General features: G+C 44.1%; 4 protein-coding genes and 2 long non-coding RNA genes across 9 annotated transcripts in view; 3 read left to right on the top strand and 3 right to left on the bottom strand.

The window, feature by feature from the left end:
• The window catches only part of PKIG (cAMP-dependent protein kinase inhibitor gamma), a 20,994-nt gene extending 836 nt beyond the window's left edge, over positions 1-20,158 (top strand). Inside the window, exons 2-6 of one of the 3 annotated variants that reach the window (XM_088673495.1) lie at positions 3,518-3,583; positions 8,323-8,395; positions 11,646-11,825; positions 18,709-18,887; positions 19,196-20,158. In XM_088673495.1, the coding sequence (XP_088529621.1) occupies positions 8,346-8,395; positions 11,646-11,825; positions 18,709-18,887; positions 19,196-19,275 (489 nt within the window). In that variant the 5' untranslated portion in view covers positions 3,518-3,583; positions 8,323-8,345 and the 3' untranslated portion in view covers positions 19,276-20,158. Of the gene's footprint in view, positions 1-3,517; positions 3,589-8,322; positions 8,396-11,645; positions 11,826-18,708; positions 18,888-19,195 lie in introns of all 3 variants that reach the window. The other 2 variants (XM_035123287.3, XM_035123289.3) reach the window with 2 other exon arrangements.
• A 5,179-nt stretch (positions 20,159-25,337) lies between these two features.
• ADA (adenosine deaminase) lies at positions 25,338-62,174 on the bottom strand. The gene is made up of 11 exons (XM_035122735.3): positions 61,687-62,174; positions 54,534-54,595; positions 53,075-53,197; positions 50,727-50,870; positions 48,112-48,227; positions 37,077-37,201; positions 35,435-35,506; positions 34,198-34,299; positions 33,901-33,968; positions 32,524-32,653; positions 25,338-28,838 (listed from the first exon to the last, which is right to left on the bottom strand). The coding sequence occupies exons 1-11, from the start codon at positions 61,720-61,722 to the stop codon at positions 28,734-28,736; spliced, it is 1,083 nt and encodes a 360-aa protein (XP_034978626.1). The 5' UTR covers positions 61,723-62,174; the 3' UTR covers positions 25,338-28,733.
• A 19,461-nt stretch (positions 62,175-81,635) lies between these two features.
• On the bottom strand, positions 81,636-109,819 carry LOC132592454 (uncharacterized). Its single transcript, XR_009557935.2, has 3 exons — positions 109,556-109,819; positions 103,724-103,840; positions 81,636-82,647 (listed from the first exon to the last, which is right to left on the bottom strand). It is a non-coding gene; the product is annotated as an uncharacterized LOC132592454 (long non-coding RNA).
• CCN5 (cellular communication network factor 5) lies at positions 103,960-118,849 on the top strand. Of its 2 annotated transcripts, none has more exons than XM_035123993.3 (5): positions 103,960-104,097; positions 108,724-108,940; positions 111,485-111,736; positions 114,117-114,319; positions 118,321-118,849. In XM_035123993.3, the coding sequence occupies exons 1-5, from the start codon at positions 104,050-104,052 to the stop codon at positions 118,327-118,329; spliced, it is 729 nt and encodes a 242-aa protein (XP_034979884.3). In that variant the 5' UTR covers positions 103,960-104,049; the 3' UTR covers positions 118,330-118,849. The 2 variants fall into 2 exon arrangements, with proteins under 2 accessions (XP_034979884.3, XP_034979883.3); XM_035123992.3 differs by having other exon boundaries at positions 118,282-118,849.
• LOC148685143 (uncharacterized) lies at positions 117,395-132,482 on the bottom strand. The gene is made up of 2 exons (XR_015950869.1): positions 132,345-132,482; positions 117,395-118,446 (listed from the first exon to the last, which is right to left on the bottom strand). It is a non-coding gene; the product is annotated as an uncharacterized LOC148685143 (long non-coding RNA).
• On the top strand, positions 132,430-135,157 carry LOC118089075 (P2Y purinoceptor 1-like). The gene is made up of 2 exons (XM_035123470.3): positions 132,430-132,560; positions 133,000-135,157. Exon 2 carries the CDS (start codon positions 133,013-133,015, stop codon positions 134,099-134,101), a length of 1,089 nt encoding a protein of 362 aa, XP_034979361.1. The 5' UTR covers positions 132,430-132,560; positions 133,000-133,012; the 3' UTR covers positions 134,102-135,157.
• The last annotated feature ends 9,022 nt before the right edge of the window (positions 135,158-144,179 follow it).

Here is a 144,179-nt window from a genome sequence, read left to right as displayed (position 1 = left end):
AACTGTCACCACCAATTAACAAGTGATTGAGAACAGAAAGAACATTGTGATGTTCACAATGGATTGGAGGCACAAAGTTGGGCCTAAAAGGCAAGAATGGTTGGTGAGGAGGTCCAAACTGGAAAAAACCTCTATTCTTCCTGGTAGCTAGCAAGCTAGCAAAGATGTATTATATATCATAATTTATTATTTATAGCATTCAATTCCTGCCCCTTTGCCAAAAAGACTCTCAGAGTAGCGGCTTACAAAAGTCCGTACTGAGGCAGTCCCTGCCTTCAAAGTTCACAATCTAAAAAGACATGGCACGCAAGGAAATAGGAATGGGAGGGAGGTGGAAAAAGCAAGCTCAAGCCATTAATTCAACAAGTTACAGGTCTTATAAGTTCTTATATACAGTTCTTATGTATGAATATAAATTGCATTTTACTTAGATATTTGATTTGTCAAGCTCACTAGTGCCAACTCTGACTTGCAGTAGCTCTCCAAAATTTCAGGCAGAAGTCCTCCTTCCTCAACTCTGCTATCTGAGATGCTCTTAATTGACTTTCCAGATACAGTACTGAACTTGGAACCCTCCTCATACAGACCACCAGATCATGATGGGCTCAGTCACTGAACCATGGCTCTTCCCTACAGAGATGTGTTGGCTGTGCGAATTAGACCCAAGTTTGACCAGTCCAGTGTTTCACCTATTTGAGTCTCTTCAACACTTATATCTCTTCTCTATATCCATCTTAATGTCTGTAGGAAAAAGTAATGGGTCCTTTGGCCTTGAAGTTTAGGCCGCCTCAATAATTCTTGTGATTAGAAAAGCACCTTAGTACCCTTTATGCTGGATCCCTGTTGATGGTATTGCAAGCACATGACAGTCAAAAAGTAAAGGTAGCTTTGTTGGCCTATGAGAAAAATTCCAAAACCCATACTGGGACAACCAGAATGTCACAAAATATTGTGCAAGCTCGAGTTCTCCAGTACTCTTAAATCAGGCTCAAAATTCTCAAAATGTCTATCCTCGGGACCCACTCACGAGGGGTTAGATTTACTGTGTTGGACTGGGACTTGGGAGACCAGGGTTCGAATCCCCACTTATCCATGGAGCTCACCACGCGACACATACTGGATGACTTCAATCTTGGGTGAGGATTTTCATAAAGAAGTCTATTGGCTGCTGCTACTGCTGCTGAACAGAAGGTTGGAATAAACTTCACCATGAAACCCAGTGTTAGACTAGGGGCTAACCCACGCTTCTGTTTGCCCCATGATATTTTCTGTTCGCCCCAGGGTTTCCAGGCATGGGTCTGAAAGGTTTTTATTTTGTCCTGTCTTTTCCCTGGGGGAACCCACTATTTACTGCTGAATCAATCTGCAGAAAACCCTATTGATGTTTGTTCCTATTCAGTAGTAAACAGTGGGGAGATCATGTGACAGACGGAAATAGGGAGGAGCCTTAGAAGTGGGGAGATCTAGATTCAAATATCCACTCAGCCATGGAGCTCATGAGATAACTTTGGGCCAGTCTCCATTTTTCAGCCTCACAGGGCTGTTGTGAGGATAGGGTGAGGTTGAGAATGATATATGCCATCTTGAGCTGGAGGACAAGTGGGACAAATATTCTTTCATGAGCCTCTGGAGGATTTTTATACCCTCTTTAGGAATACCCACACTTATATTGCTTCTGTCCCACTTTTTTTTTTGACAGAGTAATAATAATAAATAAATAAGAATAAAAATGTGCACCCCACCCCTGAAACCATTCCATTGTAATTACCGTATCCAACCTCCTAAAATTTAAACACCTCTTGCAATGGTTTGATTCCTTTCCGTTTTAACACTGCAAATTCTACAAACACCTTCCATATCTCCTCCCACTTTTAACTGTTGTGGTTTTCCTCAAAGAATGCTGGGAATTGTAGTTCCATGAAGCACCTGAGGATTCTTTGTTAGAGCTCCCAATTCCCCATCGTAGGACTGCAGCTTCCAGTGCTTTCCTAGGGAACAGGCCTGGCTATTAAAGTATGTGGTATAGATATACCTTTTCTCTGAAGCGTCAAGTATTGATACCCACTGGAAAAAGAAATAGCAAAAGAGATTAATGACCTGGCCAGCACCTCCTCCAATGTTTATTCCATGAAACAAGAGATGTCACGATGACCTTCAGATCTTGACATTACCATGACTTATATCTTTAAAGGATTTCCTCTTTGGAACAAAAACATGTCTACGTAGCATTTGTTGGGCATCTGTACTTCTGGAGCATCTGTACTGAGGTCATTTGTTCCATCGTAGAAATTCAGATAACAGTTACATCCTCCATCTATACCTATGGAACTGGCACTGTTTTGTAACCAAATAGAGTTGTACTTCTGATACCTGCTGACCTAAAACCAATTTATCCTTTTTAGGACAGCTTTATTAGATTTTGAAATGTGAAGGATTATATCCAGCATTTTTGTACCTGCATCATTTGCTTTCTTTTGATTCCGGAGATGAAATTTTGATCAAAAACAAAACAAAGCGGCGGCGATCACATCCTTGCTCTGGAAGGCAGACCAGCTCATGTTTTCTTGTTGGTGACATTTTTCAGCTCGGAAGACTGCAATACACTAGTACTTGTCAGAAACCAAAGAAAATATATTGACAATGTTAGCAACAAGCAGCTGCAAACAAGGAAACCCAGAGAAGTTTTAAAGTGCTGGATACAAGCCAAAATCGTTAAAACCGTGGAGGGGGGATTTTTCTATGAACTTCACTGTGTGGATTTTCTGCTAACTTACCAAAGACATTTCCGGATCTTGGTCCATCTACTCGGGAAATTCCAGAATGAAAACTCAGCTGGATACAGGCTTATTTGCATACTTTGCAAGGAACCCAGGGGGCAATAAAATAAAACAAATCAGTGAATATATAGCCCATTTTTCCAAGCCAGAAGTAAAAATAAGGAGAAACCATTAGTGGGAAAGTTTTCCTACACCATCTTGCCACATGATTAGATAACCAGAATCTCTACATTACGGACTTTAGTTGATATAACCATCATTCTTTGGAATTGGAAGATGGGCACATATTGTCATGAGTGTTCTCAGTATCTCGCCAAACTATTATTCCTGGGATTTCTTAGGGGATGCTAAGATTATATAAAATCAGTATCTAAAGGACATACCGGTATATCTAAAGCACAGTATCTAAAGCACAATTGCTGTAGTAGCAGCAATTGCACAGTATCTTATCCACCCTGACCCAACAACAATGCTACAATATCCTAACCAGAGCAGATTTTAGGGAGCTGAAGCGGGAGGAGAAGAAGGGGAGATTCTGTTGTGCAGGTGGAAGCCAACTTATGCAGTGCTGGATACAACCACGATGTATCTTTTAAATTTCCATTTCCATTCCAGTTCCCCTTCAAGTCTTGCTTTCCCTTCACACTTGTGGTCACAGAGTCCTGAAAAGGGTCCAGAATAAGTGTTTGCTAATGATTAAGGACCACGTTTATCCTCCTTTCCTTTCTACTTCCTCTCAGAACTACTTGATGCCTTCTGGTGCATGGAGCTAGATGTCTATCCTCAGCAGAAGGAAAATGAATTAAGTAAGGTATGTTCCCCACACACACACACACACACACACACACACAAGTTGGTGGCTGTATGCATGTGCAAGCGCTGCACTATTGCAGATATTCATATTTCGCAGTTTGAAGCAACTAGATGCATAAAAACTGACTCCTTTTTGGAAATGAAACATTGTCAAGGCCCATAAGAGTTGTCTTTAAAACAAAACAAAAGCATCATATGATGGTGGCCTCGGAGCGAGCAAGCAAGCAAGCAAGCGGAGCTCAGCCAACACGTCCACCAGCCCTTGCTATTGTATTTTAATGTATTTTTAATCTTTGTTGGAATGACCCAGAGGGGCTAGGGAAACCCAGCCAGGTGGTGGGGTACAATTTATTATGATTATGATTATTACATATAGACAAACAAGTGGGAGGCCAGGCAGGTAGGCAGGCAGGTACTGCCTGGCCTTTCTTGTGCATGCTGTGTGACATCCAGACACAAAAGCTTTTTAATTGTGCAAAAATGGGAAAAATATGAAGCCCGGGCACTGTTTCTGACCACTGGTGGAGGAAGGCGGTGCGGTGGGGGTGGTCCACACTGAGTGTCATCCCTGAGGAGGGTGACATTGCCCCCCCAGGGGGATGCTTGTCGCGGGCGGCAAGCTCCACCCCCCACGGGTGGCTAGCCTTGCCCCTGGGTGCACAGCATGTGCGCCACTCTGGGTGCCGGAGCAGCTAGCTCTGCCTCTGTTTCCGACAGCCAAATCCCTTTGGCCATTCTCTGTTGGGTCACAAAGGCTGGGGGCATCCTCTGTGCAGTGTGGGGAGGCACCCCTCCTTAGGGCAGGGGAGCAGCTCAGAGATCAGGGGCAACGGCAGCTGCTGCCTGGAAGACTCCCAAGGGGAGGGAAGAGGAGACTGAGGGCACACTTCACAAGGGAAGGTGTTCGGAAAAGGGTGAGAGGCTGCCAGCTCTGCAGGCAAGGGGTGACATAACTGGGCTCCTGAGCCCCACAGGGGTGCTGCAGAAAGAATGTAGCTGGTCAAGGGAGCCGTGGACTCAAAAAGGTTGAAAACCTCTCATTTAAGGACTCTACTTGGTATTAAGTTGGTTTGAGAAACAGCATTGAACAGTAGTATTTTGTAGCAAAGTACAAGAGACATATGCATTTTGGATAATGTCATGTGAACATGGGAGTAAAAACCCTGCACTAGCGATGGGGTGAGTGCCACAAAGCATGCATATCTTATTCATTCTCTATGCTGCACCAGACAGTTCTTGCCAAGTCAAATCATCTGCCCCACTCATTTGCAGCACTGCACTAGGACTGAAGCAGGGGATCTAAATATAGTCCTGAATTCTCTGCCTTATGAATAGTTCACTGTGTGTAGTACGGCAAGACTGCTGGAATTTACCCTAACCCACCCTTGCTTCTTTGAGGAACACCACAGTCTTTTTGGGACATGCAGTATTTATTGTACATCCCTGAGAAAATCAGGAATTTCCAGCTCCTTCAAAGGAGCTCAGACAAAATGAAAGCATTGTTTTAAAACAAAAACAAAAAAACCAAGAAGATGAAGGAAAACAAACAACAGCATCTTGGGAGAGGAGAACGCTCCCTGCTGCAACTCAGCATAACTTCATTCCATAGCAACACCCTCTTGGGCCCTACTTTATTTCTGCTTCCTGAGAGCTGCAGAGAGAATGAAGTTTTCTGCTTTCTACAGATGATTCAGATTTCTTTTGTGGGGAAAAAAACCCCAGAAGCTTTTCTTTTAGGAATAATTGGTGAAGTACGTACCGAAGGGGGGGGGAGTTTATGTATGTTACCACAGCTGCTTGAATGATTTATGTCCAAAGATGGAAGCAAGAAACAGTTCTGACAAAGGAAGATTGGCAATTCATGGAAGAATAAGAAATCAAGAAGAGAGACTTTAAAAAATAAAATGGATGAAATTTATTGACTATTTGAAGACACATTGGAAACAAATTAAAAACATTAGTGGGACTGATAAAAGCACATGCAGTAAGAGACCATTAAGGGGAATATAAAGGGAAAATTATAAATACCGTATATGTGAATTGGATATACAGTAATAAAAAGATATGAAATAAATATCCACAGAAGGGACGGGAGGGAAGTTGAGGGGGAAGGTAAATTATATTCGTAAAGATTTCATTTTTCTTGTTAGGTAAAGGTAAAGGGACCCCTGACCATTAGGTCCAGTCGTGACCAACTCTGGGGTTGCGCGCTATAAAAGCTGAAAATGAAAAAATCATTTTCTTATCAATGGTTTTAAACTCATTTCCTATGCAAAATAAATGTGCTGTTGGAAAGTTGCAAATTCCGCAGAATTCTGGAACACCACACAGGGAGAAGGATGCTATCGCAAGCTTCCCCACAATCCCCACAAACCAACAGGCCACAAACCAACAGCAACACAAGAATATTCATGTGGCATAATTTTTTTAATATATTTTTTTTTTATTTTTAAATTAAAAAGATGGCCGGGCTGCCTGATGCATTATGTTGAAGGGGCAACACTGATGACCCGGCCAGCATTAAATTCTCCAGGATACTTGTCCACCTTTGGTGCGCACCCTGCACTAGGGTCTTACCTAAAGCTCCTAGAAGCTGTCCGCATGCAACAGTAGCCACACCCTGGGTCAACTGGCTGGCTAAACCAGCTGAGGATAGCTAATAGATCTCAAACACTCAGTGAGGTAGGGATTTCCCCTGCACCGGAATGAGTGGACAAGATCAACAGTGGGTCCAGTGGTCAAAAAGGAAGTTTCTGCATGTGCATGTGCTGTAGAAGAAAGTGAGAAGTAGCCCATCTAGGAGAAGGAAAACTCTGATCCTTAATCTCTGTGACCGTGCGGGATATCTTCAGGAGAAGAAAACGCTAAGGATCTGGAGTGGAGTCTCTAAGACGGTTGGATGGTGCCTTGGGCATCTCCTTCCAGCAACTCCTGAAGCCAAGCTGTTGCCAGGCGTATTGCTCTGCTTTCCTTTGGACCACATCACTGGGACTGAGGGGGGTGGGTGTCTTGTCATCTGGGCATCCCAGGAGCTCCCTACACATTGCTCAGGCTTGCGCTCCGGGGAGGTCGCTTGGGTGCTGCTAACACTGGGGTTTGACATCACCCCTGAAGACGCACGCCATTGTCTCTTGAGACAGATGGATGCAGGGCCGTCTTACCCATAGGTGCTAGGTGTGCAGGGCACTTGGGTGCTGGGCTCTCAGGGGCGCCAGGCCGAGAGTCTGGGGCCCGAGAGTTGAGTCCGGAGAAGAGCCCGCCTGTCGGTTGGAGCACCGCGATGGGCTCTTCTGCCATGGGCGGCTCTGTGCCGTGAGTTCGGGGGCAATTGAGCCAGCGAGATGCTGAGGTGGCCGGCCGGCTCCGCCCACCTGCACGCCTGGGACTGGGCAACCGGGGGCGGATGGGTGGATCTTTGCACTCCGGCACCGCATATGCTTAAGACAGCACTGGATGGAAGCCAACAGCAACAAGGGATGGGAATGTATTAGCATATTAAGGTTAAACACACCCATAATTTGTACTGCATTTGTCAGATTGTAGTGACTGAAACCTTATTTTTCCAACCCCGCTGTAATAAAATGTCCCTTTTGAAATTTTCTCTGCTTGTGGATATGAATTTTTGGGGCCTAAGCACATTTTCAGGACCACACATGTGAAAAGATTCATCTCTCCCAAGTTCACATTTTTGGCTTCATGTGTGAATCATGCGTATTATGCATTTTTCTAGAGACACATTTGACGCTGATAACTTGTTGGTATTTACATGTGCAAGCCAAGTTGCAAAGCCAGGACCGTACATACTGCAGGGGGGAAATTTGATGCCTGCATTCACCTTCCGTGTTAGCATAGCTGCCAAGTTTTCCCTTTTCTCGCGAGGAATCCTATTCAGCATAAGAGAATTTCCCTTTAAAAAAGGGATAACTTGGCAGCTATGCGTGTTAGAACTCTGCCCACATTTGTAATATGGGGATAATGATAATATGGGGATAATGCTGGCTGATGTGAAAAGCACAGGCTGTAACCTGCACCATGAGAGGGAGGGGAAATGTGTGCTCTAGCTAAGCTTACCACTTCTTCTGTGGCCCTTACTGCTGCCACCCAGTGGATATCTTTAGCTCCTGTCGGACTAACTTGTAATCTGGTGAACCGGGTTCGCTTCCCCGCTCCTCCACATGCAGCCACTTGGGCTAGTCACACCTCTCTGAAGTCTCTCAGCCTCACTCACCTCACAGAGTGTTTGTTGTGGGGGAGGAAGGGAAAGGAGATTGTTAGCCACTTTGAGACTCCTTAGAGTAGTGATGGTAAAGCAGGATATCAAATCCAAACTCTTCTTCTTCTTCTCTAAACTGGATAGTATGGTAAGGCAATTAGGGGCCTAATTGTTCCTTTGGGGAGGGGAGACACTATTCATAGTGCTGCATGCTTCCAAGATGTTCAAACCCCACCCCACCCCGGAAATATCTGCAAACAGACCAAACCAAATTTAGCTTTTACTAAAGGTTTCTATAAGGGAACAATTTAAACAGCTGTGAAGTTGTTACGTTAAAAAAAAAAGTTTGAACATTTAACCTTAGAACAAATGCAAACTATACACAGGAAAACACATCCTGATACCCTGTTTAGACTAAGTGTTAAAGCAACTCCCAGGCCAGTGTTAACTTTAATCCTGGAAAATCTGCTGCAGTCCTCTGGCTTTTTTCTTCTGGTTTCTGTACTTTTTCTTCAATAGCACTCTGACAACACCATCTAACGATGTCTACTCAGCTGCAAGTCCTATTGAATTCAATGGGGTTTCCTGACAGGTAAATAGAGCTAGCTCTCTTTTTTCCAGCTCTGCTTAAACACATCGTTCTCAGCACTCGCCAAACCTCTCAGCTAATCAGAAGCGTAGTAGGGTTTTAGTTGCATTTCTCGTCCTCATAATTTATTTGGTTTCTTCCCACTCCCCCACTCCCTTTCAAGGCTTCAGGTTTCCTTTCCCCCTTTAGTGTCAAACATCTTGGCTGAACCTTTGCCCCTTTTGATCAGAGCAACTCGAAAAGCATAAACCAACCGTTTTTATGATAAAGAACAGAATATAAAATGGTGAAACAATCCTCTTCCTTGTAGTGCATTTGAAGTGCTTCCGGCACCTTGAAAGCACCATATAAGTTAATATTTAACTTCATAGCATTGCTGAGTATTGCCATCCTATGTAATCTGAAGAATCCTTTTGCATTCAACACATACAGCCACCCACCAGAGCTAGCCCACACATGAGGCAGACTGAGGCTGCTGCCTCAGGCGGTGGGATCCTGAAGAGCAGTGCTCCCGGGGGCACCCTGCCCACCCCTTCTGCTGCCACCAGAGAAGCAAGGAGAAGTGGCAAGATCTCGCGAGAGTTTTGCAAGATCTTGCTGGAAGCTGCCTCTGTGTGCAAGGCTTCAGCAAAGGCGGGCAGCACCTTCCTATTCTGCCTCAGGTGGTGAAACACTATGGGCTGCCCTGACCCCCACTAACAATGAGTAGCCCATGGGTGCAGAGTATGTGCAGAGGTAGGCAGAAGGTAGTTCCAGAGGGATGTACCAGTAGATCTTGGAATGATTTGCAGTACAGTACTGGGTTTTTGTGTGGCAGGGCTGAGAGTTCAGTTTTGGAACTGTATGCAAATTCCTGGGCTGAGAATGTGCTCAGAGGCTAGTTTGTGCTTGTCTCCAGTTGGTAGATCTTGGGTTCTAGTAAAAAACCCAACACACACACACACACACAGACGAGATCCCTCCCAAGTCTGAGGTCTGCCTGCCTCTGGCATACGATATAAAGCATTCAGCCTATATGTGCAATAAGCTTAGTCATATTATTCAATGGTTCATGTTAACATGAATAATATTCAGTGGTTTGCATTACGGATATTCAGATCCTTACATATATGTAAACCAGGTGCTACCCACTTGATGGACTTGCAGTAATTCCTTTCATACCTGAATAATCATCTACAGTACTAATAAAATCTCCAGGGAACACTATAACCATATAGCTTTAATAGCTGGTGAAATTTGTAGTGATTCTGCTTGAAACTTGATATCTTGGGGAAAGGCCCACAACCTTGATATTTCCCCCTCTCTGTTTTGAATAATACTGTACTGTCTAGAAGGGGATTTTTTACAGTAGCCACAATGAAAAAGCCCACAGGTCTTCTTGATATCTAATACTTGCATCAAATAAGATCTCAGAAGTAAGTAATCTGTACACTTTAAATCATTCAAGAGCTCCAGGGGAAAGTTTGAACACTGGCTGCAAAGTGCAGGAGGGCAGCTATTTTTAAATGCTGTTCGCAACTTTTCAGATTGTTGTGCAAATTTATAAACTAACTGTATCTTCACTGGACATTCAGTATGCCTGTGACATATTGTTGGGAGAAGTTCACAGACGTTTGTTGTTTCACCTGAAAAAGCCCAGATGAGGATATAATAATACATGCACAGTCAAATCATGAATGGATTACACAATTCATATATTTTGTAAACCCACTTGTGAGGGTATTAGCCTGAAAGGCAGCCTAAAAATATAATAATAATAATAATAATAATAATAATAATAATAATAATAATAAATATTTTAAAAATCTGGATGCTGCCTGTCCCCTTTTTTCCTTAGCATCTTGTGGAGAGAACAGCATCTCTTGGAAGTCCACATCCCAAAAAAACCTAGGCATGGAAAAATTTAAATAAATGGCCTCCCCAGGCCACTCAAGACCAAATTGGGCATTACATGCAGATAAGTAGTATACAGGTATTTCGTCAGTTCAGCACACACACCCCTTTACCATTGTATTTTGCATATCTCTTTTTTCTTTTTCTATTTTTTACAAAGTAATAATCACAAATTAAGAATAAAAATGTGCACCCCACCACTGAGACGATTCCATCGTTAACCTCCCAAAATTTCAACACCTCTTGCGATGGTTTGGCCCCTTTCTGTTTTAACAGTACAAATTCTACAAACACCGTCCATATCTCCTCGAAATTGTTTCCTCTGCGTATTCCCCATCTTACCTTAATGGCACATGTTAATTGATCATGAATAGCTATATCCCACACCTCTTTTCCAGGACCCCATTGTTCTCTCCGGACTTGCCTCTCCTTGACCAGTCCCGACCTGTCAAATCCTGCTTCGTCTTGTCCTGCCTTGCTCTGCCCTGTTCTACCTCGCTCTGCCATGACCTGCTGCCCTGTAATGTCCCATTGATCCCTCCTGTTGATACGTGTTTCCTATCATGACATTTAGCGTGGCTTGTCAGCGCTACACTATTATGGTTTATTCCTGCTCTTTGACAGGTTGACGCAGCATGCCGACGTCACCCTGAAATCGCTGCTACCGGGGGGGGGGGCAATATAATCCCATTCTTAATCCATCCTGCCATGTCCTCTGCTCTGACAAGGCTGAGTGGGGCAAAGGATTCCATTCAGAACTTGCAGGGCGGAAAGAATTGCACATGTCTGTTTCACAGTTGAGGCTGTTGGATCTTTAACTGCCAGGGCATTTAAAAAGCGGGTATGTGGCAGGAGTAATGAGAGAAGGAAGTTGCTGGAATTAGATAACAGGTGAGGGCTATGCATGGGAACAAAGAGGAGCAGCTTCACACATTCATTCCTCATTAGGCCAGTTATAGGCTGAGTTTAAAGCCTAGTTTAAGCCGCCACCCTTCTCTGGAACTAAAAATGGCCACTGGCCAATGGCTGTTGTGCCACAAGATGTAGGCTCTCTGACTCACATCCACTGAGTCAGCCAGAACCTGAAGTGAAGGGAGAAAGCAAGCAAGGAGTAGATAGTACAGGTGGTCGGAGTCAGCGAGGAGCTGAAGAGAGCAGGAGCGCTTATCAAGAAAACAGAAGCTCCCTAAGTATATCTCCATACACTCCAGTTGCCCCTAGCAATGGGATTTCAGTGGGCATGTGCTAGACAGTAGCTCCTGATTCTAAAAAGGAGAATAGGTGGTTAAGCTGAATTACAAGGTTGCTGCAAACCTACTGTTATGTTGTTAATGCTTTTCCCAATTCCCCTTCGCTGCAGTAAGTCCAGGACTGCTGAGCCTGCCAGTTTAACATTTGGAATGGCCGAGGAAAAAAAGGTAACCTTGCTCAAACAATGTCAGAAATGCTGCATCGACATGAATGGAGACATGTTAGATGCACAGGGTATGTGTCTTCGCTGCAAAGCTGAGGAGCAGCAAAAGAATCAGAAATGCAAGAGGTAAGGCAGGGTAGAACAGTAAGGTTTGGGTTAATTTATGGAACTCACCAACTAGATGGCTTTAAAGAAAGAAAAAGTAATTAGGCATGCCATTGGAGAATGGATCTATCAATAGCTATTAGCTATGTTAACTAGACAGAGCTTCCATGCTCAGGGGCATGGGGAGGGGGAAATGGGGAGGGGGAAAGCAGGCCCTGCTTATATACTTCCTGTAACAACTTGGTTGGCCAGTATGGGGAAGAGAATGCTGGACTGGATGGATCTTTGGTCTGATTTGGTTCTGGCTGGGGTTGGGGTTAAGAGAGAAAAGAGGAAGCTAGAGCATTCATTCAAAGGCACTGTGACTTAGCTGGCTAGCATGAGCATCAGAAGAGCACTTCTGCATCAGAGCAAAGGCCCATTTCATCTAGCACCCTCTTCTCCCAATGGCCAGCCAGTTGCCAATGGGAAGTCCACAAGCAGGGTTATGAGCACAACAGCCCTCTCCCCACTTGTGCTTCACAGCAACTGGAGTATTACTCAATGCCTGAGAGTAATACTCAGCTATCATGGCTTGTAGCCATCGATACCCTCACCCCCCAAGGCGTTCTTAAAGCCATCCAAGTTAGTTGCTACATCTTGTGCTTACGAATTCCATACTTTGTGTGCTATGTGAGGAAGTACTTCATTCTGTCTGTCCAGAATCTTTGAATATTCAGATTCACTGGGTGACTTTGGGTATTATGGGAGAAGAACTCCCATCTAACTCCACACCATTCTACAAACCTCTATCATGGCCTCCCTTTCTTGTCTTTTGTCTGAACTAACGAACTTGCAAATGCCTCCCTTTCCTGAACCCTTTCTAGCTCTGCAGTATCCTTTTTGAGGTGTGGCAACCAAACCTGAACATAGTACTCCAAGTGCAGCCTCACCAGAGAGTTGTATAATGACAACATGATACTAACAGTCTCTCTTCCCCCACGTCGCCGCCCCCAGTCCTGTTCCAAACAATCCTGAACACGGAATTTGCCTTCTTCACAGCTGCCATATACTAGGCCACCGTTACCACCAAGCTATCCACTATTATTCCAAGATAGTCTTAGTCATCATCACCACTTCAAACCCCACTAGCATATCTATGAAGTTTTGAGAGGCACATCACTTTATACCTGGGTTATCTCTTTGCACACTGAATCTTAGTTGCCATTTTAATGATCATTCAACCCAACTGAATGAGAAACTGAAACCAACATATTTGCTCACCCTTACTTCTGAAGCTGTGATCCTTCATATTCTAAGCTGTAGTCTCTTGGCTCCTTTATCCAAATCCCAAGATCACTATTCTGCTGGCAACATTCACTTTTAAACAGAAAAAGCAAGCTTGGTTAGAATTCTATTTCTAACTTTCATTTTAAAAAACGCAGCAGTAGCATTGTTTTACATCATTTTCTATTTATGATCAAATGCATCACATCTCTATATAAGGTAAAAGGTAAAGAACCCCTGGATGGTTAAGTCCGGTCAAAGGCGACTGGTGTGCGGCGCTCATCTCGGTTTTCAGGCCGAGGGAGCCAGTGTTTTTCCACAAACAGTTTTCCGGGTCATGTGGCTAGCATGACTAACCACTTCTGGTGCTACGCGACACTGTGATGCGTGCCAGAGTGCATGGAAACACCGTTTACCTTCCCGCCTCAGCAGTACCTATTTATTTACTTGCACTGGTGTGCTTTCAAACTGCTCACTCTGTCACACGGATTCAAACTCCAGACCTTCCTATCAGCAAGCCCAAGAGGCTCAGTGGTTTAGACTACAGTGCCACCCGCGTCCCTACATCTCAGATACCGACACCAGTCCTCAAAATTTAAATATTCAATGCCACCTCAGTTTCAAATGACATTGGCTGTGACTTTGCACTCAGTTAAATATGCATGAAAGAACTGATCACACCTTTATATCCTGCAGATAAAGTTCTGGGCTTGTGTTACCAAGATAGTGCCAAGTAGGTGAAATGAGACTGCAGAACTGATCAGATCAGATCTAGTACACCTCCGTGGCCAATTTTCTTCTTATATGTATCTGCTTCTATTGACAATTTTCGAAATTTCAAAAGGGAAGCCAGTGAAAGACCTCCTTGTGCTTGCTTCACACCTCTTATTCTCTAGGACCAACTTAACATTATGGGTGCTTCCAGATGATCTACTTATTGTGCATTGATCCTGATTTGCTCACAGGGAGGCTAGACGATGTTGCATCAAAGCAAGTGCTATCCTACTCTTTACATTGCATTTGCTTCTAACTTTCCATATCACAAAAAAGTTAGATCTCTTGAGGAAGTAGGTTTGTTGCCCAAGAGCTCCGAATCAACTTTTATTTGCCAGCATGCGAATCCTCCCTGGAAAAAACCCCCACACCTTGATCTCCATTCTACCATCACCTCTGGCCTCAGGGAAAAACAAAGCAAAACTCAGTCATAGCTATCGCTCCAGAGCTTTTGGAGATCATCAACTGAAACATCAGATGAATTAGAGTGGGATACATTGCCACTTTCCCTCCCCACATTACAAAAAACAACTTTTCTTTCTAGTTGGTGTCCTACATTTCTTCCATCAGATTCTGATGGCCTCACTCTCAGGCTTCGCTCCAGCAAGATGGATGCATCATGTATCTTTGGACCATGCCTTTGTACTTCAGTCTTGCTGCTTGAAATAGGGCTACCAGACGTCCCTGTTTCCCAGGGACAGTCCCCGGATTTGCGAATAAGTCCCTGGACAAATTCCATCCCCGGAATGTGCCCAGATTTCATCTAATGTCCCCAGGAAATGCAGCAGCGGCAGTCTCAGCAGCCCGGAGCAGTTGGCTATGGCTGGCTTCAGGAGCTGCTCAAAAGTCCCCATAGGATGGTGGTGCAGGGGGTCTAAGATGCAGCTTCTGGACTGCCTCCACCTTCCCTGACCCCAGCAACTAAGCTGTGAAGGGAGGCTTCATGCTGCCTACCGGAGCAGCCTCCCAACTCCGTGCAAGCGGGAGGGGACAGGGATCTCTCAGTTAGGCAACGGGAAGCCTCCCTTCCCAGCTGAAGGATCCCCGCCACCTCCTGCTTGCACGCAAGTAGGAATGGGATTGGGGCTGCTCTGATGGGAAGGGAGGCATCACACTGCCCGAGCCTTGCCGTCGCCATTCTTGGCCCTCCGTCTCCACTTTCCATGCCTGACCCCCCACCCACCGCTTCCCCACCACCACAACCGAAGAACCAACAACTCAGGGGCTGCCCAGGCTCATGGAGAAAGGACATAGGAGCCTCAGAGGAAGGGGAAACGTGGTGGTTGAGGTCAAGGCAGCGGCCGCCCTTCTGCCACCGCCATCACTGCAGTATCAACAAAAACAAATAAGCACCATTTCATGTGAGAACCTGTTGGTTTAAAGCAGCTTCCCATACAGTTGAGCCAATCGCCATGCCACTTGTTGAGAGCGACCACAACCTGCTGCAGAACATGTGAGAACCTTGTCAAGATCCCATGTTTTACTGTAAATGGGAGTTAAATATAACCCAAAGACTCCATCTGCTGGCCATACAATGTACTCAGTCCAGCACACCAGATTTGTCTCTTTCTTTCTTAACTGGAGCACCAGTATTTCCAAACTAGAACTCTAATAAGATATTCCATGAGCAATGAGTCCTGTCCAAATCTATCTAGCAAAATAGGATGCAGCCCACAAAAGTGTATCTTACAAGAAATTTATCATTCTATAAGGTGCCATTGGATTCTGTTCCTCTGGAACTACTGTACTTAAAATAGTAATCTCCTGAGAGGACTTTTACATTTTCCAACAAATATATTTATAAGTTACAGTATTTATCATGCCTTTTTTAATAAAAAAATCAAAATGAAGGTTATTTAACACATATCAAATACTAAACAAAAACCAAAGATAGAAAATGGTGCATGAATTCTGGGAGGGGGTGAGATGGTCCCAGCCCCTCCTATGGATGGCATCATTAGCTACTTCTTTGCGAAAGCCACGGTGGGTAGAGAACAATCTAGTTAAAAACGGAAGGAGTTCAGAGAAGCTTATCACAGTTTATTGTGGACCCAGTGCTGCAAGTCTTTCACACTGTGCACACAATGTTGTCCTCATCAAAATGTCACACACACACACCCTGCAACCCAGACTTACCACTTCCACATATATTTTCCATGGATATGATGAATCCAGATTAAACAGGAAATTAATATGGGGCATGACTCTGATGAGGACATTGCCATGTGGAAAACACGGTGCAAAACATGCTCGCATGAGCAGCACCAAGACCACTGTGAGCTGCTGTGTATGGAGGCACCCAGAGTGTCATATGAAGAGTGTGTGTGGTTGGTGTGCAAAACCAAAAAAGTTTACTAAGTGGTTTATTGAGACCTCCAGCATTTTTCAAGTGCCCTAATAAAAGAATAGTTTGAGAACTGAGGCAATAGGGTGTCTAGATGCAAAGAAAGGACATCTTTAAATGTCAAAAGGTAAAGGGACCTCTGACCATGAGGTCCAGTCGTGACCGACTCTAGGGTTGCGATGCTCATCTCGCGTTATTGGCCGAGGGAGCCGGCGTACAGCTTCCAGGTCATGTGGCCAGCATGACAAAGCTGCTTCTGGCGAACCAGAGCAGCACACGGAAATGCCGTTTACCTTCCTGCTGTAGTGGTACCTATTTATCTACTTGCACTTTGACGTGCTTTCGAACTGCTAGGTTGGCAGGAGCTGGGACCGAGCAACGGGAGTTCACCCCATCGCAGGGATTCGAACCGCCGACCTTCTGATCGGCAAGCCCTAGGCTCTGTGGTTTAACCCACAGCGCCACCCGGGTCCCATATCTTTAAATGTCTATAGAAAAAGTGCAGCTTGTCATGTAGGGGTGGGGGAAAGCTGCTTCATGGTGCATTTCTAAGTTATTGGCACCAACCTGACATTTTCAGTATATGGTGCCAGAAATACTACCAGCAAATGACTAGTATCTACCGTATAGTAGCTGCTGTGAAAGCTTGCAATGAGATGAGAAAACACATGTTCTCTTTAGTCCTCTCCTGACTTCAGCTCATTTTTGCAACTCATCGCAGGCTTTATGGTGGGATTGTTGCAGCTTTGAGAGTTATTTGTTTTTAATTTGGGTCCTGAGGGTGTCTTTTAATGCTAGGTACATGTGCCCTGCCCTTTTCTGAAAGCTTCCATCTCACTGGTCCCGGATTGCTGTTCTTGAATACAGCTGTTAGGTCAACTCTGTGTCACCTCCTCATACCAGTGTAGCAACCTGATCAGTTGGTTTGTCACAGTTTATAGCATGCTTGTTTCAGGAAATAGCTCCAGAAGGACAACACCACAACTCAGAATGTAGGTGTGTATTCTCAGATCCTGGAAAAAGATAAATCCAGATCTGGACAAGAGGAAAGACAGTGTGAATACTATGGACTTCAGGAGTTCAGTTCAGGTCTTTCCATTTTGGACTGCAGACAGATAATATTTCTTGAGGTGGCAGAATGCCCCAGTTGGAGAAAGGGTATCTTTATAATGCTGAAGGTGAATACATTTCTCAAGGGTAATCAGTTTTTAGCTCTGTGTTCCTTTAGCTCCTCATCAATCATGGACTTTACAACTGAGCTTGGGGGGAGGGCAAGGGAGAAAGGATATTATGCCTGGCAGTATTTTTGTACCAAACCTGCTGAGCTTAGTAGGGTGGCAAGGCCCCTCTCAATAACCTGTGTATTGAACATTCATCCCAATGGTGGCCAGTTTTTTTAGTTTGTGTTGCATGTTCTCATAGGTGTGAGGTACGATGGTGATGCCACTGTGCCAGCCCAGCCCTGTGCCCTAATCTTTGCGGTTGCAGGAAGCAGGACACCAAAGAACATTGAAAGAGCCAGACGCTTTCACCATTCTCCCTCACTCTGCTTTTAAAAATTCACAGCAGCCATGGGAGACTGAAATCAGGAGTGGCAGCCCGGCTGGAGTGCAGAGACGGGCTGTTTAAATTGTTCCCTTCCTTTCCCAAAAGCAGGTGATGTGCAGGACTAAGAGATAAATTTGGTTCCGTTCACCTTTAAAAGGTGAATCTACCTAATTTATGCCTTCTGAATCAATACATGAAGCAAAGCATTGCCATCTTTTGAAAGCTGCACTTCTCTGAATTTTGCAGTACAATTCTCCAGCCAAGAATATGCACGTCTGTTGGTGAAAACAGCATACAAAAATGCACTGTATTAGGGAACGTTGCTTTGCAAATATGTGTATATTAGGCAAAGTTGCATATTTTTTAAAGAAATGTGCATATTAGGAGAGATTTGTACAAAATTGAAGAAGTTTCATGAGGACTTTTAAAAATTGCCACCTGTTGTGGATATGTGGAGAACTCAGTTTAAGAATAGAAAAATGAGAAACCAACATTGACAGAGTCGCCCATTCCTACTTCCCATTTTTGTGAAAATGGAAGGCAATGGAAGTGAAAGTAGCCTCTTCCCCTGTCAGCCCTCCACCCTTGCTTTTAGCCTTCTGTGGGTACTTTTCATACAAAAAAAAAAGGTAGGAGGAAGAATCATAGCAATGTGGTGCCCAACCCCTGGCCCCAATATACAGGACTGGGTTTACTCTACTGGCATCCTAAGAGGCTTTCTGTTTTCCAAATTGTATCTGGCACTTCCTACCGAGCTAGATGGTCTGCCAATAGGAATTTCCTCTTAAAGCAGTGGGTCTGGCTTGCAACTGCTGAGCTATATGGAGAAAGTGAAAAGGCATAATTTCAAAATGGCTCCTTAATTACATTGGCTCGTTACAGTGGTTTCATATGATGCTTATGAATTGCTCAGTGAAAATGGACCTCGTGCCCCTTGACATTTTCTCAAGCGTGCACATCTCCGTTACACAGGGATCCTGCCTCATACAATGTGAATGAGACGATGGAGACCGAGGCTGCCTATTCTGACTTCATCAGCTGTGACCGGAGCGGCCGGAGAAACGCAATATCCGACCTCCAAGGAGATGCAGCTGCTCTTAAACTGGAGAAACTGGCAAGCACCATGGAGGATATCGCTATTGCAGGGGACGGTGAGTCCCTCTTTGCCCAAGTCCAACCCGAGCTGCTTCTCAGGCATCTGATCTAATCAGGAAGCTCAGATGAGCATGTTCTCTGCAAAACACACAGGGCTTATCTAAATCACTGCATCATGATGGGACATCGGCACATGCTACTAACATCCGACTTCTCACACTTCTTGACACATTGCTGAAGAGCTAGTGTTCTGCTAGTACCACTGAACCATTGGCAATAGCCACACTAGCTTTATTTGCCAAAGAAATCAATTTCCATCAGATCCAATTCACACAACTCTCTGTTTGATCATTTATTTTTACAGAAAACCAAGATTCGACCGATGCTACCGAGAAGGAATGTGGACTGACTCCTAAGAGCCAAGATAGCAGCCCGACCTTGTGAGAGCTCTGGTTTAGGCTGCAGAACGGTGGACGACAACAACTACGGCTCTTCCATCTGTTAAGAAACACAATTGCAATAAGGAGTCTCCACTTAAAGGTTTCTGCCATGGCCATCTGGCTCTTGCAGTCACTTTCTGTGGCAGATGGTACCTTCAGAGAACTGTCTCTCTCTCACACTCTGCAACACTACACACCAAGAGATGTTTAGTGACTTGAGCTACTCAGAGAGCCTTTTGGCAACTATTTTCCTGTATAGGAAACCACAATTTCAGTAATAATATATAGACTGCAGATTTTATCGTACAAGGTACATTTTGCTCACACGATAAACTATTATTTATTCCTATCTCCCTGTAGATTGTTAGGTGACTTGCGGTATGTATCTCACTTGTGCACATGCTGTATCTCAGAAGTGCTGGTATTTTTCGGGCTGTGAACATTGGTGAGGAGAAGTATAGGAAATAATCCGCCAGCCACTTCTCCAAAATGATCGCCATTGAAGCCAATGACCTTTTTGTTGCATAAGGGCAGATGCAGCCTTGCACAACACTAATGCAGTTCAATGGCAATTCCACAGGAAGTGGTCTCCATGAAAGAGGCACCAGTGACATACCACTTCTGCTTACGTCGCTTCTTCTTTCTGGTATGCAGAAAAGGATTTCAGAGGCACAAACCAGTGGATTAAAAAATGGGCTTAATTGTGCGTGCTAAAAAGGGAAGGCAGCACTACTTCAAGCTAACTCATTACCAAGTTCTAGAGTTCCAATGCCTCTGGTAAATTGTTGCATCCTCTGTTAAGAGTTGTATCTTGTGGTGAAACTTGCATGCAGATCCATAAACCTGTTGTCCCTCCCCCCAGCAATTAAAACTAAATGAGTTCTTCATTCATGTGTTTTGCTCTTTTCTAGTACTTTATGCCCCAGACTTGCAGGGTTTTCATTTGGTCTTATAACCAGTGCTTTTTTTTGTTCTTTGAAAAAATGTTTAGGGGTACTCTCATTTTCCTACTCATATTGATATACTGCCCCTCAATGAGGCCAAACTTAGATTCACAAAATGTTTAGGGGTATGCGTACCCCTGTGTACCCCCAGAAAAAAACACTGCTCATAACCCAATCTAAACTAGGAGTGTGCCAGAAAACGTCTGCGTTAATTTCCCAATTCCTGTGCCAATATAAGTTACTGTTACAGGACTGCAGGAACAGATATTCACAATCTTGAGTACAGACAGCCATGTCTATCCATGGAATATGGCAGGATTCTCAAACTGGCCTCTGGGGGGCATTAAAGCACTGGTCTATGTGTGCACACCTCAAGCAGGGTGGGGTGGAAATGGTAGTTGGCTGCGCTAGTGTGGCAATTTAAGAACAAAAGAACTTTGTTGGATCAAACCCAAGGCTATAGCCCAGCACTGTTTTTGCTCAGCAGACAATGAGCGTGACATGATAGCCATAGCTCTCTCCTGCTGCTGGTATTCAGAGGCATACTGCCTTGATTATATACTAGTACTAGCCATTGAATATCTTGTTGTCCATCAATTTGTCTAATCTCATTTTAAAGTCATCTTAAATTGTTGACCATCTCCACCACAGTCTCCCAGATTAACTCTGTGTTGTAGGAAGTTCTTCCTTTTGTGTGTCCTGAATCTATCCCCATTCAGCTTCACTGGATAACCCTGGATTCTAGTTATGATCAGGGAGAGCACATAAATTATTTCTATGTTTTCTCCACACCATGCATTAATTTTATACAACTGTCTGTCGTGTCTGTCCATACACTTCTATACTAAGCAGCTCTGGACATTGTAATATTTCCTCATAAGAGAGTTGCTGATCATTTTGACTGCTCTGTTCCAGTTCTACATTCTTTCTTTCTAAAAAAATATATATTAAGTTTTCAAATTTACAGTTCTCAAAGAGAGCACCATTGCCATATGTAACACAGGAACAGGGTTGGGGTGGGAATAAAGGGAGGAAAGGGAGTAGAAGAGAAAAAATGGAAAAGGGGGGGGTCAACGGGACAACAGTCATATATAAGAAAACACAGAAAATATGACAAATATGACTGTTAAGGGATGGGATGGGATAAAAGGAGATGTTTACATTTATGAATTTAAGTACTGTATATTCCTGCGTATAAGACTACAGTGGTGCCTCGCTTAACGAATGCCCTGTAAGACGAATTTCTCGCTAGACGAATGGATTTTGTGATCGGAGGTTGCCTCGTAAGACGACGAGGTTTTCTATGGCTGCCGCTTCGTCTTGCGAAGCGTGGCCATAGAAAAATGAACCTCCGACTGCAAAGTCTGCCGTGTAGCGAGAAATTGCCAATGCTTTTTGCCGCCTGCCTTTCCCTTGGCTTGGGGAAGGCAGGTGGCAAAACGCCCCCACACCGCCACACTTTGGCTCCGGGGACGGAGCCGAAGTGCGACAGTGCGGGGGCTGCGAAGGCAAGCAGCTGTGTGCCAGGCAGCGGGGGGAAGCAGCCCACGCACCGCCGCACTTCGGCTCCATCCCCCGGAGCCGAAGCGCGGCAGTGCAGGGGCTTTTCGCTTTCACACTGTGCCGCTTCGGCTCCTGGGGACGGAGCCAAAGCGCGGCAGTGCGAAAGCCCCCGCGCAGCTGCGGGTTTTTTGCCGCCTGCCTTCCCCTCGGCTTGGGGAAGGCAGGCGGTGAAAAGCCCCCGCACCGCCGTAGTTCGGCTCTGTCGGGCGGGGGGAGGTAGAAGCGAAGGACCGATCCGATCCTCCGCTTCTCCCTCCGCCCGCCCGACAGAGCCAAATGCTCAGTTCGTGTGACAGGCGGGGTGGGGGAAAGGCGGAGGAACGATCCTCCGCTTTCCCCCCACCCCCACCTGTCACACAACACAGATCTGAAGATCGGTGAGAGCTGTTTGCCGGGGTTGACAAGCCCCAGCAAGCAGCGCCCGCCGATCTTCGTGTGACAGGCAGTGGGGAAGGCAGGCAGGCAAGAGAGCAAGCGCCTGCCTGCCTGCCTTCCCCGCCGCCAGTCCCCTGGAGCCCATAGGAACGCATTAAGTTTCAATGCATTCCTATGGGAAACCGGGACTCGCTAGACGAAAAATTCGTTACACGAATTGACCCATGGAACGAATTTCATCTAGCGAGGCACCACTGTACTTTTTAACCCAGGAAAATCTTCTCAAAAGTCGGGGGTCGTCTTATACGCCGGGTCATATTTCTTATACGGCGAGTATATCCCAAACTCTATATTTTAACTGGAAAAGTTGGGGGTCGTCTTATAAGCCCAGTCATCTTATACGCCGGAGTATAAAGGTAATTATTTCTACATTCTTTTGAGATAAGACCCAAACTGTACAGAGTGTCAAATACAATATGTCTACTGGCTCACTCCTATCCATATGAAGGACCCACTCAAATAATTCTAAAGGTTTACTGAGACTGGACTTACCATTGCTGATTCTTCTTCAGTAAGGCACGTTCTTCTAAATGCTTGATAATTTTTGTCTTTCATATCTTCCAGTAATTTACCCAGAATATACATTAAGCTACTGGGTATGTAATGCTTTTCACACACACACACACACACACACACACACACACACACACTCCACTTCCCTCCAGATCCACTGTAAAATTGGTGTTACACTGGCAGCTTTCCAGTCCTCTAGTACATTAGGCCAAATGACACATTTCTGTTAGAAGATCAGCAATCCACATATGCTTTAAAAACACTTGGGTGGATACCAGCGATGTGTTAATTTTTAATTGACTTCATCTATTGCAAACACTATTTGTGTCAGCTCTTCAGACTTACTTCCTGAAGAAGTCAGATCAGGCTATCTACCTCAGACACAGGCAAACTCGACCATCCAGACTACAATTCCCATCATCCCTGACCACTGGTCCTGTTAGCTAGGGATCATGGGAGGTGTAGTCCCATAACATCTGGAGGGCCGAGTTTGCCTATGCCTGATCTACCTCAATTTTTCCATGGTTAAATCAGACTCAAGTCTATTAGATCATCTAATACAACTGCCTACTCATTCCAAACTCTCTCAGTAACATGCCAGCCACTCCTTCCCCTTCCAGAAAGCCAAGAGGCTTTGTGTTACCTCTTTCAATAAGAAACCAATCTCTGCCCTTTCTCCTTACCCTTTAATTGGGGTGAAGAGTTACCGTAGAGGGTGGTGTGAATAAGGAAGAGCTTTCTGAGACATAACCAACAGCAATTACCCTGTTCAGCAAAATGAGTTTTCCTGTTTCAGTCTCCTATGCAAACCCACAATGGGGGGAAAGAGGGACAGTAGGTTATTCACTAGTAACTGTGATATCACAGGAGACATGCTAAACATAGTGCTTCTAGCCTGTTAAGTATGCCTGGGTTAAGTATTATATTTAGCCAAATCCCCTGTGAGCTGGTTCCAAGCTACTTCAGCATGAAGTTTCAGTGGGGAGTTAACATATGAAGAGCATTTGCCAGTGGTACTGAAATATCATGCTCTTTTAAATCATGTAACATTCTGTTTTCCAAAGGCATTTCCCACTGAATGGTCATGAAGCCATTTATTATATCCGGGTTATGTAGTATTTCCCAGTTCCTTACTATATACCGTAGGTTGGTAACCAAAAGCTGATGGATCTTGCATATGTAGCTGTATAGAAAGATGTGAATATTCAGTTTCAGACTTCATAGAATCATAGAACTGTAGAGCGGGAAGGGACCTCGAGGGTTATCTTGTTCCAATTCCCTGCAATGCAGGAATCTCAACTAAAGTATACATGAAGGATGACCATCCAGCCTCTGCTTAAAAGCTTCCAATGGAGAATCCAGCACTTTCCAAGGCAGTCCTGTAACTTGTCTGTTGGCCTGCATTACATTGGCCTTCCAAAGCACTGTGTTACCCGCTGGAATATTTGGTGATGCAGTGATCATTCAAACTCTTGGTAAGTTTTATCTGCTTCTATCTACTGGCAATCACTTGGTCCCCCTTGCAAGATGTTTCCCCTTGACTGATGTCCTTTTTGGACAAAGGATTCAAAGCAAATTCCAAAACTGATTGGATTATTTCAGGCCAATCTGGATAGGAACAAAGGAAGTTGCCTTATACGAAGGCTGGCCCAAATCTCCCACTCGTCTTTCATAGGACCCTTTGTTCCCTGGTGAAAGTTAGATGGTATCAGTGATTGGGGACTGGGGCAGGCAAAAAATTAAAAATAGAAATAAAAAATAGAAAAATTAAGACAGGACTGAGCTTACTTTAAAGATGAGGTGGCCCATTACTATTTTTTTAAAGAAACAAAAAGCAAAGCTTCACTGTTGCTTCAAGCAGTGGCTTGGCAGCCCCCAACAGCCTGGCATTTCCATTGGGAGTTTATGCCCCATGGAAATGATACCACATCATGAAATAGCATCTTCCCAGGATAATTCTTTTGGGGTGGGGGGAAAGAAATGGCTGCACTCATTAGAAACACAGGCTATGAAGGATATTACATGCTACCCCTTTTCACTGGAAATCTCAAGGCTATCCACCTACATCTTGTTTCTAAGTAAAAAGACTCCCCAAGAGCCTGTAGTTCTGGAAGAGTGACATGGAGAATGTGTGTGCAGTGCTGCTTAACCCTTTCCTTTCTTCCCTCCCCCAGTTGCTTTCCTATACTCAAACTCACAGCCACTTGAGGCAGCTTTTAATTTCATTTTTTAAAAAGAAGCAGCTGCAATAGCCAGCTGCTGGGGTAATGCATGTAATTGGGTGTCACATCTAATTTGGCCTTGAGAAGCATGAAGAACAATAGCACAAGTTCTCGTTTCTTCTGTCTTATTTAGCCACACATTGGCACTCTAAGTGGATGTCTAGCCCACAGCTCCTTCATTAGTTATTTTTGCTCATCCAACTCATAGGTTCCATAGCTACTGCAGTCCAGGTGAAGTCCAGCTAGACATCCCTCCATCCCCTTGCTCCACCAAAGGACAATACCTGCCTTGGAGATATAATCACAACATTTCTATGTTTTTTAATTGAATCACATCTTGCAGATTTGGGCTCGAAAACTTTTCTGATGCAACAACAGTGACATATGCATATAGTTAAAATGGAATTTATTTCATTAAACCAAAATAAAAATTCTCCTTTGTTCTTCAGGATGTGAACAACATAAGAAAAATTTATAAGGATAACTTTTCATTGACATTATAAAAATAACAAAATAATTCCTATATATATATTCCAGGTTATACATAAGACATTATAGTTTACATTCAGAACTTATTTTCGGAGACAAGTGCTATGCAACGCTGTCTCTTTTTCACATGCGACCAAGTGATGTCAAAGCCATTCATCAGAGGCATATTTTTGGTGTCTGAAGCTTTGCAATACCAGCCTATATAACCACTGAAATATGGCATTGGATGATTTCCTTCGCTGTGTTTATGAACTTTAAAAAACATTTTAAACCTAAGCCAATATCACTATTATATAGAAGAATTAGTCGTACAGCATCAGAAATACAGTGATAGACAGGCTCTGGGTCATGCAGACTCAGGCTTGCATGTACTGTACCACTTGTTATCTCTGGTGCTAGATACACCTGATAGGAATAAGCCCTGCTTGCATTGTGATGAAAGCAAAGATGTGTGTCATTCCTATGTCCTACAAAACTAATACTTCATGGCCACACTTAAGACAGAAAAGGACCACTAGTCCCAGCAATGTCAAGAGCTACTTGGTGATAAGCTTGAACAGACAAAAGGCTCTGTGAAGAGCTTTCTGTTCACAAAGAAACAGTGTTTAAAGCAAGTCCAGCTCCTTGATATAGATTTTTTTTCATTTTTTAAAAAAGCATAAAGATATGTTCATTTTATAAAGGGCCTCAAGTCTCATTTTCAGCTCAGGGTAGAAGCCTACAATAGGCCTCCATTTGTTGTGAACAGTTTAATATACATTCGGATTGTGCGCCAGCCATGTTCACAAGTACTTCAGTCCAGAAATGTTAAACTAAGAAATCCTGCTCTGTCGATAGAAAAAACAACGATTGTGTGAATTCACTTTGTGTGGTTGAAGACATGTGTCTCTGGGCCAAGCCAGATTTATATCAAGCGCACAGCTGTTACTGAAAATGGTAGCTGAGGCTTTAGGCACCACCCTCCTGTCCATGACATCTAGAAGAACTCACCTGCATTCTGATGTCACGCCACTTCATGTTGTTGGCTGCCACTTGGAAGGAGACAGAAACAAGGTTGTGTCGTGATGAAATCAGTAAGTTCTATTAGACATTATGGAAGGGGAGCTAAACTTGTGGTTGCAGTAGATGTGCTTTTGCTAGAGTATCTGTTTGTGCCCTCAACAACTAGTCCTTATGAATGAAGCACAAAGATAAAATAAATAAAACCTGGGTAGTTTAACATATGTTGAGCCACTGCACAAACTATTCATGCTCTACTACTAAAAGCACCTTGAGGCATCTTTAGAGGTTCACAAATGCTGATCACTTTTCTAGAAATCTGATAAAATTACATAATTTAAAAGATCCACTTTAAATGCTGCTCTGTTCATGTAAGAGGGGAGCAAGTATTGCCAACTCCTTCCTCCATCTGCAGCCCTACAACGTATCTCACAACACATCCAAGGCTCCCCAGTCCCTAGGAACAGATATGCAAAGGGGAGAACCAGGAAATCCCTGTTCTATGAACTCTGTTCTATTCATGGAAATAATAGAAGTTCAGATCAAAGCACATGTATTTGGGAGTTTCAAGTTCCAGAATGGAAGATTTCTGTGAGTCTAGGAGACAAATTCTATAGTACATTAGTCTTATCCTTGCAAGTACAAGACTTCCAGGTTCCTTATAATGAAATACAAGGACAAAAGGATATGCTCAGATACATGGAGACTTTGTGGATATTTTTAAAAGATTCCACAACAAATGAGTATTTCTAAAAGATGCAAAATAGAATATTATAATCACTAGAAGAAATCCCACAAATGTATGTGAGATGAGGCATCCTGGCATGGTAATGATGCAGTATTACTTTGATTTGGATACCGTATTTTTAATTTCTGCAAAAGACCACTGACATGTGGTTTTTAAGGTATTTACTTACAAACTGACCATAACTTGGTTAAACCAAAGTATTTGCATAAGTCAAATCAGTCCCATGGATTGGAGGTGGGGGTGGCGTGAATCAAAATACCATGAAGTTCAATTCCAGAAGTTCAGACTAACTGGTTTGTGTACCATGCTGTTGAGAACCTACCAGATAACTTAGCACCATTAGCTAAATTTACCATACTGTTGGTAACAGACAAGGAAAAAACATAAAACACAGCTTAGTCAAAACTGCCAGTTAAAAAGAGCAGCAGTTCCAATATTGCAGGTAGCAGATGAAGCAGCTGTCTCAGCAAGTGTACTGGAATAAAGGAGTTTGCTTCTTTTGCAAATCAATCTTTTAAAAAGTGCTGTGTTGTTCTTTGAACATACACAGCTTAAGACATCTTGGACAAGTCTGATTTGGGGAAAGGCAAGATGCTGAATCTGGACTACAGTCATTTGCCCCAATTCGGAAGTGATCCCTTGCTATATTGGGACCTATATGCACAGATCAGATGCATATGACTCAGAAGAGTCATTCAAGGTGATCACCATTAACACTGTCTTCTGGATAGTGATGCATGCTCCTAGCATTCTTGAAATATAGGTAGGAACTGTTATCTTCCAGGTGCACTCAACAATCCTTGGATCAGAACCACTATTCTTTAAGTATTAGCTCCAAAGAATTTGATGACATTTAAATAAGTATTAAGTTGGTATTAAGGCCAAGCAGAATCAAGGAAGGAATAAACCCAGCCAATGACTGTGTCAAACTATCAGAAAACCAGGGATAAAGTGAGATTCCCCACTAAAAGATGTTAAACATCTGAAAAAAAACTCAGTTGTGATTCTCTCTGTTTCAAGTGTATGGGCATACAGAACACAAATTACAGAGAAATTTCAGTAAGGCCAGAGATAAGTTATAGCTTTCAAGAGAGAGGAAAATGGTTTGAGAGATGCTTTGCTTCCCATTGTATATACACATTCTTTTGTCTCTCTGTTGCTTCTGGTCAACTAGGTCCTGGAATTAATACAGTCTCTAAAACCTGCTTCCACTTTGGTAAACAGAGGTAAATTCAGCCATTACAAGAAGCAACCCCTCCTCCAAACTTTCAAGTCTATGAAAAGATTATTATCTCCAGCCTATAAAAACTCATGTAAACTCATAGCACCCATCTTATTTATGGGATCTGGGTGCTCTAGGCAGATATAACACAAACATTGTAGGAATACTGTTCTTTATATATACTGTATGCCCCACTGTGGATGGTAATAGTAAAGATAGTAACACAGTACTAAGTTTGTGCGTTGTCTTCAAAGAAACAAAATGGAGGTCTCCGACTACCATGAAGTTGTCAGGAAAAGAGGTCACGAGTAGATGGCATCATATGGATCAGAACTCTGTGCTTTGTACCATCCCATAGGCTTCATACAGCTTGTAGAGAAGCTCCTTTTTTTCTTTCTCTGGCAAGAAGCTAGACTTGGCAGCATTTATGTTCTGCGAAAATTGGAACAAACATAGAAGTGAAGCTCAGCAAGTATAATATTCTGCTAGTGTCTTAGTATGCATTACTAGCCAAGTCTAAGTGAAAGTAATGGATGCAGTTTCCAACCCTACATTTTCAGCTTTTTGTTAAGTTGGGAAATGACAGCCTTTTAAAAACAGTCTTTAGGCTTTGATCACTTAGCTGGGATTAAGTCTTGCTACTCCTGATTAGACATGCAAAGTGGAACACTTTAAGATGCACACACAGTCATATTCCAGAGATCTGGTGATCAGTTGATGCAACACCACCTTATGCTAAGTGAGAGCAATGATCTATCTGTCCATCAGGACTAGTGGAGGCTCTATGGAATCAAAGGCAGCATTTTCCCAGTGCTGCTCCTGCCACAGAACTTTTAAGTAGAGACCTCATGCAAATTATTATTACTAGATTTTTCTACTGCTACTACAAAGCTTCCTTAATCATGATCACACTCAAGGCATGGAGTATTAGAAATTAGAGAGGTTCTTGGTGGGAAAATCAAAGCACTTGGCCCATTTCTCATTCCAGTGGCCCACCATCACCGCCACCAAAAGGGGGATCCAGCTCCCAGGGAAACCTAAGTGTGCAGAAATCCACATGGTTCTCTCCCTTCAGTTGTCCATGCCTAATATACGGATGTTGGGGCTGTGGCAGGGGAAAGCTGTCCGACAAAGCAGTACAGCCCTGCTCCCTGATGGGATGGGGGAAATGCATTGGCCTATAAATTAAGAACCTATTAAAATTCAAACAAATGTTTTCATTGCCTGCCCAATTTTATGCCTTTGCTGCTCATTCCTATGCTATGTGCTATGTCTCAGTTGCCAGTGTTAGGGTTCTGAGTTTTTTACCTTCCTCATTACAGCTACAAAGGTTTATACTTCTCTTTTGTTCTCATATTACTGTCTGTGTCAAAACAACTTCTGGTCTGGGGCATTATGCAGGGATCACAGACAAAGTGGACTCCCAACCTGTCCTCATGGGAGGACCCTTAGCGGTAAAGGATCACTTTTCAACCTCTTTAAAGGGCCAGGTGGTACCTGCCACATCTCCTGGTTAGTCTCCGGAGGACCCTTAGCGGTAAAGGATCACTTTTCAACCTCTTTAAAGGGCCAGGTGGTACCTGCCACATCTCCTGGTTAGTCTCCGTAGGCGAGAGAAGCAGACTACACAATGAGCTGCCCTATGTTAGTGGCCTTCTTCCCCCAAAACTCCTTACCATGTCAGGCTGGTGTGAACCACTGCCAGAAAACCACGGTGATGCACGAAAGTTGGAGCCTTGTGGGCTTATTGTTCAAAACTAAAATACTGCTCTGAGAGCGCAGCAGTGCAAGCAATAGATGGTTCTTTGTTTGGACTTCCAGAAGCAGTTTAACTGCTGATCTCTGGAAGCAAGATCATATCACCTCATGTTTTGTAAAGTGCCATATATGTTGATACCATATGTTGGTAGTGCTGCTATATAAATAACATGTCATATGCTGGCTTGTTGGCTAAACAATGTGGTGACTCGGCACTCTCTTTCCTCCTGACATGTAATGTGCCTGCCAGGATGAGTCAACATTTCTCCAGAGAGATTGTAAATAGAGATTGTTTTTCCTGGCTTGTAGTGAAATTGAGAATTTTTCGCCATTTGTATGCCTTGTGCCTTTGTTTTCATTTAAGCCAAACCCTGATATATTTTCTGCATATCCACATGCTTTTTTCCTATTTATGGGCACAGTGTTTAAAATAAACAATTATATCCATGCTCCTACATACCAAGTCAACAAGGCTCTTGGGGTGAATGGGCAGATATGTACCCATTTCAACTAAGCAAAGAACTGACAGTTCTGGAGAAGAAGGAAGAAAGGGCTGAATGGGTGGGTAAGTAGAAATTCAGCTAAAAATGGTTTCAAGATTGCCAGCTATGAAGTGGGGAGGACAATGGCTGCAATAAAGGACACTGTGTCCTGTAATAAGCACTCGAATGAGTTTATATATAATTACTCCTCTCAACAACTCCTTAATGTTTACTTTATTATCTGAAGTAAGGCGCTAAATCTATCAGTCAGGGCATGGGTTGAAGTGCATCAGTGTCTTACAGTGCCTTACTGTCATGCAGTGGTTCCGCTCATTCTTCCTGGGCCGTGTTCAGAAAGTGGTGGTGGGGAATGAGTGTTCGGACCCCTGGGCTCTCGCTTGTGGGGTGCCTCAGGGTTCTGTCCTCTCCCCCATGCTTTTTAACATCTACATGCAGCCGCTGGGAGAGATCATCAGGGGGTTTGGGCTGGGTGTTCATCAGTATGCGGATGACACCCAGCTCTAATCTCTCTTTCAAATCAGATCCAGTGAAGGCGGTGAAGGTCCTGTGTCAGTGCCTGGAGGCGGTTGGAGGATGGATGGCAGCTAACAGATTGAGGTTGAATCCTGACAAGACAGAAGTACCGTTTGTGGGGGACAGGAGGTGGGCAGGTGTGGAGGACTCCCTGGTCCTGAATGGGGTTACTGTGTCCCTGAAGGACCAGGTGCGCAGCCTGGGAGTCATTTTGGACTCACCGCTGTCCATGGAGGCGCAGGTCAATTCTGTGTCCAGGGCAGCTGTCTATCAGCTCCATCTGGTACACAGGCTGAGACCCTACCTGCCTGCAGACTGTCTCGCCAGAGTGGTGCATGCTCTAGTTATCTCCCGCTTGGACTACTGCAATGTGCTCTACGTGGGGCTACCTTTGAAGGTGACCCGGAAACTACAACTAATCCAGAATGCAACAGCTAGACTGGTGACTGGGAGCGGCCGCCGAGACCACATAACACCGGTCTTGATAGATCTACATTGGCCCCCAGTAAGTTTCCGAGCACAATTCAAAGTGTTGGTGCTGACCTTTAAAGCCCTAAATGGCCTCGGTCCAGTATACCTGAAGGAGCGTCTCCACCCCCATCGTTCTGCCCGGACACTGAGGTCCAGTACCGAGGGCCTTCTGGCGGTTCCCTCGTTGCGAGAAGCCAAGTTGCAGGGAACCAGGCAGAGGGCCTTCTCGGTGGTGGCGCCCGCCCTGTGGAACGCCCTCCCATCAGATGTCAAAGAGAAAAATAGCTACCAGATTTTTAGAAGACATCTGAAGGCAGCCCTGTTTAGGGAGGCTTTTAATGTTTAATAGATTCTTTTATTTCATTTTTCTGATGGAAGCCGCCCAGAGTGGCTGGGAAACCCAGCCAGATGGGCGGGGTATAAATAATAAATTATTATTATTATTATTATTATTATTAATATTATCACACAATGACAAAGTTTGTGAACATATGCAGATACAGATTGTGAATTAAGATGTCCATTTACAAAGCAGTAACCTTTCTGCAATGGTCTTATAATTATGTGGCGAGCTGACTATCTACTGCGCCTGTCTATATGGCAGTAAGAATCTCACCATACCTCTACAATCTAGAGTTGTGATGTGGTGCAGATGTGGGGTACAATTCACAGAAATGGACAGGCTGTAGATGTGGTTCTATGCCCACCATGGTGAGCTCCCATAAGGCCATCTCTGTTTTGGAGAAGTAACTTTGAGAATATTTACTTTGGCTGCAGATCGAAGCACAGCTTTCTTGGAAGTAAGCTATTCTTTCAAAGCAAAGAGGTTTAGGATCAAGCACAACCAATGCGAAAAACCGAAACCAATTTACCATCCTCTTGAATTCTTCCTCAGTGAAGCCCATGCAATTGTGAGCTATTTTGTAGTCCGTGTGAATTGTGGAGTTGAAAATGAGTGGATCATCTGTGTTCAAGGAATAATTTGCTTCATCTTTCATAAACCTGAAAAAAAACAGAATTGAAAGAACATCAGGGTTTTTTTAGAGTATAATTTGCATTTTCCTCATGGGAAAAAATATAGTGAAGCCTGTTTTCTATCCCACTTGTATTGAACCTCATAGGCAATTTCCATTAAACTACAGTCAAACACCAAATATACTTTTTATTTATTTTTCACTGTACAATAATGTGACATGATACAACACATTTCAAGTGATTGGCATACAATATCACAGGGGTGAAATCAGTAATAAATGTTTTATCATATATCAAATCATATTAAGTTTTCTCAGATTTTAATAATAATCTAAGATCCAATATATATTGTTGAGTATTTTCCTGTCGTATTACTTTTCTTTGTTATAGAAAAGACAAATTAGATAAAGTGCTAACTGAATGCTCTAGAAGGCAGACGGCTTTCTAAGAAGTGGCGCCCTCCCTGTGGAACACTCTTCAGATGTCAAGGAGATAAAGAACTACACAACTTTTAGAAGACTTCTGAAAGTAGCCCTGTATCAGAAAGTTTTAAATCCTAGATGTTTTATTATGTTGCTATATATGCCACCCAGAGCAGCTGGAGAAACCCAGCCAGATGGGCGGTGTATAAATAATAAAATTATTATTATTATTATTAGATGGTGTAAGAGGGAGTACAGGGAACCCCCTCCTCTAATCAGGAGCAGCTCATCGACTAGTAGTCATGAGAGCGCAGACTCGGCAGAGGCAAGGCAGGAAATAGGAAGAGGGGACCGGGGCTCTGACAGCCTGGGAGAGCATGAGCCCCATAGCCAGGAACGGAGGGAGGAGAGAAGGGGGGAAAGGGAAAACATGGAGCGCAGACCTTTGCCCCCAGTTCCGGAATTAAGGAAAATACGGAAAGGGGGGAGACTGTCCGTCCCGCGCCTTTTATGTTGGAAAAGGGGGCGCAGGGGGGCAGTCCCGGATTCCGCATCGGACTGAGAAGACATGTTTGCTGACACCACGTTACACTGTACATAGAGTGCACCAATAAAGATTGTTTAAATACAAGCAGGTGCAGAGTCGTTACTCGAGAGTAGCCGCAACAACCTCTGACAGATGGCAAACTGGGAGGCTTAAACCTCATGGCTCACCTCAATATTAGGATTTGAGCTGGTAACTGGGTAGTGATTTTGATCCAATAAGTGAGAAGTAATGTCAAAATAATTGAATTAAATGTAGCATGATTACTCTGAAGTTAAAAAAAACACATACCCAACCCAAATCCTTACCTTACTAATGGATGATTACTGAAGCCGGTTTGGCATGCACTAGTGAGGTGACTAGACCAAGGGCAGATCTGTATATTTATAGAAAAAAACAAAACAGAATTAGTACACATACCCTTTAAAATGCTTATGTTCATAATTTAGAAATGCTGGGCAGTGGCTATCAGTGAAGGGAGACAATACTGAGCTAGATGGACTAATGGTGTGCCTTGATACAAGGCAGCTTCCTCTGTTAATATCAACTGCAGCTATTATCTGGTTCATGTAACAGAGATGGAGACTTGAAAGACATTCCATTACCTCAAAATGTATATTTTCTTTCAACAGCTGTTTATATAGGCTTTCATCTTCCAAGACATGGTAGCCATGACCAATTCGCTCTGCCTTTAGGATGTTGACTGCCTATAATGAAAGACGGGGTTGGAGGGTGGGGGTGGGAACATAGAATCAACTTTTTGCTAAATAGGTTACTCTCTATTACGCAGTTCACGATAACTACAGCCCACAGCATTAAAGTGAGAGCAGCTCTATAAATTGTTTCGAGCTATTACTCCTATTATATAAGGTATACTTACCACAATCTGCTAAAAGCTTATTTAGAAACACAGTCATGCTACGTATGGCACAGACCTTCTGGAGACCCCCAAACCCTTGAATTGTAATACCAAAAAAAAAACAAACACTAAAAAAGTGGGAGAGTATGATTTAGTTTGTTATTACATGAACAAGCATTGGGCTCACACGTTCCTTCCTCTCTTTATGATCTCCAATGCGCTGTCTTTTGCAAATAGCAATAGTTTTCTTACCTGAAAAAGTAAGCTATGTAGTTTGCACTCAAATCACAATCAAATTAGAGAGATGGGTGGAAGACAGAAATAAAACACCTGGTATAACTTTTTTTTTCTTTTTAAAGAAGTGGGTGCATCTCTGTTTGCCTCTCCTGAGTGGATTACTCCTGTGAAATTACACCACACTATGGTGGTTGGTTTTTTAAAAGGAACAGTTTATAACTGTTTTGATTTTTTGTAAGAATTATATTCAATGTACATGCATATTTGCTCCTTGTGCAGAGACAAATCCCACCAAATTTCAGAAGGATAGCTGCAGCAGTCTTCTTGCAAGGGCAGCCCTTACAGTTTGTGTGTGTGTGTGTGTGTGTGTAAAAAAAGAGAGAGGAATTAGCATCCTGTGGTCTGAAAATTGCAGATGTGAGAGGTAGCCCTAGGTAAAAGTATCAAAATTGCACACAAATTGGTCTAGCAATTTTTGAACTAGGCACCTTTAAAGTTGAATGGAAGGGAGAAAGAACTAAATAGGATTCACTTTCCACCTTCAAGACGCTGGAAATGGAGAGTCTAGGTAAAATTGTTCCCTCTGATAACAAACTTGACCTATCAGTCACAACAGAGCTCTCCTTCCTCTCTCTGCCCCATGGTTCAGATCGTACATTCTACGGTTTACTGTATATTCAGTGTCAATTGTCAGCTTTTCCAATGACACAACATCCTTTTTTTTGTTCTGCAGTACAACTTCTTACCTCCTTGACAACCTTGGGTGAACCAACCTCACCAGCATGAACAGTTCGATGAATGCCACATCTTTCAGCTTCCTAAATAAAAGGAAACACAAGGAAGAGAATAAAAACTGACTGGCAAATGCTAGAGATCCATAGAATTTCTTAAGGTAGCATTTGCTACCTTATCTTTCTTTGGCTATAGTCTAAGCAGAGCTGCTAAAAACTGGAATATGCACAATAGAAAAATCTGCTTAAAATTGGTATTTCTCCCGAAGAGGGAGATTTATTATTTTATTAAAATACATGCAAAGCTAAAGATTGTCACTTTTTGCTTCACAACAATCATGATAAAATGTGTAGTAAAATACCACTTAATGCCAAAATAGGCTTTGACTAGAGGTCAAAGAGAACAACAATTACCAGACCTTTAGAAGGCATCTCAAGGCAGCCCTGTTTAGGGAAGCTTTTAATGTGTGATGGATTTCTGTATTTTAGAATTTCTGTTTTGTTGGAAGCCGCCCAGAGTGGCTGGGGGAACCCGGCCAGATGGGCGGGGTATAAATAATAAATTATTATTATTATTATTATTATTATTCAAAGAGGTTTACAAAATATAAAAAAACCAATAAAAAACACAATTACACGGCATTGTTAAAATACACAATAAAACAATTCCATTAAAACATAAACATGTGGAATTAAACTATGCAATAAAGCTCCTTGGAGATTAAAACAGGAGACTGGTTGAAAGTTCTTGGGCATGTCTTCAAATGCTGGTGGAATTACTTTATTGTAACTGAAAGTAACAATAATCCTAGCAGAAGTAAATTTCCTTCCCTACCTCCTTCCCACTTTTATGTGTTCTAGCACCTTTCCTCCACTCTTTCCAGGCATGGTCTGTGCTTTAAAATTTCATGTCTGAGCGCACACACACACACACACACACACACACACACACACACACAGTTTCCCCTGCAAAAACCCGCACTTTAAATCTTAATCGGAGGAAACGGCAAAACCTGAATTGACATGCTAAAGAACAAGTTTCACAGGGGAAGCTGTGCAGGTTGGGGGGCAGTGAGAAATGCTCGGAGAAAGGTTTTAAGCCTGGATCTGTGCCTAGAAAGGGCAAAAGGTAAGCGTGGACAAGCTTTTCGCCTGGAGGAAAATGTATTTCACTCACCCCCATTAAGTCTTTCATAGAAGAGCTTAGCATCAGTCGGTGGCACCCAAGAGTCATTGGCTAAAACTGGTGGAGCACCTGCAAAACTCTACCCCATGTATAACTGTTCACATGGTTGATAAAAAAAATCCAGCGAAAGCATATTGATTTATACCTGGGTGAATCTACAGAGAGGAGTAACTACATCAATCTTCTATTTGGAAAGCTTTAGCCAGACATTTCTTATCTCTAGTCTCAGTCTGTGACTGAATGAAGGTTTGCTAGCAGTTGGGATTAGGTTCTCATACCTGTAGACCAGTCCCATTTTAATAAAAAGATGCAGCAAGTTTTACATGAGTGCATGATAATAAAACACTGGAATGGGAGTCTTATATGCTGTTCTTCTCAGATTACATGTAAGGCAGGCACTGAGGGTTTTGAACTACCCAACTCCCCCCAATCCTGTTCTTTCGGCTCCTTACTCATATCATCTGAACAAACCTCATAAGCCTTCCGATGATCTGGGTAAGTCTCAGCATTTATCAACTCATCGCCAGCTAAGTCTATAGCAACCACTGTATCATTCTGATACTTCTTACACAGTTCCACCACTTCCAGTGACCAGCCTGGAAAGAAAAACACAAAAATATTGTAAGGATGCAGCTGAGTTTCTGCAGCTGCCAATGACATACATACATACATACACACACACACACACACACACACACACACACACACCATGTATAGAAAAATATTTGTCACATAAAAACATCACTTTGTTTTCTAGAGTTTCCCTCCTTTGACAAGGCCTTCTGAGAAGATCAGGCAATTGTTGGTAAGGTAAAAAGGTAAAGGACCCCTGGATGGTTAAGTCCAGTCAAAGGCAACTATGGGGTTGCAGCGCTCATCTCGCTTTCAGGCAGAGGGAGCTCGCATTTGTCCACAGACAGCCTTCCGGATTATGTGACCAGCATGACTAAACCACAACGGAACCCTGTGACAGAAACCAGAGTGCACGGAAACACTGTTTATTTTCCTGCTGCAGTGTACCTATTTATCTACTTGCAGTGGCGTGCTTTCGAACTGCTAGGTTGGCAGGAGCAGGGACAGAGCAACGTGAGTTCACCCTGTCACCAACAGTCCAATAGCCATGAAGAATTCTAGCTTTTTAAATAAATGAGTCTGCTTTTGGGAATGGGACACTTCAGCCTGTGGATACCAAAATGTCCAGAAGTGACATGTAGTTCTATTTAAAATGAAGAATCTAAGGTCCCTAAACAAACCACACACTGCGATGTATTGTATTATTAGCTGTGTGGGGCAAAAGGATTGCCAAAAACCAAAGCTGAAGTTTCTGAAAATCACCTACTCTCTATAAACTTTGATCAAACTTACGGTATTTTAAATAATAACACGTTTGTGGCATAAGCTTTGGTGGACTACTAGAGCCCATTTCACCAGATATACGAAGTATTGTCCTAGCAGTTACCGGTAGGTATTCATGGATATAGGGAGAAAACAGTGAACACTAGGGACAAATTGTGAAAATCATTTGTATAAAGCTTAAAGTTTCATGGCAACCATTCACAGAAGCAGTGATTTCTTGCCCCTGGAAGTGTCGAGTTTAGATACATGGTCAAGCAACTGCTTCCTTATACACCCAGTCTCAATATTTCAGTGTGTGCAGGTAACTTGTTCACATCACTTCTCAGCATAAGAGAAGATATAGTTTTAATCATTGCCCTGTCAAAATTAATGAAAAACTGGACACTTTAGTTAGTTGTGTTTTTTTTTAAAAAAAGATTACCTTCACCCCTTTTAACTCTAATAATATGAGGACTACTATCTGATGCAGTGTGTTGGCAAACAACAGATAACAATAATAAAAAACTTTCCATTATTATTACATTTATTTATACCCCACCTTTTTTCCCTGGCAGGGACTCTAGACAGTATGCAGATAAAACAGAAACAGGTAAAAACATGGAGGGGGGAGGGAACCAATAATTATAAAAACAATTAACCATTAACAGAAGAGAGAGCAAAAGCATTCTATTAAAAAAATACAGATGATTACAATAAAAGCATCACAGACTACCCCTTTCCTTAAAAACAGTCAATTCCCAAAAGCCTGTTGGAATAAGAAAGTCTTCACTTGCTAGTGGAAGGACACCAAGGATGGAGCCGGTCTAACTTTTCTAAGTAGCCATCAAGAAGACCCTCTCCCATGTCCCCACCAAACGTGCCTGTTAGGGTGGTAGGACTGAGAAAAGGGCTGTGCCACCTTGCTTTCATAGGGAACATTAAAAAAAAAAAATCACAAAACGGTTCTATATAAAAGCATATTATGCAGGCCACTAAGCTATCCAGAATCAGAGAAAAATACAAATCCTAAAATGGTCTCCTGCGAAAAAAGTAAACTTCAACAATAGCTATACATGGAATTGAAGACAGGAGTGCCTGGCGTGCTCTGGCCCATGGGGTCACGAAGAGTCGGACACGACTAAACAACAACAACAATACATGGAATTAAGAAGGCTCAGATTTTTACAAAAGCTGTGAAGTCCAGAGGTCAGGAGTTCAGAGAGTGCCAAGCATCTTGTTAGGTGTGATTTAATTGGGTCAGCTGCCAGACAAAATAGAAAGCAGATAGGAAGAGATAAATATAAGCCTCTTCTAAAATACTGAGGACATCTTAATAGTTTTTGTGTGTGTGAGAGGGTGGGGAGAAAGATTTGCGGTATAATTGCAAACATTGCTGGAAAACAGGTTCTGCCAGAACCTTCTCCATTTCTTGGTTTTCAGCAACTCTAATTGTGATTTCATAGAAAACTGTATGTTTGGCATGCAAACAAACTCAGCAAACACTCTGGATGCACCATGAGATAGATAGATAGATAGATAGATAGATAGATAGATAGATAGATAGATAGATAGATAGAGACATTTAAAAAAGACTTAAAACACAATCTAGAATCCCATCAATTATTGCATTACTCCACTCACTGCTTCATGCATGGGCTGCTATAATTTATGGATGATTACAAGTTAGAGAAAAATGACGCACTGTTTCATTGATCCAAGCCAAGGGTTCCCAAACTGTGGTCTGTGGACCACCAGTAGTTCAAACTTCATTCAGATGGTCCATGACGTGTCTGGATTTGTGGTTGGAAACTGTTGAAGATGGGAGATGGCACACCCATCACATTAAATTTTCACATCGATTTTTAACTCTATATTTATTGTGTCTTTTATTTGTTATATATTGTATTTTCTTGTTTTATTCTATGGAATTCAAACTGAAATACAATAAAATCCAGGGTGCACCCAGGGTGTTAGCTGAGTTTGTTTGCATGCAAAGCATACAATTTTTAAGAAATAAAAATATAAGTGGTTTCCCTAAAAGCCAATGAATGGGAAGTGTTCTGACAGAAGCTGTTTTCAATGAGTGTTTACAGATATACTGCATTCTCTCTCTCACACACCCAATTCTATGGGATTCAAATTGTAATACAACATATGGGAAACAATAAAAGATATAAAAATAGAATTAAAAAACATACAGTATCTAGCACAGAAAAATACAATCACTACAACAGGCAGAGAAATCCTTAAGTGGTTCATGAAGTACCTGCACAATTTTCAAGTGGTCTGTGAGGGACAAAGTTTAGGAATCACTAATCTAAACTAGTCACTTGAAATGAGTGCTAAGGTAAAGGTAAAGGGGCCCCTGACCATCAGATCCAGTCGTGTCCGACTCTGGGGTTGCGGCACTCATCTCGCTCTATAGGCTGAGGGAGCCGACGTTTGTCCGCAGACAGCTTCCGGGTCATGTGGCCAGCATGACAAAGCTGCTTCTGGCAAACCAGAGCAGCGCACGGAAACGCCGTTTACCTTCCCGCCGGAGCGGTCCCTATTTATCTACTTGCACTTTGATGTGCTTTCAAACTGCTAGGTGGGTAGGAGCTAAGACCGAGCAACAGGAGCTCACCCCGTCACAGGGATTCGAACTGCCGACCTTCTGATCAGCAAGCCCTAGACTCTGTGGTTTAACCCACAGTGCCACCTGGGTCCCTGAAATGAGTGCTACTAACCTGCATTTGTAACAAACACAGCATTTTCATTAAAAGTTGGCACTAGGGTGACAGAGGCGCTCTTCTGGCTTGAACCACCAACTTTTGCCTAACCTTCCTAAGCAAAAATCTTTCAACTGTGAGCCCTCTGTCCTGGACTTTATTGCACTGGGAAATGTCTGCTAGAACCAATTCAGAGAATCTTCTTGTTTTTATAAGCAATGTAAGGTTATGGGGAGTTTACTAGCTCTTAAGAGATTTGTTAAGGACCCAGGTGGCGCTGTGGTTAAACCACTGAGCCTAGGGCTTGCTGATCAGAAGGTCGGCGGTTCGAATCCCTGTGACGGGGTGAGCTCCCGCAGTTCGAAAGCAAGTCAAAATGCAAGTAGATAAATAGGAACCGCTACAGCGGGAAGGTAAACGGTGTTTCCATGTGCTGCTCTGGTTTGCCAGAAGCGGCTTTGTCATGCTGGCCACATGACCTGGAAGCTATACGCCGGCTCCCTCGGCCAATAATGCGAGATGAGCGCGCAACCCCAGAGTCGGGCACGACTGGACCTAATGGTCAGGGGTCCCTTTACCTTTACCTTTAAGAGATTTGTTAGAGGAAGGAGGTCAGAAATCAGATACTATGACAGTATACCATATTTTCTAGGTAGAATCTAATGCAAAACTTCTCAAACAATGTCAAATCTACTGAAAAGACAAAGCAAATATTGCACAAGCCTCCCAAAGTGTAAGGCAGGTGTTTCAAACGGCTTTGAACATTCTTAATGGAAGAGGTCAGCTTTAAAAGCTTCCAGCACTATATAAATCACAAAAGAACAATTATTGCAAAACTTACTAGAAGAGGACATTCTACTGATCTGTATAAATACTTATGCATTCTGTTTCTTAAGTCAATCAAGAAACTCCTTGGGAGGTGGTAGGGAGACATGCAGGCTTATAATTTCAGCAGCTATCTAAGCCTACTAAGGGAGTACTTTCTTACACATCTGTACACCCTTCAAAAGTCAAATGCAGATTCCTAATTTCTAATAATAATGAATTTGATTTAGTCCACGAACTTCGTCAGATCATCATTTTCTCCTTACTTTTTGCATCTGGCTTATTGGAATGGTAAGTGTCTGCCCTTGCTTCTTCAGTTCTATTTCCTTAATATATCGTCATTAACACACAGCCTATTCAACAGAAGCCTTCTGAGCAGGTGGCAACAGTATCTTTCATAAGACCAAGCCAACAACCTGCAGCTGTCACAGGCTTGAATAATTATGTAGATATGTCTTGACTACTTGGCCATGACTAGGAGAGTTGGACAGTGCAATTCTTTTCTCAGTGGAACTACTGCATTTCACTTTCCTACCAGTTCTGCCTAATACATCCCAGCGGAGCTAGCACAGTCCAACCATAGTGCGGTCACTGAATGCAGAGCTCTAAGAATTCAAGATACAGCCAGGGGGGAAAAAACATTTCTTCTCAAAACAGACCAAGTTAATGTTTGAAAGAAAAGGATTATGGCTTAGCTCGGAGAAATCTGGCACTTTGCTTCCAGGTCTTTGGCTCCTTGCAGGTCAAAATGCTACACATTAGGGAGTTTAATCTTAAAAGGCCTTTATTACGTTGGGGGCAAACCAACAAGCTTCCCCTTTGTCATGAAGAAATGAATAAAAACTTCAAAAAGCAATGCCAACAAACTTTCTTTCTTTTCTACAACTGAAGGGGTCCAAGTAATTGCTATATTAGTGAACCAAATGTAGTTTTATTTAAATATTTTGCTTTTTATTCTACCACTTCCTAAGTGCTCTGGGTAGGCAAACCATTAAAACTAATCAGCTAATTAAAAAAACAGTATACAGTCACTCTAGATCTTTTTCGCCTTTGTTATTTGGTTATTGAATACCAGCTGAAACAGGTAGGTATTGCATCACTCAAGCTTTAAGGCAATGGGAGGTTTACAGCCTTTTAACCCAACAAGAACACCTCTTTGCATGCTATTTAAACTTAGGCATAGAGGACAGTTAACAAGATGGTCTTCTATCTTAAACATAAACTACAAAGGTCCATTCAGCGAAATATGTCTGCTGTTGTCTAATGTAAACAGCTTCCATGCTTTCTTACGCTGAAGGGCTATCGCTGCATTAAGGTCATATATATCAGAGTGTTTGAAAGAACAAGGGGAAGGCTATCTCATTATCTAATCTGCAATTGCAAAGGTTCTTTTTATTATTGCCCTGGGCCAACTGCAAGAAAAATAAAGGAGCAGTGAGTTCAAATATTTTCTTCAGGCAATAGTTAACTTATGATTGAGACTTGACTACAGTCATACCTCAGTTAAGTACGCTTCAGGTTGAGTACTTTCAGGTTAAGTACTCCACGGACCCAGAAGTGTTTACTTCCGGGTCCCGCTGCGCACGCGCATGCACAAAACCATTGGCCCTTCGCACGCATTATTGCTGCTCGGGTTAAGTACTTTTCGGGGTGCAAATGGCACCCCGGAACCAATTAAGTACTTAACCTGAGGTACCACTGTAAATGTTAATTTTTTCATCTTCTTTATTTTATAGTACAGTACAGGACATTGATAATTGCCTTCATTTTATGGATCAATGGTCTCGTTTGGACAGTAAAATTTGTGTTACATTGCTGTTTTAGGGGGTGTTTTTCATTGTCTGGAAGGGATTAATCCACTTTCCATTACTTTCAATTGGAAAGTTCGCTTCAGGTTACGTACGCTTCAGGTTAAGTACAGACTTCCAGAACCAATTAAGTAGTTAACCTGAGGTACCACTGTATTTGCGGGATACAGGTGGCGCTGTGGGTTAAACCACAGAGTCTAGGGCTTGCTGATCAGAAGGTCGGAGGTTTGAATCCCTGCAACGGGGTGAGCTCCCGTTGCTCGGTCCCAGCTCCTGCCCACCTAGCAGTTCGAAAGCACATCAAAGTGCAAGTAGATAAATGCTGGCCACATGACCCAGAAGCTGTACGCCGGCTCCCTCGGCCAATAACGCGAGATGAGCATCGCAACCCCAGAGTCGGACACGACTGGACCTGATGGTCAGGGGCCCCTTTACCTTTACTACTGTATTTAGGTTAGACTTTATTGGAGAAGACCTCCTTAAGAAGATATTTTCAGGAGATACTCACAACTGCTTCCTATTATTTTTTACATTTGTTAGTCAATTTCCTCTAGACATGCTTGTTACCACATAATTCCATAGCTGGCTTGAAAGCTTTATTATTGCTCATTGCTCAACTACAGTTCTGAGTAAGCACAGGGTTAGCACAGAAGTCACAATGGAGAGTTGTGCAAGTGACTATATATGTACTGCAGATTATCTTGGCCCTGAACCGGAGTCATTCCAACCACAGTGCCAATCATAATATCAGAGCTGTCAGATTTCCACACACTAACAGGAAAGTGTGACCCTTTCTTTATAAAGCATTGGATTAACTCTGACAAGTCGCAGTATAAATGCCAATACATTTTCAGAAGCTTAATATGGAAATCACTTAAACGATAACCATAGCAGCCAATTCTGTGACTTCCAGCTGTGGTGCAGCTGGGAGCTAAGAGGAAGGCACGTTAGGCAAATCCTCACTGTGATCAACTCCCATCCAGAAACCTATGTCCCTACTATGGAAGGATGTGAGGATCCAGAATTGGCCTCAACAGTCACTTATGGACACACTGTTAAAAGACCATATTCATGGAAGACAATCCAACTCGGCTGCAAGTGATCACCAAAGAAGCAGTAGCATCTGGTGAAGCAGCCAAAGCACTTCAGGGTTCAATCCTGCCCATACTTGAGGTACAGGTGTGAAAGAGCAGAGGGAAGATCACCCTCCAGCAGATCCAGTCCTACCAGTGATCCTGAGGAGGTTGCCTGGGTTTCTGGCTGGCTCTGCCATGTAAAATAATCCTGCTATCAGGAACAGTCAATTCTACAAATATCTTATCAATGGAACCTTCCATCATCATATTTGCCTTGTCTAAACTGAGCTTCAAATTTTATTCATCCACAGCCATCCATCACCCATTACAGAGGTTGCACCTGGTTCAAATAAATAGGAGAAATAGGGCAGCCCTACACATTCTGGTGCCCTCCTGATGTTGTTAGACTACAACTCCCATCAGCCCCAGCCAACAGGGCCAATGTTTCAAGGATAATGGGAGCTGTAATGTAACAACATTAGGATTAGACCAGGTTGTGGAAAACTGAAACAGAGTGGGTACTGTGGTGCACTCCACTTACTGTATTTTTCCGTGTATAAGACTATATTTCCCATTTTTCTTTTAGTTTAAACACAGAATGTTGCAACTAAATATGTAAATAAATTTCTTAATTTTGGGCTCAAAAATAGGGGTCGTCTTATACATGGGGGTGTCTTAAAACCAGAAAAATATGGCACTTTACATTTTTAATTAATTTATTAAAGTTGCAGTCACTTTATCTTGCACAAAACAACTTACAACCAAACAGACAATAACTCCACATAGATACATTGAAACCAAGAGGAAAGAGAAAGACATAAAAAACATCCCCCCACTTCTAAAAAGCCACAGGTAGTTAAAGCCCAAAGGCTTGGTTATAGAGGACCATTTTTGCCTGGTGCCTAAATAGATATAATGATGGCTCCTTATTAAGAACGGCTGTTTGTACTGCACACAGCAACAGAGCCGGCTCTAGGGGTAGTCTGGGTGGCGCGGGGCGCCAGCCTGGTAGGGAGGAGCCACGCGGAAACCGTGCCCAGCGCTGCACCCGCCCACCAGCTGTGGCAAGAAACAGAGGGGGGCGGGGGCGCCGGAGCGATCTCTGCACCGCGGGGCCCGACGTGCTTGAGACGGCCCTGCACAGCAAAGCACCTGTTTTTAGGTGTTCCAATTACAGTATTATTTTAAAAAACAGATGTTTGCTATATATGATAGTACAGACAACAGCAGCTTATACCAAGAGGCTTGACTGATCTGAACTTCTGCCTGTTTGCAGCTTCCTTTCAACTTGCAGTCAATTCTATGCAAAGTTGGGTATGCCATAGTTTACTCAAATGAATGGACTTAGGCGCACCTAAATATATAGGACTGGGCTGTAAAGAGGCTGTTCTAAGTTCCAGGCAATATTTTGAAATCAGCTCAGCAAGATCTTTAATACCTGCCAAAGTTTCAAGGCATAGGCAAAGCTTCACTGACACTAACTTTAATTGACAGCTGCTTTCACAAAACTCAAGACAGAAAATTCTCATTAGCTCGGCAATCTGTGATTAAGATGGTATGCGGACTCTTAATTCATTACATAACCATACTTCAGCAAAGAGCAGAGATAAGATAGCATGTTGTTAACAATTAACTACCTACTGTGTAGTGCTCCGACACACTAAGGCAATTCATTTCATCATTTAATAAAGATCAAACCTCACTTTAATTATTTCAGACACTTCAGCTGCATTTAGCAGATGTTAATATCCAACCTGACATTTTCTCCAAAAATTCTGGCAACAAACATCTTCTAAGATCAAAATATTTTTAGTCCACAAAGCAGAACATGAGCTGAGTCCGCCCAGGGACAGTTGTGGGCAGGATTCCTGCATTGCAGGGGGTTGGACACTGAGGTCTCTTCCAACTCTACAACTCTATGATCCAGCACTGCCTCACCTGGCCTTTCCTGGTGGCACAGAGAGGCCTTTCCTCTGCCATCTCTGGAAGGGCACAGTTGCCACTCTACATGCCACATGTTCCACTGCTGCTAGCTTGTGAACTATAAACTCTATTTGAAATTCAGTATTACAAACTCAAAGAACCACATCTGCCAAAAATAGTGCAGAAGCATTTCTGTATTATACATCCATATGCCCAAAATTTAATAGCCCCAGGAGATGAAGTTTTAGATCAGGCTTCCTCAAACTCGGCCCACCAGATGTTTTTGGCCTACAACTCCCATGATCCCTAGCTAGCAGGACCAGTGGTCAGGGATGATGGGAATTGTAGTCTCAAAACATCTGAAGGGCTGAGTTTGAGGAAGCCTGTTTTAGATGTTTATTCAGAAATGTATATATTTACATACTGCATTTACATAAATACATAAAAGTATTTACATTCTGTCTTGCAAAATATCATGGCGGTGACAACTTCTAAAAGCAATACAAAGCAATCATTAAAATGACTGTCTACTCAAATGAACACACAAGCATTAAGTATGACTGAGACTTCTTGCATGGATAAAATAAATATGTTAAAAGGGGGGGGCTTGCATCTTATTTGCCTTAAGGATATTGTTACGAATTAGTTCAGCATATTGTTCCCAGCAGCTGAGAAGATGCCAGCAGGCAGGACCTGAGGGCAATAACACTCTCCCTTCCTACGTTCCAAGCAACTAGTATTCAGAAGCAGACTACCTCTAACCATGGAGGCAGAGTATAGCCATTGTCGCTAGTACCCACTGATAGCCTTACCCTTCATGAATCTGTCTAATCCTCTTTTTAAAGCCATCCAAGTTGGAGGTCATCACTGCTTCCCATGGGAGTGCATTCCATAGCTGAATTATGCACTGTGTGGCATACATTTGTATCTTTCTTTTCTACCCAGGAACTCAAGATTGTGTAGGTTTTCCTCCCCTCTCGCCTTTTATTTTTGCAAAGCCTGTGAGGTAGGCTAGTTTAACTTAACATATGAACATAAGCAATAGGTCTGGGTCAATAGATTGCAGAGAGGGAGCTGTATAAATAGCATATATGTGAAATTAATGCCTGGGGCAAAAATAGAAGGCCAATGCAGAAAATACTAGGATGTAATCATTTGTTAATTGTGTCATTAGAACCATATGCAGAAAGTGAATGAATGAAGGATGACAAATAGAGAGAAAAGAACAACTGTGGAAGAAGTCTAAGATTACCAATACCAACCACAACAACTGCACTGTTAATTCATACTTGTCAAAAATTCCCAACTAATTACTACAAAATTAGTCCAATCTCTCATGCCTGAATGGTAAGCAACCTGTTCAAGTTTTCTTAGCTATTGTTATATGAAGGTATCTTCCTCCTGCCTCTATTTGTTTCTCGGTTTCTATCCCTGGACCTACACTTAAGTGAGAATAGTTAACAAGGTTATGTTCGAAACAAAATAAAAAAAATTCCTTCCAGTAGCACCTTAGAGACCAACTAAGTTTGTCATTGGTATGAACTTTCGTGTGCATGCACACTTCTTCAGATACACTGAAACAGAAGTCCCCAGACCCTTATATATACTGAGAGAGTGGGGAGGGGTATTACTCAGAAGGGTGGTGGGAATGGGTGATTGGCTGATGGGATGTTGTGATTCAGCATCTAAACACAATGAATTCCTTACTGATATATTGCAAAAGGATTTGACCTCAGTGTGTGGGGTAGGGGTAGGGGTGGCAGAGAGGTGAGCAAGACAGATTTGGTAAAGTAACAATCAGAGCCACAGATGACCTGTAATACATTACTTGGCATGTGACGCATGCAGCATAGAATAGACCTGGCTTTGATGTTGAAAGCCTTCTCTCCAGCTTTTAACCCCCGATTAACAAGGCTAACCACTTCATCTGGAGTTAGATCTCCCCTGTACAAAGAAAAATATGAAGAGATCAGTTAGGGCATCGTTGTTTCCTATTATCAGTGCTCAAAGAAGTGCTCATAATCGTATCACCAAGCTGCTTGCCTCTCAGGCTGAATTACAAAGGACTCAGTACAACCAACCTCTGGGTACAAATAGCAAACAAGTCTGCCAGATAAAACCTAGTTCAGTGGTAGAACAGATGACAGGAATGCAGAAGATCCAGGTTCAGTCCCCAGCACCTCCATTTGAAAGGATCTCAGGGCTCATCCACACTTGCAAAGTACGAGAGGTTTTGTTTGGGTCTGAGCAGTTTTCCGTTTGCCCTGCCACTTCCCCTGAGAAAACCCGCTCTTCAGTGCTGAATTGGAACAAACATCAATTCACAGAAAACCTGACTGACGTCAGCTCCGATTCAGTGGTAAAGAGTGGGTTTTCGCAGGGAGAAAGTAACAGGGCAAGCAGAAGGGTGGATGAGCCCTCAGATACCGGTAGCAGAGTTGGGAACAGCAGACAATATTGGTCCTCAAGGGATCAGTGGCCCAAATCAGGCTAATAATGTCTCCTATGTTCAGATTCAGCAGGTCCCAAAACATTTTCTAAGCACTATGAACATACCAGAAAAAGTCTAGATTTCTTTGGTATTCTTGGTATTAAATCAAATTAAATTTACGTCTATATTTTAAATGTAGAACACTGGTCTATCTCTTCTACAGAAACCTCCCTGCCCCAGCAATCCACACCCTCTTTTGAAGATGAAACAGCATGCCACTTTGCAAAATAGTTTGGGATGTTTAGCTGTCAGCTATCATTTGGTAATGACCATGGTAAATCATTGAGTATTTCTATAAGGAAATGGGTTTTTCCAGCTGGAATAGCATCCTCCCTGCTCTTTATTAACATGCACAGCCTCAGTCTTCCCTGGCAGGAATTGCAGGCAATAGCAGCAAACTTTCCTCCCTTCTCTATTCTCTCTCCCAAAACTCCCTTATACAAATTAGCAATCTATTGTCAAACAAAGCTCTGGTTTCTTCTAAACAAATTAAGAGCTAGAAAGATCACATGCAGGGTTTCAAACCAGTAGCTATAACAGTCAAAACTGTGAGGATTTTTTTTTAAGAGCTGGGGAAGAAAAATGCTTGTGTTTGAGCTCTGGTTCTTTTCTTCAGCTAAGAGTAACTTCTGCCAAGAACTCTTACAGCTGCTTCACATAGGCAAGATGGATGAAGTACTCGGGGCAGGAGGTCTCACTAACGTGGCAGCATTCTCAAAGAAAAGGAGGGATGGAGGAAAAAATATGACAGGCTTGATAAATCACCAGCTCTGCTTTCCAAAATGGAAAGCTAAAGGCAGATGGACTTCATGTGCTCTGTAAATACAAAAGCTGTGGATTTCATATTCTAAAACAAAGGTTATTTTCTTGTCAAAAAAGTAGAAACACAAGGCAAGCCTCAACAATTCTGTTAATTGTGGGCGCATCACAAATACTTATTTTATTCATCCTACACATGTGATGCCTTTTATTTGCAACCTGTCGTAACATAGACCTATTGTAACCTATTTGAAATTTGGGTGTGTGTGGGCACGCAAGTCATGACAACTACATAAGGGTGACTAGAGATCTTTGTCTCCTGACTAATTACAGTAACCTAATATTCAACTACGTTATGTCATATTTGAGGTGCAGGATTTTAGTATCTGTTCACTGTCTACCTCAAGCAACAGCTAATTTTCTAAATATCCCTTTTCTGTTTTATAGTTGAAAGTTTAGTTATTTTTCTATTGTGCACAGTAAAGAGTTTTATGTGATTTGAAGAATCTAAATACTCTATCCCCATCCTATGCTACTCCATTAAGAGAGTGAGTACTTGTGAGGATGGAAGTATTTTAACTAGGGAATGATATTTCGGAGTATCACTGATTTCAAAGGGAAGGTTAAACAGTTCCTAATCCCTGCCCATGACACCAATTGGACCTTAATGCTGCAAGATTATGCATGCTTACTTGGAACTAATCCACACTGAGTTCAACAGGTTTTACTCCCAGGAAAGTGAACATAGCCTAAAATGCTAACTTTAGCAACACTGCACTTTCATACTTTTCTCTCATTCTCTGGGGAAAATATAACAATAGTATATGCAATAGTATATGCAAAGAAAGTCAATTAGATACCCATTGTTGAACCAAAAGTATCAGAAATGCATGGGAAGCATCCTTTAAACAAAGAGACTGGTACGTTTTACTATTTGGACTCTAGAATGCTGGTTGGGCATACTGCACTGATCCCTGGTGTAGGATGGAGTGCAAAGAGGAATGTGAAGGAATTTCACATTACCCTTGAAGATGTACTCAAGGCAAATGTGTTGTTGATCACAGAATTGCACAAGCAGCAACATATTTTCTTTAACTGTATGCTGCCAGTTAGTAGTATGCCACCAACTATTTACCTCTCTTAGGAAGGTTACTTTATATTGTGTCATCTTACACCTTTAAGCAGGTACTCACTCTTCTTGGTTCCAAGGGATAGGATGCACTTTGCAGTTGGCTAGGAGGTGAGGGCTGTACCGGGCTTCAACATAGATTACACCTTCCTTTGCTTTCATTTCTACAAATTCATAAGCAATTCTTTCCACAGCCTCGCGGTCCCCCCTGTGAATGTAAAAAAATGTTGATTTCTATAATTGCTGTAGTCAATCAACAATCTAAACCAGGCATCCCCAAACTGCAGCCCTCCAGATGTTTTGGCCTACAACTCCCATAATCCCTAGCTAACAGGACCAGTGGTTGGGGAAGATGGGAATTGTAGTCCAAAACATCTGGAGGGCCAAAGTTTGGGGATGCCTGATCTAAACTATACTATACAAAACATGGATATGCAGTGCTGTGGGAGTTAATGCTTCTCAGCAGACCAAAATTCTATGCCTCAGCAACACATTGTTCAAACCCTTGTGAATTTGCAAGCCTGATTTAACCACAGATCAATAAAATTTTATTTGGTACATTTATATCCTGTTTCGCCAAATAAATTTAAAATGGCTCACAATAATTAAAATCATATAAAAGGAGCCAATATGGTCTCTCATCCAATTCTAAAATATTACGAAGCAGATAAGCTATGTTTTTCACATTAATGCAGGAAAAACATTTTTCCTATTTGAGCATGAGCTACATACGCTAATGGGAAAATTCTGGATACTTAAGTAGCCAATTAGCTGCAGCAAATAATCTTTTCGATCCTTTTTGCATTCCAAGTGGCAAGGCACTCAGTTTAACTCTCACACAGAGTTGCAGATAAGGAACTGAAGAAAGTGGTTGTAGTTCTAGGTGTGCAAAACAGATAAAAATCAAAGTCTACTTTGGATTCAATGGATATGGGCTATGTACTTATTCTGTTTTGGAACCAGCACTTTCTCTACTTGCCAATGTCCTCCTACCAGCCATCAAAATTTGACATTTCTGTTATTCATGAGTGCCTAAATTTTAAGGTGGTGTCCATAAGTTATGAGTCAGTTCTAACTCATGATCTGAAAAAACAACAATATGAGCCAACACTGTCATTTCCTAAGCAGCCAAATTTCAAGGATGCCAAAGAAGGCCTGTAGGTTCCAAAAGAAATATCCCAGTTCTTCCCAGTTTTTAGACACTGTGGCTTGCCTAGTCAGTTACTAGCATTCACACACTATGCTAGTTCAGATGTAATACAAACTACTGTTTGAGGTTGCATGAGATTCAAACTCATACACTATCTCTCTGACTCCTCTTGATTTCTTAATCGCTGCTATTAGCAAACCACAGTTTGCCTTTTCATCTAAAATGTGTACCTGATGGCACATATCAGTGGCAGACTTTAAAATTTCAGCAGCAGCCTGTGCAACACAAAAATTTGGTGCCTCCCCATTTCTGGCCTTCCACTGTTTGTCATTGCTCACCACCCAGTGTGGGCAAATGGGTTGCGCTTCCCTAAATCTGCCAGTGCCATACTAAGCAAGGATTAGCAAGGATTTCACAACTAAATGGATATTAATTTGGATTTCAGGAAGTAGTACGCTCTCTATTCTGAATCATGCCTAAGTGATCCAATAAAAGTTTAAAGGCTTCAAGGAATAGGAATGTCGTGTTTGCTGTCCTGTGAACTTGGTCCTATATTCCCCTCCCCCGGACCCTGCAAATTAGGATCCTAGTTGGAAGGGAAGTAAAAGCTCCCCTTTTTGATATTAGAGTACAGAGCAAATCATAATCCTCCAAAAGCCATATTTCTCAAGTTAGCAGTAGTTGTGCTTTTCCTAAGTATGGCCTGTCAGCCTGTGTTTGGTTAAGATTTAGAAGGTCAATGTGGACCAGAATTTATTCCAAGAATCAGAATGCAAAAAAACTATGTATTGGAAGAGATTTCTCCAATGTGTCAAAATCAGTAAGTTCTGCAACGGGTTCAGCAGTCTGGTGATCATTTTGCTATGCTGAAAGCATATTGTGCTGGTCCCAATGAATCCAATCTTGCTGACAGCAGTTCTAGAACTGCCCACACAGGGCTTCAAGGACGAAGACAGATTATGAACCTGTTCCACTCATTAACTACTGGTAGGGTACAGGGTCACCATGCACCAGCAAGTCACATACACCAGGCTGCTTCTTTCTCAGCGGGAATAACGGCACTGATCTCTAAGCAATCTCACAAATTAAATGTTTGTACTATTTTGGTCTAATGCTTTAATAGGCAAGAAAACATAATCAGGGCAAAACCAAAGCAAGATTTGCTTGGTGGTCATATACTATACAACATGCATCAACAGCGATTCTAAGGGATAGAAGGGAGGTTTGACAACAGTAAAGACGGAGCAAGTTACTTTACTCACGCAATTGCTGGCATGTAGAAAGAAAATTTTTCTAAGAACTCTGTGAGACTGACAGGTTCGCTGTAGCTAACATATTGTAAAAGGCCTTCTACTGTATCCGCAGGAAGCTGTTTTCCCCTTTTCCTAGATGTTAAAGAAAATACATATATCAACTGCTGTAGGCTTACTTGAGTAAGTTCTGAACTAAATCCTTTTAGTACGTCAATGAAGAAAACTGATGGTCAGAAAGCCCTAGATATTTTTCATGTACAGTAGTCACTGATTCATCTGATGGCACTTTCTGTGTCTATAATTCCTCTCTTATGCTCTGGAATACTATAAAAATATACATTGTAATATATGTAACAACATATAAAGTGACTATGTGATTAATGAAATTATGTATTTATTTTTATATTATAAAATTTCTTGTTTTTATGTTGAAGGAGGCAAAGTTGATAGCCTGAGGACAATTCTCTTAAACCAATTGAACAAAGAATGTAAATGAATCGCAAATATGTAGAATTTTGGCTTTCTGATTAAATAAATCAGAAAATGTTTGTGTAGAATCTCTATCCTCAGCTGAAAGCCAAACTAAACTGAGTGCTGGCTAATGAAATAACAAATTCCCTTTTTGGAGTACAATTGCTGGTAAGCTATATTCTTGCATTCCAGATGTTTCATGGCCCTTCTGGTTCTTCTGTCAAATTTCCTTTTTTCATAGAAACTGGTATCTCTGTAAATAAAAGCATCTGACTTCAGCCTTAAGCAGTCCCCTTTGCAAATCTGAATTCCTAATGCAGTAACCTTATATGAACTTCCCATTTTGCCGAAATAGTTAGGTTTAAAGTATATTTATAACTGGTTATTATTTATGAAAATCTTTGAACTTTTAAATAGATTTTCACATTTGGAAAAAGTTTTAAAACAAGAATACCAGTCAGTGATAGTCTTGATTCTGAATAGATTATTTTAGTTCTCTGCAGAGGACCAGGCCCCCTCACACTTCTTAGCTTGCTTGACTCTTTTCTGTCTCTGACTCCCCAGATTCCCTCACCTTCCTGACTGGGGATGGATTTCAAAATAGTTGCAGAGGGCAGAGGGATAGTGGATGAGAAACATGTCACTACTGCAGCTTGCAAACTTTGAGGCTGAAATCCTATGCACCCTTACCTGGGGATAAGGTCCATTAAACACAGTGGGACATACACATGCACAGAACTGTGCTTTTGATATATTTCCCTTACCAAAGCACACTAGTTGTTCTAGAACAATTAGGTGGAATCTTACCCTCTAAAATTGTATTAAACTAACAAAATGCAAGTAATGAAGCCTGATCAAAGGTTATGATATTTCATTTGCTTTTTTCCTGGAGACATTAACAACTGAGGGACATTTTGCAAACAATCCAGACTAAGCATGAGCTTTTGTAAAAAATAAAAAGGAAAAACACCACCCAAACCCAAAACCACTCACTCACTTGCCAAAATATAGAATGGTTTCTGGTTTAATGGCTCCATCTAGGTGGACATGAAGTTCTACCTGCAAAACAGTTGAAAGAATGAGAATAGTAATATACATTAAAGCTCGTGACCTAAGAGTGGAAAATGACATTTTCTGACAAATATGTGCATGCAGTCAGAGTTTTGAGTTTAGCACAACAACTCTCTCTCCCCATCCTCCAAAATACAAGCAACTTGAAAGTTGGTAACATTTAAAACTAGCTTCTAGAGCAGCAAAGGGAAAAGATAAGCTTTCATAATTGTAAAAGAAACTCACTAGCCAAAGCCTCTGGTTTCTTCTGCAATTACGACTTCTCAGTGTCAAAATTTCAGATGTAAAAAGAGTACCAAATATTCTTACTCTCTGATCTCTGCATAATGCCTGCTTATACAACACAATCTAAACAAATAAAATGAGGATACAGTGGAACCTCGGTTTATGAATTTTCGGTTTACGTACGCCATGGACCCATCTGGAACGGATTCACTTTCCATTACTTTCAATGGGAAAGTTCGCTTCAGTTTATGAACGCTTCAGTTTAAGTACTCCCCGGACCGTCTGGAACAGATTAATCCACTTTCCATTACTTTCAATGGGAAAGTTCGCTTCAGTTTATGAACGCTTCAGTTTATGAACAGCCTTCCGGAACAAATTGTGTTCATAAACCGAGGTACCACTGTAGTAATTTGGCTGATGATTGAGTAGCAGCTTCTTATGAAGGAAGAAGCCACAAACGTATCAGATTCCAAGATTTGCTTCATTTGCCTGCTCCCATTGAAAATGCCTATTATGGACGCTCTTTTGAACCTGTTTGTAAAAAGCAGCATAGCTCATCATGAGTGCACTAGTAATTTCCTTTTGTGGTAAAGAGATGTCTGTGAGTTTTAGGTTTTGCAAGCTAATAGCATTTTGGAGTGCTGGCATTCTCCCTCCGGAGATCTGATGTGAGAGCAGTTGATCTTGGAATGTTTAAGCCCTGCCTTCCCCTACACCCAACCTATATATTTGTAAATACATTCAAATATTACAGAACACCATATACTTCCAGTGACTCCTTTCCAAAGAAAACTAAACCTAGCATATGCTGGAACTTCTCACAACTCAGAGAAGTGGAGAGAACATAACACTACTGGTATTCACTATAACATGCCCAATCTAGGCATCCCACGGTTGTGAGTTGAAAATAGAATGTATTCAGCTACAGTCATACCTCGGTTTGCGACCGCAATCCGTTCCATGGAGCCGGTCGCTCCCCGGTGCACGCTTCTGCGCAAAGCACCGATATAGCACTTCTGCGCATGCTGAACAGATCGCTTCTGCGCATCCGAGCGCCGCGGAACCTGGATGTAAACACTTCTGGCTCCACAGTGGTCGGAAACCGAAGCGGTCGCAAACGGAGGCGGTCACAAACTGAGGTTTGACTGTAGTTTAAGAATAGTGGTACACTTCAGCAACAAGTCGCAGACTTGTTTCCAACGTATTATTTATGAAATTTCTAAAGAACCCCAGAATGGTTCCTTATTACATGACAACAACTCTGTCTGTAAGTCAATGAGTCTGCAGAAGGCTCATATTAAGATATACTGTATTCAAAATTCCAATGCCTTCCTTTGATATAGCAAACGCTGCAAGAGATGGAAGGTATCCATCAGGATGCTGATATGGTCTAGATCTGATAATTCCACAATGCAATGTTTCAACTGCTGTACACAAAAAAGAAACCTGCTCAAAACCTCATACAAACCAAGCTACACATTGTGAGAGTTCTGACTAATCATTAGGATTGTGCAGTACATGAATAAGGTTTCTATGTCACATTAAGAATTTATTTTCTTGTAGTTCCTTGTAAAATTTGTACAAATTTTAGATGAGTTTTAATTTCATGTTATTCAATTGTTTTATTACTAGTAACTTTATTACTAAAACCTAATTATATAAATATTAGAAAGTAGGTTAAAATAGATTAAACCAATTCTTGACTTCTCTAATACCATATGTTTCTGCCCAATGGGGGGCTACTCTGATTTCCTGACATCTATTGTACTGAATTGCCCCTCACTAATAAGTGTATTTTCAGATTAGTTGCAGAGAAAACCTCTATTTATGAAACATAAACATAGTCATTACCCACATTTCCCTTCCTAACAAAAGAAACTGGTGCAAGCTGAGGTACGGTGTTTATAGGGCATGGATAAAATTGTACTACGCTCCCTGGGAAAGGATCAAAGTGATCTCAAGACACTCATGCAACCAAGTGAAATCATAGCAATGCTAGTGTTCAACAAGCTGTTGCAATGCCTCAAGGGTTTTAGTAGATGAATAAGTTCACAGTAAGCCCACACCACTATCATTACTCTAGAATACTTCTTCCCACGCAACCAGTTCCATTAATTACAGCTTGACAAATACATACAGGCTGTTTTCAAACCTTTTATACTGGGAAGAGCAATGCATTGTAAACGACCTGGTAGAATCTTAAAATTGTAGAGTTGGAAGGGACCCTGAGGGTCATCTATTCCAACACCCTGCAATGCAGGAATTCTGCTCACAGCTGTCCCTGGGTAGCCTCAAACCACCACTTTTCTGGTTAACAGCCAGGCTCACTGACTCATTGTACACATACTTACATTGATACAATGACTGGGTGTCTCAATGGTATAAAGGAGCACTGGAAAGCTTGATAAAATGCCCTCCAACCAATGAAATGGAGCCTGTTCAGACATTACTTTCTGGAACCACTATCAACACATCTCAGCAGGGAGAAAATGGCGAATGAACTGCCCTGTCCCAGCTACCACATATCTCTCTGGAATACAATGGATGGTTAAAAATTGGGAGGGAAATGAAATACAGCTTAGTTTATTATTTTATCTAATTTATTAATTACATGTTTATTATTTACAAACTAATTTGGTACATTAAATTTTAATAAGTTATTCTTATCAGGTACTTGGTAACATGCATATGATTTTAGGTTTGATCCCAAAATGTTGTTTCGTAACTTTTTCAGACTTAGCATATTTTTTTCCTATGCTGCTGATGGTGGGATTATTCTAGATGACATTGCTTTGCTTTTGAAATTATTTCATTAATAAAATTTGGCTCGTTGCGCTGCAAATCTATGATACTCTGTTATAGTATTTTCTAACAATAAAAATGTAAGCATGATAGATGGCTGTCATCCAATTAAAGAAATCTTGCAGTGTAATCCTAACCATGGCAACTCAGAATAAGTCATACAGAATTCCGCTGGTCTTACTCCCAGGTAAATGGGGTTAGAAAGGCAGCTGGGTAGTTAATTAATCCACCAGTTAAATTTATTTATGGGTAAAAAATACTCCTGAAGCAAGAATAAACTTTTGCTTGTTTTTAGATGATGCATTCCCGAAATAAAATTTCACAAGCTGCGTTCCATTCAACATATCCAATTTTGAAGAGGATCAAGAGCAATATTGTTAAAATTCTCCTAGCTGTAACCAAACAATTGTCTATCTTCAGTACAAGTCTGAAAGCCTCACCATATGATTATTATGCCTCTGTTGTTTATCTTTTTATAAACAAATTCAGAGCCAAAGACCAAGAACTCACTTAGATGTTATATATAAATAAAACAAGGAGCGCTGAAGCCTGATACTGCAAATTCTTCAGTATGCATGCTGAACTTAACTAGCAAAAGTCTTCCAGCTGATGCCACTTATCAGAAGAAAGCAGATGACTCCTCCTCAGTTTGTGACGTCAATGAGACTACTTAGGGAAGGCAAAGTGCTCTTAATAAACTAGGGTCAACATTTTTATTATAATAAACTGCTTAGAGAATACTGTACTGTAGTCCCTGCTTCTGGATTTCCCAAAGGCATCTGGGTGTTCACTAACATAAACCAAGATGCTGAACTACATGGACCTTTGATCTCATACAATATGATTTAGAACTAGGGCTGACAAACCTATGGCACTGTCCTCTTCCACATATCCTATTGAAATTTGTAAATATCAATCATGAGTGTCATCATTACTATATTACTTGCAGTCTGAAGCATCAGAGAAAGGCAGTCCAGACAATTGCTCCATAGCAGTAAAGGTCAGTTTCCTGCCAATGTTTCAGCTTATTTCAGAAGTGTTACAAAAGATTACCAGATGCTCATGTGCCTCCTTCACAGGAGGTCTGGAGGGTGGCAACACAAAAATGGGCCTTTTCTGTAGTGGCTCCCCGTTTGTGGGATGTTCTCCCTAGGAAGGTTCACCTGGCACCTTCATTATATATCTTTAGGCACCAGGCAAAAACCTTTCTCCTCAACCAGGCCTTTGGCTGATTAATAGTCTAGTGTTTGAAATGTGTTTATGGGAGGGGGTTATTGTCTTGTTGTTTTTATTTTAACCCTGTATTTATTTGTGTTTTTAACCTGTGCTTTTATCTTGTGAACCGCCCTGAGATCTTGTGATGAAGGGTGGTACATAAATCTAATAAATTAAATTAAATGTTGTTTTTAGGGATGCAGTAATATTGCTGCTGCCAATGCTTTTTTATATGGAGGTTGTGTTTCACTGAATTTGTGTGAACTTTATTATTTAATGAATTGAGTTTGAGCAGTGAAGAAACCCACAAAGGGATGAAATGAGTTGGCACAACACAGAACTACCCCAACTCATTTTAACCATAATATCTGGATCTAAGTTTAACTACTCCCACTGAGTAATGACTAATGGCACCACTTATTTCGTAAATACGTAAAATCTTGTTTTATCAGATTTCTGCAAAAATGTGAAGATATTGTGTCTCAAAATGGCAATGAATCATAAAAGAAAAGCTATTTTTAAACTTACTACATGTCTTATTCTTGCAATTCAGCATTGCATTTTTACTTCCTCATCATTTGGAACTTCGCTGCTGTTTGGAACTTTACTGACTAGCAGAATGTGCTGTCACTGAATGTTAAACAAGGAGAGTGTCAGAGATACAACCCATATGATTACTGCTTAGATTGAAGTAGTTTCAAGGGTTTCTTGTTTGTTAAACACTCCTAAGGTACTTGTTTCTGCTGAGCCTTGTTGCAGATAAATAAGCTGGTTCCAGCAAAAAGTTGTCGCGTCATCAGCAATGAATGCAAGTTCATCAGTGCTGAATGGATTAGATCTATATATTATTAGTCGCTAAGACTTTTGGACTACGAGCTCAGAGGCCAGGGTTCAAATCCCTGCTCTGCCATGAGGCTCACTGGGTGATCTTGGGCCAGATGGTGCCTCTCAGTCTAACCTACCTCAGAAGGTTGTTGTGGTGATCAAATGAGGAGAGGGAGAACCATGTATACCACCTTGACCTTCTTGAAGAAAAAAGGTGGGATATAAATAAAGAATAAGGTGCTGTTTTACTAAACAATTTGTGCAAAGTTATATGCTTGAAGTTGGTGTGTGCAGTTCAGGTTGCAGGAGCTGCTAAAATACACCAAAAAAAGCATACAGCAATTTAGCAAAATTTTCACCCATTGACTTCCCATTATAAAATGTGGATGTATGCATCCACATGGAGACAGTCTTCATGAATGTCTTATACATTCAGATCGAGAAGAAGAAAAAGTTAAGTCACACTTGCCTAGCTTGCAATCAGATTCAGACTGCATTTGTTGAAATACTGACAAAAGCAGAAGGCACACCATAAAAAGACTTTGATGAAACAGATACTGTTTGTTCACTCTATGTATCAGTACTGAAATCTGAGTGCCTATCCTTACATGGCCAAAACAGCACTTATCTATGAGCAAGACAGAAGTACTGTATCAGGAAGCTCTGAATGCTGAGTAAGTCAGCCACAAGTTTCACTGGGTGTTACTGGGCCAGTCACTATCTCTCATTCTAACCTACTCCACAGGATTAAAGAATTCCTTCAGTAGCACCTTAAAGACCAACTAAGGTGCTACTGAAGGAATTTTTTAATCAGGCATCCCCAGACTTCGGCCCTCCAGATGTTTTGGACTACAATACCCATCATCCCTGACCACTGGTCCTGTTAGCTAGGGATCATGGGAGTTGTAGGCCAAAACATCTGGAGGGCCGCAGTTTGGGGATGCCTGTTTTCAATTTTGTTTCAACTCAGGCCAACACGGCTACCTACCTGTAACTACTCCACAGGGTTGTTGTTGGAATGTTAAAATGAGGAAGGAAGACAACCCCATGCATCCTTGAGCTCCTTGGCGGGAAAATAAATGCCGTAATTGATAAGCAAAATCTAGCTTTCTGTGTAATGCTCGGCGATAGAAACTGGACAGACCTACAAACAGGATGCCCAAAGCGGGGCTAAAGGTCATAGGAGTACCAACGCTAATGTTATCATTTGATGGATAAGGCAAGAGGACATTTAGGCCAGGAACAGGCAACGTGCAGCAGGAACATGTGCAACAGTAGATAAAATGCAAGTGATAGGAAGCAAGTGGGGGAGAATAGGCAGTTATTTGCTATACTGTGTATATCTATCTATCTATAAAATTTCTATCCTGCCGTTTCCGAGGGGAGCCTAGGTAGATCTGCCAGGAGCTGTAAGGCAAGTAACATTAAATGTAATGGGATGGGGGGTGGGGAGAGGCAGGAATTGAAAAGGAACTGGGGTCTTGGGAGTGGGGTGCAAATAAAGTGGGGAAAGCAGAAATAAAAAGAGGTGGTTATACAGAGGTAAGCGAAGGGGGCAGATGATGACGATAAGTTTATTATTTATACCCTGCCCATCTGGCCGGGGTTTCCCCAGATAAGACAGGGCGGGGAAGCCCACCTACCTTTATAAAACAGCAAATAGTAACGAAACAACAAAATACCACCGGGTTTTTTGGGGGGGGAGTTGGGTGACCTGTTTCTGGGAACGGGTGTCTGAGGGAGAGGCGTTAAAGAGGCAACAAAAACAGAAATAACGTTGAGGGGGAAATGAAGGTGGGGAGGGGTTGCTCGGGCTGAGCGAGAAGGGCAGGAGAGGGAAGCACACTGAGGCGCCGCGGGGCTTCCTCCCGAGCAAGCGCCCCTGGCGAAGCCGGCAGGTCCGCGAAGGTGCCTGGGGAGCGAGCCCGGCGGCGGTCGGTCGGTCGCCACCTCAGCAGCCCGGGAAAGCCGCCTGCGCTGACGGCGAGCTTTGGGACGCCCAGCTCTCTCACCTTGGGCTTGTCGAAAACCGGCGGGCTGTTCTCCATGCTGCTGCCTCCTCCTGCTCCTCCGCCAGTCCGGGCGTCAGTGGCCGCCGGCCCGGCCTGTTGCTCTCCTGCAGGGCTGGCTCCGCCCAGCGGTCTCTTCTGGGACCGGCCCGCCCGGTGTGCGAGGCAGCGAGGAGGGCGGCTGAGGCGAAGGGAGGGAAACAACAACGCGTCCCTGCCAGTAACAGACGCTGTCGGTCGCGGCCAGGGATACCAGGGCTTCGAGGGCTACGAAGCCGGCTCATCTCTGACACACATACAGAGTGTTTTTTTCCCCCGCCCCTTACCCTCACCACCAACACCTCTAGGGTTCAGTTCAGGTTATGAATGCCAGAAAGCAGGGCCGGCCCAAGGCATTTTGGCGCCACAAAATGGCGCCCCCATCCTACCAGGCAAGAAAGGGTGAGTGAAGAACAGCAACACCAGCGACCAGGATCTACATCAGGATCTCCTGCCCCTGCGGGTCCTGACGCCTGAGGTGGTCTCCTCACTTTGCCTTTGCAAGAGTGGGCAGGCCTTGCCAAAGAGGCACACAAAATCAGGTTAATGCTCCCGCCACCCTTGAGCATGTTGTCAGTTTGGGAATCAAAATTTGGGAATCAAAAATGGTTTCAGGGCTGTCCCTCCTGTGCTGCTTCACACATGTGGCCCATACACTTGTGTACGTGTCTGCTTGGTACATTGATGAACAGTTATATATATATAAGACCATATTTTTTATTTCATAATAATAATAATAATATTGTTTATCTCTTTGACATCTGATGGGAAGTACTGCTACCAAGAAGGCCCTCTGCCTGGTTCTCTGTAACTTCTCGTCCTGCAGTGAGGGAACCGGAAGAAGAATGGCCTCAGTGTCTAGGCTGAACGATGGCATGGAGACGTTCCTCCACAATGTATACAGGGTGAAGCCGTTTAGGGCTTTAAAGGTCAGTAGCAGCACTTTGAAACGTGCTCGGAAACGTACAGGGAGCCAATGTAGGTTTCATAGGACCGGTGTTATGCTGTACGAGCTGCCACTCCCAGTCATCAGTCTAGCGGCTGCTTTCTGGATTAATTGTAGTTTCTGAGTCACTTTCGAAGGTAGCCCCATGTAGAGCACATTGCAGTAGTCCAAGTGGGGGAAAACCAGAACATGTACCACCCTGGTGAGAACAGTAGGCAGGAAGGCAGGGTCGCAGCCAGTGTACTAAATGGAAGTGGTAAACAGCCATCCTGGACACAGACATGACCTGTACCTCCATGGACAGCTGTGAGTCCAAAATGACCCCCAGGTCCTTTGGGGCACAGTTACCCCATTCAAGACCTGGGAGTCCCACCCCCATTGCCCATCCTCTTTCCCCCAAAACAGCACTTCTGTCTTGTCAGGATTCAACCTCAACGCATTAACTGCCATCCACCCTCCAATCACCTCCAAACAATTACATAGGGCATTCACCGCCATCACTGGTTCCAATTTAAATGAGGCACATTTAACCCCTGTCTGAAAAACAGGTGGCATTCCTGTTTGCAATAGGTAAGGAAGCTTAAAACGGAACTCCTATAACTCTCTTAATGCTGTCTTGGATACAAAACAACTTTTACATGAGTTCATATAGAAGAAAAGACCGTAAGATACTGATGGCACAGACAACATTCTGCAAATATCACCTGCCATGATACTAGATGAACAGGTTTGAACTAATCTCTGTACACAAATGCACAATGAGGTATTTGACTTAGGTTTTATGCTGCACATTCAACAACACAAAAAGCAGTAGTTACAATTTAAGTGAGCGCTGAAAATGTCAAGCTTGTTTAATTCCAGCTCTGCTACCCACATAGTAGCTTGTTTCTGATGTTTAACATAAGGCATTTGAATAAAACTAAACTTCAGATTACGTAGTTCAAATTATTAAAAGCTTTTTCTGAGTTTTTCTCTGCTAATTGTAAATATCCAGTTTTCTATATTTGTTCTTCATTTTCAAGAATTAAGATGAGATTCTCTCCCCCCTCCTGCAAATGTCCGGAATACGAATTAAACAAACATACAAATAATACAAAGACCGTGTTCATACATCACATCCTTGGTCCAGCAAATTATGATCAGGAATGCATCACATGCGGTATACTCCCTATGATTCCTTTCCTACTTCCCTTGTAAGCTCAAATAAACTTCAGACTTTCAGGTTTGTTAAACTACAGTTTAATTACAGTTTCTGAACGATAGAACTGTGGTTTGAGCATGCTACAAACCAGAATTGCAAACAGCAGTTAGATCTAAGGATGAGTTTTGTGTAATTGGATGGGGTTGCACTCCTCGTGAAGGAGCGGGTTTGCAGTTTGCTTCAGTGGCTAGAAGTGTCTTTTACCAACTATGACTTGCGCAGCAGCTACAGCCATTCCTGCATGCACATTCAACTGCCTAACGGCATCTGTGTCACCCAGGAGATCACAGCTGCAGAGATGAGAAAAGGAAAGTTGTTCTGTTTGGAGAGGTCATTTCCTGGTTCACATGGAGAAATGGTTTTCAACAGAACCCAGTGGTAGAAGCACACGGCTGTATTGAGGCAGCACTGGGTATTGAAATTTTGCGCTCCTAACAATTTTGCACCCAGGGCAACTGCCTGTGTCGTCCGTCCGTCCGTCCCCCGCGCTACGCCACTGACTGTACCTACACCTGCCTTATTGGGAGGCCCCTTTTCAAAGTGACCCCACTGAGTGAAGGTGTATACTTCGGAAACAAAATTGTTTGGGGAAGCCATGGACAAAGGTAAAAGGGAGATAGAAGAGATGGGGAAAGGGTCAAAAGCATACCTATCCATTAGATCTCTAACATTAGGAATTTATAACAGGATTACCACTGTGAAGACCTAAGATAGGAGGCTGGCTCCAATTGAAGATGGTGGTTTGGTCCTAGGCTTTTTAAAAAATTATTACCATTTGAATTGGGCCCAAAAGCAAATAGGGAGCCAGCCAATGAAACTGATGCAACGTTAGTGTTATGTGATTGCTCTGCCAGATTCTAGCTGGCACTTCTGCTGCTGCATTTTGTACCAGCATAAATGTTCCAGTTCTTTCAAGGCAGCCTTGCACAGAGCTCAGTGTAGACTAGGGCAGGATTTTAACTTGATATTGAGTAGCAGGAAGTAATAGAGCTATAGTTTTAAGATGTTATTTTTGTTTTGCATTTATCTGCTATTGTTTTATATTATAATGCTGACTGGTGTTATTTTTAAATTGAGTTAGTGTATCTAGCCTTCCTTTGAAGGACAAAGCATTTTTTTAAAAAATTAAATGAATAATAATTAGCAGCTGCCATTTTAACAAGAAGTTCAAAAACTAAAGAAATTTGCTTACACAGTTCTCATCTAACCTAGTCAGTATTTTTAATTATTCCCTTTGTTAATGGTTTTGGATGGTGTTTTAGGCTCATAAGGATGTCAGTGTTTTAATAATAAATATTAACAAAAATAGTTATAAAAATACACAGATTTATCCAATTTTGTATTGAACACATTGGCATTTTTCTTTTTGTTGATGTCACAATTGCTGGGGGAGGGAATCTAGAAGGGAAGCCTTATTAGTCTGTTGCGGGGCGTACAAGTCCTCTATTAGGGTGGGCGTTGCCCCTGTTTTACAGATGACATGCCTCTGTTTGAGGAACTGTCAGATAACAGCCCCTTCTTTGAAGGCATTCTCTGTTTGAAGGGATGCCTAGTAGTCCATGTCCAATTTAAAGATTAAAGAAACATCAGAAGAGAGAACAGAAGGGACCTTGAAGTTATCTGTCAGCAATTTGTACCTGGACAGCGGACTAAGCAGGCAAAAAGTCTCCACACTATGGCGAGATGTGTTTCCTTTTAAATTCTAGCAACAATAGCATACATTTTTTATGCATGTTCGTGCTTGCTTTTCCCTTTTCCCTCTCCTCTCCCCACCCCCCTTTTTGAGAGTGGGAGTGCATAAGTGATAGCTCTACCCTGTTTCTCATATTTTAAGACATACCCATAAAATAAGCCATAGCAGGATTTTTAAGCATTCAAGAAATATAAGCCATACCCCGAAAATAAGACATAGTGATAGGCACAGCAGCAATGCTGGCCGTGGCAGGAGGATGAAGAAAAAAATAAGACATCCCTTGAAAATAAGCCATAGTGTGTTTTTTTGAGGAAAAAATAAATATAAGACATGTCTTATAATATGAGGAACACGGTACCTGCAGCACCATGAAGATCTACACATCCACTGTGGCATAAGCCTTTGCGGGGCCCAATTTGTCAAATGGAAGGTGCAGCCATTCTGGAGAGTGTGCTCTAGGACTAAATGTGTTCATGGCTGCTTTGTAGCTTTTGTCATCTGACTAAGTTTTTAACCTTGCTGTATGGGGTGCTTGTACCTAATTCTTGTGAATGCTTAAAACAAACTCTTGTGAAACCTGTTTACAGTTCACAGATGACTGATGATAGTGCATAGGACAGGCAGGGACAGGCAGGTTCCGGCAAAGCTGGGTGAACAGATGTGGTTTCAGTTTGCCTTTTTGGGAAAACCACAAGTGAAGGTCAAGGAAGTCCCTAGATTCTGACATGATTAACTTAAAAAGTTGCTATGGTGGTTTTTTCCCATGCTGCTTCAGCTGCACTGCTTCCGCATGCTGTGCAGAGTATTACAAACTGCCAAACCACACTATTTTGTATCTCCTTTATGATTCTACCCCCACAATAAGAAACACTACATCTGCGTTGTTCGTTTTGCCTATTTGGTTCTTGTCGTCCAATAGTGAGTAGTGATTCTACAGTAGTTGCTAGATGCTTCTCAACCTTGCTTTCTTTTTCAGTGGAGTATAAATGACTATTGGCCTGCAATTCTATACACACTTTCCAGGGAACAAAACCCCATTGAACACAATGGAACATACTTCTGAATAGGCACACGTGCTATTGTAGTAATAGGGCAGGGATCTCCAATCATTTTGGACTTGGGAGCACATTTGGAAATCTAAGAAATTGTAATGTGTACCACAAAATAGCCATCTCACTGAAGAAAAGGTGGCTCAGGACCCATCTTCACACACCACCACCAACAACAACAACAACAGGGAACACACCTATGCAGACCCTAAAACAAATAAAATACAGATAAGAAAAAACAGGCCACCATCCCCAAACAACCAAGTGAGCAATAAACCCTCATTGATGGGCACCTAGGAGGGTGTCTGGGAGTGCCATGGCATACCTGCCAAGTGCCCTGGAAAAAACAGGACGTCCTGTTTTTTCGTGCAAGATCGTGGCAGCCATCTGGGTGTTGCAATCTTGCACTGTGCTCTCATCCCGAAAAAGTGCTTTTGGGGGGAGGGGAGAGTGAGGGGCAGATCACATGACTCACCTGGGAACAAATCCTGGAAGACATGCATCCCAGTTTTGGGTCTCCAAAGGTTGGATGGTTTGCCATGGTCCAGGGCCGTCTCAAGCTGGTCGGGCGCCGTGGCGCCGTGGCGCGGAGATTGCTCCGGCGCCCCTGCCCTGGTGGGCGGGCGCAGCGCGCAGCACGGCTTCCGCACAGCTTTGTTGTGCAGTGCCCTCCTGCCCTGGCGCCCCGCGCCACCAAGACTACCCCTAGAGCTGGGCCTGCCATGGTCCCACCTTTGCCACCTTGGGGACCCCAGCACTAGTGAATTAGCTACCTGAGAGTAGAATCAGATTCACACTTTTGCAAATTAGAAGTTATGTCCTTGAAATAAAAATATTGCCTTTCCATTATGCTATGCATTTGGCTCCAATTGCTCTCTCCCTTCTTCACTGAGTGAGTAATCATTGTCCTGCTGCATTTATTTATTTATGCAGGCCTATGCCCATGATTGGAACGTAAGCAAATAGTGAACAGGTTCCTACTGACTGAGTAATTTACAACCTGCATTTTAACTGTGATTGGGAAAGAGGCAGCAAAAGGAAGGGAAGAAGGAAAGGGCAATAAAAGGCTAAATGTAATCAAATGTGCATGCATATACTTAGGTACACATACTTAGATCTGCTAAGTGCTATCACGCTTCCTATTTTACTTCCAGCCTTTGTTCTGCCCATCTCTTTTTCAAACACAAGCCCAGAAACATGCACTGAGTCTTTTACACAGTTCTAGTACTCTTACACAGTACATTTATTTGCTTTTCGCCTACCTGAACACAGAATTCTGCCACCCACTGAAAGCACACCACTTTATTCCATGGCAGCCACAAATGCTTTAAAGTACGGTAGCACCTATAGGAAAACTCTAAACCAGGCTTCCTCAACCTCGGCCCTCCAGATGTTTTTTGGCCTACAACTCCCATGATCCCTAGCTAGCAGGACCAGTGGTCAGGGATGATGGGAATTGTAGTCTCAAAACATCTGGAGGGCCGAGGTTGAGGAAGCCTGCTCTAAACCTATAGGGACCTATAAATATGCTTCCAATAGTGCCTTGTTAATTGCTCACTGTGATTATTTTGCTTGTAAGTAATCGTCACTTCAGAAATGATGTTGGGAGATAGAAGGGAGGCTCCTCTGAGGATTGTTACACTTTTACTCGGAGGAAGCAAACTGTTGGAGGCAAAAGTGTGAAGTGTGCCTCTAATTTTAATTTAAAATAGAAACATGTTTGGGAAATGCTGGTGTAATGATCCGTGATGCTAACATTACAAAATATATACAACAGTACAACACACCTTGATACAAGACACTCCAGAACAGGGCTGGTCAATGTGGTGCCCTCCAGATGTTACTGGACTATACAACTCTCACCATCCTTGACCATAGGCTATGCTAGCTGAGGCCGATGATAGTTGGAGCCCAACAAAACCTGGATGGCATCATATTCACTATCCTTGCTCTAGAAGTACGGGCTTCTCCTTGGTTGGTAGATGGCTAACTCTGCAAGGGTAATTGCATATGTCTACGACAATGCAAAAACAAAAAAACTGATGCCAGTCCCAGTAGCCTAGCAGAGAAGGAAGTTGTACAGACCAATAGGGCTAGTATGATTTAGTGATTAAGAGTTGTTGGTCTAGGACAGGCATAGGCAAAGTCGACCCTCCAGATGTTTTGGGACTACAACTCACATGCTAACAGGACCAGTGGTCAGGGATTATGGGAATTGTAGTCCCCAAATATATGGAGGGCCGAGTTTGCCTATGCCTGGCCTAGGAGCTCAGAGGCCAGGGTTCAAATCCTCAGTCAACCATGAAACTTATTGAGTGGCCATGGGTCAGTCCCTGTTTCTCAGCCTCACTTATCTCACAGGGTTGCGAGGATAAAATGGGGAGGGAGAGAACCATGTATGCAATGTTTGGGGTTCATTGGAGAAAAGGTGTACTTACAGGTAATACGAATTATTAGAACCAATAGATGACAGATCCAGAAAAAAAAGCTGCTATGATCACCAGTTAACAGTTGCTGTGAATGGTCAGGTCACTGGGTTCATCCTGTATACATTCGAGCTTTGCATAGAAACATCACATGCAGAACTCTTGTTTTTGCTGCAACAGTAACCAAGAGACAACAAAGGGGAATAATCCCTGACCAAACAAAACTATGAAACAATGTAAGAGTCAGGAACAACAGTATACAGTAATGCTAAAACTAACAAACTATGCAATCTAACATTTTAAAATAAAACTGAGCAGATTAAAATGTTAACATGTAGTTTACATTATTGTTGTACAACAGAGAGTAATAAACTACAGTGATCACCAATAACTCATGTTCTCGAAGCTACGAACATGAGTTTGACCAAACTGTGGGAGGCAGTGCAAGACAGGAGTGGGGTCACGAAGAGTCGGACACAACTAAACGACTAAATAACAACAACAACGATCACCAATATACCTGGCAATCAGAGATTCAAGTTCAAAATTTCGAATACATAGTACACCCCCCCCCAGTCATGATACATAAAATTAATAAGAATGATCCATCTGTATGATGCAAGTGTCAAAAACAAAGTTGAGACTTCTTTCACATGTGGTGGGATTCTAATTTGACCAATGCTTGAGGAAACTCAAAACCAAATAAATACTAATGACAGTATGAAATTCCTTTCCAGCTGGTATTTTTCTTGCTAAATTATGTGGAAAGATCTGTGAATCTCACATATGTTAACAGCTGCTAGAATACGATTTGCAAGGAAGCTGAAATTATTTATGATACCTTCCATCAAATAATGGCAGGGCAAAATATAGGAATTTGCCATTGTGGCTAAAATAACATTTTCTTAGATTTAGAGAACAAAAAACAAACAAACCTGTGATCTTTTTAATAAGAAGGAATAATTTTATTGAATATTGTAAAAGAAATAATCTGATGCCATATTTAATCTATGGTTTTACAATGTTCTAAGATTGCTCAGAGTCTACAGTAAATTAGGATACTGCAATCCATTTTTGAGAATGAAAAAGGGCATTCAATTTCACCTTCTCATTGGTGTTTCCTTTTTGTGCGTTTCTGAAGCTTTCAACTGCTAATTTTGCAAGATCTTCCTGTTATTGTTAATTACAAGATAATAACAATTAAAAACAATCTCTTTAAAAATAGCACATTATTTACATCATTGCCTCAAGAGAGAATAATAAACAAATTAGCAACATAACTGGTGATTAGAGATTCCTAAGGCCTGAGGTGTTGCAACATAGTAGTCTTCTCCCAGTTCTGTCACCTTCCTGGACTGTGATGGACTTCACATTCCAATCTGTCACCTAACACAGGAGTCACCAACATGGCACCCATAGGTGCCAGTGTGCCCACCAGTAGCTCCAATTGGTGCCTCTGAAAGTTCTCAGTAAATATCCCCTCAAAAATAAAAAAATAAATGTGCAGCAGTCTGCTTGCTCTTCCTGACAGCTCCTGTTTGCACTGGCTTTGCCTCTCCTGCATTCAATATACCCCTTCAGATATGCCCACATTTCATTGGATTCAAGGACTGTTTACCCATCCTCACTTCCATCTGAACAGGGGAGCAGGGCCGGCGCGTCCATTTAGGCAAACTAGGCCATTGCCTAGAGCGCCAAAATGGAGGGGGCGCTGACCAGCCTGCCCCCCCCAACCCCCGCGCCGCCCCCCCCCCGCCGCCCTCCCACGGGACATCCTGTTTTTCCCTATGAGAGGACAGCGGTCATTTGGGGTACCACCATCTCACCCTGAAAAAGTGCTTTTTCAGGGCCGCGATCTTGCCTGGGTCACATGACTCATGCAGGCTTATGGCCCGGAAGATGCCATCCCAGTTTTTCGTCACAGCGTGTTGGAGGGTATGATACCCCACAGCAACAATTTGGTGTTAATGTCATGCCACCCATGACAGCCATTTTATGACGGGTACCCACAACACTTTTTCATAATTTCAAATGTACATAGTTTCTGTAAAGAATGCAAAATCCCCATTAAGGTAATTCCTCTATTAGGTCAACCAAGATGTCACAAAAGTGTGTGCAAGCTTTAAAGTTTTCCAGAACAGTACAAGATGGTAAGCAAAGCAAGGTTCAGAGAGAGCACAAAAATCGGCTGACATTGTGACCATGAAATCGGTATTAGTCGCAGTCTTAAAATGGAATTTGGAAGGAGGTATCAGACATTCAGATGTGGGTTTGATTAGGTGCTATGCAGCTTTCTGATTGCACTGATCTGCTGGAAAGAAGAACAATTAAAATGGTAAATCTCTCATTATTATTTTTTTAAAAACCGCAATCCAGCTTCTATTTCCCTAGTCATCTCTTCTATGCATACGGAGACTTATTCATTGTGATCAGATAACAGAGTTCTGGGAACTGTTTATCAATGGTTTTCTGGTAAGGTGGACACACACTTCTGCTTTGAATCAAACCGCAAGATGAGGAAACCCTTGCTTAAGAAAATAACCTGGCCTTCAAAGCCATAGCAACATCTGATTAAGGATAAAAATAGATACCTTGGATCAAGGTCAGGCCAATTAAAATCACCCTGACCCTAACTACAAAGCTTTGCACAAGAGGATTGTGTGTGCTATAAACAATGGCATCCATTGGGAACGTAGCACATACTATGCTGGCTCAGCAGAACAAGTGTATTTCAAGTGCAGCTGCAGTGCTTCTTAAGAAAGTCACCATATATGCTAATAGCAAAATCAGTTCTCTGAGTCCTGCTCCTCATTGGGAGGACCAATGGTCTGACTTGGTAGAAGGCAGCCTCCTTTTTTCCTGTGTAGCATAAAATGGCATAATCCACACAGAAAAGTATCAGTGCTATTAATGGGAGTGCAGGAACTCCAAGTTTTATAGTTGTACTATCCCATTCCCCACCCAAAAAACAATTCCGAAAGGAAATACTTAAACACTGTTTCTTGTTGTTTTGTACTGTAATTAATATATATATTTGAACAAAGTACTAAATATATTTTTTAAAGTACATACTGTCATTCAGTGATGACTGCAGTTTCCCAAAGAGAAGTTGGGAACAGAACAAAACAAATGCAATCTGCTTCCCACCCTGCTCCTGTTTTTTCCTGTTCAGGTAAACTTGAAAATGTTTTAACAACATTGGCAGAAACAGAGTTAGACTCTGTTTCCAGACTCTGTTTGGCAGCCTACCTTTGCATTGGGGTGCCTCTATTTTAATTCATTTCAAGATAAAATACGAGTACAAAATAGCCTGGCTTAAACCCACACAATTTGTTTCCTGCAACATGCTTGTTAGATGTATGCTTTTCCTGGGGTCAGAAAGTTAAATAGTTTATCAACCTGCACCAGGCAAAAGGAGGCTGAAAACCGATAAAGTTGGTAAAGTCTCTTCTTCATGAAACAGACAGCACTCAGACAGGCTTTTTAAATCCAATATCCTGTTTCCCACAGGCCCACATGTGAAGATCACAAGCAGCACAATAAGGGCCATATTTTTCTCTAGCTTTCGATCACCCAGGAACTGGTAGTATTCAGCTGCACCTTGTCTCTGATTCTTCTGGTACCATACCTGTATGGCCATCTTGGATGTTTCTAGCCTGGTAGATCCCAGCACTGCTAATCATTGGTTTTTTGCTGTAAGCTAGAGTTGCATTTGCAGTCAGCAAATATTGTGCTTTTCCTGTGTGTGTATCATCTCACTATTTCCCACCCACATCTATGGTCATGACATGGCCCTTTCTTTTCTTCCACAGCAGGGAAAACTGATGCTATCTCCTAGAGCACTCGTGGGCAATCCTCTGCATACCAGATAAACAAGCTTATCAATCCAGCAATCAGTAAATGACCACAGCTCTCGGTTAGATAGGAAAGAGCTGAAACCCAAGCCTGGGTACAGATGATACACTAAGCCAGGCATCCCCAAACTTCAGCCCTCCAGATGTTTTGGACTACAATTCCCATCCTCCCTGACCACTGGTCCTGTTAGCTAGGGATCATTGGAGTTGTAGTCCCGAAACATCCGGAGGGCCGAGTTTGGGGATGCCTGCACTAAGCAACCGCCTCTGCACACTTGACCTCTTGAAGACAGGAGTGCCTGGCGTGCTCTGGTCCATGAGGTCACAAAGAGTCGGACACAACTAAAGGACTAAACAATAGCAATGTAACTTCCTGCATTTCTTTCTTTCTTTCTTTTTTTTACTTTCCACATTTTATTTACATTTGAAGACTAATTTTATTCTCAATCACTTATCCATACACCTATTTTCCTGCTACAGGTAGGTAGCCGTGTTGGTCTGGATCGAAGTAAAATAAAAAAATTCCTTCAGTAGCACCTTAAAGACCAACTAAGTTTTTATTTTGGTATGAGCTTTCGTGTGCATGCACACTTCTTCAGATACCTGAAGAAGTGTGCATGCACACGAAAGCTCATACCAAAATATCTGAAGAAGGTATCTGAAGAAGTGTGCATGCACACGAAAGCTCATACCAAAATAAAAACTTAGTTGGTCTTTAAGGTGCTACTGAAGGAATTTTTTTATTTTACTATTTTCCTGCATTTCTAATGAATCTGTCAGTATCTGTGCCAAGCCGCCATTAGAGGGCACTATGCGCTTGCTGAACTGGCTGCAAACCAGGCATGTTCCACGCAGGCCAGTCCCTTTTGCCATCACAGTCATATTTTATTCTCCACAGGAGGCTCTCTGGCTTTCTTGTTCAAATAAATGTTCCGACCTCTTTTAGGAATTGCATGGGTCTTTAAGACAAGCTCTGTGTAGCCAAGGTGCCGTATATGTTCTGGAATACAGCACAGGAAATTCAGCGCATTGTTGACTGCTCTAGGGGTTTGTGGTGGGGCTGCATAGAATAATGCCATTCTGTGGCTGGTTCCATAAGAAGTGTGGAGCTGGAGGGAACCTAGGAGGTCATCCAGTCCAACCCCCAGCTATCTTTCCCCACAGATTTAAGCTCAAACAGGCTTAAAAGGAATGATAGATGAGAACAGGAGTTTTATTGACATGTTGTTGTTGATTAGTCGTTTAGTCGTGTCCGACTCTTCGTGACCCCATGGACCAGAGCACGCCAGGCACTCCTGTCTTCCACTGCCTCCCGCAGTTTGGTCAGACTCATGTTGGTAACTTCGATGACACTGTCCAACCATCTCGTCCTCTGTCGTCCCCTTCTCCTAGTGCCCTCAATCTTTCCCAGCATCAGGGTCTTTTCCAGGGAGTCTTCTCTTCTCATGAGGTAGCCAAAGTATTGGAACCTCAGCTTCAGGATCTGTCCTTCCAGTGAACTTAATTGACGTACACTAAGTGTACTGCATACTGCCTTGGTATTTTTCATGAGCTTATAAACATTCTTGAAAATAAATATTCTTATAAATATAACTGTTTTATCTATGCATGGGCTTACTTCAGTTTTACCTTCTTGCATATTTTGCTACTTTATATTGGCTGCATTATAGGGTTGCCATATTTCAAAAAGTAAAAACCATAACACCCTGAAAGTTGTGTGTTTTTTAGGAAGACCTCAGAATTGTTGAGCTTTTCTTTAGGAAACCACCAAAATTGTTGAGCTTTCAGGAAAACCTGTTGTTGTTTAGTCATTTAGTCATGTCCGACTCTTCCTGACCCCATGGACCAGAGCACGGCAGGCACTCCTGTCTTCCTCTGCCTCCCGCAGCTTGGTCAAACTCATGTTCGTAGCTTCGAGAACACTGTCCAACCATCTCGTCCTCTGTTGTCCCCTTCTCCTTGGGCCCTCAATCTTTCCCAACATTAGGGTCTTTTCCAGGGAGTCTTCTCTTCACATGAGGTGGCCAAAGTACTGAAGCCTCAGATTCAGGATCTGTCCTTCCAGTGAGCACTCAGGGCTGATTTCTTTAAGAATGGCTGGGTTTGATCTTCTTGCAGTCCATGAGACTCTCAAGAGTGTCCTCCAGCACCATAATTCAAAAGCATCCATTCTTCTGCGCAGGGCCGTCTTAAGCGTATCTGGCACCCTGGCGCTGTGGTGCGAAGATCCCTCCGGCACCCCCCGCCCCATTTCGCACTGTGGCTGTCTGGCGGGCGCAGCGCGGCACCGCCCTGGCGCATTGCGCCGCCCAACCTTGCCTTAGAGCCGGCCCTGCTTCTGCGATCAGCCTTCTTTATGGTCCATCTCTCACTTCCATACATCACTACTGGGAAAACCATAGCTTTAACTATACAGACCTTTGTCTCTGCTTTTTAAGATGCTGTCTGGGTTTGTCATTGTTTTTCTCCCAAGAAGCAGGCATCTTTTAATTTCATGACTGCTGTCACCATCTGCAGTGATCATGGAAACCAAGAAAGTAAAATCTCTCACTGCCTCCATTTCTTCCCTTTTTATTTGACAGGAGGTGATGGGACCAGTGGCCCAAAAACTCCAAAAAAACACACACAACAAAACACAATTTTTGATTGACTTGCTTGAACATCAGTTCCACCTTTGAAATCCCAGTAATGTCCATGATTGTGTCACATGTGTGGGCTGTCAGATGATATGCATACAAAAATAAGCAAACATATGTGAGAATGCTTGATTGGTGAGTCTATGAAATTGTGTCCTCTTCTTGCTGTCATAGACAGAATATTTGACTTGTAAAATAATCCTCCTTGCTTTGCTAGCACAAATATATATAATGCTATGATTCTAGAAAATAAAGTTGGTGCACAGAGTGTGATTCCGGCTATCCCCCAGTGTTAGTGTGGAGGTTGTGTGCTCACCTTTCCACCAATGGAGAGGGGTATTTCGGTGTGTGTGTGTGTGTGTGAGATTTCAACACCCGTGTCGACAGCTGTAGGGGCTACTTCAGGGGAGATGGTTAACTTGTAAAAATCACAGAGGCTTGACTTCTCCTGCTGACTTGAGGATCCAGAGGAGACAGATTGTTGCCATTATGTTTTCTGCTTTAAAAAGTACAGTGCCATTGTCTTTTCATTGGACATGATGCATGGCCTCACTTTGACTGTGGGCAAGGCAATCCAAACATCCAGCAGGGCATGGCAGAGTGTCCGAGACACAGCTGCATCTTCAATCCTGCTGCTCACAGTGGCCAGGGTGGAAGGTGGGGGAGAGGCAAATTGCTGCCGCAGATCCAGTCCATCACAGGCAGGCTCCAACCCTCCCCATCACCAGAACGCCCCACTTGGGTGGTGCTCTCACCTGCCAGTGAGTTTGGTGGGCAGAATGGGGATCTCATCACCTGCAGGGTGATGCTGGTACCACTCACTGGGCTGAAGTCAGCAGGGCTAGGCACAGGGACACCTCTGGGCAGTCCAACTTCTTTGCAGCCAATTGCAAAGGGGTTTGAGATTGTAGTCTTAAACTCGTCAATACAGATAGCTGCTTGGCAGACTGCTACCAAATGCTGACCGGTATCAACAGGCACCTGTAACAAGCCAGTTCAGCAGTGGGAAACGGCATCAATCTCAGAGGACTGCATGTTCAAATCTTTTTTTCAGCTCTTACATGACATATGAAATGTCACAAAACAACCAGACAAAGCACTCATAGAACCTGTTTCAATGTGCTTTGCATAGTACAAGGACTCTGTAAGTTAAGCCAGGATTATTATCCCAACAATGGCAGAAAATAAGTCAAGTTTTTGTGTATTTTGTTTTGCTTTGAAAGGCAATGATACCCATTTCTTGCAGCTGAGATTTTGTCACTCCTTGAATTGTTGGCTGTTGCTGTGTCAAAACTCTAAAAGTGTTTGTCTTGTGTGTGGATGTTGGCAAAAGAGTCAATTGTCGAGAATCTGGAAACAGATCATTAGGGAGTCAGCTACCTCGGTTTGTGGACGACTGGCTGTCTCTCATGAAGTTGGCACTCCTCTTGATCATTCCTCAACCATGATGCAAGTCTAGGCTAAAATAAGTTTTCCCCCAGAGTCCACAAGAAAACTTGGGTTCAGAGAAAAGGTACCGTAAGCGACTGGGAACAGTGCTGCTTCAACGCCAATGTTCCTGCATTTTTGGAAATGAATGAATCCACTGGGGTCAAGTTTGCAGCACATCCTGAATGGCACATAGTTTATTGGGCAAAAACATTAAGTTAAGGAAACCTCAACTTGTGGACACAATTTTTTAAATTTGCATTGAAGACCAACCTCTCTGGGGCTGAAAGTGGGATTTGGCAGCCATTGGCAACATTTTATTAGGATTAGAGTAACTTCCCCTTCCAAACCCATGTGAAGCAGCCGGAGGAACTCAGAGTGTGCATTTGTCACAGAGTGTACATTCCTAACGATCTAAGGTTACTGTGATCCCCATGACATTTATATCTGACTGTACAGATTGCAGTTGTAGCGCAGAGTTTGCTTTGCATGCAGAAGGTCCCACATTCAACCCCCAGATTCTCCAGGTATGGCTGGGAATGTCAACTTGCCTGAAATCCTGCAGATCCACTGACAGTCAGTGTGGACAATACTGGGCTAGATGGACCAAGACTCAGTATAAGACAGCTTTCTATGTTCTTGTGCAGGATGCGTTTGCCACATTTATATATGCACACACAACACGGTGCTATGGGTAACTACTCCTGGCTGCAGCTTCCTTTTACTGTATTAGGAAGATTGCTGGCTAATTGCTCAGGATGCCTGGTTGATGTTTATGCAAAGGGAAAGGCTATGTGAAAGTAACACACTGCCTCAGGAACTGATTCGAGGTCTCTCTGTGTGAAAAATCAGCTTTTTAGACAGCAAGCATGCTCATAGCAAGCTGCAGGGCCAGCCTTACCATTGGGTAGAGTGGGACAATTGTCTCTGATGATAGGTGCTAGAGGATAGCAGCAGCAGCAGCCCCCAGGCATTCTCCCCTGTGGGAGCATAGAACTGTGTGTGCCAGGCAGTCTTTCCTGCAGCCATGGGCGTAGCGAGGCGCCGTGACACCCAGGGCGACAAATTGCCATGCACCCGGGGGGGGGGGGCGTTGCTACGTAACAACACATGCGTTGCTACGTGGCGGGGTATCACCACCACCCCGCGCCTCCAAAGTCGCGCGCCTCCAGCTACAAACTCCAGGTAAAAAGCCTGCTCGGTGCTCATGCGCATGCGTATTACGTAGCGGGGTATCGCTGCCCCCCCGGGCGACTCCAATCCATGCGCCTCCAGTTACAAACTCCAGGTAGAAAGCCCGCTCGGTGCGGTGGCGGTGGGGGGGTGCCACTTGGCGCCCCTACCCCCGTGACTCCCAAGCATAGCTGCCAAGTTCTCCCTTTTTAAAGGGAAATTCCCTTATGCTGAATAGGCTTCCTCGTGAGAAAAGGGAAAACTTGGCAGCTATGCTCCCAAGCCGAGCCTCCAGCCTCCCGGTAATAAGCCCGCTTGGCATGGTGCGCTGAGTGGACTTTTTACTGGGAGGCTGGAGGCTCGGCTTGGGAGTCACAGGGGTGGGGCGCCAAGTGGTACCCCCCCCAGAGTGGAACCCAGGGGAGGACCGCCCCCATCGCCCCCCATTGCGACGCCCCTGCCTGCACCCCTGTTATTAGATTGCTTTCCTCAGGTGTGCTGTAGGATAAGGCTACAAGTAAGATTCAACTGGCAGTCTAGTCTGCTTCTCTGCATGGAATGGGAATAGAGTGAGGTGTCATCTTGTCCTTTGCCTCAGGCTGCAAAATATCTTGGGCCGGCCATGGGTACCTGTGAGGTCTGGAAGAATCTTGGGGTGCCACATCCCTCTCTGGAGATCTGAAGTGTGGCACTGGATCTGCTCCCTTCTTGAATTCCTAGATCCTGGCTTCCACCTGTGCTCTGCTTCTTGTAAATAAGTCAAATATAGTTAAAAAGCAATATATCTCTAGTGATCTCTCCTCCAGGCAGGAGCCATGCCCTGATAGCTGTGCCCTGGAACTTCTTACTGCTTGGGGGAAGTGGGGAGCATTTAACAATGTTATAGGTATACCTGAAATATGGCTTTAAAATAGGCATGGGGAACCTGTAGCTCGTGAGATGTTTTTGGACTCTAGGTCCTATCAACTCCCAGTGTCCCTGACCATTAGGCCATGCTCTCTGGGACTGATAGGATCTAGAGTCCAAAAGCATATATGAGCTAATGGTCTGCATGCCTATTTCTCCTGTTTCACTGCAAAGGGTTAGATTAGATTACCCCCAACTCTATAATTCTGTGATTCTCTATAATCACAACCTGTAAGGTTAAGCTTTCCCAGTCTGATATTGCAGTCTGATAGCTTTACTGCTCATAGCCATCATTCACAGGGCATTTGAAGCACTGTCAACAACAATCTCTGAAGAGTGGAAAGTCAGCTGGACTCCCCGGTCTCTCTGATGAGCTGCAAACTGAGCCACCAGTCAGCACTTATTATAACCTCTTTGGTACTTGGTCATATAAACACACCAGAAAGGAATTAATAACATCGCACCACACAAGACTTTTTTTTAGGCTCTAGGGTAGGCTGTGGGCAGGCATGACTGTTGCACTGCTAGTGTGGTTATGTACTTGAGGTCAGATAAACCAGTCATAAGGGTTAAAAAGTGCTCCTTGAAGCCAAAAGAGGAACATCTCTCTCCCTTATTTCAGCATGCAACCTGGCTTGGTATGGGAAGTCCAACTATTTCACTGGATCAGGGAGAAGCGTTTGCTGTGTTGTTGTTTAGTCATTTAGTCGTGTCCGACTCTTCGTGACCCCATGGACCATAGCACGCCAGGCACTCCTGTTTGCTGTGTAACCATTAGTATCAGGCAGGGCCGGCCCAAGTAGGGTTGCCAGACTCAATAGAGGACAGGACTTCTGTGCCTTTAATTGCCCTGCTCTCTTTTGAGTCTGGAAACCTTAAAGAGAAACCAGTGGACCCTTTGCTTGGAAATTAAACAAAGGGTCTGCTGGTTTCTCTTTAAGGTTTCCAGACTCAAAAGATAGCAGGGCAATTATAGGCACAGAAGTCCTGTCCTCTATTGAGTCTGGCAACCCTAGGCCCAAGACATTTTGGCACCTGAGGCAAACCACAAAATGGGAAGAAGGGGTGAGTGAAGATCTACACTGAACAAGTGGGGAAATAAAGATCTACATTGGGAACAAAGGTGGCAGGAGACCAGCAGTGCCTCTTATACTATAGAGGTGGCCTTATGGGAGGCTGCTAAGGAGGCAGCAGACCTGGCCCCCAAGGAACATGCCTTAACTCCTGCTGCCAATCATTCCTTGGAGGCCGGATCTGCTGCTCCTGTGAATCCTGCCGCCCGAGGTACTCTCCTCATCTTACCTGGTACTATTGTACTATTGTAGTCATTATTGGAAACAGAAGTCTTTATGAACCACTATGCCTAGTGGGCTTTATAACCTATTGCTAGTCTGCATGGCACTACCCTAAATGTGCATGTTATAGAACTTGAAATTGCACCCCTCAGCTTTTTGGTTGGGAGATTAAAACAGGGCAGGGGTGAAAGGATTAAATTCACCTATTGACCCGTCTCTGGAACACCTGGTTGGCATTCTGCTGATGTCCTAAAAGGGATCCTGGCAGCTAGATCAGGGCAGGAACCATGTGCATGGTGCTTGGGCCAGAATTTGAGTTACTTTGGCTCCAAAAGTTCCTCAGGCATGCAGCATATTCAGCCCTGAGCACAGGGAGCCATTGGAGCAGCCCCACCCCTTTTCAGGTGGCTCAGAATACGATCCAGATCTGGTAGTATTTGCTTTATGTGCCAAAGTTTATTTCTTGTAGCTGCAAGGAGTGCAAAGAGGGGCAAAAAAGGTGGAAGAGAGAAGCAAACAGGAACTAGGCAGGTTCCCTTCATGGCTATTTTTAAATGCTTCAAACAGCTCCAGCTGGCCCAAATTTAGAAAAGAAAACAGAGGGCTTCCTCCCTTTCCTTTCAGCTATTTCCCAGCATGTGTTTTTATGGTCCAATGGGAAGAGGGGAGAGAGAGAGAGGACAGAGGAATGCACTTCATTGGCAAATGAACATTCAGCCGCATCCTTGCCATCCATCCATCAAAATTAGTAGAGCAGGCTATGAAAGAACCTTGTCATAAACACCTGGATATCGCATTCTAGTGTCTGTTACTAGGGTCCATCTTTGGCCTCAAACCAATAGCTGCCCCTTCTTCTTCCAGGTGTGGTGTACTTTGCTTTGCTAAATAATGTCCAATCTGGAAGCAAACTTTCAGGTTGCACAACACACTTTTTGCAGAAGTTCCCTGGCTCCATCACTGACATGGCCAATAAGGCTCAAGTGCCCCACAATGGCCAGGCCTGGGGAGGCCATGCTGATGCTTGTCCAGCTGTTGCCGTTGTCTGTGGCCCTCCTGTGATGTCACAAAAGGACATGGTGGTTGAGGGGAAAGAGGGTCTCCCCCTGTGACATCACTGGGCCACCCCTAGATCTCAGGAGCCTCCCAGAATCTCAGGTTCTGGGAGGCTCCTTATTTGTCTGGCAACCTTATTTGTCACTAGGGTTGCCAGACTCAATAGAGGACAGGACTTCTGTACCTTTCATTGCCCTGCTCTCTTTTGAGTCTGGAATCCTTAAAGAGAAACCAGCAGACCCTTTGCTTGGAAATTAAACAAAGGGCCTGCTGGTTTCTCTTTAAGGTTTCCAGACTCAAAAGAGAGCAGGGCAATTAAAGGCACAGAAGTCCTGTCCTCTATTGAGTCTGGCAACCCCATTTGTCACTCATATGCTGAAATGATCGCATTCTGAGCCACCAGAAAGTGATGCGTCTGTTCCAAAAGCTCCCTGTGCTCAGGGTTTGAAGCTGAAGTAACTCAAATTCTGGCCCAAGCACCATGCACATGAACCACATAATTATAGAGTTGGAAGGGACTCCAAGGGTCATCAAGTCCAATCCTGTCCAATGCAGCATGGTTCCTCCCCTGATCTAGCTCTCAGCATCCCTTTTAGGAAATCAGCATAATGTTAACCAGGTGTACCAGAGTGGGATCTAGAGGTGGATATAGGCTCCCCCCAATTTTCTATAGTTCATTTGATTTCTATCCCACCTTTCCTCTTGAAGGGGCCCAGGGTGGCAGTTTTTTCCTTCCAGCCCCTATGCTGGAAGCTCCAGAATGGGATACTGAATTCTCTGGGTGTTGTATGTGAAAGCATGAAAGAGACAGAGATGCATTAAAGAGACAACATCTCCGCTGCAATGTGTCATTTGGCCCCAGCAAATTCCAAGCAACCTTCACCCATGCTCCTCCCCGTCATCTCCTGCCATTGCAGCCACTTCACAACATTGGTGGGTGTGTTTAAAAAATAACAAATCAGGTATAGAAACAGGGAAGTTGTTGGGTGAGTTCAGCTCCCCCCCCCCAAGCTTCAGGCTCCCCACTTGAATTCTGTAGGTACCCTCCTCTCTGAAGGTCCAGGGAGCAGGAGACAGACTTCTGCTTTCCACATTAGCCATGTCTGCTTGAGGCTGAGTTCTTTCTCCTTCTCATATTTGGAGATGCAGGCAATGGAAACTTCGGCTGCCGCCGCATTCTACTAAGAAATTCTTCAAATTCCCCAGCCTCCCCAGGGTCCTGCCTTAGTTATTTCACATTGTATTGTTCCCATCTGGAAACTGATCTGAAAAGAGAGGACAAGAGTTGAAACAGAACTGAAAATCAGTGACAGGACAAGAAGCTTTTGGGCAGAGGCACGTTAAGCAGGAGACCTAAATGTCTTTGTGAGCTCTTCTGTCCAAAGTGGAAGAAATTGTGCCAATCAGACACATCTGCTTCAGTTGTTTTGGGTGATATGTTTTGTCCCACCTGCTTCCTGTAGGATCAAGGACAGAACTGCTGTTTGTCTGACCTCTCCTTGCACAGTGGTGCAGACCCTATGGGTTTTCTTGACTGGACAATGTCAATGGCAAGGGCAGCATCTTATACACAGACATTTTGTTGGGCTATGCTGAATATTTCTTCACCCTAGGGCTTAATTTGTGTAGGGACACTGGGAAGAAACAAAAGTGCCCCAATCAAGTGCAGTGTGGCCACATTCACCCTATACTATTAAAGCACAAAGAATCCTGGGAGATGCAGTTTACCCCCACAGAGCTACAATTCCCAGCACCCTTAATAAGCTACAGTTCCCAGGATTCTTTGGAGGAAGCCATGTGCTTTAAGTGTTTGATGTGGATGTGAGTTTCTGCCCCCCACTGAATGACAACAGGGAGTTTTCATAATCAAGGATTACAGCAAACGGCTTCCAGATCAGAGAATGCTGTGTCCAGGCAAGCTTGAGTCCCATCATCTTTTCCTACCCTTGAAACACTGCTTTATGGTTCACAAGCTGCCACCTACTAGAAGCCGGGCCCATCCAGCCTTACACAGCAAACGCAACAACATGTCTTTGCGTTTAAGCCAAACACCTTTTACAAATTACTTTGCATGCTTTGAATTCTCAGCCTCTTTACAGGCACTTCAGTAACTCAGATTGATCGTGGCTGGAGCCGGAGTAATTATATTTCCCACTGATTTTGAATTCAATCTGAGCCGCCGTCCTCCCATTCCCGTCCGCCTCCCGATACAGGATGTTCTCTTGGCCTTGCATAGTTTCCAGGCGACATCGTTGCTTTCATAACCAGACTAGACCAAAAGTTTATTTTTCTCGGCTGAATCATACAAACACATAACACAAGACACACTCTCACACACAGGTTGCAGCTGCATCTTTACTGAGTTGGCTAAGGATGCTGAGGAAGGAAGACCCTTCTTGGACTGGTTTATATAAATTGTATATGAGTGAGAGGCCACCAGATATGTTCAGGATGGAGGGCAAAGGAAGAACATCTCCAAAGGAACCACCACAGCAGGGATGGAGAACCTGTGGCTTCCCAGATGTTTAGTAATGCCTACAACTACCACCATCCCTAACCACTGGCCATGCTAGCTCTGGACTGATGGGAGTTAAGGAGTCTGGCAATCTTTTATGGCCACAGGTTCCTCACCTCTGTTGTATACAAAGGTCATAAAGAACTTTTTTTTTTGTTCTGATCTATAGTGGGAAGATTGATGCACTATTGGGCAAGGCTCCTAGGCCAACCAGAGGCCCTATCCTGGAACACCCGGTTGGCATTCTGAAGCCAGCTGCCATTTTGATTTCCCACAATGCCTATGACATAGTGCCACTCTGGAATACTTGGGGAAATTTAAATGGGAACTGGACTTGCTGTTTGGGGTGCCAGGTTGGCAACATTTCTTTTGTAAGGGGGTTGGCAGGCAGTGGTTCCCTGTGGCGTGTAACAATATTTCAATATTTATCTTGCACCTATTGTTGCCAGTTCTTATGAAATACTGCATTTTAACACTTTTCTCAAATCAGCTTTGATCCAAATTGAGAAAAAGAATGAGCTAGCTGCATTTTGAGCCGGTAATGTTTACACTGGCGTGATATGTGGCACCACCACTGCAAAATCAACCGTTTGGAAAGATTTTTGCTACTCTTTTGTGTCAGTTTTGTGCACATTTATGCACATTGGTGATTTTCCTCAACAAATCCTGGTGGAGATACTGGTAATTCTTCATCCCCTCCCCCTCAAACTGTGCTCAAAGGCCTTCTGGTTAAGATCTTGGCTCTTAACTGTTAGGTATAACATTAGGCACCATTATTTCTTTAAAAATGCCAAGCTAAAAGCTTCTGAAAGAGCAAGAGAAGGAGAGAGGTTGCAAAGTGCCACACGGACAGGGGCAGATCTAATACCCATCATTAATGACCTGCTGGCCAATAGGTGTTCATGATAATTGTGCAACCACTACCACATGGCAATCTCAATACTGTATGAATGTGTTGTGTTGCGTTGTGTTGTGTGTGTGTGTGTGTGTGTTGTTGTTGTTGTTGTTTTGAGATGCAAACTCTGCATTCAGTATTAGGAATCTGATATGCCAAAGCAAAAGCTCAAAGATGGGAGGAATCTGTTTAAAATGTCAGCCAAAAATGGGTAAGAAAGAGAGACATGTGTTGGCCACATTCCTCCCCAGTGTGCCTGTAGCCAGCCAGCCAGCCAGCCAGCCAGCCAGCCACACACACACACACACACACACACACACACACACACACACACGTACTGAGGGATTCGTTAAGGGGCTAGCAGGGTTCTCCTTGTTCCTTCTTCCTTGTGTGCATTGCTGTGGATTGGCTATTGCCCAGAATGGATCGCCAGCCGGCACACTCCCTGATTCCACATCCAGCCCTCCAATCCAGGAGTTGCCTCGAACTCATGTTGCACATTCTCCTTCTCTCTGCAGAGCCACAACCAAATTCAGCTAATTTGGGATTAGAGGAGAAGAGTTTCTACATGAAAGGCCATGCTATGTAGGTTGGTTCAAGAACTGAAGCTTTGTGCCTGGCACAGGCAGGGAAAGAAACTAAACTGAGTTTAGGTGCAGAATAGCATCCCTTCGAACTAGGAAAACTCATTTCCTCCAAACCATGCGCTACTATGATATTAGTGTTGCTGGAAAAGATGTATTTTGAAAATAAATTAAATTCTTCATCCAGGATATAATGAAACACATTTATTACCTGTTTTGCACTCACCCTTTCTCCTCCGTCTCTTGTATACATTTCAAAGCATGAGCAGAGGAAATGCAATCATGCTTTGCAAGTCAACAAAATATTCTTTTGCAATGCTTCCACTAGATGGCATACAATGCCAGAAACCAGACTAGTCCATTGCTAGCCATAGAAAGAAGGGATACCTTTGCACCTGAAATGCCTCTGATGGAATTCATTGTGTTGGCTGCGGCTGTTAAGAGCTAAAGCATTGTCTGAGTCTCAAGACCATGGAATGAGCTACTCTAATGGCTAAAGAGCTATGGGAATGAATCATAGCTCACTGGCAGAGCAAATGCTTTGCATGCATAAGATCCCCAAGTTGTCCACTTAAAAGGATCAGTTATGGTGGTAGGATAGAACTCTGCCTGAGACCAAGGAGAGGTAATGTAAAGGTAAAGTAGACAATCCTGGGCTATATAGACTAATAGTCTTACTTGCTATTAGGGATTGATTTAGCATTTAAAGGCAAATCTACCTCATTCACACTTTCTGAAACAATGGGTGGGCCCAAACACAGCCCCCCCTTGAAATCAGCACCTCACTGAATTTTGCAAAGTGGTTTTCCAGCCAGGCAATGTCTACCAAAAAATCATACACCAAGGCAAACTGTGCATAGAATGCTTGTACTGTATTAGTGAAAATTGCATACAAGAATGCATTATGCTAGAAAATCCCTTTGAGATATTCCGAAAATTTAGACCACTCCTTCTGGGTTTTCTGGTCTTTTTGTTCTCTTACCCTTCCAGTTAACTTAGCCAAGTCTATCATTTTATCTTTGTTTGATTGTTTGTTTTCTTGGAAAAACTTTAATAAAAATTAAATGAAAAAAAAGAATAAACACAACAGAGAGAAAGTCCTGCATTTAGGTACAAAATGAATAAAATAAAATAAAATAATGGCAGATATATAGGATGAGGAGAAGGGACGCGGGTTGTGCTGTGGTGTAAACCACAGAGCCTAGGGCTTGCCGATCGGAAGGTTGGCGGTTAGAATCCCCATGACGGGGTGAGCTCCCGTTGTTTGGTCCCAGCTCCTGCCAACCTAGCAGTTTGAAAGCATGTCAAAATGCAAATAGATAAATAGGTACCGCTCCAGCAGGAAGGTAAACGGCATTTTTGTGCACTGCTCTGGTTCGCCAGAAGCGGCTTAGTCATGCTGGCCACATGAACCAGAAGCTGTCTGCGGACAAACGCCGACTCCCTCGGCCTATAGAGCGTGATGAGTGTGCAACCCCAGAGTCGTCCATGACTGGACCTAATGGTCAGGGGTACCTTTACCTTTTTGTAGGATGAGGAGACCAGGCTTGGCAGAAGTACATGTTTAAAGGATCTAGTTGTCTTATGTGGTCATGTGCTGAACATGAACCAGCAGCACAATGCTCCTGCTATAAAAGCTATCTTGAACTGCATTGGCAGAAACACTGTGTCCATATCATGAGAAGTAATAGTTCTGTTCTGCACAGGTCAGACAGGTCACATCTGGAGTACCGTGTCTGGTTCTGAGTGTCCAATTTAAGGGGTTTGATAAACTGGGGCATACCCAGAGGAGGTTGAATAGGAGAGTGAAGAATCTGGTAACCAGTTTCTACAAGGAATGGTTGAAAGAGCTGGGTATGTTTAACCTGAAGAATAGACTATCAAGGGGCATAGCTGCCAAGTTATCCCTTTTTTTAAGGGATTTTCCCTTATGCTGAATAGGCTTCCTCGCGAGAAAAGGGAAAACTTGGCAGCTATGTCAAGGGGAGACATGATAGTGGTCTTTAAGTACAGTATCTGAAAGGCTATCATGCAAAAGATGGAGCAGTTGTGTTCTCTCTTACTCCATGGCGCAAAAACCAGTGGGTGGTATTTGGAGGAAAGCGAATTTCAGCTAAATATGCAGAGAAATGACAGTGGAACAGACTACCTTGGGAGGTTATGGACTCTCCTCTACTGGAGCCATTTCTGAAGAGGCTGGAAGAAATTCTGTCATGGATGCTGGAGATGCATCCTGAATTGCTGATACTGGCAGAGGGGGCTTGGTTATCTCTAAGATTAAAACGTTTAAAGTGATGTATAAGCACAAAGAGCAATTATTATAGTGACCAAAAAGAACACAATGGTAGGAAAAATCAATGCTGTTTCACACCCCACTTTGAGGTGCAGGTAAGTCAACAGGGACCAGTTCACTGGTTCTCCATAGCTTTTGGGCTGTGGGGTTCCTCAAAGGTCCATCGTGTGTCCTATGAAACCATGGGGAGCTGTCCTCTGGGGATTTGGAGCAAGGGGTCATTAGTAGTACAGGTATGCTGATGACACACAGCTCTAGTCCATCAGAATCAGGAAAGTCTGTGAAGGTGTCTGGAGGCAGTGATGGATTGGATGAGGGCCAATAAACTGAGGCTGAATCCTGAAAGACTGAAGTGTTGTGGGCAGGTGGTTCTCGTGTCTGGGAATTAGGTGTGTGCCCTGTATTGGGAGGACTTACAATCTCCCTGAAGCATCAGGGTCATAGTGTGGGAGCACGCCTAGATTCCAGCTTGACACCGGAGTCTCAAGTAGCTTCTGTGGCCAATAATGCTTCTGCCTAGCTTTAGGCTGGTTTGCCAGCTATAGTTGCTCCTGGACTGGGATACTCTAACCCAGGCATCCCCAAACTGTGGCCCTACAGATGTTTTGGCCTACAACTCCCATGATCCCTAGCTAACAGGACCAGTGGTCAGGGATGATGGGAATTGTAGTCCAAAACATCTGGAAGGCCGAAGTTTGGGGATGCCTGCTCTAACCTCACATGTCCATACTCTAGTGACCTCCGGCTTGGACTACCGCAATGTAATCAATGTGGGGCTGCCCTTGAAGATGGTCTGCAGGCTGCCGCTGGTGCAGAAGGCAACTGCGAGGTTGGTAAGCAGGACAGCCCAGTGGGGCCATGTGACACTAGTCCTGACAGCACCGCACTGGCTGCCAGTGAGCTACTGGGTCCAATTCAAGGTGTTAGTACTAGCACAGTGGTGGCCAAACTTGGCCCTCCAGCTATTTTGGGACTACAGTTCCCATCATCCCTGACCACTGGTCCTGTTAGCTAGGGATTATGGGAGTTGTAGTCCAAAAACAGCTGGAGGGCCATGTTTGGTCACCACTGCACTAGCATATAAAGCCCTAAATTGCATGGGACCCAAGTACCTAAAAGAGGTAATATAAGTCATCACAGGCCCTACGATCAGCAGGTGAGGCCTCCCTGTTTGGTGCTGCTGACCCATGGCAGGGCCTTTCTAGTGGTGGCTTCCTGGCTGTGGAGTGCCCTCCCTAGTGAGGTGTGCCTTTCTCCAACCATCATTTTTAATCTTTCAGGAGGAATTTGAAAACATTCCTGTTTATCTAGGCACTCGGCTCCTGAAGAATGCTGTTCTGGGCAACCCTGAGGGCACTGCCTGAAATAATGTTTTGAATAATGCTTTGAACTGTATCTGATTTTAGAGGTTTTTACTTGTTGTTTTTAGAATGTTTTATTTAGCTGTCATGTTTCTGCTTGCCACCCTGGCCTCCTTTGGGAGGAGAATTTATTCTTTAATTTTAGTTCCCTAGAATAGCCTTAATAGTCTTTTTCAGGGGCAGGAAGGCTTCAGGGTTGTGTTTATCTTTTTAAATAGAACCTTGAAATACACCAATCAGACCAAGGTGAAAAATTGTGGCCTGGGGAGGATGACACTCTTAGAATTAAGAAACAGGGTGCCTGTGAGCACATAACTCAGCCAAGAAATTTGGATGCAGTGCCAGAACTTGTTGCACACAAAGGTCTGCCCCTCTCAGCTTTCTTCATCTCAGCATCATAATTCCAAATGCGAGGGGAGGTCTTTTTGCGGTTGCTAAGCTGTTGCTAAACAGAATTCTTGCTAGTCTTGCTGCAAATGACTCAGAGATCTACCAGTAAATCCCAATCTACTGTTTGCCCACATATGGTCTTTCTAATGGGACATGTACACAGGACTTTCTCAAAACACTGTGCTTCATTTACAGCATTAGCCAAGGTTGTCTATAGAGAGCATTTTACACCAACCTGACCTAGCCTGTCTCACTAAAATCACCTACCCGTAGAGCTATTGCTCCAAAGGCACTTTGCTGCAGCACACTTTCATTGAGTGCTACCCATTTCCTTGGATTAACCTAGTGCAATTGATACACAAAGGAAGTACCGTATTTTTTTTTTGTAGGGGCAGGCTGTGGAGAAGGCAGATAAGCAAACAGATTAGCTCTGTGAATAGCTCAGATCGGTGCCACCTGAGCTGGGAAGTAAGGATAACTTCCAGTGCGGACATGAATTACCGATTATAGACTCACTGCTATGTTCGAAAGCTCTAGTCTATATAAACAGGGTGCCTGGGAAAAAATATCCATCACTGTGTGGGGAGGGGGTGCACAGGAGGTCTGCCGGTACTGGCTCACAACATTCACTACACAACACAGCTATAAATAATTTAGGAGAGGAGCTGAGCTCTTTCTCAAAGCAAAGTTTGCCAAGGGGAACAAAGGCAGACAGAACTGCACTCTGATCAGACCGTGTTTAACAATTCAGCTGCTTCACACAAGCCCCATGGGATCACAGCGATCAGACTTGGTTTTTACAATCATGCAAAAAGACTAAACAGTCACAGAATGAGAATAGCGTGCTTTAACATTTTGCAGGAATAATAATAATAATAATAAACCCAGCTGTGCTGCTTGATGATATCAGACAGAGCTTATCAAATGATGAGGTTTAATTGATGGCAAGGTTCAGGAATTCACTCTTGTCCAGACTTCCAGTGATGGCGTGGTGTAGCAAAGCAGGAGAGACAATTACTGCACAGGATTTGAGATAGCCTTTAGAAAGCACGTCTCACAATGAATGAGGAGGAGATGGATACGCTGATATTGAAATAATTATCCCTGTGGGCTTGGATTATGAATTCTTTCTTGTCGTTGGCTGACTTATTATTTACTGTTGGCTTTCCTGCTGGCAATATTGAATTTAACCTCCTCGCTTTAATTCCTTGCTTCTTCCTGGCTGGCTGGGAACAGAGAGTTACAGGGAATCCAGTTGTACATCCATCCTTCTTCAGTATGTATCTTGCCTGCCCTCACTGCAGACCTTATGGCAGGAGCTGTGCAATAAGCCCCATGAAAGGCAGGCTGCATTTGGATGCGTGTCGCCCAAATGTTTGCTCTTCAGTTATTCCTAAAGATCTCTGAATGCTGAGTCTGAATAAGAGCCCAAAACCAATTTCCATTTTTTTTGGGGGGGGGGGGCTTTGAGCAAAGTGGAGATCAGGATGCTCCATAGAGCCAGCTGACACTTAGCATTATCCAAATAGGTTTCTTTTCATTGGCTAGAAAAAATAAATGGGGTCCTTTGCCTCAATAACCAAATGGTCAGTCCACCTCACCCCCAAATTCAGGGGTGATAATAATACGGATTTACATATGCGTTAGAATCATAGAATCATAGAGTTGGAAGAGACCACAAGGGCCATCCAGTCCAACCCCCTGCCAAGCAGGAAACACCATCAAAGCATTCTTGACATATGTCTGTCAAGCCTCTGCTTAAAGACCTCCAAAGAAGGAGACTCCACCACACTCCTTGGCAGCAAGTTCCACTGCCGAACAGCTCTTACTGTCAGGAAGTTCTTCCTAATATTTAGGTGGAATCTTCTTTCTTGAAGTTTGAATCCATTGCTCCGTGTCCGCTTCTCTGGAGCAGCAGAAAACAATCTTTCTCCCTCCTCCATATGCCATCCTTTCATATATTTGAACAGTTAGACTGTTGTAGTAAAGTTTTGAGGTGAAACAGAATGCAATATACTAAAATGAGTCTACAGCAGGGGATCACATTTTTGAATGCTCCTATGGATAAACATAGGACACGGGTGCCGTTGTGGTGGCTTGCTGATCGGAAGGTCGGTGGTTCAAATCCCCACGACGGGGTGAGCTCCCATTGTTCGGTCCCAGCTCCTGCCTACCTAGCAATTCAAAAGCACATCAAAGTGCAAGTAGATAAATAGGTACCGCTCCGGCGAGAAGGTAAATGGCGTTTCTGTGCACTGCTCTGGTTCTCCAGAAGTGGCTTAGTCATGCTGGCCACATGACCCGGAAGCTGTCTGCGGACAAACACCGGCTCCCCCGGCCTATAGAGCGAGGTAGGTGCACAACCCCAGAGTCATCCGCGACTGGACCTAATGGTCAGGGGTATCTTTACCTTTACCTTTATGGATAAACATATTCCCATGTAGAAAACTTGCATAGCAAGAAGCACTCTGAGATGAAATCTTTTTTTCTTTTAAAAAAGATTTTATTTGTATATTTTACACAAATAAAATTGTTGTTGTTTAGTCGTGTCCGACTCTTTGTGACCCCATGGACCATAGCACACCAGGCACTCCTGTCTTCCACTGCCTCCTGCAGTTTGGTCAGACTCATGTTCATAGCTTCGAGGACACTGTCCAACCATCTCATCCTCCTCTGTCGTCCCCTTCTCCTAGTGCCCTCAATCTTTTCCATGTAGTTTTCTTGCCAGGGATACTGGAGTGGTTTGCCAGTTCCTTCTCCAGGTGGATCACGTTTAGTCAAAACTCTCCACTATGACCTGTCCATCTTGGGTGGCTCTGCATGGCATAGCTCATAGCTTCTCTGAGTTATTCAAGCCCCTTCGCCATGACAGGGCATTGATCCATGAAGGGGATCATTTTTATTTGTATATTTTACACAAATAAAATACAGTTAATCAAACATTATCCCATATACATTCACTTAAACAGTTGACTTCCCTCCCACCTTTTCATGGTTTCCTCATGATTATTTTTTGCTACGATGGTGTGAGCTCCCGTTGCTCGGTCCCAGCTCCTGCCAACCTAGCAGTTCGAAAGCACGTCAAAGTGCAAGTAGATAAATAGGTACCGCTACAGCGGGAAGGTAAATGGTGTTTCCGTGCGCTGCTCTGCTTTGCCAGAAGCGGCTTTGTCATGCTGGCCACATGACCTGGAAGCTGTATGCCGGCTCCCTCGGGCCAATAACGTGAGATGAGCGCCGCAACCTCAGAGCCAGTCACGACTGGACCTAATGGTCAGGGGTCCCTTTACCTTTACTGCATATTATAATTTATCTATACCTTCTTTTCTTAACTTTATTCTCAAAGTAACTTTTAATGGCTGAACTTACTCCAAGCCTGCTAGTGTACTAACATGTCCACAATACTTTTTTTAATAGTCTACAAATATTTTCCAATCCTCCTTGAAGGCTGTTTTAACAATAACACCCATCCTAAAGGATCTTCATTGGCTCCCAGTGTGTTTCCGAGCACAATTCAAAGTGTTGGTGCTGACCTTTAAAGCCCTAAATGGCCTTGACCCAGTATACTTGGAGGAGTGTCTCCACCCCCATTATTCTGCCCAGACACTGAGGTCCAGCTGTGAGGGCCTTCTGGCAGATTCCTCCCTGCGAGAAGTGAGGTTACAGGGAAACAGGCAGAGGGCCTTCTTGGTAGTGGCGTCCTGTCTGTGGAACACCCTTCCCTCAGATGTTAAGGAGATAAAGCACTAAACAACATTTAGAAGACATCTGAAGGCAGCCCTGTATTGAGAAGTTTTAATGTTTGATGCTTTATTATGTTTTTTATATTCTGTAAGCTGCCCAGAGTGGCTTGGGAAACCCAGATGGGTGGGGTATAAATATAATAATAATAATAATAATAATAATAATAATAATATCGTAATAATTACTACTACTACTACTACTATGAACTATGGCAGGATTCCTCAAACCCGGCCCTCCAGATGTTTTGAGACTACAGTTCCCATCATCCCTGACCACTGGTCCTGCTAGCTAGGGATCATGGGAGTTGTAGGCCAAAAACATCTGGAGGGCCGAGTTTGAGGAAGCCAGCACTATGGGAAGAAGTGTGCCCTGCGTCCCCTAAGCTAGATTGCTGCGTTGAGGTTCGATGGAGGATGCTGTCCCATCACTTGTCAGAGACATGACTGAAGGGGATGAGATTGAGGAGGAATGGTGGAGATTGCCACCCCCCCCTTCTCCTGACTCTTCCAGAGGAGATGGAAGCAGTACTGATTTACAGCAGGGGTTTGAGGAAGATCACAGCTCAGAGATAGAAGAACAAAAGAGTTGGGAAGTGTTAGGAGAAGGGGGGAGGGGAGGCTGAGCAGCCAGCTGACACGTTGTCACTGGAGAGTATTTCTGACCCTCCCTTCTCCTAGAACTCGGCGTTTGCTAAGGGTGCAGGAACAAAGGACGCAGAGGCACTTGGCCATGAGCAGCCACCGCAAATGGAAATGCTGTTGCTAGGAAGAAGGGAGGAGATGCTCAGCTGGCGCAACGTCATTGTCAGGGCTTGTTGCATCCTTTTGTCTCTCGCTATTATGAATGAATAAAGTCATTAAAAAGGACTCTACCTTGTTTCCTCTGAATAAAAAAATTCATTCAGTAGCACCTTAAAGACCAACTAAGTTTTTATTTTGGTATGAGCTTTCGTGTGCATGCACACTTCATCAGATACACTGAAACAGAAACCACCAGACCCTTATGTATATTCAGAGGGTGGGGGTGATGGGAATGGGTGATGGGCTTATAGGAGTGGTAAACCTGTTGATGACTGTTAATGACTGTTAATGACTGCAATTGGTCTTGCGGGGGGGGGGAAGCAAGGGCTGAGGTGCTAAGGAAAGCTTGATCATGTATAATGAGATAAGAATCCTATGTCTTTGTTCATCCCAGGTGGCTCCATGGTTTTAAGCTTGCTAATGAGTTGCAATTCAGCAACTTCTCTTTCCAGTCTGTTTCTGAAATTTTTCTGTAATAAAACAGCTGCTTTGAGATCTTGTATAGAATGTCCTGGGAGATTGAAGTGTTCTCCTCCTGGTTTCTCTGTCTTGTGGTTCCTGATGTCAGATTTGTGTCCATTTATCCTTTGGCGTAGGGTCTGCCCTGTTTGTCCAATATAGAGAGCTGAAGGGCACTGTTGGCATTTGATGGCATACCATAGCTGCCAAGTTTTCCCTTTTCTCACGAGGAAGCCTATTCAGCATAAGGGAAAATCCCTGTAAAAAAGGGATAACTTGGCAGCTATGTGGCATACACAATGTTAGAAGATGAGCAATTAAATAGTCCTGAGATGGTTTCCTCTGCTTGTTTCCTCTGCTTATTGCTGCCACAAGGGAGGAAAAGAATTCCGAATGGGACTGTACCAATCAGTGTCTGTACATGGATGGGGTTGGGGGTGAGGAAACACTTTCTTGTCCTTCATACCAGACAGCAAAGTGTCCTGAGGTGGCCCTACAAGAGACAGAGTAAGGGTATCAAGCTGGAAATCAGCTGGCAGTGACCTCTTCCCAAGCTAATAGGCCATATGTTGTGGGACTCCCTGCATCTCACAAGCCACGATGGCTGCAGAAACAGATGGAAAGAAAGGAGATTGCTTGGCAGCCAGCCCACCTCACAAGGTTCATGCTTGCTTTGCCTCTGTTACATACGTTAAGTATGATTACAATATCATCTTCCTTTATTTGTTTATGATGCCAGAACTAATAATCTTGCTAGTGCATGAAGCTTACTTGAAACTCTAGATGTTGTTTAGTTTCCTTGGGAACAATATTTGCATTTTCTAAGTGGGAGGGAAATGTAAATTCTGAAGTCAAGGTTTCCCAAATGGTTTGGAGGGACGTGGCAATCACAAAGCTGTTTTTCATACTGCTTGCTTACATTCAATAAATGCTCTCCTCCTTTAATGTAAAGCAAGTGTATCTGTTTCCATTTGGCAAATATCAGAGGGTATGCTGAAAATCTTATTTGAGATGCAACTGGCATCGTCATCCAAGGGCACAGGCTTGCCAGCCAAGCTGCACAAAATCTGAATTGCTTGCACTGGTTTCCTCATTTCTATAGTAACACAGGAGGACGACTGCCAGTTCCAGATGCAAAGGAATGTGATTCTCGTCCTTATGTCAACTCTTGTCTTACACAACTGGCTACAGAAATAGAGTCCAACTGTGGAAAATGTAGAGGCTGACATCGTGATTTCATTATGCAACTAATGCAATTGTATGTAAGATATGCCACAACCAAGTGTGCAAGTTGCATCACTGAGAAAGGTGTGGAGTCTTCTTTCCCTCCGTGCACCTAAAAGAGAATCACCAGGGTGCTAGATGTAATCTGTGGCGGTGTGTGTGTTCCACTTTATGTTCCCTCTCTAGGGAAAAAATAAGGACAGGCATAGGCGACCTTGGCTCTCCAGGTGTTTTGGAACTACAACTCCCATGATCCCTAGCTAACAGGGCCAGTGGTCAGGGATCATGGGAGTTGTAGTTCCAAAACACCTGGAGAGCCAAGGCTGCCTATGCCTGAATAAGGACATACTACTTTTTCTGGGTGACTTTTCGAGGGACTGTGCTGTGTACTTTCTAAAGCAGAAAAGTGAAACAGCGAAGACATTCAGAAAGTACATCACCAGGGTGGGCAATAAGATTCAAAGGAAACCCACAACCTTGGTCAGCAAAAACCCTTCAGACATTTGAAGATGGCTGTTGTACCACCTCCCATCTTCTCTTCTCCATTGCTTTTTCCAATGGATGATTGAGCCCCTCTAGAAGCTCATTGATTTGCAACTGCACATGGAATTGGCCTGGCCCATACTGGTCTTTGACACCTCATTAAATGACACCTAGCATAGGGCACAAAGGAACTGATATCAGCAGCCATGGCAGTTCTGTGGTTGACATGCTGCCTGGTTCCCATGCTGCCTTCCCCTGAGCAACTATGAAATCTAATGAGGCGGGATCAAATCCCTCTGGGGGACACTTAGTCAGTGAACAGCCTTGATAAAATCTTAAGTATGGGCCATTGGCTGTTTTCACATTTGTGGTTTTGGCCTCCTTTCTTCCTTGGTATTTCCAGAAAATTACAGCCGCTTCCTTCTGCTTCCTGAGCCCAGCAGGGTGGCTGTTGGCATAAGGTTTATAATATGGGATTCTTCACTGGTTTCAGACTTGCTTTCCCTCAACTCTGCGAGTTATACAATACGGGGCAACGCTTCTCTGTATTGTTACATGGTCCTTCCCCACGTGGTGAGATGTTCTCAGGGCAGTGTGGTGGAATTTCATTTCCTTTGGAAGCGAGAGCGCTGGAGAGAGAGAGAGAGACTCATTTGGTCTTTGCAATATTTGTTTTATGTGTAAGTATTTAAGCAGAGGATAAGCAGAGCCAAAATAGACACTCCTGCAAAGTAGATCCTCAGAGAGCAACTTGGCCACTCTAAGGATGCACCCCAGTTTGAGTTTACTCCAGATAGAGCAGTGATGGGCAACCTTTTGAGCTTAGTGTGTCAAAATTCGCCAAAAAACCGAGCATAACTCGGGTGGTGTGTCACTTTGAGAAAAAAACCATAATTTCGTGATATTTATAGTTTAAATAACAAAAATGTATAATTGTAATATATACTGTAACTGTATTTAATAAACCAAAAACTAATTATTTAACCAAACCAAACCAAAAACCCCTTATTTATCACAAAGTGCCCAGAGTTGTTGAGATTTTTGGGGGGAGCTGCTGACCAAAGTTTTGGAGGTTTTTTTTGGGGGGGTGCAAAAGTTGCTTTGCTTTTTGGGGGGGATGCCCCAAAGCTGCTGTGCTTTTTTGGGGGAAAGAGAACAGAAATAAATGACAAATAATACCTTCGCTGGAACTAACACGCAGCACCGACATAGTCTGCCAAAGCGCCAAAAACTCCAGCACAGAACGGATTAAATAAATGAATGCTGTTACACCCAATCACAGTCTGCCAAAGCATCAGAAAAATCAGCACAGAAAGGGTTAAAAAACCAATCTCTGGCTACCAGCAACAACAAAGGATCCAGGTTTTAACAGCGGAGACAAGCTGTGTAGGAGAGACAAGCTTTAGCGGAGACAAGCTGTAGGAGGAGCGGAAGAACAAATGGGGGGGACAACAACAATAGCACGAATGGGCCGATGGGGCATGTGCCAGCAGTGAGGGCTCTGTGTGTCACATCTGACACGTGTGTCATAGGTTCGCCATCACTGAGTTAGAAACTCTTAGATTTCTCTATATGTTTCTGGACCAGCCCTACCATTAGGTAGAGTGAGCTGGCTGCCTCAGGCATCAGATAATGGAAGACAGCAAGCAGCTTGTCGGAGGACAAGCAGCCTGCCCTGTGGGCGCCTCCCACCCCCTGTTAACCTTGGGCCGGCTGCCATTCTTTTAGCCTAACCTAGCTCACAGTGTTATTGTGAAGATCAAATGGGGGTAGGAAAGACGCATGTAAACCAGTCCTTCCTTGGCAGAACAGGGATTAAGATGTAACACATAGAGCATACATACTCCTTATTGAACTGAGAGTGTGGTACAGGAGTAACTGCAGGAGGAGATGTTGAGAGTCAGGAGGAGACACATACCCTGCAACATTTGTTGGATGAAAATAGGGATCTTCTAAACAACAACAACAATAATGTTTATACCCCACACATCTGACTGGGTTGCCCCAGCCACTCTGGGTGGCTTCCAACATATATAAAAAGCATAATAAAAAGTTAAACATAAAAAACCCTTCCCTATACAGGGCTGCCTTCAGATGTCTTCTAAAGGTTCTATAGCTACTTATCTCCTTTGTTCAGGGGTCACATAACTCCATACTCTCCAACATTTATCCAATAACAATAGGAACAGCCTAACATTCTGAAGGAAATCAGCCCCGAGTGCTCACTGGAAGGACAAATCCTGAATCTGAGGCTACAATACTTTGGCCACCTCACGAGAAGAGAAGACTCCCTGGAAAAGACCCTGATGTTGGGAAAGATGGAGGGCACAAGGAGAAGGGGACGACAGAGGATGAGATGGTTGGACAGTGTTCTCGAAGCTACCAACATGAGTTTGACCAAACTGCGGGAGGCAGTGCAAGACAGGAGTGCCTGGCGTGCTATGGTCCATGGGGTCACGAAGAGTCGGACACGACTAAACGACTAAACAACAACAACAAGGAAAAGCAGGACATTCTGAGATCAAATCAGAAACCAAGGCAGCTTCTGTAAATCAGGGACTGTCCCTGGAAAATAGGGATACTTGGAGGGTCTGGTGACACGGCCCATAGCAGGGTTTGAAAAATGCAAATAGTATCAGCTGGGAGGGGGTGATATTCCCTGGAACTATAGCAGGTGTGCCCCTGCCCCAAAGCAAGGATCAGTTTCAAATGAAGGAGTTTCCTTAAGACTACTGCAGGGGAAGAAGGGGTTAATTTCCCACTCCATTCACACACACACACACACACACACACACACACACACACACACACACACACACACTCCAAGCTCCCCCCCCCAGCTGATTCTATTTCTTCTTTTTAAAATCTCCACATTAAATGCAAAAACACATTTCACATCACATCAGGTTTGGCCTTAAGACCAATCATGATGCAAAAGCCATTTTTTGCTGTTATTATAACATATCTTCAGTGGAATGCATGGTACAAGGACAAGAGAATAGGTCCCTTTCCCAAGGTGCTTCCAAGTCAAGAAATCCATACAGGAACAGCAGAGGAAGGAGAGGGAAGTGAAAGCAGGGCAAACTGCGGAGCAATGTGTACACCATGATTTTCTCTTTTTAAAGTCTGCCGCCTCAATGGTTGTGGGGGAAGCTTGGAACAGGGGTGGAATATTCAGAAAATCTTGATGCTGAGTTTATCCACGTGGATTTCTTTTTTCCTAATTCCCATATTAAACCATAATATTGTCAGGAAGAGAGTTCCCCATGCGCCCCACCACACTCTGGGCCCAGTTCTACTAAAAGACATATTTTTCACCCAGGCTTTCCCTGACCCAGAGACTGGGCCCTGCTTAATAATAATAATAATAATGGTAATAAATTATTTTTACCCTGCCCATCTGGCTGGGTTTTCCCAGCCACTCTGAGTGGCTACCAACAGAATATTAAAAACACGATAAAACACCAAACAATAAAAACTTCTCTAAACAGAGCTGCCTTCAGATGTCTTCTAAAAGTCAGATAGTTGTTTATTTCCTTGACATCTGATGGGAGGGCGTTCCACAGGGCAGGCGCCACTACCGAGAAGGCCCTCTGCCTGGTTCCCTGTAACCTCGCTTCTCGCAGTGAGGGAAACCACCAGAAGGCCCTCAGAGCTGGACCTCAGTGTCCAGACTGAATAGTGGGGGTAGAGACGCTTCTTCAGGAATACTGGGCCGAGGTCGTTTATGTAATTCAATCCTCTGTTTTGTTTTTTATAAGATTTTATGCTGCTGTTTTATTGGTTTTGCCTGGTATTTTTGTTTTAATGATATTGTTTAGTTTTTATATTAATGATATTGTTTAGTTTTTATATTGTATAAACACTTAACAGATTCAAAAATTAAGCTGCTGGTAAATGATTTTAAATAAATAAATAAAATTTTTGCATACTAAGTGCATTATTATACCAATTGTTACACATCTCAAATTATATTGTGATTTTTCCAAAAAGAATCCTCATAAAAATTCATCAGAATAAACGCATTTTCTATATGCAGCCTTGACTAATATGCACATTTCTGCATATTAGAGCACTACTACTACTATAGAGCACTTTGGCATGTGTGTGTGTGTGTGTGTTGTTTTTTTTACTGATAAAGTGATTTTTATGCACTCTCCTGAATATATGCATTTTTCTAAATGTTGGTTGGTTGGAGAACTGCATCACATAATTCAGATAAGTTCAACTTTCAAAGCATAGCTGTGTTTTGGTTCTCATTTTGTTCCGGAAAGTGCAACTTTGATAGATTTTGTCTACTCTCCTTTTAAAACTGTCTAAGCTGGTGGCCACTACTACATCTTGTGGGAGTGAATTCTACACCTTAGCTATGCACTGTGTGAAGAAGTACGTTTGTCTGTTCTGAATTTCCTATCATTCATTGGATAATTCCCAAGTTCTCATATGACCACACATGCACACAAAACATCTCCCTATCCTCTTTTGTCACACCATGTACAATTTTATACCCTTCTATCATTTCCCTGTCTAAGTTACTTTTCTTCCTCTAAAGTATAAAGCCCCGTTTTTTTAGCCGTTTCTCATAGGGATGTTTTCCCATCCTTTGACAATTTCCATTGCTCTTTTCTGCACCTCTACCTTTCCTACAGCATCATTTGCAGGAACCAGAACTTTGCACAGCACAGCAAGCATGGCCGCAGTATAGATTTTCAAAAGAAAAGGCAGTTTCATCACGGGCACTTTTGTTTTTTACCCCCTTTCCTCCAGTTTAAGCTTTCACGCCCACCAAGACCTGGATTTTGTCAATATCTAAGTAGCAATGAAAAATGGCCCTCGGTAACCCCCACAATTGTTTTATGAGGTGGCCTGAATCTTTCAGAGAGCAAACACACTAGTTTGAATCCGTTATACAGAGATCACTCCTGATAAAACCCATGGGATTTCTTTCAAAGCATAATATTGGATTGGAATGCAAGACAAATGGGCAGGTAAGCGCTCACTCACTCTGCATATTTGCGTGTGGAGACCTTTTAACCTGGCCTAGAAATAAATTCAGACAGGACTCAAATTTTAGGTTTGGTTTTTGGCAGAATTTAGGCCACAACTTTCTTGATTACAAATGAAGTGAGTGGTTGCATAGGCTCTGGTTCAAAAGGTACCTAGGGTACCGCTGACTCTGGACAGCAGCCAGGAGTAAGCCTGGAGTAAGCTGACGACCGCCGGGCCCGGGTTCCCCCAGGTGTGCCCTGAACTCTGGATCAGGGCACAACCCCGCTTGGGGAAAACCAATCAGAGGTCCATGGATTCATTTTACAGGAATACCAGAGCCTATCCGTCAACCTTACAAGTTGTGGCGAAAGCCAAGTGGCACCAGCCAATCAGCCAAATGGGGGAAATTCCTGCCGTGCCCCTGTCCCAAAGACAGACGACACACAACGGCATAGCAAGGTCAAGCGCAAGCCCTAAATTAGGGAGAGGTGGGCAGGTGTTCCAATGCACTGTGACCCGAAAAGAAGATCTCTAGGGTCACGTGCAGCAGTTAAATAGTGGTCCCTCTGACCCTTTACTGGCATGCCCTTAGCCCAATTGCTCCCCGTCAGAGGGACGACCAATAGGGTGTTGTGGCTGCTTCAATTGTCCCCGCCCCAACACCTAGGCCTGATTGCCGGGTCCCACCGAAACGCATGCCCTCTCTTGCAGGAAGGACCCGAATGATAAGATAATGACTACAGAAGGAAGTGGTGGGCTTGTGCAGAGCCATCGCAGCGCCCAAGTTGCAATGCTTTTCAATGAAATTAAGAGACACATTATTCTGTGGTCCATCATAGCCCTTTTCACAAGTCACCTCCACATAGAGCCTAAATGGGGTGGGGAGCAAAGCTATTGACCTTATGCCCCCACCAACTTACTCTGCATGACATCTGCAAAGAGGATGTCCTGTTGCATGCTCATAGGATTTCATGTGATTGAGAACTGCATGCAATCTGGATTCCCCTTTTCATGTAGTGCCAAATTCACCAATGTGTGTGTGTGGGGGGGCATACCTGCCAAGTTGCTGTCTGAGAAATAAGGGACCGGGCCAGAAATAGCAGACCGGAAGTAGCGCTGCCGCCATTTTGGAACTGGGCGGAGCATGCTCAGAAGTGACTTTTGATGCTGCTTTGCCCAGTTCCAAAATGGCTGCCGCGCCAGAAGTCACACTGCAGCCATTTTGGAACTGGGCAGAGCAGCATCAAAAGTTGCTTCTGAGCATGCTCCGCCCAGTTCCAAAATGGCCGCCGCGCCAGAATAAACCGGAAAAAATCCATTTTTTCAGCTAGGAACAGCTGGAAAAACGGGGATTTCCCGGGGAAAACGGGAGACTTGGCAGCTATGGGGGGGATAGGGTGCAATATGATGTCAGGGTCAGCAGATGCAGCCCCTCCTCCCTCCACTGAGCTGACAGGTAGAGGCAACCTTGTGAAGAGGCAACAAGTGTTCAAATAATCAAGAAAAGGTGCAAGCAATGGCAGCTCGTAAGCTGGAGAGGAGGGTAGCCTGCAGTCATTGAGCAATTATCGAGGCAGCATGGGGCTGGGCTGGGACATAGCATGGGTTGCTGGCACCCAAGGCGAGGCAAGTGTTGTGCCCCCTGGTGGACTGGGCAGCGGCCAGCCCTTCTCAGGCCAGCGTTCAATCAAGGGAGTCTCTCATTGCAAACTGGGAGCAGACATAAAGCAGAGAAACACAAAGGCGACCAGGTCACATGGCTCTGGCAGTGCTTTACTGCCTTCCTCTTCCTCCCTTCCTCCTTGGTGGGCAGTGGTGGCAGCAGCCTCTCCTCCCTCTCGGCTGGCCCAGGGGCAAAGGGCACACGGACATCCTTTCACTGGCTGGGAGCAGAAAGAGGGAGCCCATCGTGGGAGTGCCTGGTTGCGCCTCCTCAGAAATGTTCACTTGGGGCCATAGCTCCCCTGCCCCCATGCTACACCACTGGAATGGGGCTCTGTGCACCAATGGGTGCAGGTATGGCTGCATACCCATGAGCTCCCAATCTGGCATGATATATTTGACCGGGACGCTGCTTGGCATTCAGGAGCATTGCCTGCATCTGGTGCCTCTAATGTTCCCTTCCCTGGTCTGGGTCTACAGTCATTGGCAGTGGTCAGTTGCTATTATCCAGGGGTCAGCAAACTTTTTCAGCAAGGGGCCGGTCCACCATCCCTCAGGCCTTGTGGGGGGGCTGGACTATATTTTGGAAAGAGAAAAAAATATGAATGAATTCCTATGCCCCACAAATAAACCAGAGATGCATTTAAAATAAAAACACACATTCTACTCATGTAAAAACACGGTGATTCCTGGACTGTCCACTGGCCAGATTTAGAAGGCCATTGGGCCGGATCCGGCCCCTGGGTCTTAGTTTGCCTACCCATGCTATTATCCAACCTCTCTTGCAAGCTTCCACTTGGGTGGAAAGGTGCTCAAAGTGTGCAGGCTTCCACAATACACAGAACCTCTCTGCTCCTCAAAGATCTCTGTGGAGCAGGCATCTTGTTGAGAGCACACAAATACACCGAGAAGAGTAGCTCTCCCATTAAAAGATACACTTACTGTTCGATACCTTTGCTGCTTCTGTTCTGCTTCTCTGCGATCAGCACAGCGAAACTTCCCTTCTGTGCTTTGTGAATGGGTTGCATGTTCTCACCTTGAGGTGAATGGAAATGTTAACTGGAATGTGGGGGGGGGGGGGGAGAGAGGAAGAAAAAGAAACAACTTGATGCTTGTCCAAACCTACTCGTGTTTATACTGGAGCCTAGGAGTGACATCAGAGCAGGGAAGAGTATAAACACTTGCAGGGCTTTACTCGCAGACTTTAAAAACTTCAGACACGCTGCTGTCTCCAAACTGCCTGGGGAGGGATGTGGTGAAGTGTCAGAATGAAACTCCAGCTTCTCTTGATCTCCTTCCTTTGTCTCCTTTCCAAGGTAAGGAAGCTGGGAATGTTTGTTTAGATAGCAAGGATCTTCCCCCCCTCCCCCACTTACAAAACAATTTATAATCAAGCAACTTCACTTTGGCAACTGGAATAATTAAAGGATGTCTTCAAACACTAATGTGTCTTTTTAGTGTGCATGCTTAAGTGTCACATCTGTGCAAACCATAGAGAATGTGCTATTGTGAATAAATGTTGAATGGCCAACTTTTATCCTTTAGCACCATTGTTCCCATATTTTAAATCCCCGTACTTGGATCTACTTCATTAATTGTGCCGGTACCAAAGTCATGTGCTTATGCTAGCTGAGGAGCCTGCATAGTAATCAATTAAATAGTTTCTTCTGCACACTCAGTTCTCTGTTTTACAACCTCAAGAGGCACAAAGCCAAGCAGCTGGCATTATTTTTCAATGTTGCTCAATTGTTGTCCAACTTTTGCTCTGGGAAATACTGAGAAGCACATGTACAGCTGATGCCTCCTGCAGGATTGCACAAGATGAACAACATAGTTCGTTTAACATGTACACACACACACACACACACACACCAGAGAACAATTTAATCACTTGAGAGTTTTCCAGTGGTTTTAGAATACAGTACTGCTTCACTTTCAGATTTTGGAAACACACCGTAAGTGCTGAGGTTGTTGCAGTTGCCTGTTTTTAAAAATATGTAAGGCATGGACTGGATACCTGTGTGAAAATACAACCAGGTGTTACTGAAGGACACAGCAACCCAGAAAAAAAGCCTAGGAGAGGTAAAATTAATCAGATCACAGCAGATTTTCAGCATATTTACATCCAAGAATAGCCTGTGGTGGAGAGCAGCAAGCCCATTAAAACAAATACTACACATCAACAGCTATAAGAAGCTGTGCATTCTATCCCAATGACATCAACCCCTGTTTGTTTCATGTTACAGGTAGGTAGGTAGCCGTGTTGGTCTGAGTCGAAGCAAAATAAAAAAATTCCTTCAGTAGCACCTTAAAGACCAACTAAAATTTTATTTTGGTATGAGCTTTCGTGTGCATGCACACTTCGTCAGATACACTGAAACAGAATCAACCAGACCCTTATTTATATTCAAAGGGTGGGGGTGGGTGGGGGGTGGGAATGGGTGGTGGGCTGATAGGAGTGGTGAACCTGTTGATGGCTGTTAACGACTGCTGATGACTGCAATTGGTCCTGCGGGGGGGGGGGGGGGAAGCAAGGCACAAAAGAAAGCTAGATCAGTGTTTCTCAACCAGTGTGCCTCCAGATGTTTTGGGACTACAACTCCCATCATTCCTGACCACTGGTCTTGCTAGCTAGGGATGATGGGAGTTGTAGTCCCAAAACATCTGGAGGCACACTGGTTGAGAAACACTGAGCTAGATCATATTAAAAGAAAGCTTGTTTCATATTATCAACAAACAACAAAAGAAACAACAAAATTATCAACAAAAGAAAGCTTGTTTCATATTATCCTAGGAAATATAAAGGCGTGGTTTGCTTTTCCTTACTGCACACTCTCGGTAAGACTTAATGCCAGGGGTAGCACAATTGATCAATTTTTAGATTATTCAAATAGCACTCCTGTGAGTGACTCTAGGTAGGTTTTGTTTCCAAATTCTGTGAGGGAGATGAAAGGGCATCATTTGATGAGTTACACTGCTAGAGATGCTGAACACATTAGCATCCCAATGACATTATTTTCTTTCGAATGCAAATAGATCCCCATAAAGAAGAAACACTGACAAAGAAGCTCACCTTGAGCAGATTCTTAAGAGGCAGCTTCTCTTATAATCTTTCACCCCTGTCTACTGAGTAGCGCAAGTGTGAATTACCATAGGCACTAGTCCCCTTTTCACTTCATCAGAAAAGGAGTGAGGCAGGCTGTATCCATACTAAACACATTGCTTTTTGGGGGGGTCTTGACTCACCACTTCCCTTCCCTGTTTGCTTTAAAGTGTCCACTGCCTCTCTTCTTACCTCAAGGCCTTACTCACCGGCAGTGTCAATGAGTTCATTTGCTCATTCATTATGTTTTTATCCCTTCCTTCCTTTGCTGAGCTCAGGGAAGTGGTTTGCCTCCTGTGAGGCAGACTAAGTTGAATGGAGATTTGAGCCCAGGTGTTCCTGAATCTAACCTGAGTTGGCTTTTTTCACCTTTCCTCCCCATTCCTTTCTCCTTCTGTGCCATGTCTTTTAGTTAGTTATCCATTAAATGATTGTATATAAGCCACTCCAGAGTCTTTTTGTCTGAAGAGCGGGGTGAAGTTGCTATGCATAAATAAAAATGCTTGCATGTGCTTGTTTGAGATGTAATGCTAGACCATGAATCATTATTTGTTTCCTCAGTGTTAAAGCAGAGAGGAATGAGGAGCAAAGCACGAGTGGCGTACGGCTCATCATGATGTGTGACTGTGGCTCTAGTAGGGTTGTCATATTTTGAAGAGCAGAAAAGAGGACACATTTGCCTGACTTCTACTTTTAACTTTTAACACTCATTTTACATACCCATGAAAAAGAGGGCGTGTCCTGGGAAAAGAGGACATATGGCTAGAGCAGGGGTTCCCAACAAAATTTTCTCAAGGACCCCTCATCGAGCCGCTATTGTGACAAGGACCCCCATTAATTCCTAATCCTAAAATTAAAAAGTGAGAGCCAAATTAAGAGTCTTTTTATATTTTATATTTATACGCTTTTTACAGTTACAACAGAGTACTCCATCAGTATACAGTTAGTTTTAATTTTCAGTTCTTAATGAGATGAGTTAAATCTGTCCTTTGAGTCCATTATTTCTGAAATATTAGGTTTGTTTACAAACACTACTGTTTTGCAAAGAGGCAGCGCACGCCAGGGAGGAGGGAGGGGAATGGAGAAGACAGGGTACCTGCAAATGAAGCCGACGCACGCAAAGCATCTTGGGGAGGTGAGCGTTAGTAGAATGCGCGCGCTGCCTCTTTGCAAAACAGTAGTGTTTGTAAAGCGCCACCTAACGGCATACAGCAGAACTACTGCCTCATCTAATTCTAGTTTTGCGCTAGACTCTGCTCATGCAGGAAGCGGCCAAAACAAAAAATCTGTTATCATACGAAATATATTTAATATATTTTTTATTCTAATAGCATCTTGCGGACCCCTCTGGCATAGCTCGCGGACCCCTGGGGGTCCCCGGACCACCTGTTGGGAACCACTGGGCTAGAGTACTACCGGGGTATCAGTGCCAACTGGTTGAATTTTATTTATATTCCCTTCACTACTTAAATAATTCAATGATTTAATGATTTGTCAAGATTGAAAAAGCACTGTCGCTAAATCAAGCGTGGTGTTTCCAAACTAACAGTGTTCTACAATGTCACATTTTCTACAAAAAAATTAACATCTCTGTGCAGAGCACAGATCTCAAGTGTAGATGATTTCTTGTGCCCATGTATTTTAGGAAGCTAGGAAGATGCAGAAAACTATTTGTTTATCTTTCTCCTCTCCTAATTGATGTAACAACTTTACAAAGGCACAGAATTGTCTAGCCTTTGTCATGAGTTATGCCAGAGGACACTCAATTGGATACTTGCAGGGCCATCTCAAGCACGTTGGGCGCCCTGGCGCCGTGGTGCGGAGATCGCTCCGGTGCCCCCGCCCCACTCCATTTCTTGTTGCGGCTGGTGGGCAGGCGCCCTGGCACCCCGCGCCACCCAGACTACCCCTAGAGCCGGCCCTGGATACTTGTTCAATGCTGCTTCTACAGAACAACTAGCTGATACTAAACAGAAACTTACGCAAACATCTAAGTATATCCACCCCATGTTAATGTGCTTAATTATTCAGTCAGTGGTCAGTAACCAAAACACAATAAAGCCAATGTCAAAATCAAAGTTGACCATCAATACAGAGGTGAGCTTAGTTCACGTGATTCTCCTGGTATTATTGTTTGTGAGAGCCCCTATCCTATTAACTGCTACATATCCTTAGCTTTGATTGATATTTGGTGGGGTTCAACTACTTAGAGGAGTCAGTCGCACAAAGAACAGTTCTTGCCAAATCAATAGTTAGGCCTCTGCCTGGAAGGTGGCCTGTTGTGCTCCTCAGCCGACCCCTGGAGAGGGATTATAAAGCAGAGTGTCTTGGTGAATTGTGCCCCAAAGTGTAGGGACATCAGAAGAGACCTGCTGGAGTAGGCCAAAGGGCCATTTAGCCAGCATGTTGCTCTCACTGTGGTGAGATACCTAGGGGAAGTCCACAAAGGAGATTCAAACTAAAAACTTCCTGACAGTAAGAGCTTTTTCGACAGTGGAGCGGTCTCCCTTGGGAGGCTGTGGACTCTCCTTCCTTGGAGGTTTTTAAGCAGAGGTTGGACGGCCATCTGTCATGGATGCTTTAGCTGAGATTCCTGCGTTGCACGGGGTTGGACTAGATGACCCATGGGGTCCCTTCTAACTCTTCAATTCTATGATTCTATGACATGCAAGACTTGAGCACAACAGCCCTCTCTCTACCTGTGATTCCCAGTAACTGGTATTCAGGGGAATGCTGCTAGTAGCCATGGTTTGTGTTCCCCAAAATGAAAGGCATTCAGTGTCACTATATCCTCGTTTCGCCATGTCCCTATATTCTCTCTCTCTCTCTCTCTCTCCAGGTGTATGCACAGCTTTGCCAGACTCCATGCTACTGCCCATGGATCCCTCCACGTTGCCCTCCTGGCTCCTCCTTAGTTCTGGACGGATGCGGCTGCTGCAACATATGTGCCCGCAGACTGGGAGAGCCCTGCAGCTATCTATATGTGTGCGACAGGAGCCAAGGACTTGTCTGCGATTACAGCACTGCCCTGATGGGGAGAGGAGGAACCTGCAATTGTGAGCTATTCCTTCTTGCCTCTCTTTGCAGGAGCCCCTCTGTCATTTAGCGGGATGGAACTGGTTCCCTCGAACTGGGCAAAGCCAGAAATGTCTAATGCATACGGAAAGAATGCCTAAAAAGCTTAGGAAAGCTGCAGGGTGCCCTTGAGACACAAGAGTCCAATAGCATGTTGCACTCCAAAATCTTTATTAGATCTGTGAGTCGGGGCCAAAGTACATATGGCTAGCCATCATTCATGAATATCTTGTGTTTTAAAAGTGTTAATCGTAACTGTGGGAATTACAGGGTAGCAGGGAGAGGAATTTGAACTGGGACTGCAACGCTGGGGTGGATTTTTCAATCTCACATATTATTCTTTTCAGTTAACATCCCTCTCTCAAGAAGTTTCTATTGGTCCTTTACGGCAAGACATGCAGGTGTTGTGTAGCTTTTAATCAGGAAAAGTTGTGTGGAAAGGGTTAAAACTTTGTTCCTCTGTGCCATGGTCCTGATCTAAATTCCAGATACCCTGCTGCTATTATACTCATACCTAATAATTATGAACAGCTGTAGCAAGACAGAAAGTGTTCCATATCCTGAGAAGTACTAGTAAAGAAGAATATTTCACTCACCAAATAGTTAAGTGTCATTGTGACATCAGCACTCGGTGAACCAATCTTCTCCCTTTGCCCTCACCTCTGTTGACATGCGTGAAAATCCTGAGTGTCGAATGGCACATTGGTCCGCGCTGGCGATTCCAAACATTCACACCCTTTGGTGGACATTTCAATAGAAAGGGATGATGATGCTCTCACAGGGCCATAAATCAGAGGCTGTGACGACAGTCCTGTAAGTTGGTACACAGTGCAGGCTTGGCTTTATGTCACGACTGTGTCTTCTCTATTCTTCCCCTGGAGCTCCCATGGCAGCAGGCAGGAATGCAAACAAAACTCAGCAAATACGCCCCGATTTCCTGTCCTACTTGGAGAGTTCAGGTCAGCTGACAGGGATGTGAGTTAAACAAATATCAGCCTTTTACAAAATAACAAGACCTAACTTGGAGCAAAATGACTTTCCCGTTTTTTAAAAGCTTTCTAGAAAGAGCAGGAGACCTGTGACCAACTCTTGGAAAGATAGGGATCCCACACTCTGAGGATGGAGTCGGGCTTAGCTTGGGTATTAGTCCATTGGGCAATCAAACAAAACAGGGATATCAGAAGCTGCCAGGTCAGAAACCATTTATCTAGCTAGCCTTGTATTTTCAGCCCTAGCAGGTGGCACTCCCAAGTTCTCAGGCAGAAGTCTTTCATATCATTCCTGATATCATTTTAACTAGAGATGCCAGAAATTGCATCTGGAACTCTCTGCATGGAAAGCAAAGTTCTGTCACTGAACTATAGACCTCCATCCTAGCAGGAAACAAGGCTGTGCTTGTCAGGGGATCCAAAAAATGTGGTCTGTGGACCTTCTTTTGAGCTTCATTTGGGTGGTTTGTTCCATATCAGCAATAAATATTCATATTGTTTAATTTTCCACCAAGACGATCTGCAATTTTCAAATGCTCCTGGGCAGGGGAAATTTGGGAACCACTGGTGTAGATAGTCCTGAGCTTCCACCCTTCCAAATGAGCTGTTTATTGGGCATCCATCCTGGTTTGTTTGCCATGAAATTAGATGATGCCGCATCAAAGCAAGTGTTGTCCCAGACTTTCCACTGACTTTCCCTGCCACTTCCCCTGTTGCAAACAATCAGATCTTTTGAGGAAGCAGATTTGTTGCGCAACAGCTCCAAATCAGCTTTAATCGTGCAACATGTATTTGCAGGTGTGTGGTTGAATCCCACCTGAAAATTGCGGCAGTCTGGATGTCTTTGATAGACCAGTGGTCTGACTCCATATAAGACAGATTTCTATGTAAATTGTTTTGGGCTGCCATGTTCATATGAGTGCAGGAGATTCTTCAAATAACCTGGTCTGAAATTGTTCAGATTTCACTTCCCATTCCAACTTTGGAATGTTGCCAATGGATTTCTTGGCTTCTGAGCTTCTCCATGGAAGACTGTGCCACAGTGGAAAATCCAGATGGAAGGCCAACACAAGGCCTGATTGTGTAACTGCTTTTCACTCCACCTTATATTGTATAGCCAACCTTCTGGTTTGTGGAGTTGCGTCTGTAGGAGAATCTCTGACACAAAAATGTTTCTCATAATCATTAGGAACAATGTACCTCTCACCTGTTCTTGCAGTGGAAGAAGATATATGAACTCATCAGTCTTATAACTAGCCTTTTGGCCCAAAATGTTGAGTTTTAAATAACCTTTTTAGTTTTTTGGCTTTTAGGCTTAAATGTACTGCGTTTCTGACCCTAATTCCTGATACATATGTAGGGAATTCAGTGGAGAAATTCCCTCTCCAAAAAACAACAACGCAGAGCCAATTTCAGTTTCAGAATGTGGAGGTACCATATTCCATTGCTGATCATATTATGTAGTAGCTCTGTTACAGACTGAATGCCTACATTTGATTTCCCATTCTTTCTGGCTACTCCGAATGTGGACTACAGATGAGGAGGACGACGACAGCTGCGAAGTGAATGGGAAGATCTATCGGGATGGGGAAGTGTTCCAGCCAAGCTGTAAGCTCCAGTGCCGCTGCTCAGGAGGAGGTTTCACATGTGTCCCCCTCTGCAGCGAGGATGTTCGCCTCCCCACTCCAGATTGCCCCCATCCAAGGCGTGTGGAGATCCCAGGAAAGTGCTGCCAGGAATGGATTTGTGAAAGTCAAGACAGGCAGATCTTGCCAGATACCATGGCAGGTAACACTCAACAGGTCCTGGCCCACCTTTTCGGTCATCACTTTGTTGTTGAAGTTATGGCTCAAACCAGCCTTGCATTTAAGCACTAGCCTGGTAGCCAGAGCTGAAAAGGTGTTGTTGTTGTTGTTTAGTCGTTTAGTCGTGTCCGACTCTTCGTGACCCCATGGACCATAGCACGTAAATGAGGGGGTTTGCAAGGGTGGCTACTTAGACATTGCCAAAAAAAGAGGAAAGGCATTGCCTAAAGGGAGGCTCTAGAGTTTCCTGGAATATGCATGCACTGATTTATATTGCAGGTTTAGAAGTAATTGCTGTAATTTAAACAAGCACAACACATCTCCCCATCGTGGGGAAGACTGTGGCCAGGTGACTTGTATGTACATGCACAGCCTGCTGTTCAGGTGCTGCTGGTCTAGGCCTTAAAAGCATTTGCTTCAGAGGTTGTGCAGCTTAGATCCTCAACTGGAGTTAGATGATTCAGTGCACATTGGCACTTGCTGGAACTGAAAGTTCACTGGACAAATCATGTGCAGATTCCTCCTTCGGAAGACCTTGCTAAGAATGGAACCAAGGAGCTATTTCAGAAATCCCTGGGTGGAATTCAACCTTGCACTTGGTGAACATTCTATCAGTGCAAGTATTGCAGTTTACCAGATGGAATAATCCCCCCTGTCCTCACCCCACACACTGTTCTGAGGCTTCTCCTGACACTGAAATCCCAAGCCAATTTCTGGGGGCACAAGAGGAGGAAAGGTGGGAAAGCTCCATAGAGCAAGAGGAAGCCTTTGTACTGGCAGGACTCATTAGGGGCAAGCGATCCCCTCTTCTTCGGATTCAGTTTCCTATAACTCTCTCCTCCACCTCTTCTGTGAAAAGGAAGCCTGAGAGAACTTGTTTTTTCTGGGGTGGGTGATTTCTGATGACGATTATAAAAAAAAACCTCACCATCTTCCTCCTTATGCTTGTTTCTTCCCCAAATGTAAATATTGTTGTGTTGCTGCTCTCAATAAGTTGAGCTATTGGCACAGCACAAGTTGAGCTTTAAAACTCTGAAACCAAAAAACAAAACAAAAACATTTGGGAAACATTGTAGAACTACTAATAAAGCAGAATGATATGTGGACAGTCCAATATAAATCCACCACAAATCTTTCTTCTTTGGCAATCACTCATAGCCGAGTAAGATTGTCTTCCATAAACACAGTTTTAAGAGTGGGTTTGTAAGTGCCTGTGGAGGCCAATTCTGAATCCACATGTCCTTCCACAGTGGGGACATAGATTTCCGGGTGGGAGTTGATCATGGTGAGGGATTGCCAAGCGTGCCTTTCTCTTAGCACATTTCTCCCTTTCATCCTGAGTTTGAGCGTCTTCAAAGCCCATGACACCTTTGGTAAAGGCTGTTCTCCAATTGGAGTGCTCGCAGGCCAGTGTTTCCCAATCGTTGGTGTTTATACTACAGTACATTTATTTAGATTTGCCTTGAGAGAGTCTTTAAACCTCTTTTGTTGACCACTGGCATTATGCTTTCCATTTTTAAGTTCGGAATAGAGTAGTTGTTTTGGAAGACGATAATCAGGCATCCACACAGCATGACCAGTCCAACAAATTTGATGTTGAAGAATCATTGCTTCGACACTGGTGATCTTTGCTTCTTCCAGTACACTGGCATCATAGCTGCCAAGTTTTCCCTTTTCTCACGAGGAAGCCTATTCAGCATAAGGGAAAATCCCTTAAAAAAAGGGATAACTTGGCAGCTATGACTGGCATTAGTGTACCACAATATGCTGTTATTGCATCCATGACATGTTACAGAATAAACCTAAAAACAGCAACAACAACCCACCCCCAGTCTGGAGGAGGTCCTAATTCACAAAAGCTTATGCCACAGCAATGATTATGATGATGATGATGATGGTAATAACAATAATAATTTTATTATTTATACCCTGCCCACCTGGCAGGCTGCCTCAGCCAAACCTGTGAGTTTTTCAAATCCCAAAAAATTCCCTCTCATTTTTGCTACAAAACTAAGAAGGCTATCCCTCTGAAGGTTGTTACCACAAAATTTATGTGTGTCCATTTTAATGAAGCTTATTTCTTTCTTTCTTTCTTTTAAAATAATTTTTATTAAAATTTTCAATTAAACAACATCAAATCACATTGAAATTATTCCCAATTACACTTTATCCAAATTAATTATACAATTCTAATTAAAAGAAACATTCCAATTATACCTAATTATATTGAATTTTTCCGACTCCCCATGCCTCAGATTCCAGAGCTTCCTGCTAATCACTACTGCCATTTGCTCTTAATAATTTCTCCCTTGTGATTCAGCCTCTGATTTTAATGAAGCCCCTTTCTTTCATTCCCTGCTCAGCACAAAGGCTCCCTGGGACAGCGTCGATATTGATCCCCTATGCATGTGAACAGTGGAGCACTGAGTGGTCCGCCTGCTCGGCCACCTGTGGCGTAGGGATCGCCACGCGAGTATCTAACCAGAATCAGTACTGCAGGCTCGAGACCCAAAGACGTTTATGCCTCCTCAGATCCTGCCAGGGTCTGACGGGAATAGCCAGCATGGTAAGTGATGGGTCTGTGGCAGAATACGAGAAATCTCCACCAGGGCTGAAGTTGCTTTTTTAAAGGAGGGAATCCCCACGACATGGCAGGCATATGTCAGGTGGCTAATGTGGTTACTGTCACAGAGAATTTCTTGCTTTGGAGACAGAGCAAATGAGGAAACAGAACTAAAGGGCAGGAAAAAGGGGCTGGTCAACAAGCAAGTGAGGGCGAGGACAAGGGAGGAGGTCCTTTGATGGGGGTGAAGGACATTTGTGAGTGTGAAGCCTGGCTTGAAGACCATGGCTTGCTGAGGGACACAATGGAGAAAGGTCTGTCTGTAAATGAGCAGCCCAGCAAGCCAGCTTTTTGGTATGTTGTTTAGTCGTTTAGTCGTGTCCGACTCTTCGTGACCCCATGGACCATAGCACGCCAGGCACTCCTGTCTTGCACTGCCTCCCGCAGTTTGGTCAAACTCATGTTCGTAGCTTCGAGAACACTGTCCAACCATCTCATCCTCTGTCGTCCCCTTCTCCTAGTGCCCGCAATCTTTCCCAACATCAGGGTCTTTTCCAAGGATTTTTGGTATAGCTGTGGGAAATACATATTTGTGAAGCAAGCCCAGATGGTAGCTTAATCTGGAGAGCATGAGACTCTTTATTTCTGGGTTGTGGGCTCAAACCCCAAGTTGGGCAAAAGGATTCCTGCATTGCAGGGGGGTTGTGATAGATGATTCCCATGGGCCCTTCCAATTCTACCATTCTAGGATTTTAAGGTCCACTCACAGGCTAAGCGCCTAGGGCACCCCTGTGTTGATTTCCCACCCTCTCCTTCTGTAACAGTCTCATTCCGTTTTCCCTATTACAGTGGCAGAACCAGGGGGGAGAGATAGAGAGAGAGGGGGAGGATTGCTGGGGAGGGAAGGCACAGAGGGAGGAAAGTTCATAGGCTTACCTTCCAAGTCCCGGACTGCAGAATCCGGGACCGGCAACCGTGTGACAATGGAAGTTGCATCGACGTAACTTCCGGTGTGGCTTTGCCCTTCTATGGGCACAAAAAATGGCCGCCGCCAGCTTCAAAAATCGCTTGTATGCATGTCAGGAAGTGCGTTGACGCAACTTCCGGTGTCGCTCCGCCCATCTTTGGGTACCAAAAATGGCCGCCACTGACACTGGAAGTCACGTCTATGCACTTCCGGACATGCGTAGATGCGACTTTTGAAGCCGGAGGTGGCCATTTTTTGTGCCCATAGAAGGGCAAATCGGAAAGAAAAAAAATGGCCGCCAGCAGGAGAAAATAATGGAGAAAAACGGGAGACGAAGTGATACAGGGGACCACTGGGAAAAGGTAAGTAAAAACGGGGGTTTCCCAGGGAAAACGGGGTACTTGGCAGCTATGTTCATAGGGTGTGTGTGACCTTATACTCACGTTAGATTCCCAAAACAGGAATAATGTTCATTTTAATACTTCTGCCCTAAACACATTCCCTCTGCAGGAAGTCCAGCTGGCTTTGATGAAGTTAAGTTTCAAGTCAGCATGCATAGCATTGCAGCCCTAAATCTTAATGCCCAAATCATTATTCAGTTATAATTTGCATATGAAAAGTGCCTTTCCTTCAAGTTAGCCACAAGTGTCCAGTGAAGAGGGGGCACTACTTGTCTGAGGGGGTTGCTTGCTCCTCTGTTACCACCTATGTACAATGTGGATTCCCTCACTCCCACAACTTTGGATGTTCCTGGTGGGGTTGAGCAAATGCACATTTTGTTGGCATCAGGACATAAAGCAGCTTTTCCCAGCCTGGTGTCCTCTGGGCATTTTGGACTACAAATCCCATCAACCGTAGTCAGGGCTGATGAGATTTGTAGTCCAAAACACCTAGAAACTTAGCTGCTAAGTATCCCGTTGTTTGCGGGAAACCCCTGGATTTTAATCCGTTTTCCGCTGTTCTCCCGAATGGCGAAAAATCCCAGAAATCCCCTGGATTTCCTACCTGCCAGGGAGCCTCCATTTTGGGTGCTGCTCCGCCCATGTGTGGGCACCGGAAATCGGGCAGAGCGGCACCGGACGTTGCTTCTACACATGCCTGGCGGCCATGCTGCCACCACCAAGATGGCCACTGGGCATGTGTAGAAGCGACTTCCGGTGCCGCTCTGCCCGATTTCCGGTGCCCACACATGGGCAGAGCGGTCCCGGAAGTTGCTTCTACGCAACTTCCGGTGTCGCGCCGCTGCTGATCCCACATTTTTCAGTGGGAGACTTGGCAGGTATGCCTGGAAATCGGGGGGAATCTGGCATAGAGTAAATTTAGCCAGACATTATGGAGGAGGTAGTTCTTTATAATATTGTTTTCTAGTGCAGGGCAGGAGACATTTTAATTTCCCCCCACCTGCCACAGGGCCCCCCAAATTCCTATGACTAGCCTTGTCACCCACCTCTACCTAAACTCTTCCTAAATTCTCCATGGACCACTTAGCTGTGTGCTAAAGGACCGAGCACCTTAAGAAAGACATTCTCTTTAAGTCCGATATAAATTGTTCCAGCAAAATCAATACTTGCAATTCGACTGCCAAGCTCTGTAAGTGGATGAATCCCCAAATAGCAACGGACCCTCTGTGACCCAAAATGTAGCAGCGTGATTTATTGACACAGCTGGAGCTAAATGAGCTACCTGGCTGGATTTAAACTGGCCTGTTTTTTGGGGGGGAAGGGGTGCTGCTTTCCTCCTTGATTGAGGAGGGGCTCCGGCTCCACCAGGAAAATTTCGTACTTTATAGCTTCCAAAGTGTGAAGTTTCAAGGGCTGCAATGAAGGTTACTTTGCAAGATCTGGGTGCGGCAGTTGATAGTGCACTTTCTGGGGAATAAAACATTCATACTGATTTCCACACATCAAAAATATGTGTAGTGGCCAGTGTGGTGGGACAGAGCTGAAAGAGCGCCTTCTGAACACCAGTGTCGCTACAACTTACCTGGACGGGGCTGGTGTAGGTCAGGGTGCTGGCAAGCTTGGGGTTTTGAAGAAACACTGGTGGGAGCACCAGAGTGGTGCCAGGAGCTGGGATCAGGGGTAGGGCGGCAATAAATCACACAGCTTCAGTGAAATTAACTCTTTATTCAAGGAAACAAGGTCGACTTAGGAGGCAAGGCCTAGCACAACAACTTGTCCCAGTAGATCTTGCCCTAATGAGGCAGCTGTGGGGATGGAAGGTTGCCGACCTTCCCACAGTTGCCTAAGTCTTTTCCTGCCCCCTGGGTCCTTCCCAAGCAATCTGAGACTTCAGTTTTGTGCCTGTCTTCTTGTAAGTTGGTTTTGGCATTTTCTGTTCCTGTAAAGTTGATTCAGTTTGGATCGGCCCAGGCTGAAATGTGTTCATAGTGTCAGCTGTGAAAAACAAACCCAAATGGGGTTTGGGAAGAAAAAAATGTTTGATTTAAAGCCAAGGTCAAACTACATGTAACATTAAGCACATTTCTGTGAAAAGTGTGCTCAGTACCGCCACTTAAGTCATTGATCAGTCCAGGCAACAGATTTTTTACCTGAACGTGGCAAACATATCCTAAGTACATCAGAACCAGATGCATGAAAATAAACTCCAAAGAAAATCATACCCAAACTAGACATTATGCAGAAGACGACATTATTATTATTATTTTATTAGAGAGTCTGCCAATTTGAACAAAAGAATAGCAGTCACAATGAGCATCTCAACCCGTTCATATCTCACCATCTGTCTGGTCAAAAGGGCCCACCTTTCTTCTGTAAGGGAATAGATACAGAGACCCAGAAAAGCAGTTCTGGGAGGGATAATGTGATCAGGTGAACAACGGGAGGGGAAAATATTAAGCACCCCCTTCTCCCCCATTAAAACTGACAGCCTCCGAGGGCTGCTTCTCAATTAAAAAGAAACCCGGAGATTGGTGAGCTTTTCTCCCATCCTCTCTTGACATCTAGTTTGGCCCTCTCATTCAGCTGTGCTTTTTCAGAATATGTTGGAAATTCCACTGAGTGCGTTGCCTCCACAGAGAGGATGAGGAAGCCGCTTGTAAACCAGCCCGCTCCATTCAGAAGTTGATATACTGGCCTCATCCTAGCAGCAGGATCGTCACAAGTCCAAGATGCTCTCATTTCTTTGGTGATGAGATAACTGCCTAGAAACAGGGAGAAGAAATGACCGTCTTTAGCTGGGAGAGAGGAAGAAAGCTAAAGTGCAGCTCCTCATCGCAGCCGACATCTGTCTTCTCCCTTGATTCCCCTGCAATTATGCTAGACGATGTTATCGTTCAGCGAGGAAAACCAGACCATATGTTTTAATACTGTACAATACTGATGTGTTTAATGCCAGCTTGTGGCTACTATTATAAATCCATCCATTGGAAAAAATGATGCTTTGCAGCTGCAGTAATCTAAGGAACCATGTCTTGTTATTCTTTCTCTGTGTTATCATTTCACTGGAGAATAGTTATGGGGGAGCTGGGGGCGGGAAGGGGGAAAGCATCCACCATTGTTCAAACCAGGCTGTTGTTGTTAGAAATAAAAGAATCAATGCAATAATGAACTGGCTGAGGATGAATTGACCAGGGGTTGTTCAAGGAACTCGCAGTGAAATCTAATGTTTCGTGGCAAGCCCCAGGCAACATACAGCAGAAAATAGACCTTATTTGGTATACAAGAAAGGGAAGAACAGCAGTAGAAGAGAAACAGAGCATCTGTAGTAAAGTTCAAGGCATTCTTTGATGCCCTGTTCTGCTTGTGTAAACATGAATAGGGAGAGTGGCGCTGATGCTCTGAAGGACTGCTTCCTTTTGCTACAACCATCAACAGTTTTCCAAAGGTGGAAGGTCTATTTGACATTGCCGAAGGGTATTTATCATGCCTGTGACACCATTCATACTTTGCACTCAGAACAGCCTTTCGTCTTTATTGCTCCTAATTTATGGATTGGATACTAAAGAACTCGCAATATGCTCAAGGAAACTACCCAAGGAAAATCCCCAGCTGTGCAAAAGCCAATGTTCTAGTAATATTCTAGCAACCCGGCTGATGTGTTGTGGACTAACAGAGACTTCAAAGGTGCTCCCATGCACTATTTACTGCAGAAATGGAGGGCAATAGCCAATGAAGCCCATCAGCACAAGGATTTCTACCTGCACAATGGGACTTTCTCGCCTCTCCTTTTTCTACACCTTTCCCAGATCTGCTCTGGAGGCAAGGGAGAACCCCTACAACAGATGGGGGGCATGGGTGGGCAGAGATATCCTGACACAGATGGGATGTGTTACTCCACACTACTTTGGATGCATCCTATACCTAGAGGTTCGGGTCATCTCTGCCCAGGAGGGGCCACCACAAGCTGGTCCCTGTGCACCAACCTGAGATGGTGGGACTTGCTGCATACCATGGAGGCCTCAGGGTTTGTTGGGTAATGTGAGAAAAGGTCACACATCCGTAATAGCTTTATATTCTGTGGGTCTGCTCTTCTTCCCTTTTGCTTAATGCCCTCCTTCAGGGCCAGACACACCCACCTACCCCAAGACAAGCACCTGGCTTTTCGAACTGATGGCCCTGGATTAGGAATGGCAAGCACCGTTGTGTTTTGCAAATAAAGTCTGAAAACCTGTACTCAAAACTATCAGGAATTTCTTGGCCCAGGGGAAGAGATCTAATACAGAAGGTGTTGTCATATTTGTTTCCATGAAAAAATCAATTATTTTTGGATTGGCCCCAGAGAATAAGGCAATGATTATCCTGCTATATCCAGCAGATACCAAAAATAAACAGGACATGTTCAAGCTGTCACCAAAACAAGTAGGTTCTTCTTCTTCGGGTGCCTTTGGCATTTCTTGCTTTGAAAGGGCACCTGTCTCAAAATAAAAGGGGTGGGGGTGGGGGGGGGAGAGAGAATCTCCCTCTGAGCATCTTCACATTGTTAATGGAGGTGGTTAGGGACTTAGAAATAGAAGGAGTTAGAGCACACAAACACACACCCTTCCAAATTACCAGGCACACTACATAATATCCAGCCCCAAACCTTTTGCAGCCAGAGGCGAAAATAAGAGACTCAAAATAGAAAAACAATGCAGCAGAGATGGAAAGCCGTATGAAAACAAACAAAACAAAACTATTCCAAGCAGGCCATGGGGTTATCCAGAAGTTTTGTTGTGGTGATTGAAACTTCTAGCTGGACTGAAGGATGAAGTTTAAATGCCCTCTAATGGCCTTGCTCTAGATCTGCAGGCATAAAACTGGGAAATTGCGACTTGCCGTTTGAACAGTGATGAAGGCTAAGCAATGGACCTTAAAAAGAAAAAAAGCTGTCTTATCGTTTGGATCTCTGACAGCAAAGGTGCATTTCCTCTCACTGTGTTTCTTTTCTGTACACAAGCCAGTATTTTGACCCACTTTGGTATGAGCAGGAAACAGAACTGAGGACGGGGCTGGCAAGGTAAGAGCAGGACTGGGTTGCCAATGGTGACCATGATAAGGTTACTTTTAGGATCACCCATTATTATCACGAGCCAGATCCAGACATGTTTCTCAGATCTTTTTTCTGGCCCAAACAAAACACAATGTGGAACCCATATTTATCGACTTACACATGTGTCTACTCTTTTCCCATATAAGGTGGAAAGAGGAGCTCAAAGAGGCTGTGTGGACAAGGGGGAGGGAGATGGCCCCCACATTATATTCCTGTACCCAATCATTTCAGGCACTTTTATATAAGGAACACAGCAATATGCAACATTCATTGTATAGCAGCACAACGATATTTATTCAACAGCAATGCAAAACAAAAAAATAAGCAAAGCACATCCAGAGATGAAGCCCTGTTTGAATTCTCGTCCTTTCTGCGAAGCTGGTATATGTCTTCAGGCATTTTCCCATAGTCTGACTGGGCTGCTACTGAGAGAGCCATTGCTTTCCTTCCCTCCTGGTGAACTTCCAAGAGTCACCTGATTGGCTACAGTGGCGAAGAGGATGCTGCTGCGCTAGAGGGATCTGAGCCAGCAGGGCACCTCTTGTGATCTTATTTCCAATACTGGAACAAAGGTGAGAGGAAATTTCTAGGGGTGGTTGAATGCAGAGAAACAAGGCTCAGGATTGGGGAACATTAAGCTCCCCTCACTCATGCAACCTTTCTGATATTAAAGTATACACACACACTCCCCTGCCTGTGTATGTTGGGAGTGGGGAACTGTTTTGACTTATGAGATCTTGGATTTGCAGGCCAAATCTGACAGGTGGGTGAGGTTGCGCACCTGCCAATCACTTGATGTCACAATGACATGAGGCGATTGGGCACTTTGAAGTCCCAAAGTAGGGACATCAGAGCAATGCACGGGGCCTGCAAAGAGTCCTGAGTGGTGGTTTAAAGACTTGAGGCTTGGGTTTAGCATAGCCAATCCAGGAGGCTTAAGAGCTACTGCCCAACAGGTGGTAGATTTGAAGCCTGCTTTACTTTGTCAGTGTGCACTTTATGGCTCCTGACTCTGCATCGGCAACTGTGTCTGTCCCTGCTCTGCACCTAACGTCACATATGAAAGATAAGGTGGGGAGCAAGTGGATGTGGTTTGGGGGAAATGGCCTCATGAATCCCTGGTTTGCCAGATTTGGCCCAAAGGCTGGAGGTTTGCCGTCCACGCTGTTTTATGCTCACACGTTGAATAAAAAACATGGCTTCCACGATCACATCTCGTTTGGCCCTCAAGTCTTCTTTCCAGCAATAAATAATGTGTTCTTTGGCCTGAAATAACAGTAAGACTGTGATTCATATCAAAAGGGGACTCGTAATAAATGGCGGTGAGGGAACTGAACAATGGCATTCTGTGGGAAAATCGAGGAGTTTGGCACTGGAAAAGAGGACTGGCAGCAATATATTGAAAGCAAAATTGGGCCACTCTTATCTTGGAAATGGAACGAAAGATCAGGACAAACAGAAAGCAATATTTTTCAGTGTCTGGGCAGTGAAACATACTCCCTCTTAAGAAAGGTTTTGCAGCCCCAGAAGCCAGGAGACAAATGTTTAGCAGACCACCAAAGCATGTTACCAGAGAACTCTATTCTGAAGCCAAGCATTGTTGTGGGGATGTTTTAAATTCCATAATAATATGTGCAGATAAGTGGGGTTTACATCAAAATATGCAGCCAAGCAAAAAAAGTTAGCTGAATACAGTACTGCCCATTTGACTACCTCCTGGAAGTCTCACCCCTTGCTTTTCCTGTGGAACCAATCATAAACAGTCGTAAATTCTTCCTGTAAGACCAAATGCAGCCATAAACAGTCCGGCCCCTCTCACTATATGTGAAGATCTGGTGACTTCTGTTTCAGTGTATCTGAAGAAGTGGGCAGGCACACGAAAGCTCATACCAATGACAAACTTAGTTGATCTCTAAGGTGCTACTGGAAGGATTTTTTTTTATTTTGTTTCGACTATACCAGACCAACACGTCTACCTACCTGTTCCTGGAAGATATACTGAGATTGGATTTTTTGTGGCTTGTGGAGAGAGGGAATGATGAGAAAATGCAAAAACGGCTGCTGGCAATAGAAAAACCGACCCAGGCCAAGGACTGTGGAACTGGCAACAGCTAGGGAAACTTGGGGGGGGGGAGAAACTTGAAAGGATTTATATTTAAAATAAATAAATAAGGGAACTCAGATTGCTTCCATAAACAAATTATAACGCAAACAACGAAAGCTTCAAGTCATTGAAAGGTGCTTGGGGCTGTTTGTTCGGTTTCAACGTGTGAGCATAAAATGTTCCAATGCCCCCTAACTGAACATGTTCAGAGCTCTCCAAAGTATGAATATGGAGGCAGGAGCAACTCCCGCTGTGTTTAGTGGGCCAAGGAAGTGCTCATACGATTGCAGCGTTTGCCTAAAACATTAGATGGCCTAGCAGACTGCACAACAAGTCCATGGAAGTCACTTCCCAGAGAACAAGGAAGCAAGCAGAACGGCTGCATATAAGGAGAGCCCACCATACAATTGTTCCAAAAGTCGTGTGCCGCCCCTGCTCTCTGCCGAGCTGAGCTTTGCAAATGTGCTTGCACAAAACTTACACAGAGATCATACCATACAGTCTTTAATGGGCATTTGTTCTGATTTGTCATACCAATGGGAAACTTAGTGGGTCTCTAAGGTGCTACTGGAATGATTTTTTTTATTGCATTCTGATTTGTTTCTGGAAAGGTTACAACAAACATTCATTCTGAATTCAATGCTTGTGCATTGATCATTCATAAGAACATGAGAAGAGCCTGCTGGACCAGACCAATGGCCCATCTAAGACAGCATCCTGTTCTCACACTGACCACCCAGATGCGTCTGGGGAGCCTGCAAGCGGAACAAGCACACTCTCCCTTCCTGCGGTTTTCAGCAACTGGTGTTTAGTAGCGTTACTGCCTCCAACCATGGAGGCAAAGCATATCTGTCATGGCTAGTAGCCATTGATAGCCTTACTCTTCATGAATTTGTCTAATCCTCTTTTAAAGCCATCCAAGTTGGCCATCACTGCGGGAGTGAGTTTCATAGTTTAACAGTATGTAGCATAAAGAAGTTCTTCCTTTTATTGGTTCCAAATCTTCCAACATTCAGTTTCATTGTCTTGCAGCTCACTGATGACCCAAGTCCTTTATGCTGCCTTCTTCTTCATTTCTACCTTGCTTGCCCTCTTTAGGCCTAAGTGACAGCAGTTCTATTTTGAATTTGTGCAGGGCCTGGGATCTAGGCCAGCATAATTGTGCAACAGCCTGAGGCTCCGTGAGGCTCTGCAGGAGCAGAGTGTTGTTTTTCCGACATGTAAATACCTCTCCTCCTTCAGATGCATTGTGCTTTTCTGGCTAGATGTTGTTTTGAAGAAGCAAGAGTCACAAACAAGCACCGTTAGACTCCCTAGGTACACTTCATGTTATTGATTGATTTAAAAGATTTATAAGCCTCTTGATCAAACAGCTCTCCAAACAGGGTACATGTACCATTGCTAAAATCCACAGACCATTTTTTAAATAAAACAAAACAAAACCACAAATGTGTATGAAACCGTCAGCCGTAAACCACAAATAAAACCTTTAAAATATTTAAAACTGATACAGGCAACTAAACTATATGTAACTAAATTATATATCAGGTGAGGCTTGCTGAAACAAACATGTTTTCGTAAGGCATCTGAAACAATATAGTGATGGCATCTGCCTGATGTTGATATTTGTGTCATCTACCAGTAGGGATTCGTTATATTTCAGGAGTTGAGGTTGTGTAGTATCTGTCAGGCTTCAGGGAATCTGACCCCCTTCCCTTACGGCTGGCAGCCAGAAATGGGAAAACAAGAAGTTCTTATCAATGTAATTTATTCAATATTCACAGAGAGAGACGCATGGTGCTGCCTCTAGGATAATGACGTTGTTCCATGTAACGTCCCCCCCCCCCGTCTCTCCTATTATATGTCATCCCTATGGTGACTGATCTGTGCTTTCTGCCTCTGAACTTTCTGTTCTCCTACTCTCAGTGTCCACGTGGACCTGGGGGAGGGTGGGGTTCTGGAATGCTGTCCAAAGACACTGAGTCTGTCAGCTGTCTCTCCCCTGGTGGTGCTTCTTCTTCCTCCTGCTCCTCTCCCAATATTTCCCAGCTTCTCCCCTCTGCAGCCTCTGAACTGTGACCTTCTCAAACCACTGTTCTAAATCTATACTGTCTCCCTCTTCTCTGGGAAGTGCAGGGGGAGGGGAAGGCGGTCTGCACCATTCCTCCTCCGATGTCCAGTCCCTGACAGTACCAAGCGTGTCACACTTAGGACCAGGAACCAAATGCTCTCCATTAGAGCACAGTTCCATCACAACAGGCTCAAACAGAGAAGCTGTAGTTGCCCAAGTAGACAAGCCTGCTGGATCAGGCCAAAGGCCCACCTACTCCAGCACAGGGTTCTCATAATGACTAACCAGATGTCCATGGAAAGCTTGTAAGCCAGGGGTCCCCAAACTACGGCCCCCAGGCCGGATGCGGCCCAATCAGCCTCCCAATCCGCCGCCCGCTGCCGCCGCCTGCTCTTACGGCGCGCGGCGCGGCGAGATCTTAAAAATTGGCAAAAAATCGCCGAAAATCCTTTGTGCGCATGCGTATGGGCCTCTCCCGACCCAGAAGAGGTCATTTCCGATGCACTTCCGGGTCGGGGGAGGCCCATACGCATGCGCACAAGCTATTTTCGGCGATTTTTTCCCGCCCGTGTGCGCGTGCGCATGCGCACAGGCGCGCACTCCCCCGCCCTCCGGCCCGCTGCACGCGCACTCTCCTGCCCTCCGGCCCACTGCGCGGTAAGTCTGGGGACCCCTGCTGTAAGCGGAAACTAAGCCCTGCAGAACTCTTTGATTCCCAGCAAAGGGTATCCAGAGGCATACTGCCTACAACAATGGAGGTGAAATATGGCTATTGTGGCTAGTAGCCACTGAGAAACTTAGCCTTTTTAAAGCCAACCAGGTTGCTAGCCATCGTTGCCTCTTGTGGAGCCAATGCCATACTGGTAGTTTCACATTGTCATGTGTGAAGATGTTGTAAATTTCCCAGCGTTCAGCTTCATTGAGTTCTAGTTTTGCGACAAGGAGAAAGCTTCATCCTGTCCACTTTCTCCAGACCATGCTAAATTTCATACGCCGCTCTTCCTGCCTCCTCAGCATCTTATTTAGCGATATGCCAACGGTTTGCTTTTGTTCTCTCTTCTAAACATGCTCCGCATGTGGGCTGGAGATGCGGCCAGATTCCTAGGTCCTGTTTACATGGACTTCAGAGCATCTCCACGCCAGATGTTGAAGATTGCTGGCATGCAGTCAGAAGACGGATGGATGTGGGGTGTGTGTGCCAGGGTGGCCAACTGTTTATGAGCAACTCAAAGCTCCTGCTGCTTTTCCTTCTTATGGTTTCTTTATCTTTAAACTAGACTTAGACCGGACAGCCCTTGAATTAGAAGGCTACTAAGATAGTGTTAGTGGGACGCAGGTGGCGCTGTGGGTTAAACCACAGAGTCTAGGGCTTGCTGATCAGAAGGTCGGCGGTTCGAATACCCACGACGGGGTGAGCTCTCGTTGCTTGGTCCCTGCTCCTGCCCACCTAGCAGTTCGAAAGCATGCCAAAGTGCAAGTAGATAAATAGGTACTGCTCTGGCGGGAAGGTAAACACCGTTTCCGTGTGCTGCTCTGGTTCATCAGAAGCGGCTTAGTCATGCTGGCCACATGACCTGGAAGCTGTACGCCGGCTCCCTCGGCCAGTAAAGCGAAATGAGCGCCGCAACCCCAGAGTCGTTCCGGCTGGACCTAATGGTCAGGGGTCCCTTTACCTTTAAGATAGTGTCCTAAATCTAGGGTAACAGACAGTGTCCATTAGCGAATTGTAGAAATGAATAAACGGTCATATTTAGAAACTGAATATCCATGTTCAAACAGGCAATGGCCTCTATCCAATACAGTGCTAAGTAAACATCCTATCAATGCAAGGATTGCTGCTTGCACAATGGGTTATCCTTGCTTGTGCCCCACATACCCTCCACAAATCTGCTCTGGAGGGTTTGGGGGGGGGAGCCCAGCACTGAGGGGGGGAATTGCAGCAGGAGGGAAGAAGAGAGGGAAAGTCCCATTGCACGAGTGGGGATCCTTGAGCTGGTGGGATGCTTCTTTAGAACTGCATTGGATGCAGGTCAACATATCTGACAACCAGATGCTGGAGTCAAAACAAAAGAAGTTAGTTTTCCCCTTAACGGCTTGTCAGCTTCGATGTCATAGGCATCTGCCTGACCCCTGCTGGGGAGACACAATGCTGAACTTGACAGTTCCCTGGTCCATCAACAAGCAAGGCAAACCCTATGCAGATCTAATATAGAATCCTTATTTGTCAGGCAACGTAGCTCCACACTGCTGCCAAGGCAAGCATTGGTGCCAAAAATAAGAGTAATGCCAGGCATTTGTTTCCCTGATTCTGCTTTCAAAAATATCACAGAGAGAAGCTGGGGCTGACAAACACCAGGGACAATTTAGGTGGGGTTGGTTTTTTTTTATTAACACAACTTAAAGTTTTTTTTAAAAAAAGTAGAATACTTGAAAAGAAAATGAGTAGAACGTGGTCTTGATTGGAAAAAAATAATACTTGGTGATGAGAAGCTCTTGAGGTCATAGAGCAAAATGAGCATCAATGTTCGGACCACTATTTTCTCGGTCACATTTACAAAACAGGATTGTGTAACTTCTGTATACACAGCACTTCAAATATGTGATAGGCTGTAAACCACCATTAGGCGTTGGTGGCAAGAATAATTCAGACCTTCATATCTCTCTCTCTCTCTCTCTCTCTCTCTCTCTCTCTCTCTCTCTCCCCCTCCCTCCCTCCCTCCCTCCCCTTCTCCTTGAGTGCTTCTCTGGGCTTTATTTGCTATATCCATATAGTAACAGCTAAGGCCACCTGTTCATGCTGGACCATCAGTAGAGATCTTCTAGCACTGCCAAAATCGTGTGGGCACAACCAATATTTCCGTGTCCCCAATGCGTCCTGCTGTAAGGAGTGCATATATGCTGGCTTTGATGGAGGTGAAACACACACACATTTTTAAAAATCCAACCTCAGTCTTAGCCCAGTGAAAGAGCTTAACTAGAAGAGATGTTCACTGCCAACCTATTGGTGCAAATGTGGGTAGATATTTGCATTTTTTAATGTAAATAGCAGCTTCAGGGGAGGGATCTTCCTCAGGACCATAGCAAGAAAACAGTTGCCAACAAAGATCCCAATCTCAACAATGATCACATGCCTCCAGCAGATACTGTTTGCATTTTTTAATATGCGATGTTGAATGCAAAGATGCACGGGAGCAGACATCTGGCTGGGTTTTCCCAAGCCACTCTGGGCGGCTCCCAACAGAACCCTAAAAACAAAATAAAACTTCAAACATTTAAAAACCTCCCTAAACGGGGCTGCCTTCAGATGTCTTCTAAAAATCTTATAGTTGTTTATTTCCTTGACATCTGATAGGAGGGCATTCCACAGGGTGGGTGCCCCTACTAGAGCTGTGACTGGTGCAGTCTGGTAGCAAACACAAACAGGTGCACAAGTTACATGTCACTAGGCATGCACATAAGCTGCAGCTGGTTGATCTCAGACAGACAGATGTTGTGCCACCGCTGGGAGAGGGAAGGAATGAGCCGGAGCCAAGGTGCCATAACAGCTCAGCTCTGCAAGCAGGAACTATCCCACTGCTTTCCCAGACGTGGCTCAGTGTATGCAGTTTGTTTGTGTGTGTTTCTGCTGGGGGGGGGGTAACTGCAGATCTCTTGCTCGATGCCCATAAACCCCAGGCAAGCAGTGGTTGTTTTGGACCGGCCAACATATTTTGCTGGGCCAGAGAGGCAGGTGGTCCAAGCATGTAGCAATCCCTAAGAATAGCTAAGGCTGCCATAAATACATTCTGTCTCCTTTTGCTTGAGAAGGACTTTGGCTCAGAGGCAGAGCATTTCCTTTGCATGCAACAGGTCTCCAGTTCAGTCAGCAGCATCTTCCGGCAGGGCTGCAAATGTCCCAGATCTGAAACACTGTAGAGTTCCTGCAAGTCAGTGTAGATAGACAACACTGAGCTAGATAGACCAATGCAGGGGTCAGCAAACTTTTCCAGCAGGGGGCCGGTCCACTGTCCTTCAGACCTTGTGGGGGGCCAGACTATATTCTGAAGGGGGGGAAATGAACGAATTCCTATGCCCCCAAAATAACCCAGTGACGCATTTTAAATAAAAGCACACATTCTACTCATGTAAAAACACCAGGCAGGCCCCACAAATAACCCAGAGATGCATCTATATATATAAAAATGTAGCCATTGCGTGTGCAGAGGTCACAGCCTTTCTCTGTAACCGCTGAACTGTAATGTAACAAATTTGGCCACAACGTTCCATGCCCATCAGTGAGGGATCTGGCATAAAAAGTTTTCCAAAAAAGCAAACCTTTCATACCTAAAATGATTAAACACAAAAGTGGTGCCCAAATTAGACGTCACCAGCAGAAGCTCTGAAGACTCCAGCAGCATCCAATAGAAAGGCAGATCGCCCACTGCTGCCTCGAAAGCCGCGCCACCAGATGACAACACAAAATTCCACAGCAGCCAACTGAAAACAGGCCTTTTGCAGCAACAAGGCCCAACATTCCCAAGTGGAGGTAGGGGCCTGCCTTGGGGGGGGGAATAGGGGGCAGGGATAGGTAATGGGTCAGAACAGGGTGGGGGAGACACAGGGATGAAACCTGCCCTCTCCACAGTATCTCGCCTTGGCTTTGCCTACCTCCACTAGGCTGATTGGATTTAGGGGCCTGCCTGGGGGGCGGGGCGAATAGGCCGCAGCGTAGAATCAACTGAATATGGGCCTTTTACAGGGTCGTGCCTTTGGATAGAATAAAAGTTATTTCATATAACACACGTGGGTAGGGGAGTCAGGATTGGGACAGGGCAAAATTTTACAGAACACACACATTGGGGGAATGATTGTGTGCAAAATGAACGGGTCACAGGGCTAACCTGGGGGGGGGGGTTGGACGGAGTAGAGGAGGGAAATCACAGGGGTAAGTGGGGGGGTTAGGGGGAGGAGAGGGGAAAATCACAGGGATAAGCTGGGGTGGGGGAAGAGGGGGCATAATAGGTCATGGATCAGGACAGAGTTGGGGGATTCACAGGGATGAGGGGGAATCACAGGGATAAGCCGGGGATCGGCACAGGGTAGGGGAAATCACACAAATAACCCACAGCAACGCGTGGCAGGGCCAGCTAGTTTTAAATAAAAGGACACATTCTACTCATGTAAAAACACGCTGATTCCTGGACTGTCTGCAGGCCGGGTTTAGAAGGCGATTGGGCCGGATCCAGCCACCGGGCCTTAGTTTGCCTACCCATGAACCAATGGGTGATTCAGTGCAAGGCAGCCTCCCACATTCCTAGATGGATAATGCTTGGGAATCAGAACTGGACAAGTGGGGCTTTCTACAAATGACCAGTACTATTTTGCTACAGTTCCAAGGAGTCTCTGGGGGAGGGTTTCCCAAACTTGGGTCTCCAGCTGTTTGGACTACAACTCCCATCAACCCTAGCTAGCAGGATCAGTGGTCAGGGATGTTGGGAATTGTAGTCCAGAAAAACAGCTGGAGACCCAAGTTTGGGAAACCTTGCTCCGGGGAAAGCCATGGGCTGACTTTTTTGTGTGTGTATGCAGCCACTGTGTGCTGTGCCCCTTCCCTGCCGTCACTGTTCAGCAGAGCTTCCTCTCCCCTTCACTTGGCTTGGCAAGTATCACAGTGTTTAGCTAACATCAACTGTAGACTCAGGAAAGGTGTCTTAGCCCGTTTCCTCATTCTGACATTTTAGTTTGTAAACTTCACTCTTTGTCTCTCCCTTTTGAGACAAGGTGGGGCATCAGGGAGTTGGGTATGTTTAACCGGAGAAAAGAAGACTGAGAGGTGATATGATAGCCATCTTCAAATACCTGAAGGGTATAGGGTATCGTTCAGCTATAGAACTCACTCGCTCAGGGATGGCCAGGGATCCATTAGCTGTGATTCATGCATCACAGTGGGGTTGGACTTAATGATCCTTGGGGATCCCTTCCAAGTCTTCAACTTTTTTATTCTAATTCATGTGACCTACTTAGTGAGGCAATTGTTTGAAAAGTGGGATAAAAAATACATACAAAGAAAGAAAGACACACACACACACAGAGAGAGAGAGCGTGTGTGAGTCAGTGCTTTTTTCTGGGGGGATGCAGGGGGACGCACACCCCTAAACATTTTGTGAATCTGTACCTCCCCCCCCCCTGGTTTGAACTATAAAATGGTAATTTTCTTGAGTCAAAATGAGAGTACCCCTAAACATTTTTTTAAGAAAAAAAAAGCAATGGAAACAGTTAAGTGGGAATATTTATTATGATTGTTTTATTTATTAAATTTATATACTGCTCCTTCATCAAAAGATCTCAGGGCAGTTCACAGAATAAAATACAAGATAACACACAAGTAAATAATTAAACCGAAGCAACAAAACGACACAATTTATGTCCCATGTGTATACGTCATCATGTGCAATGATGTTATGCGCATGTAAGCTGTATTCAAGCATATTGCGAAGCCAGTCCCCGGCTTCTTAGGATTTGTATTTATCGCAGACGACACATGTAGGACAACCAGGTGTTACATGCGACTATTATTTGCATTTATTCATCACTTGTTTAGTCGTTTAGTTGTGTCCGACTCTTCGTGACCCCATGGACCATAGCACGCCAGGCACTCCTGTCTTGCACTGCCTCCCGCAGTTTGGTCAAACTCATGTTTGTAGCTTCGAGAACACTGTCCAACCATCTCATCCTCTGTCGTCCCCTTCTCCTTGTGCCCTCAATCTTCCCCAACATCAGGGTCTTTTCCAAGGATTCTTCTCTTCTCATGGCCAAAGTATTGGAGCCTCAGCTTCACGATCTGTCCTTCCAGGGAGCACTCAGGGCTGATTTCCTTCAGAATGGAGAGGTTTGATCTTCTTGCAGTCCATGGGACTCTCAAGAGTCTCCTCCAGCACCATAATTCAAAAACATCAATTCTACACACCATAAAATACTTTAAAGTGGCTTACAATCACTACTCACAGGTAATAAAGTGGTGAGATGGGGAAATCGTGGTAAGTTATGGCTACAACCATCATCCATGAAGCCCAAGTCCTTCACTTCACCTACAGTGCTTGGATCCTGCACAACGGTTTCCCTGGAGGGATTTGGAGAACCTGCGCGAACGCAGGACAAATAAAAGCAGGAGCGCGTGGTGAGGACCAGCAGCAAAGCCAATGAAATCTAGGTAGTCGTGCAAAGGCGAGGTTCAAACCGAGGGCAGGGGAAGAGTGGCCGTCCCACGCCCCCTGCTTTCCCTCCCCCGAGGCGCCCCCCTCCCTGCCCGTCTTCCCCTCTCCCAAACAACCTCTGCTTCGACTTTCACTTTCGGGCTCCTCCCGGATCCCTCCTGCATCTCCGCCCCCTACTCTCCTCTCGTCCCGTCCCGTCTCACCTCCTCTCCGCTCTGCAGATTCCGCTGCGCTCCGGGAGCAGCGCGCATCTGACAGGCTCCCCTCGCGACGCTGCGCGGACGCGGCCCCGCCGACGCCTCAACCGCGAGCAGCACGTCGGAAGGCAACGGCTTTCCATCGCGACCCGGGGCCACGAGTCGGATCTGGAGTCGGAGAGGGCGGAGATCGGACGCAACGCAAAGCAAACCAGCGGCAAAGTGAGACCTGTCTGTCCTCCTGCGCGCTTTCCCCTTCCTCCGCAACCGCCCCGTCGAGGCGAAAACCGTGCACCTTTTCTTTCTCTGCAGCGCGTCCATTCCGCTTCCCTCCCTCGAGTTTCCACATCTTCATCACCCTGTCCTAGCTAGGACACCTTCTGCTTCCTCCTTTAGTTCTTAGCTCCCTTCTGTGCCCATTGCCCACCCCGGCTCTTGATTCCCAGACCTCCCTTCTGAGCCAAGGCTGCAAAGCTCTCCTGGTGCCTCTGCTGCCCACCAATGCTGCCTCCTTTCCTAAGCCTTCCCTTGGGAACTCATAGATTCCCTCCTGCATAGACATCTCCTCTGCCTCCCCTGCTCCTTTCCCTGATTTAGTCCTGGCAGGATCCCCTTCTGTAGTTCCTCTCCCTGGTTGACTGTTCCTCCTCCTCTACCCCAGCTGCAGCTTTGTCATGGACCTCATGGAAGGAGAAATAGACAGCCTGGCCAACACCACAGTTGGCACCACCCCACTCAACATTGAGCTCCTGTGCCCTGTGAACACGGATTTCACCCAGTGGTTCCTGCCGACGATTTACCTGGTGGTCTCTCTGCTGGGGGTTGTAGGCAACGGGCTGGGCTTGTGGAACCTGTGCGCCAGCTCTCGGAAGGGCAGCTGGAGCGCCCTCAGCGTCCTGGTGTGCAACTTAGGGGTGGCGGACTTGCTGTACGTGGTCACACTCCCTTTCCTGGTCTCCTACTACCTCCTGGGTCGCGTGTGGCTCTTTGGCCAAGGTTGGTGCCGGCTGACTCGGCTGCTGTTCCACCTGAACCTTTACGCCAGCATCGGCTTCCTGACCTGCATCAGTGTGCATCGCTACCTGGGCATCGTGTACCCGCTGAGGATGCTGGGCAGGTGCCAGACCCTCGGGCCTACTGTCTCGCTCAGCGTCGTGGTCTGGGCCTGGGTCCTCATCCAGCTCTCTCCCGACTTCATCTTTAGCAAGACGGACCGTGCGGGCGTCAGGTGCCACGACACGACGGAGCACGAGAACCTAGGGACCTACATGCCGTACATCCTGGCCATCACGGTGACTGGCTTCGTCATCCCTTTCCTCATCATCATGGGATGCTACTGCCACGTGGTCCTGGTCCTGCAGAGGAACCGAAATGTGGACCCCATCCTCAAGCGCAAGAGCATCAAACTGGTGGTGCTGGTGACAGTGCTCTTCTCCGTCTGCTTCCTCCCCTACCACATCTTCAGGAACCTCAACTTGCTGTCGCGGAGATGGCAGCTCCAGGGGTCCTGCACTCAGACCTTGAGGAACATCTACATCTCATATCAAGTGACACGAGGCTTGGCCAGCCTCAACAGTGCTGTGAATCCTCTCTTGTACCTGATGGCTAGCGAGGACCTGGTGACCCGGTCGAGGGCTTTTGGCCAAAGGATGAGACAGGCACTGGGGTATCTTTGGCAAAGTCAAAACCAGCAGCACTTGGACCAAAATAAGCAAAGCATTATGCTCAATGAAGAATGTGAGGAGGTGTCTAATTATCTCTGAATTGACTTTTAAAAAAAGAAGAAAAGCATACCCTAAATGCTTGTGTGGGTTTCTTTGCAATATCCATTTCTCTTGTGGCAGAGACTAGTTTTTAAAAGAACTGAATGTGATATGTCACAGAGGCACCATTGCATGTGATTTAAGCACATATTTCTTTTATGTCCTTGTTTTCTCTAGTGAAGCAGATTTAGAAAACCTTGCACGTGCTTCTTGGAAAGGCTATGTTCAGAGGCAATAGTGGGATGGATGTGGTGTTTGGCCTTTACTGGAAAGGAAGGGTTTATCAGAAACTGTCTGATGCACAGCCAAGATTTATAGCACTGCACCTTGAGCATTCTGCACCTGTACAGTTATTGATTTACTCAGTTTGATAGTCCTGCACCTGTTTACTCAGTATATGTCTAATTGCCACGACTGGAGACCTGTGCATTTGAAGACAATAGGATTTAAGCTACCTGATTTAACACGAAGGATTGCAAGCCTTATGTATATTCATATGTGTGGTAGCACTTGGTGGGTGGGGAGCATAAGCAGGAAATATATCCAGTTGCCTGTATTAGATGCACTTTTCAATTATCCGTGAAAATGTCCATTTCTCTTTACTGGAGAAAGCATGCCAATGCTATTGCAGTCACTGTAGATCCAGGATTTTCAACAGTTCATTGACACTTTCCCCCTCCCATTTTTGACCACAAATGATTAATACAAACATTTGGGAAGAAATGGGCTATGCAAAATGTTTGAGGGCTAGAAACTTGTGGTTTTGTTTCTGGAGGGACTGTGTTACAGTATTACATTGAATCAGACAACATTCTCTAAAGTGAATCCTGAAGTGACTACACCAGTTAGTCCGCAACCTTATGCACACTTACCTAGGAAGTCACATATGGCTTACAATATCACTGTTTAATGCGTGCAAATGACCTTACGGCACATAATGATGATTACAAATATAGCTATACTGGAGTTATTTACTCATTTATACCAATTCCTTTGGTGTCTATTTCAAGATTTTGAAATGAGGAATTAAATATTTTTGAAATGGTTCTGAGCACATTGAAGAGGTTGCATTTGCTTGATTTTAAGGTAGCTTGTGGTTGTTTGAAAGATTGCCTGTTGGTCCATGTAGAAAGGATTGAACCAGGAGCCTCTCAAAAGTCAATGAGCTCTTGAGCTAAGTCACCGCATCTAATGTGACATGAGTCTCTGTTGCACCAAGCAAACCTCATATTATCCAAACACAGAGATGGGGAATCTGTGATCCTGCAAAAGTTGTTGGGACTCCAGGACCCATCAGCCTCAGCCAGCATGCCCAGTGGTCAGGGATGATGGCAGCTGTACTTCAACAACATCTGTACTTCCCCACCCCCTGGTCCTCAACAAACCACCCCTGATCAGAACATCATATGCCGTATTTGCCAATTAGATAAAGGGTGTAAAATAATGTGTGCATTATGTATTGAAGTTAACAGTTGAATCCAAGGGTCTGGTAGATTTTGCTTTATCACAAAAATTTATCTCTTAGAAAATGCCCACTTGTCTTATATCTTCCAGAATCAGTTTTAAAAAAACACACAACTTCATCCACGTTTGTCGGACTCCCACATTTGTATCCTGTCTTTTGAGGAGTGTACATGGTGGTGGGCATAGAGGCAAAGGATGCTGTCTTATACTGAATCAGACCGTGGGTTTATCTAGTTCAGTATTGGCTACATTGACTGGCAGCAGCTCCCTGGGATTTCACAGAGGGTCTCTTGCAGTCCTACCTGGAGATGCCAGGGGTTGTATCTGAGACCTATGTGCAAAGGCATGACCCTTCACTGAGCTATGGTCTACAGAGACACGGGCCTTCACTGAACTATGGTTTACCACAGAGCTACAGCATACTTGGAGCTATCCTGTGAGGAAGGTTGGAGGAGGGAGAGATGGAAAGAGAGAAAACAGCCCAAGGTCAATCAGTGAGTGCAATCTTCCTGCGAGCAATAATTTCAAAATGGATAAAGTAATAATTTGTGTTGATGTTGCTAGAAGAAGGTATAAGTCATTGAATTGCATCCAAACCTTCACTGGGCAGAATGGAAAGGTCACCTTGTTTCTCAGCTATTTTGGGAGAGCAAGATAGTAGAGCAATGCAGATGTGTGTGTAGTCACTTTAGGCAGCCAGGGGTCTACTCACAAAACAGTTAGCAGTTCATACACGCTAATCAGCAGGAAATCACACATTAGTGTACTCAGTATTTTTATCCAACCTGTTTTATTTGGCATGTAACAAATTTAAGCATTTTGTTTCTGGATATGAAATCTGAAAGCATTGTACAGGTTTCCGGTTTACAACAGCCAAGCATCAGATCAGAATGGTTCTCTCAGGAGGAGTAACTTGCAATCATATTTTTTTCTCCATACAATTCCATATGACATTTTAGGTGCTTCTTGGTTTCATGAAAATAAACATTATCAGAGCAAAATACATATGATATTGCACGTCCAATCCATGATAATCTTTGCATATCTCCTTGTTGGTTTGTAAAAATGGAATAAGGAGGTTTTTATTGTCTTAGGAGGACTGGAATAGCTCAATCGGTAGAGCATGAGACTCTTAATCTTAAAGTTTGTGGGTTTGAGCCCCACATTGGATGAAAGATTCCTGCATTGCAGGGGTTCATTCCAATGTGTGGCTCCTTCCAACTCTACGACTCTGTTTCTATGACTGAGATTGGATCTCTTGTCACACTGTAAAGTCTCTATCCTGTTTTACAGGAGTTGAGGTTATAATCGCTTCAGCAAAAAGCAGCAGTGCACTAATAAATCTAAACTCAAACTACACCTTACATGGGAGGTCTGTGGTTGGATTTTTCATTCATTCATTCATTCATTCATTCATTCATTCATTCAATGTACCGTCTTTAATCCAAGGATCAAAGGGCAGTTTGCAGTATACTAGGTCCTAGGATACTGGGCTGGATCCAGATTGAGGCTACAATTCTTTGGAGGAAGGGCCATAGCTCAGTGGCAGAGCATCTGCTTTGCATGCAGAAGGTCCCAGATTCAATCCCCAGCATCTCCAGGTAGAGATGGGAGAGACTCCTTGTCTGAAACCCTGGAAACCCACTGCAGATCAGTGTAGGCAGTATTGAGCTTGATGGACATATGGTGTGAGTTGATGTGCTACCACTGAGCTGTGGTCCTTCCCTCCCTGTTCATCAATTTCAACAGAACCTACATTGAACCAACTTAATCAAGATCCAACCCTTTGCATTTTTGTATGGAATGTCGTTGATGGTGGTCAACCCTTTCCCCACCATGCCATTTTGCTGGCCCAAACCCACCCTCTCCAACTGCTACGTATTCTGCAAAAGGCAGCGGTGGCCAGGATACAAATCCAGAGATCTCCTGCATAAGGTATCACTTGGCTCTTATGTTAATTGGAGTTCTGCTGCTTTTCTTTCAAGTGGAAATGCGCAGGACAGAAAAACACACATAATCTGATCTAATCTAAATCAGTGGTGGTGCCAGTTTAGCAAGGGAGTACATAAACTAAACCCAGCCCCACAGCTTTCCCTTTCACTCACTTGATCAAAATACTATCTCCAGGTTTTTTTAGCAGCTAGATCAGAACCACTCATGTAGCTGCCGTAGTTGCTGTGAAACTGGACATAGACTTTACGTAAGTGCCTTTTTTGGTGAAAGATGGTGTTTGGGAATTCACAGTCCTTGTCCAACTAATGTCACTTGTGACAAACACAAGAATTTCAGGGAAAACTTACTGATTGGATAATTACTGCAGGGTGACATATGATGATGGCTTTGGGGTGGGGTGGGGAACAAGACACTTTGGATAGATTTTAAAGGGTTTTTTGCTGCTGCTGTTGACACGCCATTGCATTTTTGCTAAAAGCTAGTATTTAATTCAAAAATAAAATTATCTGCAACTGTAGAAGTGGCTTGGTCATTTCTAGGTGAGCGCAGCCAGTTGAGCACGGTCACTGCTTGTATTATTTAAAGAGGAACTTGCTTGGGCTAATGGAAATATGGGCATGGAAACAGAATTCCACACATATATCCTTATTCAGATGACGAACCACATGAGCAAACAGAAGCTACCACAGCTGTATATGAGTAGTCTTTGGGTCCTTCCAGATGGCCTTTTTTTTATTGTGCCTTCATGATGATTTGTGCTCATGATGGTAATGGGGCAGTTATATGTGATCCAACTTTTATTACTGTTTGTGCCTGCAAAACTTTCTGGGCAGGCCTATTGCTTTGTTCCCAAAGAGTGCATACCCTGTAGCATCCTGCTGAAACCCTGTAGCTTTTGATGCCACAAATGTCCTGGGTTTTGGTTGGGCTGTTTGTTTGTTTTTTGGCCTTGTTCTAGTGCAAGAGTGCCCCTCTCAATGGCAATAATGTGGTAGCATTGGGGAAGCACTGCAGAGCAACGGTGAAAGTGTATGATTCTGTATGGTCCAGAATCAACCCACCACTAATACAGTATAATGGTCTCAAAGACATGTTGCCAAATACACCCACAAGAAAACCACACCGGTAGACTACAGGAACCCATCATCAGAAAACTGGAGATAGGTATTGCTCAATGGCGTGAACGGGTCAGATTTTGAATGCCCCCCCCCTTCTCTGCCTGAATTGCTAAATTGGCAGCACCAAATTACACATGCTTTTCTATCCTGTACATTTTCCCTTTGAATGTGAGGTGGTGGTGGTGGTAATAGAACAACACTTTACCCGTAAATGTGTATGACCAGCTAAATTTAGGCGTGGAAGCCATGGCTCAGTAATAGAGAACATGCCATTCAACCCCTGGCATCTCCTGGTTAAAAAAGAGGATCAAGTAGCCATTGATGGGAAAGCCATTGATGGGAAGGAGACCCTGGAGAGCTGCTGCCAGTCAGAGTAGGAGCTAGGCAAAGAGTCCTAAGTCTGATGTGGTATACAGCAGGTTCCTATACTGAACACAAATAATTCAGTTTATAGTGTTTCTTCAGTAGCATCAGTGGTCAGTCCTATATGTGTGTTCACAAAAGTGACACGCTTTTTATCACTGCAATTGAGAGGGGGTTTTGTGTGTGACCTATTTCAGCATTTATCTTGACTGTGATATACTGGTATGCAATATGTCAGGCATGGGCTGACTTTAGTTTTGCAAGATAGGATCTCCCCCTCTCCCTCTCTCTCTCAGACCTGGGAACCTAAGGTTATGCTTGCCAGATGCAAAACAAGAACAGGGCTACTGCATCTTCATTAGCAGGGGGAGGGGGATTTTCAACAAGCTACACCTGCTGACATTTTATGTTCTACAAAACTATTAAAGGTGCAGGAGGATTGTCCTCATTTGTATCTGGCCAGCCTACTTCGAAGTCCACCAACGGGAGCCAGTTCCAAAATTGTGACTTAGCCAGGGGGGGACCGTTGCAAAGCAGTGACTCAGGGGGTGATTGCCCACTACATCCAAAGAGTGATGCTCTGTTTTGTATAGCCTAAGTGCAAGCAGTTCTTTTACCGGGAGCCAGAAACCTTTGATAATTTAATGAAAGCCATCCAAGCATCTCATCTGGTCAATTGCACTATGGCTGAGTGTTTCTCTCAAATGTGATGCCTTCTTGTAAGTTATTTTCATTAATAATTGCATTTATATACCCACCATACCCACCCATACAGTGGTACCTTGGGTTACAGACCCTTCAGGTTACACACGCTGCTAACCCAGAAATAGTGCCTCGGGTTAAGAACTTTGCTTCAGGATGAGAACAGAAACCGTGCGGCGGCAGCAGTGGAAGGCCCCATTAGCTAAAGTGGTACCTCAGGTTAAGATCAGTAAATTCAGGTTAAGAACGGACCTCCAGAACTAATTAAGTTTGTAACAAGAGGTACGACTGTATCTGCATTTCTATACACATGATGTGGCTGGAGAACTGCATTGCAAAAATCAGAGGAGTACACTTTTCAAAAGGTGGCTATGCTTTCCTGTCACATTGTTTTGAGAAGTATGGATTAGGTAGGTAGATTTGCCTTTAAAAGCAAAATGAGCTAATATTCACTCCCATCACTACATTGCTCTCTCTCTGTCCCTTGTCCCATGGCATCATCATGCTCTGTGTTGTCCTCAGTGGTGTAGCAAGGTCAGGTGGTAGCCGGTGCAGAAAATTTCTTGCCCATCCATCCGTCCCCCCAATGAAATCTAGTTGGACTCCCAAGAGACTGCGATCTACTCACAGTATAAAAAGACTGGCTGTGGTATACCCATTGTCATTGACAGGAGTTGTTGAACTTTTGTAAGGGAAGGATCAACCAAAGTTGCTGAGCTTTTTTTAGGGGAGAGTTGGCCAAAGTTCTTGAGTTTTCTTCGGGGTTACAGGGTTTGAGTCCTAAGTTGAGGGAGCTTCTGTTTCTCTCCTTCCCTCCACCCTCTGTTTGTTTGTTTGCTCGCCTGCCTCCTTCCCGTCCTCTCCCTCCCTGCCTGCATGCCTCCTCCAGCAGCCTGGGAGCACAGGGATGTCAAAACAAAGGGGGAAGAGGGGAAGGCCGTCGGCAAAGCACCGCAGCCCCCCCTTCCCCCGATGACTTGGTGTACGTGCGAGTTGCAAGCAGGCAGTGCGCCAAATGTCACCCCTCTCAGTGATGCCACCCGGGGTGGTCCGTCCCCACCTTGGTCCACCCCTGGTTGTCCTGTCCTCACTTTGCAATATTAGCTGCCATTGGGGTCACAGTGCAGTCTTCTGGGTTTCTGGGGTTTTTCCTGTTGTTATGCTGTCTCTCACAGCTATAATAAATCTACCATTAAAATTATGGACTGCTCATTCCTTCGTAGGAGGGCAAATTGGCAAATTTAGCAGAGGATAAAATACTTTCCCCCCTCACTGTATATAATATATATATATAATAAACCATTAAACATAAAAAACTTCCCTATACAGGGCTGCCTTCAGATGTCTTCTAAGGGTTGTATACCATAGTTACTTATCTCCTTGGCTCGGGGGTTGCATAACTCCATACCCTCCAATATAGGGTTTTTCAGCACACACTGAAGCCAATGATTAACTTCAGTGTGGATCACCTCAAAGAACCCCCATTTGTTGCACAAGAAGGCAAATCTCACAACACCCAGTGCTTAGTTTGAGTCTATCCATCTCAGACAACCCACAAGAGAGTCTTGAAGTTTCAAAGATGGTTTATTTCACCAGCTGAGTCTGAAGAGCTGTAGAGCTTTGCATGATAAAAGCTAGCTGGACTGGATGAAGATTTATTGCACCAAAGCTTGGATTGCATGCACTGCCGACCCTCTTTTGACGTACACAAAGGAAACCAGGCTCCTCTGTTCATACCAGATAATGATAGCAACCAAATAAACATTTACAGCTTTTGGTGACGGGTTGTTTTGAGCTGTTTAAAATTTGCACGAAGGCAAGCCAGCTGGCCCAGAGTCTCGCAGAAGAGTTTCAGAGCTCATTCTCAGCTTGCAAGTACAAGTACAGGTCTATACCCAGCTACCTGTCCAACTCAACAACTGGCTGGTGGCTGGTTGAAATTGTAGTCCAAAACGTCTGAAGGTGTGGGAATGCAGGTTTAACTGATCAAACATGGAGCAGCAGCAGCCTTGGCACCAAGTACTTTGACGAATGGTTGAAAGAACTGGCTGTGCTCAGTCTGTAGAGAAGATTAAGGAGTGGGTCATGAGAGCAGTCTTCAAGTATCTGAAGGGCTGCCATGCCCAACAAGGTGTAGGCTTGTTTTTTCTTAAGATCATAAGAAGAGACTGCTGGATCAGGCCAATGGCTCATCTAGTCCAGCATCCTGTTCTCAGAGTGGCCAAATAGATGCCTGTGGGACCTCCTGTGATCCCCAGCAACTGATTTTCAGAAGTTGAGATTCCTGCATTGCAGGAGGTTGGACTAGATGATTCGTGGGATCCCTTCCAACTCTGTGATTCTATGAAATAAGCATCCTTAGGAAGTGCCCTTAATCTTGTTTTCTAACAGCCCACTCCTTTCTCGTAAGAGGAGGAAGCATACATTGTGCTCTCAAATATCCTTTCAAGGAAAGCTGGAAAGTTGTCCTCCGCAGTGAAGCATTCGAGGATGTCTTTAGCTTCAGACAGCTGGAGTTTTGGAGATCAGGCACTCTGTGTCAATTTCTGTGTCTCCTTCTGCCTAATTTGACTTAATTAGAAACACTTGACGTACTTTAGACATTGTTGCAAGAGATCAGCTGGAGCTGTAACATACTCTCTTTTTTTGTTTTTGTGCCTCGAAAAGAATGTTTAGTTTTGTCTCTGAGTCAGCTGGGGCATTTGGGGCCAAGTACAGTATATAACACCCAAGATTAAATAAAAGTACACATTTTAGGGGGGAGGAATATGGAGGGCAGGGGTGGGTGCATATGGTGGTTTGTGGGGTCTGGATACAAGGCACTCATGCATGTTTAAATTCATGTCCCTGATTAGCCGCAAGACTTACTAGGTGGTCTTGGGCAATCATTACATTGATTAATAGTCTACAAATTAAATCTAGATTTGTGTTGCAGGCAGCCAAAGGTCATAGCAAGAGCGTAAACAAACATATGGCATAGCACATGTGAAATCCGTATGCTAGTAAGGAACATACACAAGCTATTTGCACTATTTCATGACTTTATGGTTTAAAAAAAGGTCATATACAATATATACCATATATATAATGCAATTAGAATACTGTAATAGAATCATAGAGTTGGAAGAGACCACAAGGGTCATCCAGTCCAACCCCCTGCCAAGCAATTACTTTTGGGCCACAGGGTTCTGGATAAAGGAAGGAATAGTCTGATTTGCAGTCAGCTATTCTTGCATGTAGATCAGCCTGAGAAACATCTGTCCGACAATTTGTCCCTCTAGCCCAGCTGTCTTCAACCTGGTGCCCTCGCCAGATGTTAGAACCACAGAATTGTTGAGTTGGCAGGGAGCATGAGAGTCGTCTATTCATCTAGTTTGCCTGCTGCAATGCAGTGATCTTTTGCCCAAGGTGGGTCTCGAACCGACGACCCTGAGATTAAAGAGTCTCAGGCCCTACTAACCGAGCTATGCTGTTGTCGGACTACAACTCCCATCAGCCCCCCTCAGCAAAGCCAATGGTCAGGGACGATGGGAGTAGTTGCAGTCCAACAACATTGGGACATACCCAGGGCTGGATTTAGGTTTGATGAGGCCCTAAGCTACTGAAGGTAATGGGGCCCTTTATCATAGCTGCCAAGTTTTCCCTTTTCTCGCGAGGAAGCCTATTGAGCATAAGGGAAAATCCCTGTAAAAAAGGGATAACTTGGCAGCTATGCCTTTATATGCCCAGCTGTCCTTTGTCAACAACAAATTGTTGCTGTTTTTTGTGTTGAATATATGCTATATGGTAATTTATGGACCTAATAGGCATCTAAAGCTATTGCACACGCAGAATGTAGGCACCCTATATATAGAAATGAGCAAACCAGTGATATTTTAGGGAGCAGGTTAGCAGGCGGGGCCCATTACTTACATCATAGAAGCCTACACAACACAAAACACTATTGCTGTATGTAGGTTTTATTTTATTTGTTTTCTATCTTATATTTTTGGAAATGTACATCCAATTCTTTTCTTCCTTTAAATTTTTTTTTGGGGGGGGCAAGAGAGTGGGGCAACGGATACCCTTGCTGTATTTGTATACTGGAAGGAGTGTACAAACAGCTGCCTGTTTAGCTGCACAATCTTATACATGTTTGTGTTCAATGGTACTTACCCCCTAATAAGTTTATTTTAAGACTGCAGAGTAAACAATATCCTTTGTTTAATCAAACTGTATCTGGGGTGTGGCTCTCTAGAAGATCAGCCCAAAGCACTCTCTTTAAAAAAAACACTAAACTGTCTATAAAAAAACTAAACAGCCCAGAAGGGTACAGCTTTTTTGTTTTTAATTTTTTAAAAAGGTGGTGGTATGGAGCAGAAAGCAACCTTATCCTTTGCTTTCCTGGCAACCAGTCCCAAATTGAAACAACAACATCCAGTAGCCAGGTTGAAGAGTGCAGGTATCATTTGTTTGACTTGGGCAGGCATTTTGCTTTG

This window comes from Zootoca vivipara, chromosome 7 (genome assembly GCF_965207765.1).
Source record: "Zootoca vivipara chromosome 7, rZooViv2.hap1.1, whole genome shotgun sequence".
Taxonomy (NCBI): Eukaryota; Metazoa; Chordata; class Lepidosauria; order Squamata; family Lacertidae; genus Zootoca; species Zootoca vivipara.
This window is presented reverse-complemented; position numbering and strand designations above follow the sequence as displayed.

Excerpts from the sequence above, each read along its gene's own strand:
- ADA (XM_035122735.3), bottom strand. The coding sequence starts at position 61,722 with ATGGAGAACAGCCCGCCGGTTTTCGACAAGCCCAAG. Across the intron at positions 54,596-61,686 it reads CGGTTTTCGACAAGCCCAAG|GTAGAACTTCATGTCCACCT; the intron begins GTGAGAGAGCTG and ends ACTGTTTTGCAG. Across the intron at positions 53,198-54,533 it reads ACCATTCTATATTTTGGCAA|GAAAAGGGGAAAACAGCTTC; the intron begins GTGAGTGAGTGG and ends TTTAACATCTAG.
- CCN5 (XM_035123992.3), top strand. The coding sequence starts at position 104,050 with ATGAAACTCCAGCTTCTCTTGATCTCCTTCCTTTGTCTCCTTTCCAAG. Across the intron at positions 104,098-108,723 it reads TCCTTTGTCTCCTTTCCAAG|GTGTATGCACAGCTTTGCCA; the intron begins GTAAGGAAGCTG and ends CTCTCTCTCCAG. Across the intron at positions 108,941-111,484 it reads GAGAGGAGGAACCTGCAATT|ATGAGGAGGACGACGACAGC; the intron begins GTGAGCTATTCC and ends TGTGGACTACAG.
- LOC118089075 (XM_035123470.3), top strand. The coding sequence starts at position 133,013 with ATGGACCTCATGGAAGGAGAAATAGACAGCCTGGCCAACACCACAGTT.